The following is a 144,179-nucleotide window of genomic DNA, read 5'->3' on the forward strand; positions in this document are numbered from 1 at the left end:
TTCTACAACAAACAAAGTGCTGCCTCTTTTCCAATATGCATGTTCATATTTATACCTTGCTTATTCGATGATGCTGTTTATTATTACTGTTCATCGGTGTTGAGGACCCCCTCTAAAATGAGATGATGCATCTCAAGGGGCTTATCCTTTCAATAAAGGTATATACATTTGCATTCCATCCTCTGTGAACATGGCAGTTAAGACTGGTGCCAGCTCATAGGCAAGGCCATCCTCCACATGAACGTCACAGTCACTAGACAGGAGTACGATGACCATTGAATAGATATAATTTAGGTCATACACTTTGGAGTGTATCATTTGAATTGGATTTGGCTGTTGTTGCCACCATCTTCAACCTGAAAAGAAATATGCTACAGTTTCACTAATACAGATGGTAGAAAGCAGATTTGATACATTTGACTTGATTGTGCATACAATCTCATTCTCAAAAGATATATTTTATGGCATGTTGGGGTTTTCAGGCATGAAGGGGTTAATAATATGCATTAATAAATAATGCATTAATCATAAATGTTATACATTAATTGCATATCCACATTCATAAACACTGTAGAAATCAAAGTTGATGCATTTAGACCAAGTATTTTGCATGAAATACCATAAAACTCTATTTTGGGTGGATTCTTTTGTGTTTCGGGCATTAAGGGGCTAATAACAAAAAATGCCTAAGGGATATCACTGGGCACCCTCTTGAATTATTAAGAGGTGACCCCATGCTACAAGAATCAGTTGACAAAAAAACTTTATCTGACGAAACCACGTTCAGCCAAAAATCACCCTTCGGTTCCCGGACTATTAATAGTCTAGTAAAAATGGTGCATTTATATACCCTTATGGGTCTGTACCGTCTGTAACTCTGAGAGTGTATACAAATGAAACCAAATGGACGCTAACAGGTCCGTTCCATTTGTACACTCTCGGAGTTAAATTAACAGTGATTTTACAATATAAATTGGGGGTCCCAGAGATAGAAATGTCAATAAACATGGGGGTCCGTAGACGAATGCATGTCAAACTGGGGGTCCTTGAAATTAAACGGGTTGAGAATCACTGCTAGAGCTGTAAAAATCTTATTTTATCGGGGTCCCTGGCATATCTCTTCAAATGGGGGTCCGCGGGCTAATTAGTGTAAATTTGGGGGTCCTTGACATGAAAAGGTTTGGGAACCACTGGACTAGAGCAGGGGTTCTCAACGTTTTTGGCCGGGGACCCCCGGAAATGCTTTGGCAACGTCTCGGGACCCCCGCCCCGCCCCCTCCCGACCCCCAATATAAATTGACTGCTACAATAACCTTAAACCATTTTGGGCGGGAACCCCTTTTGGTGTTTTAAGCATTGTTATAATTTAGCTATTTAAAAATAGCAGATCTACAAGCTCATAGCGCGCCACCGAGTGGCGCGCTACGAGCTTGTAGGTCTGCTATTTTTGAAAAATCGTGAAAAAAAAAAAATATATATATATATATATATATATATTTTTTTTTTTTAAATAATTTGGGGACCCCCTAAAATAATTTGGCGACCCCCCGAGGGGTCGCGACCCACGGGTTGAGAACCCCTGGACTAGAGCAGGGGTTCTCAACGTTTTTGGCTGCATGTGGACCCCCGGAAATGCTTTGTCCATGTCTCGCGACCCCCGTCACGAGACATGGACAAAGCATTTCCGGGGGTCCCCAGCCCCTCCCCACCCCCAATACAAACTGACTGCAAAAATATAACCTTAATACTAGAGATCATAAATGAATACTGAAACTAGATATAATCATTAAGGATTAGTACTATGTAAACTCTTCATTTCCATTTTCCAGCCATTCAGTTAATTAAAAAAAAAGAAAAAAACTTTTTTTTTTTAAATATATTTTGGGGACCCCCCAAAATAATTTGGCGACCCCCCGAGGGGTCGCGACCCACGGGTTGAGAACCCCTGGACTAGAGCACTGATTCTCAACCTAAATAAAAGTTTGACATGCATTGTAGCAGTGGTTCCCAAACGCTGGGTCGGGACCCATTTGTGGGTCACGGACACATTTTTATGGGTCCCTTTATTTTTGGTTTCCTACATTTAGTTTTTAATTATTATAAAAAAAACATTCCCAAAAAAGCAACAGATTTCGTGAATATAAGGCTAAATGCAATGAGATTTTTCAGTAATTTCATGAAGAAATCATAAAATTTCATAAAATTAGAAAACGAAATGTTTAAGAAGTAGTGAAAATAGCCGATCTACAGGCTCACAACGCGGCGCGAGGCAACGCCTTGTGGGCTTGTAGATCTGCTATATTCACTAGTTTGGGTCCCGGACTAAATCTAGAGGTGATTTAGTCGACTAAAATCGTATGATACTTAGTCGACTAAAACTAGACAAACACTAAAACGTTCCAGGTAACCAAAATGTGACTCAAACTAAATGAAAACTATTCAAAAGACTATGACTAAAACACTGTTGAGAACACTGCGTGTGCGTGTGCGTGTGTCTGTGTGTGTGTGTGTGTGTGTGTGTGTGTGTGTGTGTGTGTGTGTGTGTGTGTGTGTGTGTGTGTGTGCGTGCGCGTGTGTGTTTGTATGCTTCAACAGAGGTCATGTGTACAAAACCCCAGATTGAAAATGGAACAGTGCTTGGCGAAATCTCAGAGTACAAGAAAGATGAAACCCTGAGCTTTGCGTGTGACAGGAAGTTCAAACCGACTCAACATTTACCTCCACGGTGCACAAAAGTAGGTTACCGAGGGGGCTGGGTACCGACGCCAGCATGTGACCGTGAGTATCTTTTATTTTAGAAATTGTGAAATATGTTTTCATTCATGCCTTGTTGAATTGATAGCCATTTGAAACCGATAGTGTCACACATTTTTTGCCGAGCATTTAGATAGACAAAATAGATAATAATAGATACAAAAGTTTGCAGTGATGTTAAAAAGGTGCCAAATCATTTATATACAAATTTTACCAAACTTAGATCGTTCCCAAACCAGACAGGTCCAGTTTAGTAGTTTATACAAATTTCCCAAGATTCCTTTTTATTATTTTTTTTATAGCCAAAGCATAAAATGGATGGAAGATGGATGTAACTTAACTTCATGCTATATTAACTAATTTAGCTGGGGACCCCCTGGAACTCCCCCAAGGAGCCCTTAGGGTCCCCAGATCCCACTTTGAGAACCCAAAGGTTAAATTATGGTTAAAGCATATACCGGTATTATGTTGATCTCACAGTCTCATTTATCCCATTTTGGTGTTTTAAATATTATGTTATAATTTAGCTATTGAAAAATAGCAGATCTACAAGCTCATAGCGCGCCACCGAGTGGCGCGCTACGAGCTTGTAGGTCTGCTATTTTTGAAAAAATGAAGATGTGGTGCAAATCCTGACAGAAAACTGTCACGATTTAGAAGACATTTTATAAATTTCGACGGCAGGCCTAAATGGGTTATATTGCAACCAACTGACAGATCACACATTTTTATTTCCCCCCCCCAAACAATTCAGCTGTGAGATGTCTACTACGGACACCGGACCAAGGAACCCGATATGAACCCGACACGAGTGTATTCACACCTGATGACACCGTCACAGTGAAATGTGACAGAGGCTTCTATATTGGTAGCCATAGCACCGACACTAGAGTCATTACCTGCAAACAAGATGGAAAATGGGATTTTGTACCAGCATGTCACGGTACAGATCAGCTTTTGATGACTATGTACAAATACGTGTTTATAAACCTTTTCCTTAAAGGACAACTTTAGTTTTTTTTTCCAACCAATGTTCATGTTTTAGAATTTTTACAAAAATCATTATTTACTATAGTCCAGACCCTAGGAAATTACATCTGGACACAAAAGAGTGGCGTCAAATTTTGTAAATAAAAATAATAATAATAATAATACATATTAGTCACTTGCTCCAAGCTCCAATGCCCCCAAAAACAAATCACAAAAACCACTAAAACGAAAGAAAGCAACAAAAAAATAAAAATAAATAAAATAAATAATACACATCCACATCCACATCCTGGAGGCAAATCTTTCCGGTGATAAAATGGCCACCAACGTAATCAAAAAAGTCAACCAAAGAACAAGATTCCTATACAGGATCTCCTCACTGGTCAACAAAAACACCTTGAAGACCCTAACAGGAGCCCTCGTACAAGGTTTCTTCGACTATGCATGCAAACTCTTGGTACCACAGCACCTCTAAGGCCCTTAAAACTAGGCTCCAGACTTCCCAAAACAAACTGGTCAGGCTACTACTTGGCCTCACTCCCCGAACCCACCTCCCCCCCACTTTGATAGGCTGGAATGGCTTAGGGTTGACGACAGAGTACAGCATCTTGCAATGGGTCTGGTCCACAAGATTCGCTACACCACCAAGATACCCATGTACCTGTCTAGATACTTCCTTAATGTTAACGAAGTCCACACCCACAACACCAGAGGGAGTTCAACAAACCATGTGCAACCCAGATTCGGAACAAACAAGGGACTAAATTAATTTCGCTCCTATGCCACCAACATGTGGAACGCCCTACCAACAGTCATTAAGACATGCAAATCCCTAATTGACAGGCACCTACGGACGGCTGCAATTCGAAACTGGCCCCCGCAAAATCTGAATCCCCCACCCACCCCTTTTTCCCCTCACTGTATATGTTTCTGTTCCCTTTTTACCTCTATGATAATTTCCTGTTTTGACTATATAGTTGTGTATATTCGTACGTCTCTAATTGTTTTGATGAATTGAAAATGGTGGGCCCTATTGTAAACAAGTGTAATGCTTTATAGTCTCGTCCACTCACAGTTAACAGTTGTTGTATTGAGACTTGAAATGTACTGTAATTCTGCCAACTGTCAATAAATCAATCAATCAATCAATCAATCAATCAATCAATCAACATATTTTACTTTCTCTAATAACAACCTAAAACATGAACCTTGGTTGAAAAAAAACCTAAAGTTGTCCTTTAATAAACCTAAAGTTGTCCTTTAATAAAAACATCAAATCAATCAATCAATTGAATAATTCAGACTAACATTCACGATCGTGTTCCTTGTCTAGAAATAAAATGTGACAACCCACGCCGGGAAGCTCATGTGTACAGTACCCGTGGACAAAAGTGGAAGCTGGATGACATTGTGACATATACATGTGGCGAAGGCTACAAAGCTACGGACGGCAGCAGCACTGCCACTTGTACAAGGGATGGCTGGACACCGAAGCCCCTGTGTGAAGGTACAGCTATAACTCAGTTAGCCTAACTGCACTGTCATCTTTTCCACTGCAAGAACTAAGTGAACCGTGTTATGCCGTGACACACATTTCTTGTATTAGAACATGTAGCAAACAATTGCTGATCTAAAGGCTCTACAGTAAATGTGAGCGTGAAGATCAGCGATTTTCGTCATGTATAGAGAGTATGCACATGCATGATTTTCCCATCAGGACACGCCCCCCTCATCTAGACTGAGTGGCAAAACATTGAGCAGCATGGAGTGTTGGAGTTTGGAAGCGCTCGTTGGAAATCACTCAACCGTCCTGCGTACCACCTGTTTCTAAATGTCACATAATGCAGGAGGCAGCAAAATGTTTTGTTATTGAAAACAAGCACTTCCAAACTCTGAAACTTTTCTTGACAGAAAGTAGCTCATAACGTTTCTATGGTGGATTTTTATGAACAAAAACTTTGCAGATAGAAAGAGGATAATTCAAGCTTTTCGTACAGCTGCAATGTTGGTGAGTTTAACATTGTTTAATGCAATCAGACAGGACTTTTCTGTTTGGATGAATGGGCTGTCATGGCCAGAAAGTAGTTTTTTGCCACTCAGTGGGCGTTCCCGCATAACTTCCAGGTACGATGATGTCACGCGCATACCCTCTATAGAGTAGACCATAGAGCTTACATCAGGGGTGGGAAACTTTGACGATGGAGAGGGCCACTATATTCACACTCACTCCAGAGGGCCACATTGCATATTACTGTCGTAGCAAAAATAGCCGATCTACAAGCTCAAAACGCGCCGCAGAGCTATTTTTTGCTATATTTGAATTGAAAACCTGAATATGTTTTTGCTATTTTTGAACTGGAATCCTGAAAAGTAACCTTCTTATTGAATTTCAAATGCATTTAGTTATAGTTATGTTAACTGTATGAACTGTTAACATAACTACATTGGACACAAAAAGACAATAACATTTTAATACTATAGTCATTAAGTACTAGTCATTTAATGCTAGTCATGAAGTAATCAAAGCGGGTTTGGAATTGTAACAGCTGAAATCAATACTATATCAGTATTCTGATATTAACATGCGGGCCGCATTAAGTGAAGGTGGGGGCCGCATGTGGCCCCCGGGCCGCCAGTTGCCCACCCCTGGAGTAGACCATAGAGCTTACATGGTTAAGAAAGTGCCAGTGCCCAGAGCTTTTCTCAATACGTTTTGTGTTTGTTTTTTAACAGCGGTTACGTGTAAGAAACCAAATATCACAAATTCAACAATAATTGAACCAAAGATGGAATACAGAGTCACCGAGGAGGTCAGCTATCGCTGCGACGGCCATCAAGACATTCACAAGGCGACCTGTAAGAGTGATGGGTCATGGAGTGGGTTTCTGGACTGTACTGCAGGTAAGGGCTTATATGTCATATACTGTACAACACTGCTATGATTGCCCTATAATATTGTATCCATAACCCATTTTGGGCCCCTTTTGGTGTTTTATGTTATACTTTAGCTATTGAAAAATAGCAGATCTACAAGCTCATAGCGCGCCACTCGGTGGCGCGCTATGAGCTTGTAGATCTGCTATTTTTGAAAATAATCGTGAAAATGTGGCGCCAATCCTGACAGAAAACTGTCAGGATTTAGAAGACATTTTATAAATTTCGACGGCAGGCCTAAATGGGTTATATTGCAACCAACTGACAGATCACACATTTTTATTTTCCCCCCCCAAACAATTCAGCTGTGAGATGTCTACTACGGACACCGGACCAAGGAACCCGATATGAACCCGACACGAGTGTATTCACACCTGATGACACCGTCACAGTGAAATGTGACAGAGGCTTCTATATTGGTAGCCATAGCACCGACACTAGAGTCATTACCTGCAAACAAGATGGAAAATGGGATTTTGTACCAGCATGTCACGGTACAGATCAGCTTTTGATGACTATGTACAAATACGTGTTTATAAACCTTTTCCTTAAAGGACAACTTTAGTTTTTTTTCCCAACCAATGTTCATGTTTTTGATTGTTCATGTTTTAGATTTTTTACAAAATTTTGAAGGCAATTTCTTCATTATTTACTATAGTCCAGACACGAGGAAATTACATCTGGACACAAAAGAGTGGCGTCAAATTTTGTAAATAAAAATAATAATACATATTAGTCACTTGCTCCAAGCTCCAATGCCCCCAAAAACAAAAACACGAAAACCACTAAAACGAAAGAAAGCAACAAAAAAAAAAAAAAAAAAATACACATCCACATCCACATCCTGGAGGCAAATCTTTCCTGTGATAAAATGGCCACCAACGTAATCAAAAAAGTCAACCAAAGAACAAGATTCCTATACAGGATCTCCTCACTGGTCAACAAAAACACCTTGAAGACCTTAACAGGAGCCCTCGTACAAGGATTCTTCGACTATGCATGCACCTCCTGGTACCACAGCACCTCAAAGGCCCTTAAAACTAGGCTCCAGACTTCCCAAAACAAACTGGTCAGGCTACTACTTGGCCTCACTCCCCGAACCCACCTCACCCCTGCCCACTTTGATAGGCTGGAATGGCTTAGGGTTGACGACAGAGTACAGCATCTTGCAATGGGTCTGGTCCACAAGATTCGCTACACCACCAAGATACCCATGTACCTTCCTTAATGTCAACATAGTCCACACCCACAACACCAGAGGGAGTTCAACAAACCATGTGCAACCCAGATTCGGCACAAACAAAGGACTAAATTAATTTCGCTCCTATGCCACCAAAATGTGGAACGCCCTACCAATAGTCATTAAGACATGCGAATCCCTTGACTCCTTCAAAACCACCCTCAAAGGGCACCTACGGACGGCTGCAATTCGAAACTGGCCCCCGCAAAATCTGAATCCCCCACCCACCCCTTTTTCCCCTAACTGTATATGTTTCTTTTCTCTTTTTACCTCCTCTATGAGGATTTCCTGTTTTGACTATATAGTTGTGTATATTCGTATACGTCTCTAATTGAATTGAAAATGGTGGGCCCTATTGTAAACAAGTGTAATGCTTTATAGTGTTGTCACTCACAGTTAACAGTTGTTATATTGAGTTGTACTTGAAATAATGTACTGTAATTCTGCAAACTGTTAATCAATCAATCAATCAATCAATCAATCAATCAATCAACATATTTTACTTTCTCTAATAACAACCTAAGTCCTAAAACATGAACCTTGGTTGAAAAAAAACCTAAAGTTGTCCTTTAATAAAAACATCAATCAATCAATCAATTGAATAATTCAGACTAACATTCACAATTGTGTTCCTTGTCTAGAAATAAAATGTGACGACCCACGTCGGGAAGCTCATGTGTACAGTACCCGTGGACAAAAGTGGAAGCTGGATGACGTTGTGACATATACATGTGGCGAAGGCTACAAAGCTACGGACGGCAGCAGCACTGCCACTTGTACAAGGGCTGGCTGGACACCGAAGCCCCTGTGTGAAGGTACAGCTATAACTCAGTTAGCCTAACTGCACTGTCATCTTTTCCACTGCAAGAACTACAGTAAGTGAACCGTGTTATGCCGTGACACACATTTCTTGTATTAGAACATGTAGCAAACAATTCCTGATCTAAAGGCTCTACAGCAAATGTGAGCGTGAAGATCAGCGATTTTCTATGTATAGAGAGTATGCACATGCATGATTTTCCCATCAGGACCCCCTCATCTAGACTGAGTGGCAAAACATTGAGCAGCATGGAGTGTTGGAGTTTGGAAGCGCTCGTTGGAAATCACTCAACCGTCCTGCGTACCACCTGTTTCTAAATGTCACATAATGCAGGAGGCAGCAAAATGTTTTGTTATTGAAAACAAGCACTTCCAAACTCTGAAACTTAGAAAAATAATCAAATGCAGGGCATTTCTTGACAGAAAGTAGCTCATAACGTTTCTATGGTGGATTTTTATGAACAAAAACTTTGCAGATAGAAAGAGGATAATTCAAGCTTTTCGTACAGCTGCAATGTTGGTGAGTTTAACATTGTTTAATGCAATCAGACAGGACTTTTCTGTTTGGATGAATGGGCTGTCATGGCCAGAAAGTAGTTTTTGCCACTCAGTGGGCGTTCCCGCATAACTTCCAGGTACGATGATGTCACGCACATACCTCTATAGAGTAGAACATAGAGCTTACATCAGGGGTGGGAAACTTTGACGATGGAGAGGGCCACTATATAGACATTGCATATTACTGTCGTAGCAAAAATAGCCGATCTACAAGCTCAAAACGCGCCGCAGAGCTATTTTTTGCTATATTTGAATTGAAAACCTGAATATGTTTTTGCTATTTTTGAATTGGAATCCTGAAAAGTAACCTTCTTATTGAATTTCAAATGCATTTAGTTATAGTTATGTTAACTTTATGAACTCTTAACATAACTACATTGGACACAAAAAGACAATAACATTTTAATACTAGTCATTAAGTACTAGTCATTTAATGCTAGTCATGAAGTAATCAAAGCGGGTTTGGAATTGTAACAGCTGAAATCAATACTATATCAGTATTCTGATATTAACATGCGGGCCGCATTAAGTGAAGGTGGGGGCCGCATGTGGCCCCCGGGCCGCCAGTTGCCCACCCCTGGAGTAGACCATAGAGCTTACATGGTTAAGAAAGTGCCAGTGCCCAGAGCTTTTCTCAATACGTTTTGTGTTTGTTTTTTAGCAGCGGTTACGTGTAAGAAACCAAATATCACAAATTCAACAATAATTGAACCAAAGATGGAATACAGAGTCACCGAGGAGGTCAGCTATCGCTGCGACGGCCATCAAGACATTCACAAGGCGACCTGTAAGAGTGATGGGTCATGGAGTGGGTTTCTGGACTGTACTGCAGGTAAGGGCTTATATGTCATATACAACACTGCTGGGATTGCCCTATAATATTGTATCCATAACCCATTTTGGGCGGGATCACCCCTTTTGGTGTTTTATGTTTAGCTATTGAAAAATAGCAGATCTTCAAGCTCGTAGCGCGGCACCGAGTGCCGCGCTACGAGCTTGTAGGTCTGCTATTATTGAAAAATCATGAAAATGTAGTGCAAATCTTTGAATATCTTCTTTCAGAGCAAACGTTTTTAACTCAAATCTTTGCTTCTGGGGGGGGGGGGGGGGGTCCCTGGAACATCATATTTTCAGATGGAGGTCCGCGGCCAAAAACATATAACCTTGGGGGTCCTTGACATGAAAGCTTTTGAGAATGACTGACATAGAAACATAGGGTTTTTCAGAAAACTGTCAGGATTTAGAAGGCATTTGTAGAATCGTTCCCAGGTCTAAATGGGTTAAAATGGCATGAAATAGTTGTGGCTAGTACTGTAGCAAGCTGAATTTTACGTTTCCAATCTAGTCATGTTACAGTAGGTATACAGTATGCAGGCCACAAGATGAGCATCTTATAGTGGAGCGATTCTCAACCTGTGGCCCTTGATCCAAGAATACCTGAGATGAGATATATTCACCCGTGTGAAGTCAGGGGCGCTTTACCAACCCGCGGACGGAATTGTCGACTACAATGAGCCACCATTCTGTAATTGTAACATCACATAACATATGGGATCAATTTAACATCATATTATAGCAGTTTATAAGAAGCGTGGTCCCTTATTGGCCGAGGTTCTCCTATATGACATGCATGTGCCGATTTGCTCAGTGACAGACAAAACAAACATTAAACTCTGTCCATTGTCAATGGCGTTTTTAATGTTTGTCTAGACAAGACAAACATTAAACCCATGTGTATAGGAGGGGCTAGCGCCCCTCAATAAAGGTGCGTGAGCATAGCAGCCCCTGTGTGGGGGCAGCGGTGGCCGAACGGTTTGCGGAGCGGTCTTGTTATCGGAAGGTCGCCAGTTCGAATCCCCGGACCGGCACGTTAAAATTACCACCGCTGAAGTGCCCTTGAGCAAGGCATTGAACCCCTACCATGAAATATTCTATGAGCAGGGTCTGGCTGTAAACAAGCATCTCGAGCTTAGTCCATTCACCCTGGGTAAACAAATAACTTTGCTTACTTTGCTTTGTGTACTGTGCACATTGTACACATGTACATTAGTCAAGGTGCTAGGACATGGATTTAGGTGAAAAGAGTCAGTGCGTGTCAGCCACATAGAAGACTGACATTGGTATAACCCGCGAGTGGTGTGTGAGGTAGAGCAAAAAAAGAAAATGTCAAGGTCTTGTCTTGTCCCTGGTAAAGTCCACGGGTGGTTCAACTTCAAGGGACAGCTAAAGTCCTTTAAAAACCCATATTTCACCCAGTCAAAGCATAAAATGGATGGAAGATGGATGTAACTTAACTTCATGCTATATTAACTAATTTAGCTGGGGACCCCCTGGAACTCCCCCAAGGAGCCCTTCGGGTCCCCAGATCCCACTTTGAGAACCCAAAGGTTAAATTATGGTTAAAGCATATACCGGTATTATGTTGATCTCACAGTCTCATTTATCCCATTTTGGTGTTTTAAACATTATGTTATAATTTAGCTATTGAAAAATAGCAGATCTACAAGCTCATAGCACGCCACCGAGTGACGCGCTACGAGCTTGTAGGTCTGCTATTTTTGAAAATAATCGTGAAAATGTGGCGCCGGACGGCAGGCCTAAATGGGTTATATTGCAACCAACTGACAGATTACACATTTTGATTCCCCCCCCCCCCAAACAATTCAGCTGTGAGATGTCTACTACGGACACCGGACCAAGGAACCCGATATGAACCCGACACGAGTGTATTCACACCTGATGACACCGTCACAGTGAAATGTGACAGAGGCTTCTATATTGGTAGCCATAGCACCGACACTAGAGTCATTACCTGCAAACAAGATGGAAAATGGGATTTTGTACCAGCATGTCACGGTACAGATCAGCTTTTGATGACTATGTACAAATACGTGTTTATATAGGCTAAACCTTTAGTTTTTCTTTCTCCAACCAATGTTCATGTTTTTGATTGTTCATGTTTTAGAATTTTGACAAAATTTTGAAGGCAATTTCTTCATTATTTACTATAGTCCAGACCCTAGGAAATTACATCTGGACACAAAAGATTGGCGTCAAATTTTGTAAATAAAAATAAAAATACTATTAGTCACTTGCTCCAAGCTCCAATGCCCCCAAAAACAAAAACACGAAAACCACTAAAACGAAAGAAAGCAGCAAATGAAAAAAAGTAAAAAAAATAAAAAAAATAATACACATCCACATCCTGGAGGCAAATCATTCCGGTGATAAAATGGCCACCAACGTAATCAAAAAAGTCAACCAAAGAACAAGATTCCTATACAGGATCTCCTCACTGGTCAAGGACAAGGTTTCTTCGACTATGCATGCACCTCCTGGTACCACAGCACCTCTAAGGCCCTTAAAACAAGGCTCCAGACTTCCCAAAACAAACTGGTCAGGCTACTACTTGGCGACAGAGTACAGCATCTTGCAATGGGTCTGGTCCACAAGATTCGCTACACCACCAAGATACCCATGTACCTGTCTAAATACTTCCTTAATGTCAACAAAGTCCACACCCACAACACCAGAGGGAGTTCAACAAACCATGTGCAACCCAGATTCGGCAAAAACAAGGGACTAAATTAATTTCGCTCCTATGCCACCAAAATGTGGAACGCCCTACCAACAGTCATTAAGACATGCAAATCCCTAATTGACTCCTTCAAAACCGCCCTCAAAGGGCACCTACGGACCTACTGGCCCCCGCAAAATCTGAATCCCCCACCCACCCCTTTTTCCCCTCACTGTATATGTTTCTGTTCCCTTTTTACCTCCTCTATGATAATTTCCTGTTTTGACTATATAGTTGTGTATATTCGTACGTCTCTAATTGATTTGATGAATTGAAAATGGTGGGCACTATTGTAAACAAGTGTAATGCTTTATAGTGTCGTCCACTCAGTTAACAGTTGTTGTATTGAGACTTGAAATGTACTGTAATTCTGCAAACTGTCAATAAATCAATCAATCAATCAATCAATCAACATATTTTACATTCTCTAATAACAACCTAAAACATGAACCTTGGTTGAAAAAAAAACCTAAAGTTGTCCTTTAATAAAAACATCAATCAATAAATCAATTGAATAATTCAGACTAACATTCACGATTGTGTTCCTTGTCTAGAAATAAAATGTGACGACCCACGTCGGGAAGCTCATGTGTACAGTACCCGTGGACAAAAGTGGAAGCTGGATGACGTTGTGACATATACATGTGGCGAAGGCTACAAAGCTACGGACGGCAGCAGCACTGCCACTTGTACAAGGGCTGGCTGGACACCGAAGCCCCTGTGTGAAGGTACAGCTATAACTCAGTTAGCCTAACTGCACTGTCATCTTTTCCACTGCAAGAACTACAGTAAGTGAACCGTGTTATGCCGTGACACACATTTCTTGTATTAGAACATGTAGCAAACAATTCCTGATCTAAAGGCTCTACAGCAAATGTGAGCGTGAAGATCAGCGATTTTCTATGTATAGAGAGTATGCACATGCATGATTTTCCCATCAGGACCCCCTCATCTAGACTGAGTGGCAAAACATTGAGCAGCATGGAGTGTTGGAGTTTGGAAGCGCTCGTTGGAAATCACTCAACCGTCCTGCGTACCACCTGTTTCTAAATGTCACATAATGCAGGAGGCAGCAAAATGTTTTGTTATTGAAAACAAGCACTTCCAAACTCTGAAACTTAGAAAAATAATCAAATGCAGGGCATTTCTTGACAGAAAGTAGCTCATAATGTTTCTATGGTGGATTTTTATGAACAAAAACTTTGCAGATAGAAAGAGGATAATTCAAGCTTTTCGTACAGCTGCAATGTTGGTGATTTTAACATTGTTTAATGCAATCAGACAGGACTTTTCTGTTTGGATGAATGGGCTGTCATGGCCAGAAAGTAGTTTTTGCCACTCAGTGGGCGTTCCCGCATAACTTCCAGGTACGATGATGTCACGCACATACCCTCTATAGAGTAGAACATAGAGCTTACATCAGGGGTGGGAAACTTTGACGATGGAGAGGGCCACTATATAGACATTGCATATTACTGTCGTAGCAAAAATAGCCGATCTACAAGCTCAAAACGTGCCGCAGAGCTATTTTTTGCTATATTTGAATTGAAAACCTGAATATGTTTTTGCTATTTTTGAATTGGAATCCTGAAAAGTAACCTTCTTATTGAATTTCAAATGCATTTAGTTATAGTTATGTTAACTTTATGAACTCTTAACATAACTACATTGGACACAAAAAGACAATAACATTTTAATACTAGTCATTAAGTACTAGTCATTTAATGCTAGTCATGAAGTAATCAAAGCGGGTTTGGAATTGTAACAGCTGAAATCAATACTATATCAGTATTCTGATATTAACATGCAGGCCGCATTAAGTGAAGGTGGGGGCCGCATGTGGCCCCCGGGCCGCCAGTTGCCCACCCCTGGAGTAGACCATAGAGCTTACATGGTTAAGAAAGTGCCAGTGCCCAGAGCTTTTCTCAATACGTTTTGTGTTTGTTTTTTAGCAGCGGTTACGTGTAAGAAACCAAATATCACAAATTCAACAATAATTGAACCAAAGATGGAATACAGAGTCACCGAGGAGGTCAGCTATCGCTGCGACGGCCATCAAGACATTCACAAGGCGACCTGTAAGAGTGATGGGTCATGGAGTGGGTTTCTGGACTGTACTGCAGGTAAGGGCTTATATGTCATATACAACACTGCTGGGATTGCCCTATAATATTGTATCCATAACCCATTTTGGGCGGGATCACCCCTTTTGGTGTTTTATGTTTAGCTATTGAAAAATAGCAGATCTTCAAGCTCGTAGCGCGGCACCGAGTGCCGCGCTACGAGCTTGTAGGTCTGCTATTTTTGAAAAATCATGAAAATGTAGTGCAAATCTTTGAATATCTTATTTCAGAGCAAACGTTTTTAACTCAAATCTTTGCTTCTGGGGGGGGGGGGGGGGGGGGTCCTTGACATGAAAGCTTTTGAGAATGACTGACATAGGAACATAGGGTTTTTCAGAAAACTGTCAGGATTTAGAAGGCATTTGTAGAATCGTTCCCAGGTCTAAATGGGTTAAAATGGCATGAAATAGTTGTGGCTAGTACTGTAGCAAGCTGAATTTTACGTTTCCAATCTAGTCATGTTACAGTAGGTATACAGTATGCAGGCCACAAGATGAGCATCTTATAGTGGAGCGATTCTCAACCTGTGGCCCTTGATCCAAGAATACCTGAGATGAGATATATTCACCCGTGTGAAGTCAGGGGCGCTTTACCAACCCGCGGACGGAATTGTCGACTACAATGAGCCACCATTCTGTAATTTTAACATCACATTATGGGATCAATTTAACATCACATTATAGCAGTTTATAAGAAGCGTGGTCCCTTATTGGCCGAGGTTCTCCTATATGACATGCATGTGCCGATTTGCTCAGTGACAGACAAAACAAACATTAAACTCTGTCCATTGTCAATGGCGTTTTTAATGTTTGTCTAGACAAGACAAACATTAAACCCATGTGTATAGGAGGGGGTAGCGCCCCTCAATAAAGGTGCGTGAGCATAGCAGCCCCTGTGTGGGGGCAGCGGTGGCCGAACGGTTTGCGGAGCGGTCTTGTTATCGGAAGGTCGCCAGTTCGAATCCCCGGACCGGCACGTTAAAATTACCACCGCTGAAGTGCCCTTGAGCAAGGCATTGAACCCCTACCATGAAATATTCTATGAGCAGCGTCTGGCTGTAAACAAGCATCTCGAGCTTAGTCCATTCACCCTGGGTAAACAAAGAACTTTGCTTACTTTGCTTTGTGTACTGTGCACATTGTACACATGTACATTAGTCAAGGTGCTAGGACATGGATTTAGGTGCAAAGAGTCAGTGCGTGTCAGCCACATAGAAGACTGACATTGGTATAACCCGCGAGTGGTGTGTGAGGTAGAGCAAAACAATAAAATGTCAAGGTCTTGTCCCTGGTAAAGTCCACGGGTGGTTCAAGGGACAGCTAAAGTCTTTTAAAAACCCATATTTCACCCAGTGTCAATTGTCTAATGTAATCCTGGGCGCTACACTCCCCCTGCCCACCTGGGGAGAGCAATGGACTGACCTCATGCTTCCTTCAATGCATGAGGAGTCTATCGCTCTCATGCTAGATGTATTTTTGGCCTCAATACCCTGCGCCATATACTTGTCATCCTCCTACAGTGGCTTCTGGGAGCTGTGCACGACCACAAATTCCTGTTGATGGAGAAATATCACCGTCAAAATCCCAGTATAACAACGGTGAGACGGTTCAATATAGCTGCCCTCAGTCCTACCGCCCTGAAGGAGGAGTTTACAGGACCTGCGAGAATGGTCAATGGATTCCTCCTGGAGAGAAAAGATGCGTACAATGTAAGCTTTTCTTTCTCTTAAAAAAATATATATAATAATAATAATGTCTAAGAGGAGCAGACCATGACACAGATCATGACAATTACAGGAAAGGCAGTCTATTGTTCTCATGCTAGATGTATTTTTGGCCTCAGTACCCTGCGGCCATGCATGTATACTTAGTTGTCGTCCTCCTACAGTGGCTTCTGGGAGCTGTGCACAACCACAAATTCCTGTTGATGGAGAAATATCACCGTCGCAATCCCAGTATAACAACGGTGAGAGGATTGAATATACCTGCTCCCAGTCCTACTATCCTGAAGGAGGAGTTTACAGGACCTGCGAGAATGGTCAATGGATTCCTCGTGAAGAGAAAAGATGCGTACAATGTAAGCTTTCCTTGATCTTAAAAAAATAAATAAAACTAGAAACAAATCACTGCAAGCAGCGATAATTAAGGCAGGACCAAGCAGGAAGGCAATAAGCAATAAGAATAATATGCACAAGAAACATGGAAGACTAAACTTGAGAAAAAGACCATGGAATTGTGACAGGGTCGTTTTTTTATAGTGGGGGGCAGGTAAGGGTTCTTGAAGACTCATACACAGAGTTGGCGGTGCCCAGATTTGAACCCATGACCTTGTGTTGCAAAGGCAAGAGCTCTACCTACCGAGCTAACAAGCAAAATAATTCAGTGTTTTTGTAGCAAGTTGCGCAAGGATAACTAATGATAAGGTGGGTATAAAGATTTATGAATTGACTGCGTATAAACCAGAAAATATACCAGATTCGGATGACGAGCTCAATGAGTCTGAAACAGGGATTAAAGGTTAACTGAAAAATTATTATTAAACTTCAGAGAAAATAAACAGCTTTGAACATTCATGAAAAACAAACAAATGGGGCCCACTTTAAGTTGTTGACTTGAAAAGTCCCCGTTCAGTTCCTATTCAGTTCAGGGAAAGCAGTCTCTTTCTCCAATTTGGAGAACCAGATTACCACATTTGTGGGTGAAGGGGGGTTCAGAGTTCCGGGTCGGCTCGCCAGGTCTGGGTACCATCCGGTACCAGAACCATCCATGCAAGGGAATCCTTTCAGGACACAAAAACCTAAACTGAAAGGCCAGGTGTCCAAATCAGTCTTTGTTTCAAAATCACTGTTGTACAACATCAAATAATCTATCAATTCATGAGTAAAGAACCTGATTTGATCAGGATCAAGTTCTTTATACATGTTTCCCACTAAACAAATCAGTTTCTAGCATTGTTACGGCCCTTTAAACTTGGCTCAACCAAGGGCTAACATAAAAGGACACAAAGTCAGATCAAAAGTTTACAAAGATATTCCACATTTATTTAAAATCCTGCATTGCAAAACAGGGACTGATGGACACCCAAAAGAATACTTACGACCAGCCCATCTGAAACTTAACTAATAGCAGCAACAAAAAGGGAACACAACTGTTCAGTTTGGGTGTTTGGGAGACAATGAGCTGCTGGCCACAGGTCCTCTTATATAGCCTGCAACTAATCAAGAACAGCTGACACAGGGTGTGGCAGTCAGAACTCTCAGGTGATTGACAGGTGAGGCACTTTAGACCAGCAGAGGTCAGCAAAGCCACAGGCACTACAACAGAACAAAGTAAAGACAAATTTCACAAAACGGCAATTTTCATTGGCTCATAAAACTTTAATTTTTTCACAAAAAAACGTACTATACTTTCCCATGTCCGTATAGGTCTAAAGTTCACGTGTAGAAGTTTTTGTGCATTTTGATCAAAGATCCTGGGAGATGCATTTTAATTGATTTTCATATAATTCAAAATGGCGGGTGATCTTGTTCGGCATGAAGAGACGCATAATGTGTGTCGAGGTTTCATTGCTGACGGTCAAACGGTTCATGAGCTATGCGTGGTCAAAGTTTGCATTTACAATATAGCGCCACCCTTTGGCCAATGGTTGTGGGCTTCGCATCCTCACTGTTTGGCATGGCCCTCTACCATATCTCCAAATTTCCGACTGCACGGTTCAGCCAGAACTGCTATTTTTGGCGGAAGAAAAAAAATACAAAAACAATAAAGGACTGCTTGGTCCTTTAATAAAAAATGCTGAAGAGGAGCAGACCATGATAATTACAGGAGAGGCAGTCTATTATTCTCATGCTAGATGTATTTTTGCTTCTGCTTCCATGTATACTTGTCGTCCTCATACAGTGGATTCTGGGAGCTGTGCACGACCACAAAGTATTGTTGGTGGAGAAATGTCACCGTCAAAATCCCAGTATAACAACGGTGAGAGGGTTGAATATACCTGCCCCCAGTCCTACTATCCTGAAGGAGGAATTTACAGGACCTGCGATAATGGTCAATGGATTCCTCGTGAAGAGAAAATATGCATACAATGTAAGCCTTTCTTTCTCTTAAAAATATACATATAATAATAATAATGTTGAAGAGGAGCAGACCATGACACAGATCATGACAATTACAGGAAAGGCAGTCTATTGTTCTCATGCTAGTATTTTTTGGCCTCAATACCCTGCGCCATATAACTTGTCGTCCTCATACAGTGGATTCTGGGAACTGTGCACAACCACAAATTCCTGTTGATGGAGTAATATCAGTGTTGAAATCCAAGTATGACAACGGTGAGACGGTTCAATATACCTGCCCTCTGTACTTTGTCATTGATCCTCCTTCAATGACTTCAAGAACCTGCAAGAATGGTCAATGGGTTGGAGCACCCCAGATAAGATGCTTAAGTAAGCTATTCTTTCTCTCCCTCTTTTTTTTTTTAAAGAATGTTGAAATATGTTATTAAATGCTCGAAAGTCGAAACGTCCCTCCCGACAACCGGGTGACTTTCCCTACCCCAGATTGGGAGTGAATATGGGGAGAGATTTGGGCTCCATTTTTGTTGCCACCGTTACCCGCGACGCGGCCCGCAAGTCAGCCGCTGCCCGAAAAAGTATAGGAGCTTGCTCTGTCCCTTAATGGTATTTTGGTCCAGCGTTACCCGCTATCTATTATGCCGACAGCGGTATTTGCGCCTAGAGGTGTGGTCATGGGCATGTTGACACGCTTTCCCCTAAATTGCTATTTTGGTCACACACATTTGGGAAGGCGATAGTGGAGTTTAAGCACCCGTAACCCGTATGCCAAATTAGTTTGGCAAAGAGCGGCAAGCGCCGCGCGCCTGCAATTGAGAGGTCCGCAGAGTCATCTCTCCTTATTCTCCTATTGCATCTCTTTGTAATTTTCCTATAATCAGCAGAAGTGAGTGCCTGCTGTGACATTGTGGGGGGGGGGGGCGCAAGTGAGACTTCAAGGCAGCAATACTCTTCCATGGGCTATAGACCGTAAGGCTATACTGTATGAAGCAATATAGAACTGGGCATAACGGGCAACGGATAAGGTATCTCTTAAAGGCAATGGCACAGTGATTGGTTTGATTATTGTAACGCCCAAACCACACCTATGCATAATGTAACGGGTAACGGAGGTGTTTTAGGGATTTAGAATCTTCAGTCAGCCGTGGAGTGGGATCACGAACCTATACCATAGTTGCCAATTCCTTCTGTAATTACCAAATGACTGTGACACATTATAAGCAGCACATGCATTCATGTCATATTTATTGTCCTTTGTCCATTTCAGAACCCTGCACTGTGACTTCTGAAGATTTGACACGCCACCATATTAAATTCAGGTCCGAGGGAACCGAGTTTCCGAAACACAATACAGTAATTGAATTTGTGTGTGTAAGGCGAACCCAGGTCAGTGACATTAAACTAAGTCAGACGTGTATTGATGGTAAGATAAGGCTGCCTTTGTGCAACACACGCCATTAGCCAATTAGAAATCAAGATGACAAATCAACTGAATAAATGACTACAGTACATGAGTATGTAAATAAAACACAATAAAACACAATTTATTGTCTGTTATTCTGTTTCTCAAACTTTTGGTTTGTATAAACATTTTCAAAATGATTCCACATTTTTCAAAATAGTAGATCTACATTCTTATGTGATGTGACGCGTTGTAAGCTTGTAGAAAAGCCAAAGCCAATATAAAATAAGCCCCCCGATTTTTAATAGTATTGGAAACGGTCAAACTATCAATATTTGCAGTCTGGGATATTTCATACAAGCAAATGTTAAAGCCTCAATCTGATTTCTTTACCTGGTTGTCAGTATGCAGAACAGATCAATAATATGAAAACATCATCATTTGACATAGGCCTAATTGTCGTGAGTCAGTTGTGAGATTTTATTTGCTTTAATCCATGCAGGTAATTAATAATAACTGTGCCCAAATGCAGTTTTCTATGCATTTCAGTGTGTTTCGGCACTCATTAGTCCGACCCCAAACCCGTGGTTGACCCAAATTTTACCCACATTTCTTTTGGCCGGCCAAATTGTATCCCTTATTTTAAACTCGGAGTTGGCCGAGCAGATTAAAGTGTCTTGTGCATGAGGGTTTTCACTTCCCTTATCCAATAGGGTCTATTTGGTTCCTGGCTGCTCCAAGCCGACTGTCCAAGTCCTTCCTTCCTCCTCTGTCCTTGCTGGAGGTGACATCTGTCTGTGCGTCTAGGGCAAAACTGCCTCACTCACACTCACCAACATTTCACTGCTGGAAGAAACTGAAGTAACTCGATGTTAATTGCGTCTCAGGCGTCTTACTAGTAATATTATTTGTAGTAGATAAAAGTAGCACAATTTGAAATATGCACCCTATGGCTAGAGAATGAGAGAAATAATGAAGTCTGTGTGTTTGACTAGGGTTTGACTGATTTCCTATAAAGACCGTAATGCTTTGGTGCACTTCCCCTCCTTGTGGAGAGACGGTGCAATGTTTGTGATTTTGACATTGTTTAATATAATTAGAGAGGACTTTTCTGTTTGGATGAATGGGCTGTCTATGGGAAGTGTCACCTAGGTAACACCTTGCTGGCAAGATGGCTGCGGTCTGAATATGGAGAATAGGTTCAACAAATGGGACAGTCAACAGATGGAAACAAAACACCACCACAGGGGTGACAGATGAGATAATCTCACAGGAAATTGCTGTACTTTTATAAAGGGTGTTATTAAAAGGTTTACATCTAAGAATTTCTAGGACAGTTAAAGGTGGCCTTTTAAGGAGAGCCTTCCAGCCCTGCACCAATAGCAGCCTGAAAATTAATTCGTTAGCTCATGCCCTGCACCTGTTCAATGTTGTATAATTGGAGTCATCGAAGCTGACCTGAGCCTGAGGGCTGATTTCACCCCGCTGCCCACACGATAGGAAAGTGCGCCATCTTGTGACAAAGCAAGGTACAGTACTGAACATGTTACCGTTTCAACAGTGAATGCAATGGATTGTTTTCCACCTATCCATTGTTTCAGCTATCCATTGTTTTTGTTTATTTTAATAATTTGCACATTCATTTTTGCCATCCCAGTTTGAATAAATATTTGTATTAATAAGGGGTAAAGAATACAGTACATTTGTATCTACCCCTTTTACTTTTTCCCCTTTATCGCTGTGCATAAAAAAACCCCTAAAAAACAAGAAAGCAAAAAGAACACAATATAATCAGCCGTATCTGTGTGTTATCTCACAAATATGCACAGTATGTATTTTAATAAACACCTTTGAATATACAATTATAGCAAAACATTAATTAAGCATAATTAATTAATTCAAAAAAAGAAAGAAACGAAGGAGTGGGATTCAGAAAGGAATTTCAAAGGAACTCAAGTATTTATTAAAAGCGTTTCATTTGTGGAAACATTTTAAAGGCCTTCCCTAGAATATCAGTGACAAGGCAAAACATAATCACTTCAGAATGTATTAAGTCTGGGACAGAGAACAATTCACTCAGGTTACCTAGGAGAAGCTCAAAAATGTCATTTTAAAATACATTTCCGGGAATGGAAAGACAAACGGATGACAGCTTGCGTTGTCAGCTTCCAGGAGGTGTAGTTAGACTCTTATGTAACATTCAGAGCTTGTGGACTACAGTAGTTCTGTCAGGACAATACTCATGAATGGATGGAATATATTTTTGTATTGAATATAAAATGAGCAATATATTTATCACGGTTTGGCGATGAATTGGATCTGCTTTTGTGTACTCTGATAAAGCGCATCGGTCCCGACCACAGGGACTCCGAATCCCTCGTACGTAAAACAGCAGATCCAAAACAACAGGTGGTAGCTGGGGTGGTGGTGGCGGGACAGCAGCTGTGTTTGAGCAAGACAGCAGTGGTGAAGAGCAGCAGCAGCATGACTGCAGCAAAGCAACCAGGAAATGAGCAGTGCAGACTTCCAGATTAACCCCTTTTGGTGTTTTAAACATTATGTTATAATTTAGCTATTGAAAAATAGCAGATCTACAAGCTCATAGCGCGCCACCGAGTGGCGCGCTACAAGCTTGTAGGTCTGCTATTTTTGGAATATATATTCTTTCAGAGTGAACGTTTTTTTTATTTCGATGTCAGGCCTAAATGGGTTAAATAGAGCGGTCTGAGAATCAAAGGAGTGTGTGATTGGATGAGTGGATGTGGAGGTGGAGTCGAGGCGGCCCAATGCACGGCCGCCAGCAACTGCACTGAGTTTCCTGACAGAACTTGCTCTGCGATATGTCTGTGAGAGACTACGGTCCCGCTGAACCAGTACCAGAGAAGTTGACTAAAATGAGAACCAACTCAAGCGGGGGAGCAGTATCGTCCGGCAAACAGGACGCTCATGGAGGGGTTGTGTCGGATGAAGAAGAGGAAGGGGTGGTCGGCCACAAATTTAGCGGGGATCATGGCGCAGCGGCAGCTCGTCAGCCAGACGACGGCGGCGGTGGCGGCCGCTGCCTCCGTCCCCTCCTCGTTCACCTCCAAGAAAGCCTTGTGAACCACCTCGGAAAGCACCAGGTCGTTGGCTGGGGACATGCCTGGTGGCGAGGACGACAGGGCAAGACAAGAGGGAGGACACATCGGTCAAGCACTTCAATCAGACCTGGGCATTACACGGCCCGGTGGGCCAAATACGGCCCTTTTGGCTGACTCCGACCGGCCCGTGAAAGGTTACTCGGACATTTAAAAAAATAAAACTAATTTTACCTTATGCGTGGACTAAAACTGCATTGCTTTTTATTTTGAAGCACGTTTGTTCGCGTAGACGCAATCCGTTTCCTGACGTGAATTGCGTGTGATTTACAACCTTTTACCTTCCTTGTCACCCCTCAATAAAGGGTGTTATTAAAAGTTTACATCTAAGAATTTCTAGGACAGTTAAAGGTGGCCCTTTAAGGAGAGCCTTCCAACCCTGCACCAATAGGCCTATCTCACAGCCCCCTTTCCACGCCCCCTTCCGGTAGCTAGTGGTGTCATTTAACATTAGCATTTACACGTTTTTTTCTCTGGATAATCTAAGTAAATTTCCTAATGTAAAAATGTGACAGACCAATATTATTATGAAGCAAACAAGATGGTAAATCAGCTCGAACAGATAGAACAAACCTTATCTTGAGAAAACAAAAGTTGTAGACTTCTTAAATGACCTCTGTTAACATGTAGTGTCTATGGAGTGACGTCACGCTATCACCACTAGCTCCGAAAGGGGGCGTGGAAAGGGGGCGGGGAAATTCTGTGAGATAGGCCTATAGCCATAGAGTATATAAAAGGATAGAGACTGAACTGGCGTGAAGCTCCGCCCCCCCAGCTATTCATGTCAGTGGAAGTTGCTCAGTGGCGTTTTGAAGCACCCGGAAGACTGCCGGAAGTACCGTCTCAGAACGTCTACTTCCGCATTTGACCACCAAACTTTGGTGGTCAAATGCGGAAGTGCAACCGAGCGCTCAATGTTAAAGCCCAGCTGCACGGGGTTGCCCGGTCATGAATCCACGGGTCCGCCTGTAGTCCCTCCTCCTACCACTAGGGCCCAGTGCTTCAACGTTGAATAGCCTCACTGGCCCCTTGCCTATAGCAGCCTGAAAATTAAGTCGTTAGCTCATGCCCTGCACCTGTTCAATGTTGTATAATTGGAGTCATCGAAGCTGACCTGAGGGCTGATTTCACCCCGCTGCCCACACGATAGGAAAGTGCCCCATCTTGTGACAAAGCAAGGTACAGTACTGAACATGTTACCGTTTCAACAGTGAATGCATTACTCCAACAATGGATTGTTTTCCACCTATCCATGTTTCAGCTATCCATTGTTTTTGTTTATTTTAATAATTTGCACATTCATTTTTGCCATCCCAGTTTGAATAAATATTTGTATTAATAAGGGGTAAAGAATACAGTACATTTGTATCTACCCCTTTTACTTTTTCCCCTTTATCGCTGTGCATAAAAAAAAACCTAAAAAACAAGAAAGCAAAAAGAACACAATATAATCAGCCGTATCTGTGTGTTATCTCACAAATATGCACAGTATGTATTTTAATAAACACCTTTGAATATACAATTATAGCAAAACATTAATTAAGCATAATTAATTAATTCAAAAAAAGAAAGAAACGAAGGAGTGGGATTCAGAAAGGAATTTCAAAGGAACTCAAGTATTTATTAAAAGCGTTTCATTTGTGGAAACATTTTAAAGGCCTTCCCTAGAATATCAGTGACAAGGCAAAACATAATCACTTCAGAATGTATTAAGTCTGGGACAGAGAACAATTCACTCAGGTTACCTAGGAGAAGCTCAAAAATGTCATTTTAAAATACATTTCCGGGAATGGAAAGACAAACGGATGACAGCTTGCGTTGTCAGCTTCCAGGAGGTGTAGTTAGACTCGTATGTAACATTCAGAGCTTGTGGACTACAGTAGTTCTGTCAGGACAATACTCATGAATGGATGGAATATATTTTTGTATTGAATATAAAATGAGCAATATATTTATCACGGTTTGGCGATGAATTGGATCTGCTTTTGTGTACTCTGATAAAGCGCATCGGTCCCGACCACAGGGACTCCGAATCCCTCGTACGTAAAACAGCAGATCCAAAACAACAGGTGGTAGCTGGGGTGGTGGTGGCGGGACAGCAGCTGTGTTTGAGCAAGACAGCAGTGGTGAAGAGCAGCAGCAGCATGACTGCAGCAAAGCAACCAGGAAATGAGCAGTGCAGACTTCCAGATTAACCCCTTTTGGTGTTTTAAACATTATGTTATAATTTAGCTATTGAAAAATAGCAGATCTACAAGCTCATAGCGCGCCACCGAGTGGCGCGCTACAAGCTTGTAGGTCTGCTATTTTTGGAATATATATTCTTTCAGAGTGAACGTTTTTTTTATTTCGATGTCAGGCCTAAATGGGTTAAATAGAGCGGTCTGAGAATCAAAGGAGTGTGTGATTGGATGAGTGGATGTGGAGGTGGAGTCGAGGCGGCCCAATGCACGGCCGCCAGCAACTGCACTGAGTTTCCTGACAGAACTTGCTCTGCGATATGTCTGTGAGAGACTACGGTCCCGCTGAACCAGTACCAGAGAAGTTGACTAAAATGAGAACCAACTCAAGCGGGGGAGCAGTATCGTCCGGCAAACAGGACGCTCATGGAGGGGTTGTGTCGGATGAAGAAGAGGAAGGGGTGGTCGGCCACAAATTTAGCGGGGATCATGGCGCAGCGCATCATCATGACGGCGGCGGTGGCGGCCGCTGCCTCCGTCCCCTCCTCGTTCACCTCCACGAACGCCTTGTGAACCACCTTGGAAAGCACCAGGTCGTTGGCTGGGGACATGCCTGGTGGCGAGGACGACAGGGCAAGACAAGAGGAAGGACACATCGGTCAAGCACTTCAATCAGACCTGGGCATTACACGGCCCGGTGGGCCAAATACGGCCCTTTTGGCCGACTCTGACTGGCCCGTGAAAGGTTACTCGGACATTTAAAAAAATAAAACTAATTTTACCTTATGCGTGGACTAAAACTGCATTGCAATCCGTTTCCTGACGTGAATTGTGTGTGATTTACAACCTTTTACCTTCCTTGTCACCTCCTCAAAAATGTCGTCATGCCAAAAAAAGAAAGGTGGATGCTGAATGCAGTATTTATTTACTGAAGTCAGAGGTAATAATAACATAACAATACTCTTATCGGCTTGTAAAAACAATGCTATTTACTGCTTTTTATATAGAAATAAAGTTACCCCTTGGGAAAAATATTTGCCCACCCCTGACTTAAATCCTCTAGTCTAGACTTTTTTCCCCCCATCTTCCCCATCTACACCAAATCTCTTCGCACAAGGCACCTTCAATTTAGTTAAATGTATGCTTTTCCCGACACGTGTCAAACAACAGATTGTACTACGTGTCTCACAAAGTTCTCATTTCTGTAAAATACACATTTTGTTCACGGTGTGGTGACATTTAGTGTGTTGGGTTACCCATCACAAGCAAAAAATGTGTTGCAACTTGTCAACACAGTGGAAACTGAGCGTACTGTCCCACCCAGTCAGAGTACACAAGAGTTTATGATGGGGTCTGTGACCGTACATTTTTCCAGAGGTACACAGTCTACGCACATCCTCTCCGAAGATCCTCCGCGACACACCTTTGACGTTTTGACGTTACTGTCATAGTGAAACGTTCATTGCACAAAGCATAAATTAACCTTTCGTGTACTGCTGAAGATATAAGCTGTGAGCTGAAACCATCAGTGTAGGAATGCGTGTGGAATACCTTGGCCCCTTCCCTCAAAACTAGCAAATCACTGGTTTCCTGGAGGACTGAAAATTCACCTGTCACTATCATCCGGTCAATAGAAGAGAAGATGATTGCCCCACAACTCCCCCCCCCCCCCCCCCCCCCCCTCACCAATTTATTTCTATTCCAATCTGTACCGTAATTTCCGGACTATAAGCCGCTACTTTTTTCCCATGCTTTGAACCCTGCGGCCTATACAACAGTGTGGCTAATCTATGGATTTTTACAGCTAACGGCCACTAGGGGACCTTCTAAATCTATCTCTATGGCCGGCTATGGTCTCTATGTGGCGTATAGTCTAGTGCGGCTTGTATATGTACAGGTACACATTTGGTTTTTTCCCTAAATTTAGCTGGTGCGGCTTATATTCAGGTGCGCTTTATAGTCCGGAAATTACGGTACATAGATTTAATGTTTTTTGAGATATTTAAATTGTTATTATTGTTTGCATCTTAATTGTCTAATACAATTATCAATCAATCAAAGCTGTGGCGTTGCAGATTTGGGTGTGTCAGCCTACAGTATATTCCACCGACAATATGAAGGTTTGACTATAATGAAAGACATATATTATAGTATCTAACCAGCAGCAAATATTTCCAGCAAAGATATTTAGTAAAATGTGATGAGTCAGATGCATGTATTTACTGCTACCCCGGGGCTGATGTGTTTTGGCAGTAAGCCTTCATCAGAGCAGAGTAAAACGTGTATAGAATGCCTAGAACTTTTTTCTATGCTCTGATGAATAAAGGCTCCTGATGAAATGCCTGCGGTAGCATTAACCCATTTTGGGCGGGAGTTGGTGTTAGCATTATGTTATGCTTTAGCTATTGAAAAATAGCAGATCTACAAGCTCATAGCGCGCCACCGAGTGGCGCGCTACGAGCTTGTAGGTCTGCTATCTTTGAAAAATCGAAGAACCACTGACGTAGAAACAGCTTTTTCAGAAAACCGTCGGGATATAGAAGACATTTTTAGAATCTGATCTCAGGTCAAAATGGGTTAAGGACATGTGCGTGAGTGCGTCTCTTGAGTCTCTTACTACTGTGTGCAATGCCCAAATAAAAGCATAGAATAGAGAATGGCATAATTCCATTCCAAACTCCGTGCCAAACCTTTTGCTACACCGCCTATCCTAGGGAATAGGAAGAGGATCGCACTGCAGAACGTTGTGAGCTTGTAGATCTGTTCATTTTGTCACATCTGGTACACATTAGGCTGCAATCACACCCATTTTGCGAGAAAAAAAAAAAACGACATCCGTTGGACCGTTACATGTTTCATGTTTCAATGTAAAACAAAAAAAATAATAATACAGGACCTTTGATACATTTCAGGACCCTTCCAAATGTTTTCCAGGCCAGGAAAATGTTTTATGTTATTTATTTTTTTTCTAATTCAAAATAATATTTCCAGGAACTTCATGACCGTGGGAACCCTGAATACAATAAAGCTATTGTTCCGCTGTGGGTTGTCCATTTTGATACGGTACTGTGTAGCTGTACGCATAGATATTAAAAGATATTGGCCGCTGCAGTTTGTTGGAGCGATGTGTGTTGAAGGAGGGGCGGAAGAATTTACACTGGGAGAGGAAGTACACCGGAAGTGTGGAAGGCACGTTATGTCACGCTGCCGCTCAAGTGATTACTGGCCAATCACAGCGCATCTTTTCCAGGACTTATCAGACCCGAACATGCGCCCTGTGGCGCACGCTCATGCTTTCCGCGGGGCTTTGCAAGGAATCTCGGGAAAGTTTTGCCCTCCCTTGAACACATAGGGCAGTATTATGCACGTCTTAAGTACCAGGTCTTATTACTTAACTTAAGACCTGGAGGCGTGATCAATGCCATTTGGCTATTCTGAGTGGCCAAACAGCATTGACCACGCCTCCAGGTCATAAGTTAAGTAATAAGACCTGGTACTTAAGACACGCATAATACTGCCCATACACTCCAGCAGTGTTGTTTTTGGCAGAAAAGTTTGATTTTAGTTTTAGTCGTAGTCTCTTTAATAGTTTTCATTTCGTTTTAGTCACATATTAGTCACCTGGAATGTCTTAGTGTAAGTCTAGTTTGACATAGAAACATAGCTTTTTCAGAAAACTGTCGTAGAACCACAAAAAAGGTTAGTCGACGATCATTTTTCGTCTTGGTTATAGTCGACGAAAACAACACTGGGCCGTACGTACCAGAGAAGTCGCACTGTGCCATGTCAAAGGCGTCCACCATGTACGTACCAGAGAAGTCGCACTGTGCCATGTCAAAGGCGTCCACCATGCCCATCTTGGTCAGCACCTGCTTCATGTCATATGTCTGCTCCATCTTGAAGCGAGGCAGACCCAGCTGAACCGTCATCGTATCCATCATGTCTGGGTTGGTCCAGTCCACAAAGTTCTCATAGGTCAGCGCCTTTTCCAGCTGGGGATATAATGTTTAGAGAGGCGAGATAAGAGAATTTACTTTGTAAATGGTGCATTTATATCCAAGGCGCTTCACATACTGTAGATTGTGCATTACACATTCACCCATTCTCACACACACACATCGATGGCGGCGGAAACCATGCAAGGCACCAACCAGCACATCAGGAGCAATTAAGGGTTCAGTGTCTTGCTCAAGGACACTTCGACACTAACTCATGGGGGAGCCCAGGTTCGAACTGGCAACCTTGCGGTTGCCATCCGGCCACTCTACCCCTGAGCCACCGCCACCCGACTTGACTTGGTCTATAGCAGTGGTTCCCAAACAGTGGTCCCCCCCCCCCGGGATCCCAAACTAGTGAAAATAGCAGTTCTAAAACGGTTAGTCCCAATAATCTGATTGGCTGGTTACCGTCACGTGACTGTTGTAAATCTCACCGATAATCCACACCTTCAATCACTTTATATCATTCACAGCTGATCCCGCAGCTATGTAGCTGTACTGGGGAAGAGGAGCACTTGAGTTTCTTACAAGCCCATGCCGTGCGGGCGTCTAAGCACATATGACTGTGGATGTGTAGCTCCGGGCGGCCTCGTAAAGACATCAATCGCCTCCTATTCCCCGCCACACTGGCTGACTAAAAACAAGGAAGTGTGTGGCTCGCTCTCGTGTGCGCAAAGTGTAGCTACTTTTGTGAATTTAATAGTTTTGAGGTGAATATTCATTGCTATATGTTTGCAACCGTTTTAGAAAAGCAATACGTCACGCGAGGCCCCAGCTTACCGTGGATTTTACAATGGATGAGAGAGGGCCACGCCTCTCACCCATTGTAAAATCCACGGTAACCTGAGACCTCTTGTGGTTTATTGCTTTAATCTACAAACTCACAATGTGTCGCTTCGCGCCACATTAGGAGCTTGTAGATTGGCTATGTTCACTACTTTTTAAACATTTGTTTTCTATGAAATGTGTTAGATTTTTCTTTCATTTCTTCATGAAATTACTGGGGTAAAAATTGTTGAATTTGTTTTGAATTCATGAACAATTTTGCCATTTTGGGAATGTTTTTTGAAAATGTTTTAAAATAATAATAATTAAAAACAAAATGTAGGAAAAAATTAATGAAATAAAAGGGACACATACAAATTGGGTGACCCACAAATCGCGAGACATGGCCAAAGCATTTCCGGGGGTCCCCAGCCAAAAACGTCGAGAACCCGTGCTCTATAGCTACCCCCAAATCTGTGTGTCCTTGTCCTACGACTCCTACCTTTTTCAGGCCTGTCGTACTGTCCTCCATCTCTATAGGCAGAAAGATGAGCATGCTCAGGTCTTTCCCTGTGTAGGGCAGCTCCAGGACCTGACAAACACAGTGGGCCATACCGCTTAAAACAAAATACACAAGAATGCAGTAGAAATGTGATACAAATGAACCAAAACTGATGGCAATATGTTGGTTTTTACATTTTGCATCTACTAATCTAATCTAATACCAAAGACTAAAGTAAAAATGGGACCCAGTGCCTCCCTGCTTGGCACTCAGCAATCAAGAGTTGGATTGGGGGTAAGTCACTGTGACATAATAGCGTCATGTCCAGGGGGTGTACTTGTACATCAAGCTGCCTCACGCAGTGCTACAGAAACAGGAGTTAGGCTCCTGCCCAGTGGCGTGCACAGATAGACACTAGGGGGTGCTAGAGCACCCCCTGCCCTTTTGGCAATGTGCCCTTTTGAAAAAAAAAAAAAATGTTTTCTTTTTTTTTTGATTTTTCAAAAATAGCAGACCTACAAGCTCGTAGCGCGCCACTCGGTGGCGCGCTATGAGCTTGTAGATCTGCTATTTTTCAATAGCTAAAGCATAACATAATGCTAACACCAAAAGGGGTTCCCGCCCAAAATGGATTAAGGCAACCGGCCGGTTCCACGCGCTGCACAAGGTGCCCTTTTTTAACTTGAGCACCTGCCCCTCTAAATGTCTGTGCACGCCACTGCTCCTGCCCTATGGGCCTCATGGCTCGACAAGGCTTACAATGTATTCAAATCTATGGTTAAGCTTTATGGTTGAGCCGAGTAGCCATTTCCTTGTTTCTCAAATCAGAATGTCACTTTGGTAGAGGTTTAGTTTGAGCAGCTACCTTGCCATGATGTAACTCCAAATATTGGTGAGATATCTTTGATAGTTTTGCCATTAGAAGAAGTAGAAATGTACTGTATATTCCAAAATAGTCTCATGATTTACTTGCATCGTTGCACAGTCAAACGACTCTCAAAGTCACTCTTTTAGCACAAACAAATCAAAATAAAGCAGATCATGCCTATGTATATGCAGCATCACAAGACCTGACACTTGTGTCACTTTCATGTCAAAAATCAAGGAGGGTTTACTTGTCACTCGCTCGTATGAGAAACAAGCACAATATCTCACCAATAATTTAAAGTTACAGTGCTACGATGGCACAAACCTACCAACCAAAGTATCCTTTTGCTTTTACACAGATCAAAATAAAAAAGGGAGAATAACTCATTGATTACCTGACAGTTCATATCAGGGATGAAGGCAAGTGGGAACTTGGCACTCTGGTACATCATCTTCACCGGTTTGGTTTCAGTCTGTCCGAAACAACACACGGACAAATGCAAAAGCTCATTTTTGCCATTTTGAAAGAATTCACTGATAATTAAAAAAATATATACAACTGTTGTACATATTTAACTAATTTAAATGTATTCATGAATTAATAGCTACACTGGAATACAGGCTTTGATTTCCATTTCTTATACAGTATATTGAATAATATCACATAGTGTATACTAGGGCATTCACTTCTAGTCATTTTTACTAGTTGACTAGTTGCCTAGTTTACAAGTCGACTAGTTGTTTAACCACCTATTATGTTAAAAAATATATATATATATTTGTACATTTAAAAACTGTGTACATTGGTGACTATAACTATAATCTACCTGATCTTGAGGCCTACAAAATCGGGGAAAAAAAATAAAAAATCAACTAGTCAACTAGTACCAGCAAGGTCGACTAGTGGATTCACTAATGCCCTAGTGTATACTGTATACAGTATATACGCCGTATACTATGGTCATAAGTCATCATGTTCACTTCGGAGCCCTCAGAGGAAGGTAGACCAGTGTGAACCCCATGACTTCCAGCCTGGTGAATCATTTACATAGGGAAATAAAGGACAGCTCAGTTTGCACAACCAGGGTGTGTCTCTGTCTGTGCGCCTTCCCCACTGTGTGTGCACGTTGTGCCACACAGCACATCTCTTGTGTAAGAGGGTGTGTCTGTCCGTATACTGTAAATGTTAGTCACACATTCAATACAAACTTGGTCTTTATTAGGTTCACAGTGCTATCCATCTATACCTATCCACCCTTAAATAAGCGGTTCGTACACTCTCTCAACCACTGCTGCACTAGAGGTAAGCGGACTAGTACATAGAAGGGAGAACACTTTTCCAAGATCCAAGATCTTTTAAAACACACCCGGTTCGTGCCAAATATTTGCGACGAGATGAAACTGATGAAGAATCTCGCAGACAACTTGCATACCAACACAAAACACGTTACTCAAACCAATCTGCCAGTGTAACGTGATACGCGTTCTTTGTCTGTCTGTCACACACAAAAAGCAGTCTAGGGATGCATGTTTTGGGTTTTTTAACACAGCCTCCTGTGTGTGAAAGAGGAGAGAGAATAAAGATAGTGAGCAAAGGTTCTCCGCTTGTCACCTTGATGTAGGGTTAGACTGTTTGTTGCAAACCACAGTTTGGGGAATTCTGCTGCAAGTGGTCAAGTTTCAACTACTAGTCTGAACGAGGCTTTATAATAATCGATTTAGCATTGGTTTAATTAACTGCCTATGCTCAAAGAATACATTTACTTTTCTACCAAGTCATTTTTTTAAGACGGAGTGCCTTAGTTTCTTCTTTTCCGCGGTTTTCTGCACCACTTGGGGGCTGTTTATTTGGTCATGTATGATAATATTATTCAGCTGTCCTACTAAAAGAGCACCCTCCTGTGTCTTTTGAGACGGCCCTTCTTAATAAATCTCATTCACCGCCACCAGGGGGCGCCAAAAGTCCCAGACCGCCACCATATATATATATCTTTTTTTTTTGTATTATTATTTTCAAAAGAAAATCAAAATCAAATCTATATATATATATATATATATATATATATATATATATATATATTTTATGTTATGTTATGTTACAAAACACGAAAAACACGTCCTTGGCGCTCCAGGACATCATGAAAATTAAGTTAAATAAGTCCTTGGCAGCCATTGAGTATTAATAACTTGAATTTATATAGCTCCTTTCAAGAGACCCAATGATATTAAATAAACAAAATTAATACAAATAACTTTGTTCTTTTGTCTGTACACTGAATATCAACTCATCCTCTTCTCACAACCAACTACAAACCTATACAACAGTATGACATAAATCAGTTTCATTTCATAAATCCCTCTCTGTGCCTGCTTAAGCCAAGATAAATACTACAACACCTTGCTGCCTGTCACTGACGTAACCTTGTTGAGTGTAAACCAAGTACCATCATGTTACCTTGCTGAGTGTAAACCAAGTATCATCATGTTACCTTGCTGAGTGTAAACCAAGTATCATCATGTTGTTACCTTGCTGATTCTGAACTGAGCGTCACGCGTGCTGGTCGCCTTGAACGGCTTGTCCCACATGCCTTTGAAGTAGATGGCATTGACCAGCACCAGTCTGGTCATGTCGTCCACCACACCCTCGGCCAGCAAATCCTTGATTTTATCTAAAACACACACAACAACAAATGGAGTCAAGCTACACTAAAGTGTGGGGCTGTTAAACGATTCTTCAAATAAAAGGGACAAAACGTCCTATATACAGTATAGAAACGTCTTCATGATAATGTTTTGTCAAAGTTAGCTTATAATTGAAAATTACAAAAGGGAAAATGTTTATGTATGTTTTTTTTGTAGATGGGAAGCAACTGAATGGTATCTGAAAAAGCTGACACATGCTACTTTCACCTGACCACAAACATACTGTAATGTGAACCGATTGACATGAGAACACAAAGTAGGAAAATGTTTGTTTTGAAGAAAACACCAATGGCAGAAAATCTTGTTTATTTTGTTCTACCTACGGTTCAAGAGTTATAGGCCAAAACGCAAAAGGGCACTTTTATAGCGCCACCATGAGATGAATTTGAAAAACTGGGGCAGTGGTTCTTCCTAGGCCTACTGGGAATGTGGTGTGCATTCAAAGTTTCATGATTGGTCCAACGGTACACACACACGCACACCCCCCCCCCCCCGGCCTGGCAGAGACAATGAGAGGCGAGCGGGCAGGTATGGAGGCGTGGGAAATCTGACAGCTGTGCTGGTTTCAATTCACGCACTTGCCCGCCTGCAACCGGAGCTCCTTTGTGGTCAACGTTTTTGGCACTTTTCACACATGAGGAGCGCAGTGCATGGGACCACGGCTGATGACCCGAACGAGAACACAGCTCCCCGTCTATAGACAATGGCATGTACAATAACCGTCTTTATTTAAGTGCCTTGCTCAGTGTCATTCATTCTGCCAGTGGTACATTGGATTCAAACCATTGCATTTCCAATCAGCTGCCCAAATTTCTAACCTTTATCCCCAAGCAGTTTAAAATCTGTTCTTTTCGCAGAGTGACGACACAACTATACAAAGTATAGATGAGCCCTGGGCTGAAATGGAACATAATAATAGCAAAAAAGCACAAGACTAAATGAAAAGAAACGAGGCAGATAAAATATGCAATATTTGAATTTCTATGGCCTCTCATTACCTACGCTGACTTAGGTTCTGTGCGTGCATACGTATGTCACCGGTACCTTGTGTCTGTTTCTCCACCCAGCCGTTGATGTTGACCCTGGCCGACTCTGCCTGGGTCTTGAAGTCCACAGACTCCAGCTGTGCATTGTAGTGCTTTTTGGTGGAACTTAAGAACTCCTGACACATGCACGTGCGCACAACACACACAAACACACACACATAGCACCTTCCTTTAGCAGTTAGTTTACATACATATTATTATCATCATTATCTTTCGCTACTTTTCACACATTCAAAAGATTACCGAGTTCTACCACACACAAGCATATGCGCATCCGCGCGCACGCGCACACGCACACGCACACGCACACACACACACACACACACACACACACACACACACACACACACACACACACACACACACACACAGCACCTTCCTTTAGCAGTTAGTTTACATACATATTATTATCATCATTATCTTTCGCTACTTTTCTCACATTCAAAAGATTACCAGTGTATACCGAGTTCTACCACACACAAGCATATGCGCACGCACACGCACACACACACACACAAACACACAAACCTCAACAAACTGGTAGGTCTGCTCTCCGTAGAGCCGGTTGGCCACGCTGAGGGCGTAAGACATTCCGGGCTTGTTCAGGTCAGTCATGAGCTTGGAGAAGTCAACATGGACGTCACCCGGGACATTGTGGATGTGCAGAGACTGTGGGAGATCAAAACATTAGACCACGAGAGTAAGGGAAGACATTGTTCTAGTGACGGATGTACTGTAGACACTGGTATAATCGAAAAAAGTACATTTGTTTTTACTAGGCGTGCAACTGCCAACCGTTAATCGTACTAATCGATTTAATCGTTTTGAATAAAATAATGAAATCTACAAGCTCATATCGAGTGCCGCGCTACAAGCTTGTAGATCTATTTTTGAAAAATCGTGAAAATGCGGCGCAAATCTTTGAATATACGTACTGTATATTCTTTCAGAGCGATCGTTTTTAACTCAAATCTTTGCTTCCCAGGGGGTCCCTGGGAAAAACATATTTTCAGATGGGGGTCCACGGCCAAATACAGATCATTCTGGAGGTCCTTGACATGAAAAACTGCTGAGCACCACCGACATACAACAGTTAGGATTTAGAAGCATTTTTTTAATCAGCCTCAGGTCTCTAAATGGGTTAAAACATGTAGCAGATCTCACAATCTTTGCATGACATCATTGTACGTATACAATAGGAGTCAAATAAACACTCGGCGCCTCATCATCACGTTGCTGGGAGTTTCCAATTGTAAACAATTCAAAACACATGCTGTGCTCAGGGGGGAAAAAATCATCTCTCAGTCAGCGTACACGGCCCCTTAATCCTGACACCAAATGACGCATAAAGCTCTCTCACACAGTCCACATGCAACACGGAGAGAGAGAGAGAGCGAGAGCGTTCCCATCACCAGTGAGTCAGTATGCAGCTGCCACTGTCAGTTAGTAACACAGCCCTTTAGTAGTTAATCCATTGATACCTGGAACGCATCCATGTCACGTTAGCGTTAGCGTTTTAAACATTATGTTATAATTCAGCTATTGAAAAATAGCAGATCTACAAGCTCATAGCGCGCCACCGAGTGGCGCGCTATGAACTTGTAGGTCTGCTATTTTTGAAAAATCGTTAAAATGTGCCTCAAATCTTTCCGAAAATTGTCATGATTTAGAAAACTTTTTTTTTTTAAATTTCGACGTCAGGCCTGAATGGGTTAATTAGCTTTGCTGTACAGTAGCACCTTCTGCAGGTGAAGGGGCAGTCTGGTCATCTGGACCTGCTGTTGCATCAGTGTCTGCTCTGCTGATGCTGCTGCCACCCTACTGGGCTCCTCTGCCTCCGACAAGCAGAGAACCTGGAGGTGCGACCAGCGGGTTGTGTGTCAAAAGTTAGGAGCAGGTAGAAGGGGGAGGGAATCAGTGTTGTTTTTGGCAGCAATTTTTGATTTTAGTTTTAGTCATAGTCTTTTGAATAGTTTCCCTTTAGTTTTAGTGACATTTTAGTCACCAGGAATGTCTTAGTGTTAGTCTAGTTTTAGTCGACTAAATATCATCAGATTTTAGTCGACTAAAATGGCGGGGCTTGATGCCGTCTTAACGACTGATTTTACACTTTCTGAAAATAGCAGATCTACAAGCTCACAACGCGTCGCGTTGTGAGCTTGTAGATCTGCTATTTTCAGCATGAAACCAAGTGTAAAATGACTTATACTGGATCTCTTGTCCACTAGTCCCTTCCTAACATTTTAGTCTAGTTTTTATCTGTTGACGAAATTGTCAATACATTTAGTCTTAGTTTTAGTCATCGTAGCTTAGTTTTAATTTAGTTTCCTTTTAGTTTTCGTCAGTGAAAAAAGGTAGTCGACGAACATTTTTCGTCTTAGTTTTAGTCGACGAAAACAACACTGGAGGGAATGCTTTGTATCACTCTACTGTGGAATTCATATGCGTCTCCTCAATGTTCAAGGTTGTACTTTATTGTTGAGGAACCGTTTTTTAATCACACTGTCAGACCTGTTATGTGGACTGAACTTCACATCTAGTTTTTTTACAATTACAATACCGGTGGTTCTCAAATATTTTAATTCCAAGGACCATAACTCTGACAGTGTACAAATGGAACCAAATTGACCCGTTCGGGTCTCTCGTGTAAGGGTCCATTTGGAACACTTAAAGTAACCCAGAGGGTCCCTTGACCTCACTTTGAGAACCACTGCAATTGAGAACCACTACAATATATGATTGATGAATTTGTGTCAATCAGAAATTCTATATAGAAAAAAGAGAGACGATCTGGGCGCTCAAAAATAAAAAAGAGAGACGCCTTTATTAAATTAGAAAGGCAACTGCCAACATGTTTATTTATTTATTTTTTAATATCGGAATTATTAAAGGGAATCGCAAAGGAACCAGAATCGTTAAAATTCTAAAGGATCCCAACCCTCAAAAGGACATTATATCGTCACCCTTTTTGTTACTACTTCTATGTACTCTGTACTGTATACATAACTTAACTATATATACTTATATAGTATACTTTTAGTATAGTATAATTTCCCTCTGGATTAATAAAAGGACGTACATGACAGCCAATGACCAATGACGTTGTAGTATCACCTCTATGCATTAACCTATCTGAGAGGAGCAATAACTCAATGTGTGGGTGGATTAGTACTACATATTTGAAGCATGGTATGTGTGTCAAGTTCAACTAATGAGGTGAGGTGAGGTGTGAGGTGTGAAGCACCATGGCCAGAGCTGTTTTTTGCCATGAAAGGATTCCTCAGCACAACTCTTAACAATTCACCCACACAAACTATGTGAAGAGAATACTTCACATACTAAAAAATCTATCTACCTAAAAGCGTTAAAAAAGGTTTACATATTGAGACTCGCACGGTAATACTGAACACATGTAATCATTAACACGATAATGAGATGAAATTGCATATACCCCTCAACGTTTGTCAAGATTGCCTCCAAAAGGGCCACGTATATGCCTGCTTATATGACTAGGTAGGATTGCATACTGAATTATTAAATATATATGCATGTGTGTGTTAGGGCATTCACTTCTAGTCATTTTTACTAGTTGACTAGTTGCCTAGTTTACTAGTCGACTAGTTGTTTAACTACCTATTAAAAAAAAAAAGTCGACTAGTGGATTTCTAGTTGCTTAATGCCCTAGTGTGTGTTGGATATACTATAGTACTATACTGTACTGTTAGCTCTGGTCCATATACTGCTTCTATGATTCTGCCTTGCAGTAAGGCTATGCTACTTTCGTTTTTAAATCTCACATGGAAATCAGACCAGCCTCTCCTCTTTAGTGGAAATCTCAAGAACGTTTGACCTACTCACCAATACAAAGACGGGTTGTGTCATTAGAAAGCCTACTTTCCTTAGTGGACGCACTCTGAGCCCCCCACCACACGTATACACGGTACTTTTTGGCCAGAAAGGGATTTTTTTTTCACAGGGGGAAAAATATTCTCTATGAGGCAATTATTCTCTGGGCAATATCGGTAGAGGGCGCATTGGAGTTTCCGGTGGAAACAAAACCCCTTTTTGGCCAAAAAGTACCGTTTATACGTGTGGTGGGGGGGCTCAGAGTGCTCCCACTAAGGAAAGTAGGCTTTCTAATGACACAACCCGCCTTTGTTTTGGTGAGTAGCAAAAACTTTATTTTTTTTTACGCTAAACTTACTGCAGGGCAGAATCATAGAAGCAGTAAGGCTATGGACCAGAGCTACTGTACTGTAGACTGTTTGTCTGTTATGAGACAGAAGTAACAGACTGATAAAACATTATATGAGACAGAAGTAACAGACTGATAAAACATTATGAGACAGAAGTAATAGACTGATAAAACATTATGAGACAGAAGTAACAGACTGATAAAACATTAGCCAACAACACTGCGGGTTGATTAGTTAATCACATCTTACTGTAGACTTTATAACTGTGTGTATTTATAGTACCCCACACGCCTAAGTGAAATTAAGTATCCAATCTGGAAGAGAACTAGTGGTTCCTTGCTTCTCAATTATTGAACCACTTGAACCCCAGCATCCATATTCTGAGGGGAACATTAGCCAACAAATAGCAGATCTACAAGCCGACAATGTGTCTCAACATGATGCCTTGTAAGCTTGTAGATCTGGCAAAGACATTTGGTGTGTAGATAGATTTAATTTCCCCCCAGTCTAGAGGGTTTAAGTAGTTAAGATCGAGTCAGTTATATGGTTCTATATTTCCAGTTAATTGCCCAGCCCTGCTAAGACAACAGTGTGACAATATTTCTAACACCCCAGATTCTATGGAGAGAGAAGATAACACATAACACACGTTCCAACATGTTCCATGTCAGACATGTCCAAAGTACAGCCTGGACGGCAATTGTGGCACGAGGGCCCGCATCCTTCCTCAAATGTAATATTTATGGCTTGAAATGAATTGAGGTTTCTTTCTGCGTGTCTTGAACTTAACCTGGGCAGAGAGAATTTGCCATTTGAACAAAAGGCAATATAATGAACTTCATATAATTGCGGTGCATGCATGTGAAAAAAGGCTGATGCGTGTGTATGTGACTTCCTTATTGTGCACAGTATTTCAGGAGATGCAGTTGGCCTTAACTTCCCTACGGTATTTTCATATTTCTCTGAATATGGACACGCCTGTTCTATGTGATGTCACTATCTACTGATCAGATCATCATTAAGATAGGATAATAAACGGTCGCAGGTGGTGCCTCAACAAGATCATGTGGTCTAAAAAGACAGATATTCCTGTGAGCTTATAGATCGGCTATTTCTGGCACATGACACCATCATGGTCCATCGTGCGACGCAGCATAAACTAGGCGTAATAAAGGCGATGGATCTCAGACTGACAAGCGTAAACCATATTTGGAAAGGGGGGGGGGGGGGGGGGGGTGAGAGAGCGAGAGGGGTACTTACTTAATAAAAACGAGTATGCATTACATTGTATAATGTACTGGATAGAATAATAGTATACATATTGTACATTAATACAAAAGATCTAGTAACAACTAACTTATCCCTTTTGATTTTTTACAAACTGGGACAAAAACTCTTAAATGTATTATACCAAAAAGAATGTTTAATAAAAAGTATAAATATAAATTGTTTAACCTATTTATATGACATTGAGAGGTACTTTTCCTTACAAATCATTTGAATTTCCAGAATTTTAATGAATTATCCTGGTCTCTGTTAAAGTCAGAAAGCCCTCCAGTGCTTTTAAGTTTTATCAGTGGCTGGTGAACATATACAGTGCCCACACACCCGTCTGGCACCATCAGGAAACAAGGCGAAGCGAAACTCTACACTGACATGGCATGGCATTTCACTCATATTTTACTCTACAATGTAGTCAATTAGTCATTTGGCTCAATGTCCATGACAAGCTGAGATGCATTTGTGATCGTGAAAGTAGATCCATTTGTCCGGAATTTATTTGTTTTGCCATATACAATTAGTAATGCTACTTCTCAGGTCACAGCAACATTCCAGAGTACATTCCACCACGTGGAAAGTTACACACGCCCTACAATGTGAGTCTTCTGGTTCTCAGTCAAAAGAAAGAGAAACGAGAGAGAGAAAGAGCCAGGGCAGGTTTTACATGATTTGAGCCAGGAGGAAACAGGGTTTTCTGGTTGTCAAAGATTCATGATACTGAATTATCATAGTCATGCTCACCACTCTTTGCTTTTTGAGTTTGGCTTTTCAGCAGAAACAATGTCCTGCCTCTCATATAATTAGCCGAGTAACATTCCAGCTATGTTAGCTATTTATCGTTTTTTTGACCAAAGTCCACACCAATGCAACTCCATGCAACTAGGCCTACTTGCAACCAACTTTTCCCCAATGGCAGTTGCAAGGAGTTGCATTGCACTGGCCTTAACAATGTTTTTCTTTTTGCAAGGTGTTGCGATGAGTTGCATTGGTGCGGTCTGACCTTTAAATGGTAAATGGGTGTTTGAATCTAGTGTTGATCATTTTACTGATAATAGAGCAGTGTGTATAAAAAAAGCATACGGTAGTAGCAGCACTCATCCTATTCATCGGTGCATAATACAAATATGATCGCACACGTACAACATTTATGTTGCATATCTTGACTGCAAAAGGGGGACTGTTTTCCTTCTTTACTCAAACTCACATGATGTACGACAGACCTAGAAACACCTGTACATTGGATATAATATACTGTATATAATATGGTTCCTTGATCATTATATTGGCGTCTGTAGGGTTTCCCTCACCCCATGTTTAGTCCTCTAATTTTGGCAAATGTTTGCCTATTTGTCACTGAATGTTCGCCTTTATGACCAGAATAGAGTATGTTAGGTCCTGATGTCAAATCCACGCACCAATTGGAGCACGGAAGTGTTATTCCCAAACCAAAATCCCATGTTTTATCAGGTGATTAGGTTTGTGTACTTTTGAATTTGTATTATAATCCCCTTAGGGGGATCTTAGATCGCCTCATATAAGAACTGTGTTTGAAAAATAAACAAATCATCCAGGCTGTTTCACTCCTACAGATATGATGAATCAACGGACTGATGAGAAAACGCTAATGTTAATGCTACCAAATTAGTTACATTTTCGCTAGAAACAGACTGTATCAAATATAAGTAATTGACTACCATAAACGACACAGAGACACCTCTCCAACAATATCGCCGAGACAGTTCGTTTCTTTTTGGACCACAATTCTTATACGAGACTATTTCAAGATGACCCCATGCTATTCACCACAGAGTTCTCTCTTCCACAAACCCCTTGGAACCAGGGGACGAGCGAGTGACGCCAGGAGTTCGGCACTCTATACAATCACGACAAAATGAAATGTGCGTGCCGTGCATGCGTGTGAGGGGTCACCAACATGTCCGTGGCAAAGACTTGGTCTTGTCCGTGGCAAATTTTAGATTGTCTGTTTTACACACCCTTATAGCCTAAATGTTCTCATTTTGATCATGAAAGGTCTCCACACACCGGGCGCGAATTCGGATTTTTCAGCGGCGTTTCTCCATCGGTTTTCCGAAAAACGCGGCCGGTGTGCAACCACCTTAACACCCACTTACTGAATGTCAACTCTCCAGGTCTTCTTCAGAACATGTATGACACTATGGCACATTAGGAGTCCACTAATGCTAGTGGTTCTACAGACCTGTTATGGTCATTCAGGGTTATCTATTTATGCGTTTCTGGTAATATTATTGTCCACTCATTTTGTATGTCCGTGGCAAAAAATGGAACGTTGACAGAAATGTCCACCACAGGGTGCTGATCCCTGATGCGTGTGCATGTGCGTGCAGTAAGTACATTTTATTTATATAGCACCCCTCACAGAGAGATCTCACAGAGTGCTTTACATACAGTGAGAGAGAGCAAAACAGGGGAAAAAACGGAAAGAATACTGTACAATTCAAACAAAACAATAATACACACATAAAAAAATAAATAAAAAAAAACATTAACCATCAACAAAAGTTTGTTCAAATAGAAAAGTTTTAAGACTTTTTTTTTTAATGTCAGCTGAGGGTGCAAATCTCAGAGCAAGTGGGAGTGCATTCCAGAGATTAGCAGCTACCACCTGAAATGATCTATCACCTTTGGTTTTTAAGCTATTTTGGGGCAGGAACCCCTTTTGGTGTTTTAAGCATTATGTTGTACTTTAGCCGTTGAAAAATAGCAGATCTACAAGCTCATAGCGTGGCACCAAGTGCCGCGCTACGAGCTTGTATTGCTATTTTTGAAAAATCGCAAAAATGCGGCACAGATGTTTGAATTTGAATATAATATATATATATAACGTTTTTAACTCAAATATTTGCTTCTGGGGGACCCCCCAGAAGCAAATATTTGAGTTAAAAAATAACTCCCTGGAACAACAGGGATCAGATGGGGGTCGGCGGCCAATTACATATAATTTCTGGGGTCCTTGACGTGAAATATTTTGAAAACCACTGACATAGAAACAGGTTTCTATGTCATTTGTAGAATCGTCCTCGGGTCAAAATGGGTTAATTTAGTAGAGGGTGGGTCTAACAGTGCATGCATGCCACCCACCTGTGCCATCTGCGTGGCAGTGTTTCCGCGTGCTCCCAGCAGCACCATGGCCAGAGCAGAGGAGATGCTGATAGGGGAGTAGAAGACGTTGCCCGTGCTGTTGTTCTCCGTCAGCTGTTTGAACAGAGACAGAGAGAAGGTGGTGCAGGCGGCTGCCACAGGGGTGGAGGACGGCATGGTGATCTGTTCGCTGGGAAGAAAAATTAAAACACACACAAACCATTACATTATTAAGGGCTAATTTATTTTATTTTATATATATTCTGGTGTACCTTTTTAAAATTCCATTTTAAATGGCCTAGCGTTAGAACATTTTAAATTAAATTTAAACAAATAAAAATAAATAATGGTACGCTCATGCATGCATTAGTTAAGGTCAATATCAGTGACCAGAACCATAGATGTGTTAGAAGTCCCTTTAATTAAACTGCATGATAGAAGTTAAATGTGATTTCTCTCTCTCTCTCTCTCTCTCTCTCTCACACACACCTATATCAAGCCAACTAAACATTATAGACAGGCTGTCTATAATTATGAATTATGAAAAAAATAAATAAAAAGGATAACTATTTGGACAATGGAAAATATGTAAAATTATGTAAAATAGTTATGTAAAATAGTTTACATGATTTGAACATACACATCATCATGCCTAAATGTACCCTTTAACGTGTTTATGCCCACAATGACTGGCTAGCCACATGTTTAGAGCAATAGAAATATTAGGCCGTATGTGACTGTCGACTGTTCAACAACTTCAATTGGATTATATTACACTTGTTGCCATTCTGATGATCACCTCAATGAAAATAATTACTATTCCCATGACAATGACATAATATTATTCATAATATAGCATTGCTGCAATGCTTTACCTGTACATTCTGGTTTTAATATGAATCAATGAGGTGTATAACTTACCAGTGTGGTGACCAATATCCTAATGAACAACTTTCACAGAACTAAAATATGAACAGATACGCCCCAAACACACTGCTATGCTGTGGGCTTCCGCGTTTGGTACAGTCAAGGACTATTGTGTAAAGAAGGAGTGGTCAAACGTCAGGGAAACGGAGGCGGAAGTTCAATAGAAAAGCACTGACTAAAGTCATTCCTGTCCTTCATTAGATATCCTAGGTCTGGAAAACATGCGTCATACAGTCTTCTATGGTCAAGCCTCGCCCACGCGCAACACACACGCACACGCACACGCACGCGCGCGCACACACACACACACACACACACACACACACACACACACACACACACACAACACACACACACACACACACACACACACACACACACACAGTGTGGCAGCGGTGGCCGAGCGGATAGCGGCGCGGTCTAGATACCGGAAGGTTCCCAGTTCGAACCAGCCGTCCGACACGTTAAAATTACCACCGCTGAAATGCCCTTGAACAAGGCATCAACCACTACGATGAAATGTGTTCTATGAGCAGGGCCTGGCTGGAAACAAGTTCTTGAGCTTAGCCCAGATACCCTGGGTAAATATAGATTTCATTTCATTTCATTTCACACATCTGTTTTCGTTGCACACTGTGCAGTGTGCACTATGACTGTGCACCGTCTTTGTCGCCCTCACGTGGAGAAGGTCATTATAACAGAAATGTTTCACTCATGCCAGCAAGAGACAGATGTGCGATACATACCAGCCTGACCGGGAGCCGGGAGGGTTGTATACAGTCTATGGTTGTATGTTATTTTAATGTCAAGGACCCCCAAATGAACATGGCTATTTGACCACAGTGTGATCAATACCCCCACCTGCCGGGAACTGTCTGCCATTATCTACAAATTGACAACATGGTTGCATCGTGCCACGTTGTGAGCTTATACGTTCTGCCATTTTACCGTTTGTTATATCGTAGTGTGATGCCTTAGTGGAATATATCCACCTACGGTCTCAATAATCAATTTATTCTCAATCTTAATCTTTGTAATTTGACCTGTGGATTATCTGTAGATTCGATTTAGAATTTTTAGCAGATTATTGTATTGACTTGTACTTTTGTTGAAATGTACCCATTCTACAAACTGAATAAAAATGTCAATCAATCAGAGTTCGTTTGTGCTTCATACAAAAATATACAATATGCCTACAAGTTAATTTAGTGTTACTCGACGACTAAAACAAACAAAAAAACCTATCCTATATATTACCTTTCTGTGTGTTATAGCTTATAGTAAAATAGCTGAACTCTCTGAATTACAGTAAATTTCAAGCACAACTAAATACAAAACATAACCGTGGACGATCAGTGTGATCAGTGTGGATATTATTATTACCATCATCCTTTTATTACACAGCACTGTCTTTGTTTCACTGTAACTTTACCTGTAGATTTGCTGTAATTTACATTTAGATGATTTATTATTTTGTCTCAGAGTTTGTTCATGAATGCTTGGAATGGACCTTTTTGCCACTTTTGTTTCTTAGTATATAATACAAAAACAATTGGTCTATGTAGTAGTGTTTTGTGTGTATTTCTTTGATAAATGTAAATAATGGTTGTGCATTATCACTCCAACTGAGAGAAGAAATTAACACTCGTTGTTGTATGTATTTTCTACTGATACATGTTGTAAGCACACATGTGCATTTTATACATAAAACCTGTGAAAGAAATATTGTATAGACATATGTTCTTACTGACATACAGAGATCACTTGTTGACAACCTATGCCCCAGAAGTCATGGGTATGTAAGTAAAGTAGGCGAATATGTTCTTAAATACAGTAGAGCCCAGGCCTTAATTCCCCCTTCATATTACTGTTGAGCAATTGTACTTTTAACACAATTCACATTATGAAACAGTAATAACTAGAAAAAGTGCCCTTCTGGGCACAGGTCTCCACCAGGAGGATAGGAGTGTGTGTGATGTTTGGCAAAATGTTTAGGAGTAATATAATCATGTTTTGTGTGTGTGTGTGTGTGTGTGTGTGTGTGTGTGTGTGTGTGTGTGTGTGTGTGTGTGTGTGTGTGTGTGTGTGTGTGTGTGTGAGACACAGCTTGGCCTGTTGTAGCGCCACCATGAGGCTGATTTGAAAACTGTCAAGTGGCATTTTTTCCTCAGCCTAGTGGGAATATGCATGCACAGTTTCACCGAAATCGGACGCTGCGTTGAGTAGTTGTGGCGATTTGTACAAAACGGGTACCAAGCGGGCTACTCCTGAAAAGTTTAGAAGCCAATCGTAGGCAATGAAGGTGGATTACATGACTATGGAGAGCATGTGTACCGATTTGCGTGAAATTTGGATAACATCTGAAGGAGTAATATTAGAAAATGTGTTTTACATATGTCGGCCTCCTGGTGGCGCTATAAAGAGCAAATTCCAGGCAAAGGTTTTTCCTTGGACTCTAGGGAGTTGGCATACAAAGTTATCCACAAATCCGTGCAGTTGGAGGTAAAAACACTTTTCGGCCAGTTATAGCGCCACCATGAGGCTGAGTTGAAAATGTTCACGTGGCATTTCTTCCTCGGCCTAGTGGGAATGTGCGTGCGCAATTTCACGGAAATCACACGATGTGTTCATGATTTGCAGCATTTTGTTTGAAACTGAACACTCCTGCGAACTTTGGAAGCCAATCTTAGCCAATCAGGATGGAGTCTGAGAAATCTGAAAGACTCGTTTGGTTGAATGGCTCTAGAGAGACTGTGTACCAATTTGCGTGATGTTTGGACAAAATCTGTAGGTGTACTGTCCAAAAACTTGTTTTGCACAAAGCGGCCTCCTGGTGGCGCTATAACAGGCCGTTCTTGAAATTTTGGGGCAGAGGTTCATCGTTGGCATCCAGGGAGTGTGTGTGCAAAATGTGGCATCGACCGGGTTAACAGTGCCGGAGATTAGCTGTTCACAGACGGACACACGGACGGACACACGGACGGACACACGGACGGATGGACGGACACACGGACGGACGGACGGAGTGCAAAACATACTCTCTCCCCATGCCTTCGGCTCCCCATGCCTTCGGCCTGGTGGAGACAATGATGTTAGTGAAGTAGGTATGGAGATATATGGGAGGACCTCTGTTACTGAACAAACAATATATCAATGATTTACTAGAGCCATTTTAACAAAACATATCCCTTACAGCAGGGGTTCTCAACGTTTTTGGCCGGGGACCCCTGGAAATGCTTTGGCAATGTCTCGGGACCCCCGCCCCGCCCCCTCCCGACCCCCAATATAAATTGACTGCTACAATAACCTTAAACCATTTTGGGCGGGAACCCCTTTTGGTGTTTTAAGCATTGTTATAATTTAGCTATTGAAAAATAGCAGATCTACAAGCTCATAGCGCGCCACCGAGTGGCGTGCTACGAGCTTGTAGGTCTGCTATTTTTGAAAAATCGTGAAAATAAAAATTTAAAAAAAATCCTTTTTTTGGTTGTTTTTTTTGAAAATAATTTGGGGACCCCCTAAAATAATTTGGCGACCCCCCGAGGGGTCGCGACCCACGGGTTGAGAACCCCTGCCTTACAGCACCTTTAACATTTCACAAAGGAAGTTCTGTAGTTCTGCTGAAACTCATGAGTCAAAGAGGTGTAAAATGGTCTCAGTTCATCCATAATGTGATCATTAACAGGTGATCTGTCCAATGCCAGACAACCAGTGACCATTAACACGTTTAATCTCTGCATTTGAATGCATTGTCTATAGTGAATGAAGCATCAGCCATCATCATTTAGCCTGTTTACATTTTAACCTGGGGAAAGAATGTGGGGTTTGTTCATTATTTAGCATTTGAAAAACATTGAATAAAAGTGCAGTCATCAGATATAAAATATGACATCGTAAAATATGTGAAGGCCTTCACAGTGTGCCTACTATTTATGAAGACTGTCAAATTGAAACAAATAAGCCAAACTGTTTTATTTGATGGGATGTAAATCACAGTATGAGCAGTTGTTTCTTCACCAGAGCTGGTTCTACTTGGTTCTGATGTTACTGAAAAAAATGTAGAGCAATCCTCTTTGACTCTGCTGCATTCATTAATATCCACTTATATTATTCAATACTGTTAGACTGTTAGACATATATTATCCAGATACTCATTGCATGTACATAATATCAATAGCATATAATTTGTGAACCTCAGTCTCCAGTAGCAGTCCCAATGGAGAATGTTTGGTAGGAACTACTCCTTTGATGTTTTAAGGTTTATTATAAACCAGCAGTTTTTATGCACCACATATGTAAAAACTCCCAGAAAACAGCAGGTATGCAGGCACTCTGATTTATGTTAAATCACAGTTAAAGACGGTTCTGTTTCCCACTGGATTTGATTGAGTTTGACTTTCTTTCTCTTCTCCGCTGTAATGTTTTGTTATTTTTTATTTATTTTGTTTCAGTTATTTGTTTCCTGATTTACCAATAACTAAATAATCGTGTTTTCTATATTATATGCTTTGACTCTGACAATGTCTGTTATTTGGGATTTATGCTGACTCCTTTAGCCTTTGAAAAACATTGAATAAAAGTGCAGTCATCAGATATAAAATATGACATCGTAAAATATGTGAAGGCCTTCACAGTGTGCCTACTATTTATGAAGACTGTCAAATTGAACTTATATTGCAACTTAAAAAAAAGAGAGTACAGGAGATGCTGTAGTATAAGAATGTCTGCAATCATTTAGGGGGTGGGTGGCAGTTTGTGTTTTGGAAAACAAATAGGCCTAACTGTTTCTTTGTAAGACGCTGGGATGTAAATCACAGTATGAGCAGTTGTTTCTTCACCAGAGCTGGTTCTACTTGGTTCTGATGTTACTGAAATAATGTAGAGCAATCCTCTGTGACTCTGCTGCATTCATTAATATCCACTTATATTATTCAATACTGTTATATATTATCCAGATACTCATTGCATTTACATATTAAAATATCCATAGCATATCATTTGTGAACCTCAGTCTCCAGTAGGCGTCCCAATGGAGAGTGTTTGGTAGGAACTACTCATTTGAGGTTTTTAAGGTTTATTATAAAACAGCAGTTTTTATGCACCACATATGGAAAAACTCCCAGAAAAGAGCAGGTACGCTGGCACTCTGATTTATGTTACATCACAATTAAAGAATGTTCTGTTTCCCACTGCATTTGATTGAGTTTTTCTCTTTCTTTCTCTTCTGCTCTGTAATGTGTGTGTTTTTTAAGTTGTGATTTTATATGTGATTCATGCTAATTACATTGAATTACGTTGTTGAAATTTGCTATGATATTAATCATGTTTTCTATATTATATGCTTTGACTCTGACAGTGTCTGTTATTTGGGATTGATGCTGACTCCTGCATTTACTTTACTCACGTCATAGACTGATAGGATGTACTTATATTCATACATCAATGTATTATAATTTGGATATAGTTTAGATTCATTAAATATGAAGCTTACAAAGCAATCTCACAGTTAGCAGTTTATTTCTAGAATGTTGCTAGCATGACCTGGGGGAGGAGCTACAGAGGGGTGGAGCACATTACTTGGGGGAGGAGCTAGAGAGGGGTGGAGCACATGCAGCAGTTTGTTAGGTTGTGATTGGTGACAGGATTCTATTGTTCTCCTCTTTGGCCAATCAACACCAAGCAGTTAGTGGTTCCACCTCAGACTCTCTAGTATAAGAAGAGTTTGTAGTTGTCAGTTCTCCACAACTCCTCCAGGATATCAATCATTTCTGATCACATCTGACTGTGGACTCCAGACTTCAGCTGAAGATGAACTCTCTCAACAATTCTGCTCAACAGGGAGGACCCAAGGATCATCAAGACCTCTGTAAGTTACTTATTGTGTCTATATGGATATACAGCATGCCATAAGGATGTTTTTGTTTTGTTGGTGGGCTGGTAAAAATGTCAATTGTGGTCATTTCTTTGCTATTTTATGTTTATGAAGTAGTGTCCTCTAAACAATATTTAATTTGTCTTTGTCCAGTGTTGCGTCATCAGTCTGGCTTCCCTGTTCTACCAGAGGCGAAGGAACAAAGAAGCTTGGCTAAGCAAAAACACCACTGCTGTGATCAGTGTGGTAAACGGTTCCCTACAAAGTACACCCTGAAAAGCCACCAGAGAATTCACACTGGAGAGAAACCCTATGGATGTGATCAGTGTGGACAACACTTCTCTCAAATGTCCAGCCTTAAAAGCCACCAGAGAATTCACACTGGAGAGAAACCCTATGGATGTGATCAGTGTGGACAATGCTTCTCTAGAATGGACAGCCTTAAAATACACCAAAGAATTCACACTGGGGAGAAACCCTATGGATGTGATCAGTGTGGACAACACTTCTCTCAAATGTCCAGCCTTAAAAGCCACCAGAGAATTCACACTGGAGAGAAACCCTATGGATGTGATCAGTGTGGACAATGCTTCTCTAGAATGGACAGCCTTAAAATACACCAAAGAATTCACACTGGGGAGAAACCCTATGGATGTGATCAGTGTGGACAACACTTCTCTGACAAGTCCACCCTGACAAACCACCAGAGAGTTCATACTGGAGAGAAACCCTATGGATGTGATCAGTGTGGACAACAATTCTCTACAATGTCCATCCTTAAAAACCACAAGAGAATTCACACAGGAGAGAAACCCTATGGATGTGATCAGTGTGGACAACACTTCTCTACAGAGGCACACCTTAAAAGCCACCAGAGAATTCACACTGGAGAGAAACCCTATGGATGTGATCAGTGTGGACAACACTTCTCTAGAATGGACAGCCTTAAAATACACCAAAGAATTCACACTGGGGAGAAACCCTATGGATGTGATCAGTGTGGACAACACTTCTCTCAAATGTCCAGCCTTAAAACACACCAGAGAATTCATACTGGTGAGAAACCCTATGGATGTGATCAGTGTGGACAACAATTCTCTACAATGTCCACCCTTAAAAACCACAAGAGAATTCACACAGGAGAGAAACCCTATGGATGTGATCATTGTGGACAACACTTCTCTACAATGGGAAACCTTAAAACACACCAGAGAATTCACACGGGAGAGAAACCCAAATAATTGTGATATGTGTGGAAAAGCTTTTAGTAATTCAATCAATTCACAGGGTTGTACTGTATGGACACATACACATGCCTAACTGTTTTTCTTTATAAGACGCTGGACAACACTTCTCTAAAATGGCACACCTTAAAAGCCACCAGAGAATTCACACTGGAGAGAAACCCTATGGATGTGATCAGTGTGGACAACACTTCTCTGACAAGGGCACCCTGAAAAGACACCAGAGAATTCACAGTGGAGAGAAACCCTATGGATGTGATCAGTGTGGACAACAATTCTCTACAATGTCCATCCTTAAAAACCACAAGAGAATTCACACAGGAGAGAAACCCTATGGATGTGATCAGTGTGGACAACACTTCTCTACAATGGCACACCTTAAAAGCCACCAGAGAATTCACAGTGGAGAGAAACCCTATGGATGTGATCAGTGTGGACAACAATTCTCTACAATGTCCATCCTTAAAAACCACAAGAAAATTCACACAGGAGAGAAACCCTATGGATGTGATCATTGTGGACAACACTTCTCTACAATGGGAAACCTTAAAACACACCAGAGAATTCATACTGGTGAGAAACCCTATGGATGTGATCAGTGTGGACAACAATTCTCTACAATGTCCATCCTTAAAAACCACAAGAGAATTCACACAGGAGAGAAACCCTATGGATGTGATCATTGTGGACAACACTTCTCTACAATGGGAAACCTTAAAACACACCAGAGAATTCACACGGGAGAGAAACCCAAATAATTGTGATATGTGTGGAAAAGCTTTTAGTAATTAAATCAATTCACAGGGTTGTACTGTATGGACACATACACATGCCTAACTGTTTTTATTTGTAAGACGCTGGTAGGTAAATCACAGTATGAGCAGTTGTTTCTTCACCAGAGCTGGTTCTACTTGATTCTGATGTTACTGAAATATTGTAGAGCAATCCTCTTTGACTCTGCTGCATTAATTAATATTTGTGCAGTCTGTGTTTTTTATTTCTTTATTGCACAGCTGCCCCCTTTGCCAAACTTGTAGACCTTTGTATTTTTCTTAATTTAACTTTTAATCTGTTTTAAATCAATCTAAACCTAAATATCCACTTATATTATTAGACATATATTATCCAGATACTCATTGCATGTACATAATATCCTTACCATATAGTTTGTGAACATCAGTCTCCAGTAGGAGTCCCAATGGAGAGTGTTTGGTAGGAACTACTCCTTTGATGTTTTTAAGGTTTATTATAAACCAGCAGTTTTTATGCACCACATATGTAAAAACTCCCAGAAAACAGCAGTTATGCTGGCACTCTTATTTATGTTAAATCACAGTTAAAGACTGTTCTGTTCCCCACTGCATTTGATTGAGTTTGATGAAACAAATGTTTCCATGTATAGATGAATTGCAAGTAAACTTAACATACAATTTGAACGGACTGTTATTTTTAGTACTACTCCTCATGCACTGAGTCAATAGTTTCCAGATATATGACAAGAACAGTATATAGAACAGATAAGAAGTTGAGTTCGACAGGCCTGCCTTAGTGGAATATATCCACCTACGGTCTCAATAATCAATTTATTCTCAATCTTAATCTTTGTAATTTGACCTGTGGATTATCTGTAGATTCGATTTAGAATTTGTAGCAGATTTTTGTATTGACTTGTACTTTTGTTGAAATGTACCCATTCTACAAACTGAATACAATGTCAATCAATCAGAGTTTGTTTGTGCTTCATACAAAAATATACAATATGCCTACAAGTTAATTTAGTGTTACTCGATGACTAAAACAAACACAAAAAACTAGCCTATATATTAACTTTCTGTGTGTTATAGCTTATAGTAAAATAGCTGAACTGGACGATCAGTGTGTGATCAGTGTGGATATTATTATTACCATCATCCTTTTATTACACAGTCTTTGTTTCACTGTAATTTTACCTGTAGATTTGCTGTAATTTACATTTAGATGATTTATTATTTTGTCTCAGAGTTTGTTCATGAATGCTTGGAATGGACCTTTTTGCCACTTTCTAATACAAAAACAATTGGTCTATGTAGTAGTGTTTTGTGTGTATTTCTTTGATAAATGTAAATAATGGTTGTGCATTATCACTCCAACTGAGAGAAGAAATGAACACTCGTTTTTGTATATAATGTATTTTCTACTGATACATGTTGTAAGCACACATGTGCATTTTATACATAAAACCTGTGAAAGAAATATTGTATAGACATATGTTCTTACTGACATACAGAGATCACTTGTTGACAACCTATGCCCCAGAAGTCATGGGTATGTAAGTAAAGTAGGCAAATATGTTCTTAAATACAGTAGAGCCCAGGCCTTCATTCCCCCTTCATATTACTGTTGAGCAATTGTACTTTTAACACAATTCACATTATGAAACAGTAATAATGATGTTAGTGAAGTAGGTATGGAGATATATGGGAGGACCTCTGTTACTGAACAAACAATATATCAATGATTTACTAGAGCCATTTTAACAAAACATATCCCTTACAGCACCTTTAACATTTCACAAAGGAAGTTCTGTAGTTCTGCTGAAACTCATGAGTCAAAGAGGTGTAAAATGGTCTCAGTTCATCCATAATGTGATCATTAACAGGTGATCTGTCCAATGCCAGACAACCAGTGACCATTAACACGTTTAATCTCTGCATTTGAATGCATTGTCTATAGTGAATGAAGCATCAGCCATCATCATTTAGCCTGTTTACATTTTAACCTGGGGAAAGAATGTGGGGTTTGTTCATTATTTAGCATTTAAAAAACATTGAATAAAAGTGCAGTCATCAGATATAAAATATGACATCGTAAAATATGTGAAGGCCTTCACAGTGTGCCTACTATTTATGAAGACTGTCAAATTGAAACAAATAAGCCAAACTGTTTTATTTGATGGGATGTAAATCACAGTATGAGCAGTTGTTTCTTCACCAGAGCTGGTTCTACTTGGTTCTGATGTTACTGAAAAAAATGTAAATGTATATATGCTTTGACTCTGACAATGTCTGTTATTTGGGATTTATGCTGACTCCTTTAGCCTTTGAAAAACATTGAATAAAAGTGCAGTCAGCAGATATAAAATATGACATCGTAAAATATGTGAAGGCCTACTAGTGTGCCTACTATTTATGAAGACTGTCAAATTGAACTTATATTGCAACTTAAAAAAAAGAGAGTACAGGAGATGCTGTAGTATAAGAATGTCTGCAATCATTTAGGGGGTGGGTGGCAGTTTGTGTTTTGGAAAACAAATAGGCCTAACTGTTTCTTTGTAAGACGCTGGGATGTAAATCACAGTATGAGCAGTTGTTTCTTTACCAGAGCTGGTTCTACTTGGTTCTGATGTTACTGAAATAATGTAGAGCAATCCTCTGTGACTCTGCTGCATTCATTAATATCCACTTATATTATTCAATACTGTTATATATTATCCAGATACTCATTGCATTTACATATTAAAATATCCATAGCATATCATTTGTGAACCTCAGTCTCCAGTAGGCGTCCCAATGGAGAGTGTTTGGTAGGAACTACTCATTTGAGGTTTTTAAGGTTTATTATAAACCAGCAGTTTGTATGCACCACATATGGAAAAACTCCCAGAAAAGAGCAGGTATGCTGGCACTCTGATTTATGTTACATCACAATTAAAGAATGTTCTGTTTCCCACTGCATTTGATTGAGTTTTTCTCTTTCTTTCTCTTCTGCTCTGTAATGTGTGTGTTTTTTAAGTTGTGATTTTATATGTGATTCATGCTAATTACATTGAATTACGTTGTTGAAATTTGCTATGATATTAATCATGTTTTCTATATTATATGCTTTGACTCTGACAGTGTCTGTTGTTTGGGATTGATGCTGACTCCTGCATTTACTTTACTCACGTCATAGACTGATAGGATGTACTTATATTCATACATCAATGTATTATAATTTGGATATAGTTTAGATTCATTAAATATGAAGCTTACAAAGCAATCTCACAGTTAGCAGTTTATTTCTAGAATGTTGCTAGCATGACCTGGGGGAGGAGCTACAGAGGGGTGGAGCACATTACTTGGGGGAGGAGCTAGAGAGGGGTGGAGCACATGCAGCAGTTTGTTAGGTTGTGATTGGTGACAGGATTCTATTGTTCTCCTCTTTGGCCAATCAACACCAAGCAGTTAGTGGTTCCACCTCAGACTCTCTAGTATAAGAAGAGTTTGTAGTTGTCAGTTCTCCACAACTCCTCCAGGATATCAATCATTTCTGATCACATCTGACTGTGGACTCCAGACTTCAGCTGAAGATGAACTCTCTCAACAATTCTGCTCAACAGGGAGGACCCAAGGATCATCAAGACCTCTGTAAGTTACTTATTGTGTCTATATGGATATACAGCATGCCATAAGGATGTTTTTGTTTTGTTGGTGGGCTGGTAAAAATGTAAATTGTGGTCATTTCTTTGCTATTTTATGTTTATGAAGTAGTGTCCTCTAAACAATATTTAATTTGTCTTTGTCCAGTGTTGCGTCATCAGGTCATACTGGTGAGAAACCCTATGGATGTGATCAGTGTGGACAACAATTCTCTACAATGTCCACCCTTAAAAACCACAAGAGAATTCACACAGGAGAGAAACCCTATGGATGTGATCATTGTGGACAACACTTCTCTACAATGGGAAACCTTAAAACACACCAGAGAATTCACACGGGAGAGAAACCCAAATAATTGTGATATGTGTGGAAAAGCTTTTAGTAATTAAATCAATTCACAGGGTTGTACTGTATGGACACATGCCTAACTGTTTTTCTTTGTAAGACGCTGGACAACACTTCTCTAAAATGGCACACCTTAAAAGCCACCAGAGAATTCACACTGGAGAGAAACCCTATGGATGTGATCAGTGTGGACAACAATTCTCTACAATGTCCATCCTTAAAAACCACAAGAGAATTCACACAGGAGAGAAACCCTATGGATGTGATCAGTGTGGACAACACTTCTCTACAATGGCACACCTTAAAAGCCACCAGAGAATTCACAGTGGAGAGAAACCCTATGGATGTGATCAGTGTGGACAACAATTCTCTACAATGTCCATCCTTAAAAACCACAAGAAAATTCACACAGGAGAGAAACCCTATGGATGTGATCATTGTGGACAACACTTCTCTACAATGGGAAACCTTAAAACACACCAGAGAATTCATACTTGTGAGAAACCCTATGGATGTGATCAGTGTGGACAACAATTCTCTACAATGTCCATCCTTAAAAACCACAAGAGAATTCACACAGGAGAGAAACCCTATGGATGTGATCATTGTGGACAACACTTCTCTACAATGGGAAACCTTAAAACACACCAGAGAATTCACACGGGAGAGAAACCCAAATAATTGTGATATGTGTGGAAAAGCTTTTAGTAATTAAATCAATTCACAGGGTTGTACTGTATGGACACATACACATGCCTAACTGTTTTTATTTGTAAGACGCTGGTAGGTAAATCACAGTATGAGCAGTTGTTTCTTCACCAGAGCTGGTTCTACTTGATTCTGATGTTACTGAAATATTGTAGAGCAATCCTCTTTGACTCTGCTGCATTAATTAATATTTGTGCAGTCTGTGTTTTTTATTTCTTTATTGCACAGCTGCCCCCTTTGCCAAACTTGTAGACCTTTGTATTGTTCTTAATTTAACTTTTAATCTGTTTTAAATCAATCTAAACCTAAATATCCACTTATATTATTAGACATATATTATCCAGATACTCATTGCATGTACATAATATCCTTACCATATAGTTTGTGAACATCAGTCTCCAGTAGGAGTCCCAATGGAGAGTGTTTGGTAGGAACTACTCCTTTGATGTTTTTAAGGTTTATTATAAACCAGCAGTTTTTATGCACCACATATGTAAAAACTCCCAGAAAACAGCAGTTATGCTGGCACTCTTATTTATGTTAAATCACAGTTAAAGACTGTTCTGTTCCCCACTGCATTTGATTGAGTTTGATGAAACAAATGTTTCCATGTATAGATGAATTGCAAGTAAACTTAACATACAATTTGAACGGACTGTTATTTTTAGTACTACTCCTCATGCACTGAGTCAATAGTTTCCAGATAAATGACAAGAACAGTATATAGAACAGATAAGAAGTTGAGTTCGACAGGCCTGCCTTAGTGGAATATATCCACCTACGGTCTCAATAATCAATTTATTCTCAATCTTAATCTTTGTAATTTGACCTGTGGATTATCTGTAGATTCGATTTAGAATTTGTAGCAGATTTTTGTATTGACTTGTACTTTTGTTGAAATGTACCCATTCTACAAACTGAATAAAAATGTCAATCAATCAGAGTTTGTTTGTGCTTCATACAAAAATATACAATATGCCTACAAGTTAATTTAGTGTTACTCGACGACTAAAACAAACAAAAAAAACTAGCCTATATATTACCTTTCTGTGTGTTATAGTTTATAGTAAAATAGTAGGGGTGTGCATCTCTCCCTTACAAGACGATTCGATACGTATCGATACGCATGGGCTACGATGCGATTCGGGGACGATACATTTTATATACAGAACGATTCGATTCGATTCAGTCCAAATCGATACGATTTCGATTTTGTGGAACTTCATGGAATTTGATGCGATTCGATACGATACGTTGCGATCTGACACATTTAACCTTCTATAGATTTTTTATTTGAAGCTAGATCTATAAAGAATAGGGTTGGGACTTCATTAAAAAACATCTAATTAATTGGAGGCTTTGTGATTGATTAATTAATCTCAATTAATCACATTTTAATCGCATATCAATAGGCCTATTTGACCTGAGCAGTGAGCTTTTTTTTCAAATGGATTTGGATATGAGTGAATCAATGAATAGTGACTACATAAGCATAGGCAATAAAACAAGTAGTAATAATAATAGTGATAATAATATTATTTATATAATGCTTAGACACTTTTCAAGGAGAACATGAGAAAACAAATAAAACCAACTTTATTAGAGAAAAACTACTATAAACTACTAGACTATGGAATAAAATAAATGAAAGCTATAGCAATATTCCAGAGGTGGGTTTGAATTTATAGGTGGTGGCATGTCTCTGAGTTTTGGAAGTGCATAGTTTGACAGGTCTGACTGCCTGCTGTGGACAGTGAAACCCTGACCATTAAACACGGGCAGACGCAACGATGTTCCCATTCGTCTTTGTGTCTGCCCGTGTAAACGCAGCAGCGAGTGTGAGGGGTTGGGGAACGGATGGAAAGTACATAGTGTATAAGGAGGACTCCTTCTAACTATATGGACGTTAAACTAACGTTAGCTCCCATGCTAGCTACTAGCTAGTAGCTTCCCTCGTCAGACAACAGAACACCACCACAGATCGGGTGGAAGCTGTTGATATCACTGCTTGTGCCCGTGGATGGGAAATAAGATTTAAAAGGCTATGGAAGCGTGGATGAAAGCACAGATGTGTGCAATAAAGTTGTGTCGGATCTGCCTGTGCACCCCGTCCGCTGCTCGCGTGTTGTGACTGTCGCTGGCTACTGATGCAAAGTTAAAGAGCGTCAAAAGCATGCGCCCTTCCTGCGCTGGAAGTAGCAGATCTACAAGTTATCTACCCGTCGCAATGCACAGCGCTTTGGACTTGTACATCTGTGTTTTTCCCGCAGTTAGTTGAATTATATCGATTCACAACTTTAGGATCGAACCAACGTCCGATCCAGACGCTATTTTGACCGATCCAGACACACGTGCATCGATGTAGTCGTATCGTTGATGTTAAAATCGATTATCGATTCATATCGATATTTTTTGACACCACTATAAAATAGCTGAACTCTCTGAATTACAGTAAATTTCAAGCACAACTAAATACAAAACATAACCATCACTCTTAGATTTCAAGAAATAAACAAAAGTAGCTCCTGAATAGTCGTCAGTAAATGCTAAAGCATATTTGAATCCGTCTTTAACCGTTGGATCAATTGGTCCAGATAAATCAGTGTGTACAAGTTCTAGTGCTGCTTTAGCTCTTTGGTCTGGTTCTCTATTTCGGCTCTGAGCAAATTTACCTTCTATACACACATCGCATGACAACTTGGAAATATCAACCTTGCCTTTAATTTCCATACCATCAGTTACATTCTGCAGTTTTATCACATCTTCGTAGTTGCAATGTCCCAGAATCTCATGCCACGTCTTGATGTCATAGCATCCATGACATTCATCAACATCGATACTCTCATCAACGGTGTTTACATAAAACAACCTGTCATGTACCTTAATGTCGAATGTCGTGCCGTCTCTCTGGATGAACTTGTTCTGTCCCTCTTTGAAGATGAATGTGGCTCCATTTGATGTTGCTGCGTTGACTGAGAAAATGTCTTGGGGAAAGGATGGAACATACAGCGCCCCCTTCAGCATCGTTTCCACCTCTCGACCCTTGGTATCTCTCAGGTAAAACACTGCAGTACCTCTCTTCAGCGCTACGCCAGAGGCCCTCACTCCATCAGCCATCTCCAGAACATTCCTCCGTGGCTCGAAATTCTCATCGAAGTTTCGGAACTTCTTCACGTCGGTCACAATATGTGACGTAGCCCCGGTGTCGACCATCAGCCCTCTGCTCAGAGTATTACTCCGACAAAGTCTCTGCTTCGGTCTCCCGGCGCCGTCCGAGTCGCGGTTCACCTGGCCCACCTTGAAGGTGAACACGTGCTCCTCTTCATCCTGCGTCACATTGACGTTGTCTTTCCGTCTTCTTCGTCTGCAGTTGGTGTCGTTATGTGTTGGACTTCTGCAAAGACTGCACCACTGTCTCTGTTCTTTCTGACCAGCAGCATCTCCGCCCTCAAACGATTTGTGCCCTCTCTGGCCGCAGTTATAACAGGACAGTCTCACGTCGTTGTCCTTGCTTCTTAGTCTCATCACGCTGTCATCCCCGGAACTGCTACTGAACCTTTCAGTGATCTTGTAACTCCTCAGTTTGGACTTAAAGTCGGCGAAGGTGATCCTGTCATCACTTTGTGCGATGTGGATGGAAAATGGCTTATAAGATTCTGGCAGCCCCTTCAGAACCATAGCTGTTAGCAAGCCATCACTCAAAGTCTCTTCCGCATTTATCAGTGCCGTGATAGCTGTTTCTGCTCGTATAATATATGCTGTCATTGTTTCATCTGCAGTTTTCCGGAGCGACGTCAGCTCTGTGTACAAACTGATCACCCTCGGTTTCCCCTTGCCCGCGTAGTGATCTTTCAGAATCTGTAACGCCTTTCTTCCGTCATCCGCTGCCTCACGCATAACCAACGACAAACTTGTATCATCGAGCACTTGAACCAATTCAGCGTAAGCATTTTTTTTATTTTTCTCGGCGTCCTCAGCGTCTCTTGCTGCGGCCTCCTCCGCACCGAGTATTTCCTCGTCGTCGTACTCGTATAGTATGGTGTTTTTCAGCCCCTTCAGCCGGAGGTAACCGAGAAATTTTACCAACCATAATTCAAAGTTCCTTTCATCTCCGTCAAAGCGAATACGGCTCCATTGGTTGTTGCCTCTACCACTGGGCTCCATGACCTGTTGAACAAAGCTAGCGTATCGCGTCAGATCAACAACAACCAAAGCTAGCCGGAAGCATGACGGAGGGGTAATAAAGAGACTCAGAGAGCAGATGTCGGTTTGCTTCCTAGACCATGGCTGAGAGAAGCGAGTGTGTTTATTTTACTCATTATATACACGTCAACACAATTGACACATCCGGCATCCGGTTTCAGTATAAAAGCATATATAAATATACATACAATGACAATGATATATTTATCACATTTGCCATCTCAACATGGCAAATGTGTGCTGTGTGGAACAAGCTTAATGTATCTTTATTTTTATTGTCTTGATCACTCGACCCACTCGAAAAAAATAACATGATGGGAACTATGCACAAAAACGATTCCACCTACTGTTTTACTTGTAAAACTGTGATGTGACAATATTAAAGATGATTCTGGTGATTGAATTATTCTATATTCAAATGGTTTATTGGTGCTTCTGATTGTGTCATGGGTTTTATATTTTATATGCTCTGTTTGCTATATGCCTGAGGCTACAACACTTTGGTCAGCTTCTGTTTTAAACGTGCTATAAATACAGATGTTTGATTATTCAACAAAACTAGCATCTCTCAAATTATAATAATATAATATTGAAAGTCAATAATGATAGTAGCTACTATTCTAAAAAACACTGCACTATGATACAAGGCACAAAGAAACATTCAACAAGAAACTGCAGATATTGTGCTGACATGGTAATAGCTCTCAGGTGATCAACAGCTGATACATAATGTAGCACTAGTGTCACTGTATCACAGGCAACTAATGGTTATGCTACTGGACTAGTATAGACGCTTCTAGATTCGTAAGGAGTGGTGGAAATAAATAGACCAGAGACAAGAGCTTAAATGTAATAAGCCGGCAGTTTTACTGAAGATAGAAAAAAGCAAAAAATAGTATGCATACAACTATTTACAATGGTGGAGGTAGGTAGGTGAATAATCATCCAAAACCCTTAGTTTAATCCTTTCCTTATTTAGAGTAGGCTTTCAGGTTTAGTTTCTATTAGTTTGTCAACTAAATGTTTAGTTCACTTTAGTCAAACTAATATTATTTCCTATTTATGACCGGTCAGTCTTTATCCTAATTTTAATAGCCTATTTTAACAGGTAAGTCCTATTTAATTGTTAGCTATTTTATCTTTCTGAGTTAACTCTTATTTTTCAGGTGACAGGTAAGTAACCTTTAACACTTTTCTTTTCACAGATATCAAGGTAAATACACTTTAGAAAATAAAACAATTCCCTTTGTCAAATAACCAGGTAAATAATTAAATAACCTTCAGTTCAAAGACCTTCAAGTGTATCAATCAAAAATATCCCTAATTGAGGTAAATCAACCAAGTATAGATCCAAAAATCTCCTTGTTAGGAAAATCAGGCAAATATCAATCAAAAATCCCTTTTCTAGTAAAGTCAGGAAAGTACCTTTAAACTCCCTTTTTAAAAGTTAAATGACCTTTAAGTTCAACCTTTACAGAAAAGATAAATAAAATGTCAAAGTCCAAAAACAAAACAAAAACAATCAATTAGTTCTCAAAAACAGTAGTGCAATATTGTCAACGCTTCAAATGAAATGATGTCACACTTTGTAATGCGTTCTTTCTTCCCTTGTAGGTTTGTGTAATGTGTAACTTGTGTCCAAAAGTCTGTTCAAAAACGTCAGTTCAAAAGTCTTATAATCAATGCAGTTCAATCAATGTTCAATGAATCCAATTGTGTGAGTGAGATAATGCAGCTCAGTTCAATCAATCAATTCTCAATGTGAGTGAGACAGTTCAGTTCAAGGCAATCCAACTATGAGCATGAGAAAACTGTGTTTGGGTCAAACCGTGCAGAAGTTGCTGATGAAAACGTTCCAATGGTGAGTTGTCTCAAACCATGCAGGTAATTCTGATGAAAACTTTCCAGTCAATGTAGATTAAGTTCTGGGTTAGCTCGCCATCTGATGACCAATGTGTGTGTCTTCCACTGTTACACAGTACACACACATGGAGGCATCCATCTTGTTTCTTACTTTTCTGGAAATCTTTCTGTTGTCTTCAACTGGTAAAGTCACAAAGTTCGTTTTTTACACTCAAAACACTTCTCAACTTAGTCAGCTCCTCATAAACTCTGGTTGTACAGGAAACAAGACTTGAACTCAAGATAACAACTCTAAACTGTCTTAAAGACGTTTTTCTGTCTCTCTGCTGCTGTTGCTGCTCACACTCTGCAGTTCCAATAATGAAGACTCTTAAAGGGGAAGTCCTCCTTTTATAGAAGGAGTGCACTTAAAGGGGAAAACGTTTTTAACCTCTCATAGAAAATGCTTCTGCATATCCTAGACACAACAGCACAAGATTTTAGCCTTTTAAAGAAACAGTATTATCATGAATGAACCAACTATTTATTGTTGTTTTTAAGAGATATTAGATGCAATGAATTCACCATATTTATTTAATGCAGTATGACTTGCATTGGTCTAGTTGACTTTTATATTCATATAATTGACTATTTGAAACCTGGGTTACATACTCCCCTCCTTTCCTCATGCACGTCCCCGTGCATGATATTAATAGACTATATTGTTAAGTCTGAGTCTACGGGGCTCCAGGGAACATTTAAAGAGTCTGTAATCACTGTACTTAAGCTCTGGAACAGTGACTGGACTACAGTAACTAATGGGTTACCTAACTCAGGGTAAGTCAACTTCTTTGGGGGTTCTCTATGTCTACTGGACATTCTTGTGGGTTGTAAGCCGTCTTTGTCATTGTGGTCTCTAATGACGGTATCTTCTTCTGTCTGTGCAGCATCAGGAACAGCATCCGCTTGTCCCTCATCATCCTCTTCTGTTTGTACAACATCAGGAACATCATCCTCTTGTGCCTTATCAACTTCTGTTTCAGGTTGATCATCAGTGTTCACGTTAGGTGAAGTAGCTTCTTCAGGGTTCACATCAGGTAATGTATGTTCAGGTAGGTTGCTTCCAGCAAGACTGATTTCAGGTAAGTTGCTTTCAGCAGGACTCAATTCAGGTAGGTTTAAGTCATAGTTTACCACTGGAACATTTTCAGAAATAGCTTCGGTTACTTCTTGCTCAACAGTGGATACTGGCATGAGTTGTGTCCCAGTGTTCCTTGTGACAGATTCGACCGTTTCCGGGGTAAGATCGAAACTCTGGGTTTCCACTACTAGGTCTCCATGACCATAAAGATAAGTGAGATCATAATCTTCCAGGTCAGAGTCTTGTCTTTCGGATTCATCCGAGCTTTCATCTCTTGGACTCTGACGAGTTTTTGGTCGTCTGGGTCTCTTTTCTGTGGTTGTTTCGACCTCAACTGGAGTTGCAGGAAGGAAACCACATGGCAGTAACAGGTCTCTGTGAAGTGTCCGTAGTGGACCTTCTTTGGTTTCAGGTCTCACAACGTAGACTGGAACATTTCCGGACTTTTTCACTACGATATATATGTCTGTTTCCCACTTGTCTGCCAACTTATGTTTGCCTCGAAGTCGGACATTCCGAACCAAGACTCTATCGCCTTTTTCCAAGGTGGATTCAACAACATGTTTGTCAAACCTTGCTTTGTTACGGTCTGCCATCTTCTTTGCGTTCTCCACTGCCACTTTGTAGCTTGCTTCAAGTTGGGATTTCAGGTTACGGACATATTGTGAGTGTGAGCCTGGCTGGTAATTGGCTGGCAAGCCGTAGGCTATGTCCACTGGCAATCTCGGTTGTCGCCCGAACATCAGTTCATAAGGCGTAAAACCAGTAACTTCATTTTTGGTACAATTGTAGGCATGTACTAATGGCTTAACATGCTCTCGCCAGTGACTCTTTTTCTTGTTCTCTAGGGTACCAAGCATATTCAGCAGAGTCCTGTTGAAACGCTCAACGGGGTTCCCTCTTGGGTGATACGGGGTGGTTCGAATCTTTTGAACGCCAGCTAGTTCACACAGTTCCTTTATGGTGCGAGACTCGAAATCTCTACCCTGATCGCTGTGTAGCCTCTCTGGAATTCCGTAATGGACGATGAATTGGTCCCATAAGCATTTGGCAACGGTCCGGGCCTTTTGGTTCGAGGTGGGGATGGCTACTGCGTACTTTGTAAAATGGTCTGTGATGACCAGGATGTCTTTCGTGTTGCTGGAATCTGGCTCCAGACTGAGGTAGTCCATGCATACCAGCTCGAGGGGTCTCGTGGCTGTGATGTTCACGAGGGGTGCAGCCTTCTGTGGCAAGACCTTACGGCGTATGCAGCGGTTACAGGTTTTGATTTTTGTCTCCACCTCTGCAGCCATTTTGGGCCAATAGAACCGTTTCCGAACAAGATCCAGGGTTCTCTCCACACCCATGTGGCCCATGTCATCGTGTAGACTCTTTAAGACAGAGGGTCTCAAGTCTTCAGGCAACACAAGCTGGTAGTAACTTTGTGCACCCTCTTGTCGCTTCCGATACAAGACGCCATTTAAGACTTCGAGTTTGTTCAATTCTCTTAACAAGAGGTAGAGTTCAGGGAGTTCTTTCCTGAGGGACGGTGGCGGTTTCTCTCCCGTCTCCAACTGTTTGAGCACTACTCGAATGCAGGTATCAGCTTGCTGTTTGTCTCTCAATTCAGCTGGCGTAAGCAGGGGAATGACAGGTAAGCCACCAAGCTGATCCTCCTCTTCAAAGCTTTCTGGGAGAGCGTTTGGATGGTGGGCAAGTGACACAACCAAAGTAGTGTTGGGTATTGTCTCTCCACGATCACTGTCGATCACTTGGTGGACTAAGTGCTTCTCGCAGATCGCTTTGACTGTGTCTCCATTCACATATTCAGGTTCCAACAAGTGTCTTTTTGTGAATTGTTCTATCCTCTCCAACTCTTTCCGTGATGTTTCATCATCAGGTAATCTGCTGTGTGGGCGTCTGGAGAGCCCGTCTGCGTCCTGATTTAACTTCCCGGCTCTGTATTGTAGTTGGAAATCAAATGTTGACAGAGCAGACAACCATCTGTAGCTCGTAGCGTCGAGTTTAGCAGAGGTAAGGATGTATGTTAGTGGGTTGCTATCAGTGACAACTTGAAATGGGCATCCGTAGAGGTAATCCTGCAATTTTTCAGTCACTGCCCACTTGAGGGCAAGAAACTCCAACTTGTGAGCAGGATACCTTGATTCACAGCTTGACAGACCACGGCTTGCGTAGGCGATGACTCGCTTCTGTCCTTGTTGCTCCTGGTAGAGTGCAGCACCGAGACCTGAGGTGCTTGCATCCGTGTGTAAAACGTAAGGCAGCCTAGGGTCAGCGAATCCAAGGATTGGCGCAGTTGTCAGCTTTTCAATTATGGTCTCAAATGCCGTCTGACAAGCAGAGGTCCATCTGTCATCGAAGAGGTCTTTTGGGTTGTGGTATTTCTTAGCACTTGCTGCGGCGTTAGTGCGTTTTCTCAGCGGTGGGTATCCAGCTGTTAGTTCGTTGAGTGACTTGACAATCTTTGAATAGTCCTTTACGTATCTGCGAAAATAGCCGCAGAATCCAAGGAAGGTTCTCAATTCTTTGAGATTGTTGGGTCTTGGCCAGGTGTTCAGTGCTGCGATCTTCTCAGGGTCTGTTTCAATACCCTTCTCAGATATGATGTGGCCTAGATACCTTACAGAGCTCTGGAAGAACTTGCACTTCTCTGGTGAGAGTTTCAGGCCATACTCTTTCAGTCGGTCGAGCACACGCATCAACCTTTCCTCATGTTCTTCCAGCGTTGAGGAGAAAACGATCACGTCGTCCAGAAAGACTAGGGCTTGTTTCAAGTTCAGCTCTCCTATACAGCGCTCCATGAGCCTCTGGAACGTGCTAGGGGCGTTTGTTATCCCTTGAGGCATCCTGTTGAACTCGAAGAACCCTAGTGGGCAGACAAAGGCTGTTTTATGTTTGTCCACTTCCTCCATTTCAATCTGGTAGAAGCCAGACTTGAGATCCAACACTGAGAACCATTTGGATCCGGTCAACTTTGAGAATGATTCCTCAAGATTGGGTAAGGCGTAGGAGTCCTTCACCGTCTGAAGGTTTAGTTTTCTGTAGTCAATGCATAGTCTGACATCGCCACTCTTCTTCCTGACAACTACAATTGGCGAGGAGAATGGTGATTCAGACTCACGGATGACTTCTGCCTCAAGAAGTTGCTGGATATGATTACGCACAGCTTCTATGTCTTGAGGGTGTATGGGCCTGGCCCTGTGTTTGAATGTTGTCTCGTTACTGAGGTTTATATGGTGCTTTATTTTGTCTGTGCGACCGAAGTCGAGATCATGTAGTGCGAACACCTCCGGCATAGAATTCAGTTTTTCGGTTATCCTCTCTTTCCACTCGCTGGGTACTGGAGATTCTCCAAAGTCAACGTTGAGTTTCGGCTTGTAGTCAGACTTTGTTGGGGAATCTGCGCCAAGAGATTTGATGGACTGGACACTTTGGATGGAATGTATCTCTGCTATCACAGCTTTTGGATGCAGTGTGATATCGTGGTCTGACTCGTTCTTCAGAATGACAGGTATGCAGCGTGACGACTTAGGTGGTAAACTTGTTAGGCCATTCGATACCAGCAAGCCGCCTGGCAAGGCTGATTTTGGGGACTCCACTGTCACCCACTTCACTGCATTCGATATCCTGCAGCTCACTGATCCTTCAAGGACTTTGGTCTGACCAGCTGCAACAGTCTCAGGGTCTCTGCAGTGCAGTCTGACTTCTCCCATGCTGGAATTTTCAGACTGTACTCTTCTGACTTCAAGGGTTTTCAAGACAACTTTGTAGCCGTATGGCAGTGACTCATAGTTCTGAGGTGCATTCTCTGCATACTGTTCATACAGAACATCCAATGCGTTGGTGCCTATCAGCACCGATGATAGAGTGGAACATATGTCAGGCACAATCAGAGCTAATGTGGGGACTTCGATGTCTACTCCAAGTATGCTCTCTGGGAACGTGATGGTAACTTCGACATAGCCAAGGTATGGGACATCTTGACCATTCGCTCCCTCCACTTCAAGCAGGTTGTTCAGCGAGTTCATAGGTAAATGAGACAGGTTTTCTTGGTAGAATGAATTGGGGATGGTCGTTACTTGAGAGCCTGTATCAAACAAGCAGCTGCAAGCTTGGTCGCTTATGGTAACTTGTGCAGTGCACTTGGCTCCAACCAGTCCTTTAGGGATAGTTACTGAATGTCGTTTGGCATTCGAACACTTGTTGGCGGTGCGCTGCTTCTGTTTGGGACACTTTGTCTGTGTTCCAGTTCCCGTTTGCCCCTCAACAGAAACTGCCTCTAGTTTAAATTATCAGGCTGTGAGGCGCCGTTCTCAACATCCCAAGCTAGCTGCTTTTCTGTCAGCTTCTTTCTTTTTGAGGAAACGAGAGTGGGGTTTGGTTCATTTTCACATTGGGGTTTGGTATGTCCATCCTCTCCACATCTGAAGCAATACCAGGGTTTTGGCCTTTTGCTTGTGTGGTTCTTTGCATCATGTCTGTGGGACTGCGGTTTCTGAGATGTGGGAGTGTTGACATGAGACTCTGTGGTAGCTGACTTTAGAGCTGCCGGTTTGGTTGATTTCTTACCGTCGCCTTTCTGGGTGATTCGTGTGAGCTGAGATTGTAGATTAGCTATCTGTCTTTTCAGATCTTGGATCTCAGAACCAGAATCAGGTGTCCATTGTGTTGGGGTGTAGTCTTCACACTGCACACTAGCACCTTGGTACTGGGATGATGCTTTTGGCTTTGATGCACTGAAATGCTGTTTCATGCGTGTTGCTTTGGACATTCTCTTGTTTTCTGCTGTGCGGAGTAACAGGAGAAGTTCAGCAAACGTAGGTGGGTTCTCTTTCCTTTGGTGACTATCCAACTGCAGTTCGGATAGTAAGGCATTGTCCCAGCAACCTCTAACAAACTGCCTTAGGAGTTGCCGGTCAAGGTCGCTTGCACCTACACCTCCCCTCCTGAAGGTGGTGTTTAGCATCACCTGCAGCCTCTGAAGATAAGCCGATGGTTTCTCACCAGCCGGTTCTTGCCACGTATTCAGGTACTTTGCAAAGAGGTCGTCTCCATCTTCAACAGTGCTAAAAGCAGAGTCCAAGATCTCCAAATATATATTTGGGGGAGATTCCGGTGGCAAGTGTTTCACTAAGTCAATAGCAGGTGAGGAGAGGCTTTCAAGGAGCTTGCGTGATTTGTGTAGGTCTGATTGTCTTGTGTCTTTCAGAAGAAGCTCCACATTAGAACGCCATGTCTCGTAATCCACTTCATTGTTGGGCTGAGGACAGCGCCCAGAGAAGGGTCTCAGTCTCAGGGAGGTGTGCATCTGCATGGCAGAGTCTTCATTTCTTACTATGTGCTCAACTATCACCTTCTGCACTTCAGGTGGGTTGACCACGGAAAGGTTCAGAGCAGCCTGCATTTTTTCTTTGGAGGGGACTGGTTGTGAAGACCAGTTCCGATCTGGTTGAACACGTTGCTCAGTAGCTGTACTGGGTAGAGGGCTACCATGTTCCGCACCTTCCTGGGTATCAGGTGAGTGAATGCCTTCACTGTGGGCTTCTGTGTCGTCGAGGTGGACAGCTTCACCGATGACAGACAGTTCTTCTCTGAGGATAGCAGCAAAGTCCTTACCAGCTAGTCTTGCTATCAGTTTTAACTCTGAGAGGTAAGTCTGGGTAGCTGTCTTGCTAACTGTGGGCGTATAAACATCTGATAAGGCCCTGATTTGGATTGTGAAACTTCCAGTTTCACTTTGGAAGCTATGGGGCAATGGCGAAAGTGACAGTAGAGCTGAACCACTTGAGTATTCCACTATAGCATGTCCATGGAATTCTGACTTGGGGTTGTCAATTTTGATTGTTCTCTCAATCAAGCCATGCTTGTTTAGAAAATCATATAGCTCTTCATCTGCTTTTGTGTTAGCAAATCTGGCATCAAGTAGAACACAGTTTGGGATTTTTACTCCTGATGTCTGAATTACCTCCTCCATCATTAAACTGTTTAATGTCTCTGGTCTAAGTTTATTACTAGCTTATTACTAGCTTATTACCACTCCTGGCTAGCTCGCCAAGATTTATGTAGCACTAGTGTCACTGTATCACAGGCAACTAATGGTTATGCTACTGGACTAGTATAGACGCTTCTAGATTCGTAAGGAGTGGTGGAAATAAATAGACCAGAGACAAGAGCTTAAATGTAATAAGCCGGCAGTTTTACTGAAGATAGAAAAAAGCAAAAAATAGTATGCATACAACTATTTACAATGGTGGAGGTAGGTAGGTGAATAATCATCCAAAACCCTTAGTTTAATCCTTTCCTTATTTAGAGTAGGCTTTCAGGTTTAGTTTCTATTAGTTTGTCAACTAAATGTTTAGTTCACTTTAGTCAAACTAATATTATTTCCTATTTATGACCGGTCAGTCTTTATCCTAATTTTAATAGCCTATTTTAACAGGTAAGTCCTATTTAATTGTTAGCTATTTTATCTTTCTGAGTTAACTCTTATTTTTCAGGTGACAGGTAAGTAACCTTTAACACTTTTCTTTTCACAGATATCAAGGTAAATACACTTTAGAAAATAAAACAATTCCCTTTGTCAAATAACCAGGTAAATAATTAAATAACCTTCAGTTCAAAGACCTTCAAGTGTATCAATCAAAAATATCCCTAATTGAGGTAAATCAACCAAGTATAGATCCAAAAATCTCCTTGTTAGGAAAATCAGGCAAATATCAATCAAAAATCCCTTTTCTAGTAAAGTCAGGAAAGTACCTTTAAACTCCCTTTTTAAAAGTTAAATGACCTTTAAGTTCAACCTTTACAGAAAAGATAAATAAAATGTCAAAGTCCAAAAACAAAACAAAAACAATCAATTAGTTCTCAAAAACAGTAGTGCAATATTGTCAACGCTTCAAATGAAATGATGTCACACTTTGTAATGCGTTCTTTCTTCCCTTGTAGGTTTGTGTAATGTGTAACTTGTGTCCAAAAGTCTGTTCAAAAACGTCAGTTCAAAAGTCTTATAATCAATGCAGTTCAATCAATGTTCAATGAATCCAATTGTGTGAGTGAGATAATGCAGCTCAGTTCAATCAATCAATTCTCAATGTGAGTGAGACAGTTCAGTTCAAGGCAATCCAACTATGAGCATGAGAAAACTGTGTTTGGGTCAAACCGTGCAGAAGTTGCTGATGAAAACGTTCCAATGGTGAGTTGTCTCAAACCATGCAGGTAATTCTGATGAAAACTTTCCAGTCAATGTAGATTAAGTTCTGGGTTAGCTCGCCATCTGATGACCAATGTGTGTGTCTTCCACTGTTACACAGTACACACACATGGAGGCATCCATCTTGTTTCTTACTTTTCTGGAAATCTTTCTGTTGTCTTCAACTGGTAAAGTCACAAAGTTCGTTTTTTACACTCAAAACACTTCTCAACTTAGTCAGCTCCTCATAAACTCTGGTTGTACAGGAAACAAGACTTGAACTCAAGATAACAACTCTAAACTGTCTTAAAGACGTTTTTCTGTCTCTCTGCTGCTGTTGCTGCTCACACTCTGCAGTTCCAATAATGAAGACTCTTAAAGGGGAAGTCCTCCTTTTATAGAAGGAGTGCACTTAAAGGGGAAAACGTTTTTAACCTCTCATAGAAAATGCTTCTGCATATCCTAGACACAACAGCACAAGATTTTAGCCTTTTAAAGAAACAGTATTATCATGAATGAACCAACTATTTATTGTTGTTTTTAAGAGATATTAGATGCAATGAATTCACCATATTTATTTAATGCAGTATGACTTGCATTGGTCTAGTTGACTTTTATATTCATATAATTGACTATTTGAAACCTGGGTTACAATAACAAAAGCCACACATTACTGAACAGAAACTGCAAATACTTTGCATATTTGCAGATGTAAATGTTTGGCATGGCAATAGCTCCCAGGTGATCTACACCTGAAACATAAGAACAAAAGCCACACATTACTGAACAGAAACTGCAGATATTGTGCTGACATGGTAATAGCTCTCAGGTGATCAACAGCTGAAACATAACAAAAGCCACACATTACTGAACAGAAACTGCAGATACTTTGCATATTTGCAGATGTAAATGTTTGGTAGACAAGTAATGTCTTTATTTCAAATTGAAATGTTTTACTTTCAAATGTTTTGTTGGGGATCCTTATTGCATTGTTTAATAATTACAGTAGAATGTATATGTGGTGGGGTCAGTTTTGCCACTGTATGTGTTATCATTTATTTTACAAGTTAGATGTGTTATTTGTTTGTATTGGTGTGACAGTAGTTGCGTGTGCAATGTATGCTCTGTTACTGCCCCAAGAACAGTTCCCATGGCAACGAGGGCGGATCATACAATCACGGAGACATTATTACAAACCAGCGGCGGCTGTGGAAGAAGAGTGCCCGAGTAAGACAAACGTCAAACAAGCGGAGAGACGCAACACGAGAACACTACAGGCTACAGCTACAGTACACGGATTGGAACGCCGGGGAATTACGGAGAAACAGCAGACAGCCGAACAACCATTACGTGCCACGGAGCAGCAAGTTGGACGTCCAGGTTGTGGATCGGCGGTGTCGGCGTGCACGTTTTCTCCACCGAGGCGGCAGGCTGTGAAAGAGGGGACGCCAGTTCAACGCAACAGAGGGGCCGAGTCTCGACTAGCCCCTCTTCGAGTTAAGTACCCCCTCTATGTCCTGACAGCGTGTGTAATGTGCTACTGGAGTATTGTTTTAAACGGACGATTTTAGTATAGTTTTATCTCCTGTTTGTCAGCCTCTGAGACAACTACTCACTGTTTGGATTCTTTTATTGGCCTGGTCGTTTGCATGTTTTTATATTTTAACTTTTATTTAGTTCTTATTGTTTTGTGTGCTGTGTTTTGCACTGTGTTTTGCACTGAGACCTATAGGCAATATTAGACCAAACCCACTGACGCAGGTTGTTTGTTGTTTGACCCTTATAAGGACCCCCCCAGAAGAACGAAGGACAGAAGGCTACTATTGAGGAATATATGGACTGAATGGACTGTTCCCTATCCCAGGAGAAAAAGAAATGAACATTGTCTCCCATAACCGGATACAGTACTATTTATATGTTTAATTATTTTCATAGCAATAAATCTATTATTGCACCCTGTCTCTCCAGTTTTACTCTGCTCAACCTTGGTAAACGAACCTGTTGCAACTAAAAGTGTTTATTAGAGTTCCTGGGCTCTATTGGCCTCCAGGTGGCGTAGTTGGCTACATTCTCCATATTTTACTAATTCCACCTCGCCACAGACAAATTTTGGCGTAGGTCGGCAGGACCAGGTTCACTGAGCAGAGTTAAAACCAAGGGTTTTTATTTTTATTTTTTTAGTTGGATTTGTTTGTAAACATGATGATGATGCCTGTTTTTCCGGGTGCACCATGGGTGCCAAAGTTTGGCGACACAGACTCGGAAATTAAATATGGCGACTGGAAAGAACAGTTGCAGGGACTTGTGCAATATGCAGGCCAAACAGAACAACTAAAAGTGAGTGTTTTAATGGCGGCATTAACAGGAGTGGCTAAAAGACAGATAAATGTATTGGCAGTAGAAGACCGTAACACTATCGCTAAAATGTTCACTGCATTGGATAAAATCTATAAGACAAAGGTCCCGGTCTCAGTGGTCAGGGCACAGTTTTATGGGTGTCGACAAAAATCAGACGAACCCGTACAGGCTTATATTCTCAGGTTAAGGGAGCTTTATAGTGGGCTGCAGCAATACACCGAAGAAGCCGCCCCTGCGGATGAGCATCTGAAAGAACAGTTCTTGTTCGGCCTAGAAGAGGGACCCTTAACACAGTCTCTGAGGAGATACGCTAGGCAAAATGTGGATGTGACTTTTGACGGCCTACAACAGGAGGCCCTGCTTCTAGAGGAGGATGGATGCGGACGCAAGTGGCCAGAGGTAACCTGCACCGCTGTGGGGGGGGCAAATGGCTCTCGGCCTCACCCACAGAAGGCTGATTGGAAAACTGAGTTCAAACAAGAGATCATGACCGAAATGAAAGATCAGCTGAAGGATTGGGCCCAGGAGCTTCTTCGGGAGCTAGCACCAAGGAGCCCACCAAGGCAGGCCAGATCCAGGAGCCCACCAAGGCAGGCTAGATCCAGAAGCCCACCAAGGCAGACCAGTCGCACCCCACGGCAACCAGAAACATCGGCACCTTCTAATGCATGGACGGCAGACGGTAAGCCTATATGTAGACACTGTGGCCAAGTGGGACATATCGCGCGTTCTTGCAGAACCTCTAGCCACCCCACACCACATTTAAACTAATTTCCCCCACTACTGAGGCTCGGGCAGTGGGGTTGGGACAGGCGGAGGTGTTAGAAGGGCCAATGGAGGCATTAATCGGACAATGCCCACATGTTGAGGTTGTAATGGGTGGAGTTAAGATGACTGGGCTGCTAGACACCGGCTCACAAATTTCCATAATACGACATAGCCTTTTTCTTGAACATTTCCCAGATCATGCGGTTAAAGAACTCCCAACCATGATTAAACTCAAAGCTGCAAATAACATCCGTATCCCCTATTTGGGCTATGTAATGCTAGATTTTAACATTGAGGGCCATGCGCTCGACCCGAAAGGGGTCTTTGTGGTGGAGGATGAATCTTCATCTAACCCCCTCCTCATAGGAATGAACATTGTCCAGGCATGTTGGGACACTGTATTCAAGAACACAAATGGGCCTGTGTCTTTTAACAGTCAGAATCCTAAGTTTCAGAGTGCCTGGAGAGCAGCCTTTGCAGAGTGCCGTGAGGCTAAGGTGACGGTAGGAGACGACTTCCGGGGCTACATTAGGCCAGCTTACCGCAGAGGGGTTACTATCCCAGCAAGGAGCGAAGTGGTGATCTGGGGACGTGCCGCAGCCGGAACCGGCAACTACCATGGACTGATCGAGGCCCTCCCGGAGCCTGGCACCCTTTCCGTGGCTAGAACGATAGCCGTGGTAAGACAGGGGAGAGTGCCCATTCGTGTTCGCAACCTGCAAGACTTCCCAGTCCCCCTAGGACGCTACCAGAAACTGGGCAGGTTATTCCAGGTGGGAGAAGGAGATATCCATGGGACCCGAGATGTCAGCCTGAAGCCTGGAGCCGATGGCGTGGTTGAAGTCAGCGTGGTGGATGTCTGTGATGGGACAGAACAAGATGAATTGTTCGAAGATCTCAAGCGGACTGACAGACCGGATCTGACCCCAGATGAGCAAGGCCAACTGACAGCTCTCCTGGATAAGTGGGGGAAAGCATTTGCTGCCCATGCGGAGGATTTTGGTAGGACAGATGCCGTGAAGCACGTTATACCAACAGGTGATGCACCGCCTGTAAGAGAGCGTTTCCGGCCCCTACCACCCCTGCTGTACCAGGATATGAGAATCCTTCTAGCAGGTATGTTGCAAAATGGTGTCATAACCGAAAGTTCGAGTCCCTGGGCAGCGCCCATTGTAATGGTTAAGAAAAAGGATGGCAGTTGGAGATTCTGTGTTGATTATAGGAAACTGAACTCTGTTACTCACAAGGATGCTTTCCCACTCCCTAGGATCGAAGAGACGCTGACCTCAATGACCCGGGCGGAGTGGTTCTCCACTTTGGATCTGGCCAGTGGCTACTGGCAAGTAGAAGTGGAGCCACAAGACCGTGAGAAAACAGCGTTTACCACCCCCCTAGGTCTTTATGAGTTCCAGCGTATGCCTTTTGGCCTCTGTAATGCACCAGCAACATTCCAGCGCCTAATGCAGCAGTGCCTCAGTGGCCACATTACGGACTCCTTGCTAGTCTACTTAGATGACATTATTGTGTATTCCCCTGACTTCGCCACACATTTGAGACACTTAGAAGAGGTTTTCGAGCGCTTATGGAAGAATGGCCTAAAGCTTCGACCTGACAAGTGCAAACTGTTCCACAGACAGGTACAGTTTTTGGGACATGTGGTTGACAAGAGTGGAGTAAGCCCCGACCCCGGTAAAATATCTGCTGTTGTTGATTGGCCAGTCCCCACTACAGCCAAGGAACTGAAGGGCTTCCTCGGCCTAGCAGGGTACTACAGACGTTTTGTCCCAGGGTTTTCTAAGGTTGCACGACCACTGAATGCACTCCTAGTGGGCATACCCAACGACAAGCGGTTGGCCTCTCGTCACATAATTTGGTCATCAGAGGCCCAAGCATCTTTTGAACAATTGAAAAAGACTCTAACTGAGGCCCCCATTCTTGCGTATGCAGATTTCTCTAAACAGTTTGTTATCTACACAGATGCCAGTAACCATGGACTGGGAGCAGTATTGGCCCAAATCCAGGAAGGTAAAGAGCGAGTGATTGCATACGCTAGCCGCAGCTTACACCCCACCGAACGGAATGATGCCAATTATAGCTCGTTTAAACTCGAACTGTTGGCGTTAAAGTGGGCAATTACAGAAAAGTTCAAAGACTATTTGACAGGGGCCAAGTTTGTGGTATACACGGACAACAACCCGGTAGCTCATTTACAGTCAGCAAGGTTGGGCGCGGTGGAGCAACGCTGGGTGGCTCAGTTGGCATCCTTCGACTTTGAGGTAAAATACCGGGCCGGGAGGGAGAACGCCAATGCAGATGCTCTCTCTCGATTCCCCACAACTAGGACTCCCCAGGAGCCGACGAATGACCCCGTAGCCGTTATTGCGACAGCGGCAGTAACTCGAGAGGAGTGCCCCCTGGCACAGGAACCAGACTGGGTTGCTGAGCAACAAGTCGACCCAGATATCCAGGCTGTGACAAGGTATGTGGAACAGGGCCGACATCCTACCCGACTTGGACAGAGAACACTATCTACTGAAACTGTCAGATTGTTAAAACAATTCAAGAGACTCTGTATTCGTGGGGGCATTCTATGCCGCCGATTTATCGATCCTAACACCCATGAGCAGTGGTTCCAGATCGTGTGCCCAGGTCCCAAGCGCCAGGATGTGTGGAAGAAGCATCACGAGGCCGCGGCACATGCTGGAGCAGGGAGGACCATGACCACCTTGAGACGCCGGTTCTTCTGGGTTGACATGGAAAAAGAGGTGCGTGGGTTCCAGTCAGAGTGTGTTGTCTGCAGCCTACAGAAAGATAGGGCAGAAACAAGAGCTCCCTTACACCCAGTCACCGTCACATACCCTCTAGAGCTAGTCGCTTTAGACTTCCTGACTCTAGGTAGGCCCAATGATTCGTACCAAAATGTTCTAGTCATGACTGACATGTTCACTCGCTACTCCTGGGCTGTGCCCACTCGTGACCAGACGGCAAAAACCACAGTGCGAGCAATTTGGTCCCAAGTTATTCAAACGTTTGGTTGCCCTGTCCGTTTCCTTTCAGATCAGGGAGCCAATTTTGAATCGGAACTAATGAAACAGCTATGCGAGATGTATGGTATTACTAAAAGTAGAACAACCCCGTACCACCCTGCAGGAAATGGTCGATGCGAGAGGATGAATCAGACTTTGCTGACTATGCTCCGTACCCTGGGAGCCGCGAAACAAAGTAGGTGGCCAGAACATTTGCCCGAGCTCCTGCAAGCCTATAATAATACTATACATAGTGCCACAGGGTTCGCCCCATCGTACCTCATGTTTGGCAGGCATCTTAGGCTCCCAGTAGATGTTGGGTTAGGTGTTGTGCAGGAACAGACAAGTTATGGATTGGGTGGTTGGGTTCACGAACACCATAAAAAACTGACCTATGCTTATGACTTAGCACGCGTCAAGATGACTAAAGCTGCAGAGCAGTCTAAACGGCAATATGACCAGCGAGCAAATGCTACCCCACTATTGACTGGTGAGCGTGTATGGGTACGTTGCCGAAATAGACAAGGTCAGGGGAAGCTCCATGGCGGTTGGGACCCTGTACCTCATCTCGTCTGTGAGACAGTAGGAGACACAGGCCTAGTATACAAGGTGAAACCAGAGAAGGGAGGAAAGGAGAAGGTTTTACATAGGAATGCACTTAAACTGTGTACAGGTCCACCGCTGCCACAAAGGTCCACACCCTCGCCGGTAAGACCGGAAAGAGTTTCTGAGTTTCCACAGTTTTATTGTATGCTTGTGCCCAATGACAATGTAGTAGAAGAACCGGAGCGACGCCCAGTCAGGTCGAACCGAGGAGTTCCACCAGCCCGTTATGCCTCGTAAATGTTGCAGGGACTGCCAACGTTAAGCCGTGGGGGGATGTGGTGGGGTCAGTTTTGCCACTGTATGTGTTATCATTTATTTTACAAGTTAGATGTGTTATTTGTTTGTATTGGTGTGACAGTAGTTGCGTGTGCAATGTATGCTCTGTTACTGCCCCAAGAACAGTTCCCATGGCAACGAGGGCGGATCATACAATCACGGAGACATTATTACAAACCAGCGGCGGCTGTGGAAGAAGAGTGCCCGAGTAAGACAAACGTCAAACAAGCGGAGAGACGCAACACGAGAACACTACAGGCTACAGCTACAGTACACGGATTGGAACGCCGGGGAATTACGGAGAAACAGCAGACAGCCGAACAACCATTACGTGCCACGGAGCAGCAAGTTGGACGTCCAGGTTGTGGATCGGCGGTGTCGGCGTGCACGTTTTCTCCACCGAGGCGGCAGGCTGTGAAAGAGGGGACGCCAGTTCAACGCAACAGAGGGGCCGAGTCTCGACTAGCCCCTCTTCGAGTTAAGTACCCCCTCTATGTCCTGACAGCGTGTGTAATGTGCTACTGGAGTATTGTTTTAAACGGACGATTTTAGTATAGTTTTATCTCCTGTTTGTCAGCCTCTGAGACAACTACTCACTGTTTGGATTCTTTTATTGGCCTGGTCGTTTGCATGTTTTTATATTTTAACTTTTATTTAGTTCTTATTGTTTTGTGTGCTGTGTTTTGCACTGTGTTTTGCACTGAGACCTATAGGCAATATTAGACCAAACCCACTGACGCAGGTTGTTTGTTGTTTGACCCTTATAAGGACCCCCCCAGAAGAACGAAGGACAGAAGGCTACTATTGAGGAATATATGGACTGAATGGACTGTTCCCTATCCCAGGAGAAAAAGAAATGAACATTGTCTCCCATAACCGGATACAGTACTATTTATATGTTTAATTATTTTCATAGCAATAAATCTATTATTGCACCCTGTCTCTCCAGTTTTACTCTGCTCAACCTTGGTAAACGAACCTGTTGCAACTAAAAGTGTTTATTAGAGTTCCTGGGCTCTATTGGCCTCCAGGTGGCGTAGTTGGCTACATTCTCCATATTTTACTAATTCCACCTCGCCACATATATATATATATATATATATATATATATATATATATACACACACACACACACACACACACACACACACACACACACACACACACACACACACACACACACACACACACACACACACACACATATATGTAGTTATAGCAGTGACTGACTGAGACATCGAGCGCGCGTCCGCAACTGGCTGTGGCCCCATCAAGTGACCTTTTGACCAATGCGGCCCTCACCCCAAGTTGAGTTCGACAGGCCTGCCTTAGTGGAATATATCCACCTACGGTCTCAATAATCAATTTATTCTCAATCTTAATCTTTGTAATTTGACTTGTGGATTATCTGTAGATTCGATTTAGAATTTGTAGCAGATTTTTGTATTGACTTGTACTTTTGTTGAAATGTACCCATTCTACAAACTGAATACAATGTCAATCAATCAGAGTTTGTTTGTGCTTCATACAAAAATATACAATATGCCTACAAGTTAATTTAGTGTTACTCGACGACTAAAACAAACAAAAAGAACTAGCCTATATATTACCTTTCTGTGTGTTATAGCTTATAGTAAAATAGCTGAACTGGACGATCAGTGTGTGATCAGTGTGGATATTATTATTACCATCATCCTTTTATTACACAGTCTTTGTTTCACTGTAATTTTACCTGTAGATTTGCTGTAATTTACATTTAGATGATTTATTATTTTGTCTCAGAGTTTGTTCATGAATGCTTGGAATGGACCTTTTTGCCACTTTTGTTTCTAATACAAAAACAATTGGTCTATGTAGTAGTGTTTTGTGTGTATTTCTTTGATAAATGTAAATAATGGTTGTGCATTATCACTCCAACTGAGAGAAGAAATGAACACTCATTTTTGTATATAATGTATTTTCTACTGATACATGTTGTAAGCACACATGTGCATTTTATACATAAAACCTGTGAAAGAAATATTGTATAGACATATGTTCTTACTGACATACAGAGATCACTTGTTGACAACCTATGCCCCAGAAGTCATGGGTATGTAAGTAAAGTAGGCAAATATGTTCTTAAATACAGTAGAGCCCAGGCCTTAATTCCCCCTTCATATTACTGTTGAGCAATTGTACTTTTAACACAATTCACATTATGAAACAGTAATAATGATGTTAGTGAAGTAGGTATGGAGATATATGGGAGGACCTCTGTTACTGAACAAACAATATATCAATGATTTACTAGAGCCATTTTAACAAAACATATCCCTTACAGCACCTTTAACATTTCACAAAGGAAGTTCTGTAGTTCTGCTGAAACTCATGAGTCAAAGAGGTGTAAAATGGTCTCAGTTCATCCGTAATGTGATCATTAATAGGTGATCTGTCCAATGCCAGACAACCAGTGACCATTAACACGTTTAATCTCTGCATTTGAATGCATTGTCTATAGTGAATGAAGCATCAGCCATCATCATTTAGCCTGTTTACATTTTAACCTGGGGAAAGAATGTGGGGTTTGTTCATTATTTAGCATTTGAAAAACATTGAATAAAAGTGCAGTCATCAGATATAAAATATGACATCGTAAAATATGTGAAGGCCTTTACAGTGTGCCTACTATTTATGAAGACTGTCAAATTGAAACAAATGAGCCAAACTGTTTTATTTGATGGGATGTAAATCACAGTATGAGCAGTTGTTTCTTCACCAGAGCTGGTTCTACTTGGTTCTGATGTTACTGAAAAAAATGTAGAGCAATCCTCTTTGACTCTGTTGCATTCATTAATATCCACTTATATTATTCAATACTGTTAGACTGTTAAACATCCAGATACTCATTGCATGTACATAATATCAATAGCATATAATTTGTGAACCTCAGTCTCCAGTAGCAGTCCCAATGGAGAATGTTTGGTAGGAACTACTCCTTTGATGTTTTAAGGTTTATTATAAACCAGCAGTTTTTATGCACCACATATGTAAAAACTCCCAGAAAACAGCAGGTATGCAGGCACTCTGATTTATGTTAAATCACAGTTAAAGACGGTTCTGTTTCCCACTGGATTTGATTGAGTTTGACTTTCTTTCTCTTCTCCGCTGTAATGTTTTGTTATTTTTTATTTATTTTGTTTCAGTTATTTGTTTCCTGATTTACCAATAACAAAATAATCGTGTTTTCTATATTATATGCTTTGACTCTGACAATGTCTGTTATTTGGGATTTATGCTGACTCCTTTAGCATTTGAAAAACATTGAATAAAAGTGCAGTCATCAGATATAAAATATGACATCGTAAAATATGTGAAGGCCTTCACAGTGTGCCTACTATTTATGAAGACTGTCAAATTGAACTTATATTGCAACTTAAAAAAAAGAGAGTACAGGAGATGCTGTAGTATAAGAATGTCTGCAATCATTTAGGGGGTGGGTGGCAGTTTGTGTTTTGGAAAACAAATAGGCCTAACTGTTTCTTTGTAAGACGCTGGGATGTAAATCACAGTATGAGCAGTTGTTTCTTCACCAGAGCTGGTTCTACTTGGTTCTGATGTTACTGAAATAATGTAGAGCAATCCTCTGTGACTCTGCTGCATTCATTAATATCCACTTATATTATTCAATACTGTTAGACATATATTATCCAGATACTCATTGCATTTACATATTCAAATATCCATAGCATATAATTTGTGAACCTCAGTCTCCAGTAGGCATCCCAATGGAGAGTGTTTGGTAGGAACTACTCATTTGAGGTTTTTAAGGTTTATTATAAAACAGCAGTTTTTATGCACCACATATGGAAAAACTCCCAGAAAAGAGCAGGTATGCTGGCACTCTGATTTATGTTACATCACAATTAAAGAATGTTCTGTTTCCCACTGCATTTGATTGAGTTTTTCTCTTTCTTTCTCTTCTGCGCTGTAATGTGTGTGTTTTTTAAGTTGTGATTGTATATGTGATTCATGCTAATTACATTGAATTACGTTATTGAAATTTGCTATGATATTAATCATGTTTTCTATATTATATGCTTTGACTCTGACAGTGTCTGTTATTTGGGATTGATGCTGACTACTGCATTTACTTGACTCACGTCATAGACTGATAGGATGTACTTATATTCATACATCAATGTATTATAATTTGGATATAGTTTAGATTCATTAAATATGAAGCTTACAAAGCAATCTCACAGATAGCAGTTTATTTCTAGAATGTTGCTAGCATGACCTGGGGGAGGAGCTACAGAGGGGTGGAGCATATTACTTGGGAGAGGAGCTAGAGAGGGGTGGAGCACATGCAGCAGTTTGTTAGGTTGTGATTGGTGACATGATTCTATTGTTCTCCTCTTTGGCCAATCAACACCAAGCAGTTAGTGGTTCCACCTCAGACTCTCTAGTATAAGAAGAGTTTGTAGTTGTCAGTTCTCCACAACTCCTCCAGGATATCAATCATTTCTGATCACATCTGACTGTGGACTCCAGCTGAAGATGAACTCTCTCAACAATTCTGCTCAACAGGGAGGACCCAAGGATCATCAAGACCTCTGTAAGTTACTTATTGTGTCTATATGGATATACATACAGCATGCCATAAGGATGTTTTTGTTTTGTTGGTGGGCTGGTAAAAATGTCAATTGTGGTCATTTCTTTGCTATTTTATGTTTATGAAGTAGTGTTGTAGCTCTTCTCACAACATTGACGACACAGGTCGGCTCTTTATAAACGGGCATTTATTGGGCATTCTTCTCATCCCTCTGCTGTTCCATGCCGTGAGAACTATGTTCACACAAAAATAATAAACACATAAAACAATCAACAAATTACGTCACAATACATAATATTGATCAAACAAAGAAATACAAAACATGTAGAAATGCGAACGTGTCAAACACCACAATACAACACAACAAATAACTCTCAAATAATAATACCTCGTTGGCCGCTTGTTGTGTAAAGAGGTTCTTGATGCTTCTTGAGTTTCATACAGTCCTTTGAATGTCCTTTTGACCGTCTGTCTTTGACTTTAGACGTGTTTCTAATAACTTTAAACCGTTCAAACACACTACTCTGCTGCGAGTATGCTTCCTTGTGCAGACCAGAGTTTGAATGAGTGAGAGAAATGTTTGTACCACCTGTGTGCAATGCCAGGCAATCATGCATCAATCAGTCAATCAATCATGGTCCAGTGTTGCTACTGACAGACAGGGAACTTGGTTCTGCCTCAGAAAGTTATCATCACATCATGTTTACATTTTTAACCTCATATGAAATCAATTATGAACCACATATTTATTATTGTATCATGACATTATTATGCTTTATGAACTTATGACCATGAATTGTTGTATTTTAGCTATTTTAGTCTTTTTAAAGTAAGCATTTTAATAGCAGCACTTACAAGTGTCCTCTAAACAATATTTAATTTGTCTTTGTCCAGTGTTGCGTCCTCAGTCTGGCTTCCCTGTTCTACCAGAGGTGAAGGAACAAAGAAGATTGGCTAAGCAAAAACACCACTGCTGTGATCAGTGTGGTAAACGCTTCCCTACAAAGTACACCCTGAAAAGCCACCAGAGAATTCACACTGGAGAGAAACCCTATGGATGTGATCAGTGTGGACAACACTTCTCTCAAATGTCCAACCTTAAAAGCCACCAGAGAATTCACACTGGAGAGAAACCCTATGGATGTGATCAGTGTGGACAACACTTCTCTGACAAGGCCACCCTGAAAAGACACCAGAAAATTCACACTGGAGAGAAACCCTATGGATGTGATCAGTGTGGACAACATTTCTCTGACAAGGCCACCCTGAAAAGCCACCAGAGAATTCACAGTGGAGAGAAACCCTATGGATGTGATCAGTGTGGACAACAATTCTCTACAATGTCCAGCCTTAAAAGCCACCAGATAATTCACACTGGAGAGAAACCCTATGGATGTGATCAGTGTGGACAATGCTTCTCTAGAATGGACAGCCTTAAAATACACCAAAGAATTCACACTGGGGAGAAACCCTATGGATGTGATCAGTGTGGACAACAATTCTCTACAATGTCCAGCCTTAAAAGCCACCAGAGAATTCACACTGGAGAGAAACCCTATGGATGTGATCAGTGTGGACAATGCTTCTCTAGAATGGACAGCCTTAAAATACACCAAAGAATTCACACTGGGGAGAAACCCTATGGATGTGATCAGTGTGGACAACAATTCTCTACAATGTCCATCCTTAAAAACCACAAGAGAATTCACACAGGAGAGAAACCCTATGGATGTGATCAGTGTGGACAACACTTCTCTGACAAGGCCACCCTGAAAGGACACCAGAGAATTCACACTGGAGAGAAAGCCTATGGATGTGATCAGTGTGGACAATGCTTCTCTAGAATGGACAGCCTTAAAATACACCAAAGAATTCACACTGGGGAGAAACCCTATGGATGTGTTCAGTGTGGACAACACTTCTCTGACAAGTCCACCCTGAAAAACCACCAGAGAGTTCATACTGGAGAGAAACCCCATGGATGTGATCAGTGTGGACAACGCTTCTCTCAAATGTCCAGCCTTACATACCACCAGAGAATTCACACTGGAGAGAAAGCCTATGGATGTGATCAGTGTGGACAATGCTTCTCTAGAATGGACAGCCTTAAAATACACCAAAGAATTCACACTGGGGAGAAACCCCATGGATGTGATCAGTGTGGACAACACTTCTCTCAAATGTCCAGCCTTAAATACCACCAGAGAATTCACACTGGAGAGAAACCCTATGGATGTGATCAGTGTGGACAACACTTCTCTCAAATGTCCAGCCTTAAAATACACCAAAGAATTCACACTGGAGAGAAAGCCTATGGATGTGATCAGTGTGGACAATGCTTCTCTAGAATGGACAGCCTTAAAAACCACAAGAGAATTCACACAGGAGAGAAACCCTATGGATGTGATCATTGTGGACAACACTTCTCTACAATGGGAAACCTTAAAACACACCAGAGAATTCACACGGGAGAGAAACCCAAATAATTGTGATATGTGTGGAAAAGCTTTTAGTAATTAAATCAATTCACAGGGTTGTACTGTATGGGACACATACACATGCGTAACTGTTTTTCTTTGTAAGACGCTGGTAGGTAAATCACAGTATGAGCAGTTGTTTCTTCACAGCTGGTTCCACTTGATTCTGATGTTACTGAAATAATGTAGAGCAATCCTCTTTGACTCTGCTGCATTAATTAATATTTGTGCAGTCTGTGTTTTTTTATTTCTTTATTGCACAGCTGCCCCCCTTTGCCAAACTTGTAGACCTTTGTATTGTTCTTAATTTAACTTTTAATCTGTTTTACATCAATCTAAACCTCAATATCCACTTATGTTATTAGACATATATTATCCAGATACTCATTGCATGTACATAATATCCTTAACATATAGTTCAGGGTTCCCCAATTCATTTTCCTCAAGGGCCATATTTTGATATTTTTATTTTTTCATTAATTAATTAAAAATTGTTCTCAACCAGTGGTCCGGGGACCACCAGTGGTCCTTGAGGGGGTGCCCAGTTTGACATGCATAGGCTACTGACCCCCATTTAATGCCATTTATATCTGTGACCCCCCCCCCCCCCCCCAAACAAAACAAAACTTAAAAAAAAAAATTCTTCCAGGGGCCACAAGGGGGCACTCCGCGGGCCACAAATGGCCCGCGGGCCGCCTATTGGGGAACCCTGATATAGTTTGTGAACATCAGTCTCCAGTAGGAGTCCCAATGGAGAGTGTTTGGTAGGAACTACTCCTTTGATGTTTTTAAGGTTTATTATAAACCAGCAGTTTTTATGCACCACATATGTAAACTCCCAGAAAACAGCAGGTATGCTGGCACTCTTATTTATGTTAAAACACAGTTAAAGACTGTTCTGTTCCCCACTGCATTTGATTGAGTTTGATGAAACAAATGTTTCCATGTATAGATGAATTGCAAGTAAACTTAACATACAATTTGAACGGACTGTTATTTTTAGTACTACTCCTCATTCACTGAGTCAATAGTTTCCAGATAAATGACAAGAACAGTATATAGAACAGATAAGAACAGTATAGGTTTAGCCAGTTAGACCAAATTTAGGCTACTGTCTTCTGCCCAGATTCCCCAGATTTGCTGTAGTTTACATTTAGACGATTTTAGTTAGTCTTTAAATGTTCTGATAAATTGAGGACCCTGGTGTAAACAATTTAGTTTTTTCCTTGTATCAGGTTTTTTGTATTGACCTGTACTTTTGTTGAACCCCCAACTTGGCAATTTATGTGGGACCCAAGTGGGTCCTAACTGGGATGCCCACGTGGGCTTTAAGTTGGTTCTACCTGGGCCCTAGGTGGGACCCAAGTGGGTCCTAACTGGGCTAGCCCGTGTGGGCTTTAAGTGGGTTCTACCTGGGTCCTAGGTGGGCCCCACCTTGGCAATTTATGTGGGGCTGACATGGGTCCCTTATGGTTTCAAGGTGGGCTGAACTATATGGGCCTCAAGTGGGCTTGTCAGATGGTTCCCATTTGGGCTTGCCCGTGTGGGCTTTAAGTGGGTTCTACCTGGGCCCTAGGTGGGCCCCACCTAGGCAATTTTATGTGGGACCCTAGTGGGTCCTAACTGGGCTTGCCCATGTGGGTTGTCAGTGGGTTCTACCTGGACCTGAGGTGGGCCCCACCTTGGCAATTCTGTGGGACCCGCCTTTTTCCCATATGGGATAGATGTGGGATCCAAGTGGGCTTGCCTGTGGGATCCCCACAGGCAAACCCACTTAGGCTTGAAGTTGGTTCTGACTGGGCACTGGTTCCTGTGTGTTAGAAAATATATCTTTGACAATGTTTATTTAAACATAACACAATAATAATAACAGTGAAAATAATAGATAAGAAAAAAAAATAGAAATAAAGACAATGCACAAGGTTACTGTTTGGTTAATTATGGGTGTGCGAGATTTGTACTCATAATGAGAAATTATATATTGGGTCAGATTGATTGGAGATATAAGCAGCTCCTTTTAGAGTGGGAGAGCTCAGGTCCCCACATTCCATTCTACAAACATCGGGGGTTTTACGGCCCCTCTCCTGTTGGAAGACAGGCCATTATTGACTCCTTTCACAGGGCAGTGTCAACTCACACAAATAGAACATGGAAAATGGGGGATGAAGTAACCAATCTTTAATTCCTTTTCAATTGTGTAAATGTGTTCTAAATAACCTATTATATATTGGGTTGGTAAAAAGGCTAAATGATAAATACCTGTAATAATCTAAACAGTTTAGTTGGGCATTACAGGGACTGTAATAGGAGCTGCTGTAGCCAGAGGTGCAAGCAGGATGGTCTGCGGGATCTGATTGGCTGAAAGTGTTTGTATGGAGGTGGGATCAGTCAGAAGGCTGCATTGACTATTCTGTATGGCACAAAGTGCAATTAGATTCACCAATACCATCGAACGTGACATGTCTAGGCAGAGACCAGCGGTAATTATATGCTATAATGTATTATGCGATGTAATTGTGCATTATTAATAATTGATGTAATATGTTTAGATTGTAACCAAATGTCATTTATGTTTCTTTTCTCCACCGATCATTGATCAATTATCATCTGATTAACGATAAGGTAGATTTAAAACCACATAATTACACTTAATAATGTACCATTAATGTACCAATAACTAAGTCTGAAAGTCATCTATGACAAGCTAAGCGTACCATGATCTGGGACAGTCTTAGAGTGTTCAAATGATAGCTAGAATTCCTACCGACAGAGTCAGGATAGAACCACAGACCAATAGGACCTGTAATCCAGATTCCGGGGTTACTGTATTCATCTTGAGTTGGGGGGAAGTGTGAACAGAACGTGTGAATGTATGATTGTAAGTGTTTAATTAATATGAATTAATAAAAACCCTATAAAATGCACGTTTGAGTTCATCAAATATAAGCTATCATTGGGAGCATTTGGTTTAACTGTGCGTGTTAGTCACTTTAACTCTGCCTACTGCATGGGCTGGTCGGAGCCGGGCACAACATCGCCAAATAACCGAACAGTTTTAAATCGTTGTGCCGTAATATAGTCTATAATCTAGACATATTACAGTTTTAAATCGTTGTGCACTAAAGTGCACAGGTTTAATAAGAGTTTTGTACCGTGCGCTGGGATCAGCGCACAGTTTTAAATCGTTGCGGGGGGTTTAAAGCGTAATATAGCCTATAATCTAGGCATATTACAGTTTAAATCGTTGCTGGGGGTTTGAAGCGTAATATAGCCTATAATCTAGGCATATTACTAGTTTCAAATCGCTGCGTGCAGCGACTAGCTTTAAACAGTTCACCATATACCAGTTTAAAGCGCTGTGCTACTAGAGTGCACAGTTTGAAACCGTACGGCCACTAAAGGGCCTAATGTACGGAGTTTAAATCGCGGAGCGAATAGTTTAATTCGTTGCGTAGCCGTGCGCACAGTTTAATTCATAGCGTGTCACTGACGTGACTTGACTTGAAACAAGATCTGTACCGTGCGCTCAGCGCACAGCTTAGATCACGGCCGGGCGGTTGGAAGCATAATATAGCCTAAACTGAGACCGTTTGGACATATTATGGTTTCAATCGCTACCGCGTTTAAAGAACTTTAAATTAGTGGTCACTAAAGTGACCACAATTTAAAGGCAGTTGTGCTGTGCATTGGGATCAGTGCCCAGTAATTCGCCGCCGAGCGAACTGTTTAAACCATAGAGACACTAAAGTGCCTGGTTTGAACAGAAAGAAAGTGCCGTGCGCTGGGATCAGCGTGCAGCTATACACGCGCCCGGGCATATTTAAGATATAATATAGTCTGAACCGAAACCGTTTGACATATTACAGTTTAAATTGCTACCGCGTTGTAAAGGGCTTTAAATAGCAGTCACTAGAGGGATCTGCAATTTAAAGTTGTTTAATTCAGCATATAGTTCAACTGAGACGGTTTGTGTTGGGACCAGCACACAGAGTTGAATCGTGCCACACTAATAACCACAAGATTAAATCAGACAGAATTGTGGCCGAAAGACGGCACCCCGTTTGATTGTGGTTGTCTGGTGTGACATGTATTCAACTGAAATTCAAGCCGTGCGTTGATAGCAGCGCATGTGAATGCGATGCCGCAGTCGTTAGTATCCACAGGATTAAATCAACTATAAATGCTGCCGTGACGGCATGCCGTTTGATTTGTGCTACTAATAAATGCGACACCGTTAAACCGTTTTGTGTGGTTATGGGGCCATCTGAAACGGACAGTTAAAACCGTGAGCCACAAAAGTGACTGCGGGTTTAACTAATGGGTTGGAAGTCATTGTTCGATAGGGCAGAGTTCTAATCGACGGTCAGTTTAGGAAACTGATTATTTAAGGCTATTTGTAACCAAACATAAAGTTTAAATGAGACCGGATAAGACACCGGTCGTTTAAACCAAGAGAGGTGCTTTTTATAGTAACCACAATAAAAGTGTTTCCTTCTGGGTGCTGAGACCGCACCAAGAAGAACAGCAGTTAGTGCATGTGAGGGGGGGGGAAATTCCTCTTTCCACTGTCATGCAAATGTCCCAATGTGTCACTGGAGTGACAGGGGGACTGGTAATTACTGTCATGCGGTATAATCTACCAAAGTAGTAATTAATAGCGGTGATAAATATTTAGAACAAAATAGGGTTTTAAACTCAGCATTAAAGGCGATGTAATAATCTTACCAGTCAATAATGTTTAACGCTGAAAGCGCGCTTTGAAGTGCGCATAAAGGAAGGGCGTGTCTATAATAACTGTTGCGTGACGCATCTAGCAAAACCTGTAATCCAGGTTTACGGAAGGCTTTAGAGTTTGACCGCCCACGGCCAATATAAATCTATATACTTATATTATATATAATCTATATAATATAAAAAGGTTATAGTATAAAAAGGTTTATTTGGTGAAGGTATTTAACAGGGAAGTATGGGCTTCTCTGAGAACAAGTAATGTCAGAGTCCGCTAATTACAGCTGGGCAAAAAACTAACCATTTACTTGAGTGAATGAATGATTTGTGAAGTCGACTAAACCACTAACCCAGTCCAATTAGTTCCTGTACTGTTTGTTAAAGGGAGGGACAGAGGGGGTGGAAAAATGGCTTCTTTAAATGAGCTACAGATACAGAGCTCACAGGCTCAAGCTATGTTTGATAGCACAACCTATAGGGTGGATCTTTGTATGGACAGGGGTTCATCCAGTGAGATAACTGAAAGTTTTGCTGAGCTGGACAGGGCGATGGACGATGTGATAGACGCGTCGGTAGATTACGAGATGATCCTTCAGGAACAAAACGAAGATAGACTCGCACACATAGAAAATGAATTACTGAATTTATATGTTAAACAGTACAACAGTGAAAGATACCGTTTAATCAGGGCTGCTATCTGTCAGGAGAATGGCAGGGTAGCCAGAGGTGTCGTCACAGCAGGGTGCCACCAGATAGGCCTCTGTGAGTTTCCTGCAGAAAGCAGGAACATAGGAGCCAAGGAGGGGGGCATACTCCAGCCCGCAGAAGCAGCACCAGACGTCACGAGATGTGACATCACGGACCCTTTCGCCAGCGCAGAGACGGGCGGAGCGGAGACGGTGCCAGCGGGGACCGGGACAGCCCCAGAGGGGCGAAGAGACAGGGCTACCAGTCATCCGGGCTGGGAGCAGATAGAGCCTGTCACAACGGAGGCACAGCCTGGTGCTTCCTGCAGTAACCATGCAGGGGGCCCAGGGCCCTCTACACCAGCCCTCAGTCAGTACCGTAGCAGGCCAAGAGCGGCTACGGGCAGAGCTGAGGGAACCGAGCCTGTCACAACGGAGGCACAGCCTGGTGCTTCCTGCAGTAACCATGCAGGGGGCCCAGGGCTCTCTACACCAACCCTCAGTCAGAGTCCTAGCAGGCCAAGAGCGGCTACGGGCAGAGCTGAGGGAACCGACGAGAACCACACGACGTTTCCGCAGCCTTCGACAGAGGAGGAATGGCCGAACATCGAAGTGGGACCGACAGCAGCAGCAGAGCTGTCAACAAGAGCGGAACAGGTGAGCGGCCTTCCGGAGGAGCTGGAGGCTGCCTACGCCTCACCGTTCATCATCAGAGCCATGCCCGCAGACGTTGTGGGCAAGGCCGACGGGTCGTCGATCCTTCTCACCTCAGAAACGCCGAGCGTGATTTGTGGCATTACTGGTGCCAGTCTACGCGATCAACGGGCGGCGGGGGAAGGGCATGACGCACACACCAGGAAACCTGGGGTGACTTTCGTGAGGGGTCCCGTGAGGGGTCCAGGCGAGCCAGAGAAGCACCCTTGGGTGACTTTCGTGAGGGGTCCCGTGAGGGGTCCAGGCGAGCCAGAGAAGCACCCTGGGGTGACTTTCGTGAGGGGTCCCGTGAGGGGTCCAGGCGAGCCAGAGACCGGTCCGGTCTTGAAGTTTGGGTGTGGTTATGAAACGACACATCTGCCGACGCATCTGTTGGGCAGAAATTGCTTTGATAAAAACAAGGCCACAATAACGCCTTTCCTGATTGATCCTGAAAAAGGAACGAGACCATGGAAGAACGCTTTCATGCCAGCGAGATCAGAACTGGGACAGAAGAGTAGCATGTGAAATGCTTCTCTACCCATTTCGTTCCTACAGCAGGGAACAATTGGGGTCAGTGACAACAAGATGTCACAAACAGCGCACACACACACACACACGCACGCGCACGCACACACACACTCACACACGAGATGTGTGTCTGATCTGTGCATATTAAATGTGATGATGTATGTGGGTTCATTATATCTGTACTGGACAACGAGTAGCAGATAAGTGGATTTAATTCGTGCCAATTAAGTCCTTATGGACAAAGGTAAAAAAGAATGCTGGTAAAATGATTAAGTTTCCTTCGATTGGGAGGGGGGAACACGGTCCCTCAAAGTGCAAGTGGGTTTTGTGCGTGAGCGCGTATGCGCGCACGCACGCACAAACACACACACACACAAGCACAAAGACTGCATGTGTGAAAGACACATAATGTGGTTAAAATGTTGCAAGGGTTTGCAATTTTCAATTGGGTTGCTTTTGGTAAAAGTCAAAGTAAAAAATCCAAAAAGTCAAATGATACCAAGTTGTTGAGATGCAAAATCGGTTATTTGTTAAAATCACAATTTGAAGTTCCTGGCAAGGTGACAAAATACTAAGACAAGTTTGTAATCATGTTTGGTTAGGAAATAACCAGGGGTAATAAACTGCATTGTTTAAACATGTGTTTACCAACTGGGCCCCATTCTGCAACCAAAAGAGTCGTTTCAGGTGGGGGGCACAGGAGGTCATGTTTTCTTAAAGATAAGGAACCAGTCTTGTGTGGAAAATAAACTGTCCTTCTTCCTCAAACCAAGGGGGTTGTTTAGATAAGTCTGAAGCTTTGTCCGGGCAAACAGCCATAAGATTAAACGGACAGAGGTGACCAAAAGTTCATGTCAGTTAGGTAACCCCTAACTGACATGACAGAAACAGCAACTCTCCTACAAAAGTGGAGATGCACTGTCTCACATTATTACAAGTATACATAAGTTTGATTAGCTGTAACTGAATTTAATACTTAAGGGTGCGTTGGGATAATTACAAAAAATGTCCACGATATCGACGCATGTAAACCTTTTATTATTTTCATTGTTTTATTGATTTATGCAGTTAATGGGTTGTGTTTTATTTTAATGTGTTTTTCAAAGTTGTATAATGTTATAACTTCAGTAGGTGGATCCAGTATTATTTAACAGGTTCCGAAATTACTAAAAATGGCATGCGCCCAAATATCAAAAAATAATATTTCCGAAAAAAAATTAATATCAAAAATAATCTTTCAGTTTATGAAAAATGAATAACCAGATCAATTTTCATCACTGACGTAAGGGGTGTTTGGTTAATTATGGGTGTGCGAGATTTGTACTCATAATGAGAAATTATATATTGGGTCAGATTGATTGGAGATATAAGCAGCTCCTTTTAGAGTGGGAGAGCTCAGGTCCCCACATTCCATTCTACAAACATCGGGGGTTTTACGGCCCCTCTCCTGTTGGAAGACAGGCCATTATTGACTCCTTTCACAGGGCAGTGTCAACTCACACAAATAGAACATGGAAAATGGGGGATGAAGTAACCAATCTTTAATTCCTTTTCAATTGTGTAAATGTGTTCTAAATAACCTATTATATATTGGGTTGGTAAAAAGGCTAAATGATAAATACCTGTAATAAACAGTTTAGTTGGGCATTACAGGGACTGTAATAGGAGCTGCTGTAGCCAGAGGTGCAAGCAGGATGGTCTGCGGGATCTGATTGGCTGAAAGTGTTTGTATGGAGGTGGGATCAGTCAGAAGGCTGCATTGACTATTCTGTATGGCACAAAGTGCAATTAGATTCACCAATACCATCGAACGTGACATGTCTAGGCAGAGACCAGCGGTAATTATATGCTATAATGTATTATGCGATGTAATTGTGCATTATTAATAATGGATGTAATATGATGTTTAGATTGTAACCAAATGTCATTTATGTTTCTTTTCTCCACCGATCATTGATCAATTATCATCTGATTAACGATAAGGTAGATTTAAAACCACATAATTACACTTAATTAATGTACCATTAATGTACCAATAACTAAGTCTGAAAGTCATCTATGACAAGCTAAGCGTACCATGATCTGGGACAGTCTTAGAGTGTTCAAATGATAGCTAGAATTCCTACCGACAGAGTCAGGATAGAACCACAGACCAATAGGACCTGTAATCCAGATTCCGGGGTTACTGTATTCATCTTGAGTTGGGGGGAAGTGTGAACAGAACGTGTGAATGTATGATTGTAAGTGTTTAATTAATATGAATTAATAAAAACCCTATAAAATGCACGTTTGAGTTCATCAAATATAAGCTATCATTGGGAGCATTTGGTTTAACTGTGCGTGTTAGTCACTTTAACTCTGCCTACTGCATGGGCTGGTCGGAGCCGGGCACAACATCGCCAAATAACCGAACAGTTACTCTTAACACAGCCGACGCTAATCACGTATCAATACGTTATCAATTAATCAAACGTCCGGTGCGAACCACGTATCCATACGTTCTAATCACTTTTTTATAGCATACTTTCATTCATCTTTTTACCCACCCGGACAATGAAGAACCATCCCCCTGTCATTGCTGCTTAGTCCCGCTTACGTGATCAGAAAAAAAAACAAAAAAACAAAAACCCCCTCCCCTCCTGAAAACAGGAGGGCGGGCCGCTTTACGTGTAGAAGCCAATGTAAAATGGATGCGCCCATGCCGATCTAGTCGGTGTGTGAAAATAATCAAATTTCACCTAACCTCGCCTCACCAGGCTTTCCTCCACCTATTGGCTTTTACCCAACACTATAATACTCGATTCCCCCCTCCCCTCCTGTTTCTCCTGCAGGAGGAGGGCCTTGTGAGATGGGGGCTCATGTCTCGGAAAAAAACATGATGAACGGAACGCTGTTACGCTGCCTAACACATGATCTGCAGATTCTGCACCAGATCGGCATTGCACAACGTCTGCAACACACATGGACAGATGCATGTTTACTTCTTCATACTGTAGCGACCAAACGATCCCCGAGCCTACAATACTACGAACTGACAAACGAACTACAGTATCGAGAGGGGCCGCCATGACAACAGACAGTCTACCGTTGGGGGATCACGTATCGCCATGCAGAGCCGTCATAATCGGAGATCGCTCGGACGTGTGATTGTAACGCTTTTTTATTCATTATAATTGTAGTGATAAGACCGCAATGAACGCGTCGGGGACGTAATCGACCCGGGTGTAATGTATAACGAACTTTTCCGCGTCCTAAACCGTGCATGCCCAGGCATGTTCCCCTATACTAGCTTGAAAAACAAAATCAGCTCATGATGACAACGCGTCCAGGGGTGAAAGTGGGCCGGGACGGTCCGGAGCTCCGACCCGGTAAGACATGACCGGCCGGAGAGCACCGGAGCTATCAAAATACTATATTAAATAACCTGCCAAAACGCATGTCCAAGAGGAAAACAATCAAAACATAATCTACTAACGTCAGAATCGGGGTTTCTTAATAAAAAGTGCTTCTGAATTGTAACGGTGTGTTTGTGTCAGCCAGCGTAATGATCCGTTGTTATTTTAATAATCCACCACCGCACGGCACGGACTGGAGGAGAAGAGTTTGGTTTCTCCCTTCGGTTCGCTCGCAGCAGCGCCGTGCAGACAGTACCAGTTCACTTTGCAGGTTGGAAATCCGCTATAGAGCGGATACGGAAACGGACGTTTGTCTGACTAAGGTATACGTGCAAATGACCGGATATAGAAGGCGGGCTCTCTAATCCACTAACGTTCAAACCATGTTTCTGGTTGGCTGACAAGACTGGCACAACGCAATACTTAGTTCTGATTGGTTCATAAAAAACAAAAAAAACAAAACAGGAAACTAATAATTAAATGCCGGTGGCAACTGTTTTGAGAAGTAAACTAAAAAGTCAGCAGAAGAATGCGCTAAAAATATATATAAGCAAAATGGCAACGCAACCAACATTAGCTCAGCTCTTTAAGAGAAAGGAAAGAGTTGAAGAAGATAATGTCATTAAAGACAAAGTTAGAAAAACAACCAAGACCATACAGTTGCATGACAGAGAGTGACAGATGGGGAGGAGGAGGCAGAAGTGGCAGCAGGACCAGCATCAAGCACAGGTAATAATAATAATAATATTATGAAATTCCTGATATTATATCAGGAATTTTATAGCACAGTATAACTGTGCAAAAAAAAGCAGTTTTCTATGCATTTCAGGGGTACTGTGGGTTTACTTTGAACCCCAAATGTTATTGGCACAGTATAAAAAAAAGCAGTTTTCTATGCATTTCAGGGGTACTGTGGGGTTTGAACCCCCAATTTTTTTATTGGCTGTGCCAAAAAAAAGCAGTTTTCTATGCATTTCAGGGGTACTGTGGGTTTACTTTGAACCCCAAATGTTATTGGCACAGTATAAAAAAAAGCAGTTTTCTATGCATTTCAGGGGTACTGTGGAGTTCTGAACCGAACGGTGGAATGGGACTTTTTATAGCCGTACGATCAAGACTTTTGCTGCCCAATGTGCCCATGACCCCCCCCCCCCAATGTTACTGCGATCAAAACAATGAAAGCAGTGAATCATCATCATCATCTAAAGAAAGCAGAGTTATGAAGGTTTATAGTCAGACATTGACAGGCAGATATAACAATAAACACAATAAATATGCTATACATCCTATACACCGAATGAAAGCCCTGAATGTGTACTTTTACGAGGAAAAGAGTAAACATTGATCCCATGTACAGTTTGTCATAAATTGGTTACATTGCACATTGCGCCCACCAGATATAACTGCAGAGAAGACATGGACCCGAACTCAATATTCACAAAATAAGGCCTATAGCGACATATAAATACTATATACCGTATGAAACAGAAGACTCTCTGCTTTCATAAGAAAAAAACTTCTACTGTAGTAATAATAAAAATCACACCCATGTGAAGTGAGTGGTGCAACTCTGTCCCATATTCTGTTCTCTGCTTATTCAATACAGCTCGCTATATACGGACTGAGGCAGAAAGTCATGTAAACCTTTATTTACAGTTTGGTCTGTAAACTTCTACTGTAATAATACAAATCACACCCCTGTGAAGTGAGCGTTGCAACTGTTCTGTACTTATTCACTACAGCTCGCTATATACGGACTGAGACAGAAAGTCATGTAAACCTTTTATTTACAGTTTGGTCTGTAAACTTCTACTGTAATAATAAAAATCACACCCCTGTGAAGTGAGCGGTGCAACTGTTCTCTACAGTTGCACCGCGCAACTGTAGAGAACAGTTGCACCGCTCACTTGATTTTTATTATTACAGTAGAAGTTTACAGACCAAACTGTAAATAAAAGGTTTACATGACTTTCTGCCTCAGTCCGTATATAGTGAGCTGTATTGAATAAGCAGAGAACAGAATATGGGACAGAGTTGCACCACTCACTTCACATGGGTGTGATTTTTATTATTACTACAGTAGAAGTTTTTTTTCTTATGAAAGCAGAGAGTCTTCTGTTTCATACGGTATATAGTATTTATATGTCGCTATAGGCCTTATGTTGTGAATATTGAGGAGTTCACGTCCATGTCTTCTCTGAAGTTATCTGGTGGGCACAAGCTGCATTCAATAACCAATTACTGTCTAACTGTAGATGGGATCAATGTATACTGTTTTCCTCGTAAAAGTACACATTCAGGGCTTTCATTCGGTGTATAGGATGTATAGGATATTTATTGGGTTCAATTTTATATCTGCCTGTCAATGTCTCTGACTTTAAACCATCCATAACTCTGCTCGCTGTTCAAGATAACCACTTCCAGGCAAATGCAGGTGTTGCAAAAAGGTCAATATCTCCAGAATGGAACATGGTAAAATCAAAATGTATTTTTTAAATTGAAGTGGACAAGTTCAGCTTTCTTTTGATGTATGCGTGTGATTCTCGCTATAATAGAACATTTTGCTGTGGGCCCCCGAACAAGGCCTTTGTGCAATGTTAAACGGTAGCAACATCCAAATAGGCCTGCCGAGATCTTGTAGCAATCAAAGTGTTAAGGAAGGTAATAACAGAAGTGTCAAAGTACATGAGAAAAAGGCACACACATATTCACCAAATGTACATCTTTACAGCGTAATACATTAAAAAATCACTTTAAATGCAAAGACATATACCAATAATGCTCCACAGGGACTAAAATATGGTAAAAACAAAAAACGTAGAAATAGAAATAAACACGAAGATAAAGTGCTGACTGCAGGTCTAATAAACAGCAATGTGAATGCATACATATTTCATAACAAATCACAAGTCGAAAATGTGAGAGGTATATGAAAATCGTCCATTGGCCAATATTGTTTTTAGGCCTGAGGAAATGAGATTCCGTTTCATGTTTCAGATGAAACATGAAAACCAACAGAACCAATACAAGCTTCACCACAGGGAAGCATCGTGCTGATGAGAGTAGAGATGGAGAGACAGAGACCTTTCTTACTGGGGCGGTGCTCCAGTTGGAGAGAGCCTTATCTGCATTCTTGTGTTCTTCAGTCCCCCTAAAATAAATGACAAGAAGCCATGAACAGGAAAAAATGTGTTGAAAAAGGAAGGCCATCTCCTTTCTCCTTTCCTGGAGCTGCTCGCAAACGTGGAAAGCGCTGTACTTCTTCCTGCTGGAGCCCTGAAGATCCATACTGGCTGTCCATCTCTGACACTCTGGAGTTGCAGTACACAGACTTTCCTCACCGGCCCTCAAAACTGATTTCCTGGTTAAACAACACAAATAGAATTTCAATTATACCACAACAATGTGTCCAGTTTACTGTTGTGAGAAAATGTGTGTGTTGCAACTTGCAACTGCCCTTCCCTTCCCCCCTCTCTGTCTATGCAGATGTCAGAAGTCGGTGGGACGAACCCGTATTTAGGCATGCCCAAATATGGAGTTGCAGAGGCAGAGGCCTTGTGATGTCAGCTGTGGCCCGGGCAGAGGCCTTTTGTGGCGGTTCTGGACAATCATGGGTCCGACCAACTCAACACCGGGCACTGCACTCCCTGTAGGGGTGTAGAACGCGTGTGTCGAATTTGAAGTAGGTGGGGCGAACGGTTTTGGTGTTACATGTATTACAGACGTACAGCTGTACAGACACAGAGACTTTGCATTTATAGTTAGATGATACATTGGCTACTATATGGACATTGAATATTCCCTCATTTAAAACCTTTGATTTTGACATGTTAACAAAATGAAATAAGAATGTTGACTCTGTCAATACAATATTCAATTGACAGTCATGCAAAATCAGGCATATTTTCCTATATAATGCCTAATTTGCATATTTAAATATACAATTTCAGAAAACTTGTAATACAATAAATCATTGTTTTCATGTAATTAATCAACTATAGGCCGTGTTGGGACCCCATAAAAAGTGCCTAGAAAATGAATTTCGTTCCCGCGTCATGGGCACTACTCATTCAATGCATTTTTTCAAATCAACCTGGGGACCACTAATGTGTTGGGTGGGGATATGGGCTAAGATTAGTGCTTTTGTAACTTAACACTTGCTATGCATCCCATGTGTATACAACATCCCACTGTTTCTCAACCGTTGACTACTACTGGTAAAATGTCCTAATAATAATGACTCAACCAGACAATCCGGTGCACTTCCCCTTTCTTGAGATTCTAACTCCCTTTTTCTGTTGAATTTCTTGAACTCCAACTTGTCAGTAAATGACTACATGGATGGACTCATCATAGGTCACCAGGTCATTCAGTGCACTTCCCCTTTCTTGAGATTCTAACTCCCTTTTTCTGTTGAATTTCTTGAACTCCAACTTGTCAGTAAATGACATGGACTCATCATAGGTCACCAGGTCATTCAGTTCACGGTTTCTCAACTAGTGGAAAGAACATTTAAAAAAAATCAACAAATCCTACATTACTAAATGCATGGTCAGGGACCACATGCAATACCTCCACGGACCACCAGTGGTCCACGGACCACCTGTTGAAAACCCATGGTCTACTAGATGGACGTGTGTATGCACGTACAGAGATTTTGTGCATTAATTATTTAATACTCCTATCTGTATCAATATGAATGTGTATATTAGAGTGTTCTAGATAGATGTAATCATACATCAGAGCATTTCAATGTGGCCTACTAGGGAAGTTTCATGGTGATCACTAGTTCTTAAGTTTTTTCATCCTATTCACATGTATATAGGTGAAAATAACAAAATGTGTGATAAATATGAAAAAGCTGCTCCTGTGGAAGTGTTATCATATATTAATTTACTTATATTGACCTTCTAAACAATTTAATATAGGTATGGTTTTGCCCACTCATTTCGTAATGAAAACTTGTCTGGCTCATGGACTATATGTGTGTGGCTTGCTGGCTGGCTGGCTGGGTCTGAGCACTATGTGTGTGGCTGGCTGGCTGGCTGGGTCTGAGCACTATGTGTGTGGCTTGCTGGCTGGCTGGCTGGCTGGGTCTGAGCACTATGTGTGTGGCTTGCTGGCTGGCTGGCTGGGTCTGAGCACTATGTGTGTGGCTTGCTGGCTGGCTGGCTGGGTCTGAGCACGAAAACAGCGTGGTGGTTTTTCACCACCTGTGCGCAACCAAACGCAAACACAAACACACATGCACATATTAACTGTATATATGATGATTTCGGGTGTGCCAGAACAGTACAGTACAGTACAGTACAGTACAGTACAGTACAGTACAGTACAGTACAGTAGTGGGTCATTTCTCTACCGTTTCGGACGCGGGGTGGCTCGCAGGAACCGGCCCGGCACCCTGGGCTCTATCCTGTGGGTCTGAACCCCCCCCCCCCCCCCCCCCCCCCCGGGGACCCCCACACGGAGTTGCACCACTCTAGGGTGGGATGTCTGTATTCCTCTAAAATTGGCCTTTTTTAACATTGATTTAGAGTCTAAATCAATGTTAAAAAAGGCCAAATCGACAAATCGCCGCCGCCCGGTGGCGAAACACATTAAGACACTAAGGTCTCACTCTTGGCATTTTCTGTTTTCTGTTTTCGTTGCACACTGTGCAGTGTGCACTATGACTGTGCACCGTCTTTGTCGCCCTCACGCGGACAAGGTCATTATAACAGAAATGTTTCACTCATGCCAGCAAGAGACAGATGTGCGATACATACCAGCCTGACCGGGAGCCGGGAGGGTTGTATACAGTCTATGGTTGTATGTTATTTTAATGTCAAGGAGCCCCAAATGAACATGGCTATTTGATCACAGTGTGATCAATACCCCCACCTGCCGGGAACTGTCTGCCATTATCTACAAATTGACAACATGGTTGCATCGTGCCACGTTGTGTCACGTTTGTCTGCCATTTTACCGTATGTTATATCGTAGTGTGATGCCTTAGTGGAATATATCCACCTACGGTCTCAATAATCAATTTATTCTCAATCTTAATCTTTGTAATTTGACCTGTGGATTATCTGTAGATTCGATTTAGAATTTTTAGCAGATTATTGTATTGACTTGTACTTTTGTTGAAATGTACCCATTCTACAAACTGAATAAAAATGTCAATCAATCAGAGTTCGTTTGTGCTTCATACAAAAATATACAATATGCCTACAAGTTAATTTAGTGTTACTCGACAACTAAAACAAACAAAAAAAACCTAGCCTATATATTACCTTTCTGTTTGTTATAGCTTATAGTAAAATAGCTGAACTCTCTGAATTACAGTAAATTTCAAGCACAACTAAATACAAAACATAACCGTGGACGATCAGTGTGTGATCAGTGTGGATATTATTATTACCATCATCCTTTTATTACACAGCACTGTCTTTGTTTCACTGTAATTCTACCTGTAGATTTGCTGTAATTTACATTTAGATGATTTATTATTTTGTCTCAGAGTTTGTTCATGAATGCTTGGAATGGACCTTTTTACCACTTTTGTTTCTTAGTATATAATACAAAAACAATATTGGTCTATGTAGTAGTGTTTTGTGTGTATTTCTTTGATAAATGTAAATAATGGTTGTGCATTATCACTCCAACTGAGAGAAGAAATTAACACTCGTTTTTGTATATAATGTATTTTCTACTGATACATGTTGTAAGCACACATGTGCATTTTATACATAAAACATGTGAAAGAAATATTGTATAGACATATGTTCTTACTGACATACAGAGATCACTTGTTGACAACCTATGCCCCAGAAGTCATGGGTATGTAAGTAAAGTAGGCGAATATGTTCTTAAATACAGTAGAGCCCAGGCCTTAATTCCCCCTTCATATTACTGTTGAGCAATTGTACTTTTAACACAATTCACATTATGAAACAGTAATAATGATGTTAGTGAAGTAGGTATGGAGATATATGGGAGGACCTCTGTTACTGAACAAACAATATATCAATGATTTACTAGAGCCATTTTAACAAAACATATCCCTTACAGCACCTTTAACATTTCACAAAGGAAGTTCTGTAGTTCTGCTGAAACTCATGAGTCAAAGAGGTGTAAAATGGTCTCAGTTCATCCATAATGTGGTCATTAACAGGTGATCTGTCCAATGCCAGACAACCAGTGACCATTAACACGTTTAATCTCTGCATTTGAATGCATTGTCTATAGTGAATGCATCAGCCATCATCATTTAGCCTGTTTACATTTTAACCTGGGGAAAGAATGTGGGGTTTGTTCATTATTTAGCATTTGAAAAACATTGAATAAAAGTGCAGTCATCAGATATAAAATATGACATCGTAAAATATGTGAAGGCCTTCACAGTGTGCCTACTATTTATGAAGACTGTCAAATTGAAACAAATAAGCCAAACTGTTTTATTTGATGGGATGTAAATCACAGTATGAGCAGTTGTTTCTTCACCAGAGCTGGTTCTACTTGGTTCTGATGTTACTGAAAAAAATGTAGAGCAATCCTCTTTGACTCTGCTGCATTCATTAATATCCACTTATATTATTCAATACTGTTAGACATATATTATCCAGATACTCATTGCATTTACATATTACAATATCCATAGCATATCATTTGTGAACCTCAGTCTCCAGTAGGCGTCCCAATGGGGAGTGTTTGGTAGGAACTACTCATTTGAGGTTTTTAAGGTTTATTATAAAACAGCAGTTTTTATGCACCACATATGGAAAAACTCCCAGAAAAGAGCAGGTATGCTGGCACTCTGATTTATGTTACATCACAATTAAAGAATGTTCTGTTTCCCACTGCATTTTATTGAGTTTTTCTCTTTCTTTCTCTTCTGCGCTGTAATGTGTGTGTTTTTTAAGTTGTGATTGTATATGTGATTCATGCTAATTACATTGAATTACGTTATTGAAATTTGCTATGATATTAATCATGTTTTCTATATTATATGCTTTGACTCTGACAGTGTCTGTTATTTGGGATTGATGCTGACTCCTGCATTTACTTTACTCACGTCATAGACTGATAGGATGTAGCCTACTTATATTCATACATCAATGTATTATAATTTGGATATAGTTTAGATTCATTAAATATGAAGCTTACAAAGCAATCTCACAGTTAGCAGTTTATTTCTAGAATGTTGCTAGCATGACCTGGGGGAGGAGCTACAGAGGGGTGGAGCACATTACGTGGGGGAGGAGCTAGAGAGGGGTGGAGCACATGCAGCAGTTTGTTAGGTTGTGATTGGTGACAGGATTCTATTGTTCTCCTCTTTGGCCAATCAACACCAAGCAGTTAGTGGTTCCACCTCAGACTCTCTAGTATAAGAAGAGTTTGTAGTTGTCAGTTCTCCACAACTCCTCCAGGATATCAATCATTTCTGATCACATCTGACTGTGGACTCCAGACTTCAGCTGAACACCAAGGATCATCAAGACCTCTGTAAGTGTGCTGTTCCTGCCAAAGTGTATAGCTTAACTTCAGCTCAACAGCGAGCTAAACTCCAATTCCCCATAGAAAGAATGACAGAATCGTGATGTAAAGTTCCTTTACTGAGTGGTTCTTCATATTTTACAAGGTCATGGAGTAAAAACTGAAACAAACCTAAAATACAATACAACATGCATGAGTTCAGTTGTCCTGTTCTTAATTTTACAGTAGCTTGTAAATACAATCCTCTTGAATCCAAAATTACCATGAAATCCTTAACTTATTATGCATGAAATTGACATTCACAAGTTCACAACATGAAATACAACACTTCCATATGAGTCCTAACTTACAGTATTGCCTCCTGGTGAAGGTATGTAGAAGGTGAGAAGGAAAGCATCGCATTGCTGCACTAACACAAATGATGTTTGCAAGCCCACACAGCTGATTACTATCCAGTGAGTGCAATCATCTAAACTCACACACCTGCCTTAACTAGGCCAAATGTCACAGTGACCTCTTCTAATCAAGAAGGCCTTTCGATATAAGGGTCCTTAAATATTTCAAAAATAAAGCCTATCCAAACATTATAACGGCATACAATATAAATGACATTATAAAACAACACAGTAAGTTACTTATTGTGTCTATATGGATATACAGCATGCCATAAGGATGTTTTTGTTTTGTTGGTGGGCTGGTAAAAATGTCAATTGTGGTAATTTCTTTGCTATTTTATGTTTATGAAGTAGTGTCCTCTAAACAATAATTATTTAATTTGTCTTTGTCCAGTGTTGCGTCATCAGTCTGGCTTCCCTGTTCTACCAGAGGTGAAGGAACAAAGAAGCTTGGCTAAGCAAAAACACCACTGCTGTGATCAGTGTGGTAAACGCTTCCCTACAAAGTACACCCTGAAAAGCCACCAGAGAATTCATACTGGAGAGAAACACCATGGATGTGATCAGTGTGGACAACACTTCTCTCAAATGTCCAGCCTTAAATACCACCAGAGAATTCACACTGGAGAGAAACCCTATGGATGTGATCAGTGTGGACAACACTTCTCTCAAATGTCCAGCCTTAAAATACACCAAATAATTCACACTGGAGAGAAAGCCTATGGATGTGATCAGTGTGGAAAATGCTTCTCTAGAATGGACAGCCTTAAAATACACCAAAGAATTCACACTGGGGAGAAACCCTATGGATGTGATCAGTGTGGACAACACTTCTCTGACAAGTCCACCCTGAAAAGCCACCAGAGAGTTCATACTGGAGAGAAACCCCATGGATGTGATCAGTGTGGACAACACTTCTCTCAAATGTCCAGCCTTAAATACCACCAGAGAATTCACACTGGAGAGAAACCCTATGGATGTGATCAGTGTGGACAACACTTCTCTCAAATGTCCAGCCTTAAAATACACCAAAGAATTCACACTGGAGAGAAAGCCTATGGATGTGATCAGTGTGGACAATGCTTCTCTAGAATGGACAGCCTTAAAATACACCAAAGAATTCACACTGGGGAGAAACCCTATGGATGTGATCAGTGTGGACAACACTTCTCTGACAAGTCCACCCTGAAAAGCCACCAGAGAGTTCATACTGGAGAGAAACCCCATGGATGTGATCAGTGTGGACAACACTTCTCTCAAATGTCCAGCCTTAAATACCACCAGAGAATTCACACTGGAGAGAAAGCCTATGGATGTGATCAGTGTGGACAATGCTTCTCTAGAATGGACAGCCTTAAAATACACCAAAGAATTCACACTGGGGAGAAAGCCTATGGATGTGATCAGTGTGGACAATGCTTCTCTAGAATGGACAGCCTTAAAATACACCAAAGAATTCACACTGGGGAGAAACCCTATGGATGTGATCAGTGTGGACAACACTTCTCTGACAAGTCCAACCTGAAAAACCACCAGAGAGTTCATACTGGAGAGAAACCCCATGGATGTGATCAGTGTGGACAATGCTTCTCTAGAATGGACAGCCTTAAAATACACCAAAGAATTCACACTGGGGAGAAACCCTATGGATGTGATCAGTGTGGACAACACTTCTCTGACGAGTCCACCCTGAAAAACCACCAGAGAGTTCATACTGGAGAGAAACCCCATGGATGTGATCAGTGTGGACAACACTTCTCTGACAAAGGCACCCTGAAAAGACACCAGAGAATTCACACTGGGGAGAAACCCTATGGATGTGATCAGTGTGGACAACACTTCTATGACAAGTCCACCCTGAAAAACCACCAGAGAGTTCATACTGGAGAGAAACCCTATGGATGTGATCAGTGTGGACAACAATTCTCTACAATGTCCATCCTTAAAAACCACAAGAGAATTCACACAGGAGAGAAACCCTATGGATGTGATCATTGTGGACAACACTTCTCTACAATGGGAAACCTTAAAACACACCAGAGAATTCATACTGGTGAGAAACCCTATGGATGTGATCAGTGTGGACAACACTTCTCTACAATGTCCATCCTTAAAAACCACAAGAGAATTCACACGGGAGAGAAACCCTATGGATGTGATCATTGTGGACAACACTTCTCTACAATGGGAAACCTTAAAACACACCAGAGAATTCACACGGGAGAGAAACCCAAATAATTGTGATATGTGTGGAAAAGCTTTTAGTAATTAAATCAATTCACAGGGTTGTACTGTATGGGACACATACACATGCCTAACTGTTTTTCTTTGTAAGACGCTGGTAGGTAAATCACAGTATGAGCAGTTGTTTCTTCACCAGAGCTGGTTCTACTTGATTCTGATGTTACTGAAATAATGTAGAGCAATCCTCTTTGACTCTGCTGCATTAATTAATATTTGTGCAGTCTGTGTTTTTTATTTCTTTATTGCACAGCTGCCCCCCTTTGCCAAACTTGTAGACCTTTGTATTGTTCTTAATTTAACTTTTAATCTGTTTTAAATCAATCTAAACCTAAATATCCACTTATGTTATTAGACATATATTATCCAGATACTCATTGCATGTACATAATATCCTTACCATATAGTTCAGGGTTCCCCAATTAATTTTCCTCAAGGGCCATATTTTGACTTTGTCCGCACGCTTGAAAAATTGGTTTTTTTTATTTTTTCATTAATTAATTAAAAATTGTTCTCAACCAGTGGTCCTTGAGGGGGTGCCCAGTTTGACATGCATAGGCTACTGACCCCCATTTAATGCCATTTATATCTGGGACACCCCCCCCCCCCCAAAACAAAACTTTAAAAAAAAAAAAAGTCTTCCAGGGGGCACTCCGCGGGCCGCAAATGGCCCGCGGGCCGCCTATTGGGGAACCCTGATATAGTTTGTGAACATCAGTCTCCAGTAGGAGTCCCAATGGAGAGTGTTTGGTAGGAACTACTCCTTTGATGTTTTTAAGGTTTATTATAAACCAGCAGTTTTTATGCACCACATATGTAAAAACTCCCAGAAAACAGCAGGTATGCTGGCACTCTTATGTTAAAACACAGTTAAAGACTGTTCTGTTCCCCACTGCATTTGATTGAGTTTGATGAAACAAATGTTTCCATGTATAGATGAATTGCAAGTAAACTTAACATACAATTTGAACGGACTGTTATTTTTAGTACTACTCCTCATTCACTGAGTCAATAGTTTCCAGATAAATGACAAGAACAGTATATAGAACAGATAAGAACAGTATAGGTTTAGCCAGTTAGACCAAATTTAGGCTACTGTCTTCTGCCCAGATTCCCCAGATTTGCTGTAGTTTACATTTAGACGATTTTAGTTAGTCTTTAAATGTTCGGATTAATTGAAAAATTGAGGACCCTGGTGTAAACAATTTTGTTTTTTCCTTGTATCAGGTTTTTTGTATTGACCTGTACTTTTGTTGAACCCCCAACTTGGCAATTTATGTGGGACCCAAGTGGGTCCTAACTGGGATGCCCACGTGGGCTTTAAGTTGGTTCTACCTGGGTCCTAGGTGGGCCCCACCTTGGCAATTTATGTGGGGCTGACATGGGTCCCTTATGGTTTCAAGGTGGGCTGAACTATATGGGCCTCAAGTGGGCTTGTCAGCTGGCACCAGATGGTTCCCATTTGGGCTTGCCCGTGTGGGCTTTAAGTGGGTTCTACCTGGGCCCTAGGTGGGCCCCACCTAGGCAATTTTATGTGGGACCCTAGTGGGTCCTAACTGGGCTTGCCCATGTGGGTTGTCAGTGGGTTCTACCTGGACCTGAGGTGGGCCCCACCTTGGCAATTCTGTGGGACCCGCCTTTTTCCAACTAAAATATGGTAAAAACAAAAAACGTAGAAATAGAAATAAACACGAAGATAAAGTGCTGACTGCAGGTCTAATAAACAGCAATGTGAATGCATACATATTTCATAACAAATCACAAGTCGAAAATGTGAGAGGTATATGAAAATCGTCCATTGTCCAATATTGTTTTTAGGCCTGAGGAAATGAGATTCCGTTTCATGTTTCAGATGAAACATGAAAACCAACAGAACCAATACAAGCTTCACCACAGGGAAGCATCGTGCTGATGAGAGTAGAGATGGAGAGACCGAGACCTTTCTTACTGGGGCGGTGCTCCAGTTGGAGAGAGCCTTATCTGCATTCTTGTGTTCTTCAGTCCCCCTAAAATAAATGACAAGAAGCCATGAACAGGAAAAAATTGTTGAAAAAGTTGAAAAAGGAAGGCCATCTCCTTTCTCCTTTCCTGGAACTGCTCGCAAACGTGGAAAGCGCTGTACTTCTTCCTGCTGGAGCCCTGAAGATCCATACTGGCTGTCCATCTCTGACACTCTGGAGTTGCAGTACACAGACTTTCCTCACCGGCCCTCAAAACTGATTTCCTGGTTAAACAACACAAATAGAATTTCAATTATACCACAACAATGTGTCCAGTTTACTGTTGTGAGAAAATGTGTGTGTTGCATAGAATATAGTGAGAGAGGGAGAGCGAATACTTTTACTTCTACTCCACATCTCAGAGGTAAATATTGTAATTTTACAGGCAGGCAGACAGACAGACCCTTACTATATGTGCCACTATGTGTTAAATAGAGTTAATTTAATAGAGTTAAATATCTATATGGGTCCTTTCTGCTAGCAGTGCCTGCCTGCCTGTCTGTAGAACTTGAGCTGTATACTTTCTTGACCGGGGTTCCCAACTTCCAATGCAGGGCTTTGTACTGGGCCCAGGGCTTTATTTTCAAATAGCTGGTAGGCCTACCGTTCAACCGATTTGATGCTATATGTCTATTGACACATTTGGCTGGAGAGTAGGGAGTCGGGGAGTCGTGGACCCCAACGACCATTTTAATCAAATGTATTTCTTACTTAATATACTTGCTTATCCCCATTATGCCGGCTGCTGGCACAGGGCTGCAACACAATTGCTCCACCTCTTGGCCATATTCTCTATGGTCCCCCAGCTCTGATGTTGTTGCTGAAGCTCCTATTTCATGTAATTTTAGTCCTTATTTCTAGTTAAGAGTCAAATGTGGTGGGAGGTACAGTACGTAGTGGTTTTGATTGATTGATTGAAATATTTATTAACAGTTTGCAGAATTACAGTACATTTCAAGCACAACTCAAGACAAAGACTTTTAACTGTGAGTGGACGACCCAATAAAGCATTACACTTGTTTACAAGAGGGTCCACCTTGTTCAATTCATCAAAACATTTAGAGACGTTCAAATAGACACTTCTATATAGTCAAAGAACAGAACAGGAATTCATCATAAAAGAGGTAAAAAGGGAAAAGAAACATATACAGTGAGGGGAAAAAAGGGGTGGCCATGCCGCAGTATTTGCCAGCATCCTCTTCATGTTTGATGTGGTCGCTCAAATAGAGAAGGCATGTGTCAGTGGAGTGGGATGTTCTGAAACCAGATTGGAACTCGTACATTAATTTATTAGTGGCAAGATACTTTTCAACCTGTTCATAGACAATTTTTTCCATCACTTTCGAGATGGAGCTTAGAATAGAAATAGGGCGGTGGTGATGAGATGTGTACATTGACAAAAATTAAACACCATTATGAGATTTCCAACAGGTGAAAATAAAACTTTATTTATAGCCTATTGCACACTTCCTGCTATTTGCTTTTCAAAAAGTACTTAATAGCAGTAACATAATATTCATAATATTATAAACACTATAAGTATAAATATTATGAACCCAATAAAATAACATCAGACATTCTACAGTAGGTGTAGCCACCATGATATTTAACTTAAAATAAGCAACATAACATATGGATTAATATTCCATAAAACGTGTACATGTAAACATTACCATTGTAGTAAAGTAGCAAAGGCAAACATTAACAAATTGTGGCTGACTTTCTTTCCTGATGATGACTAGGCTACTGCCTGAATCTGCAGACTTCCTGCAGAGTTGTGAGAGCCCAAGACGGTAGGTGCTTGTCCCTTTAGGACAGTGCTTCCCAAAGTGGGGTCCGTTGGAGACCCCCAGGGGTCTCCCCCCCAGCAAAATTATAGTTGGAAAATAGATAAAATAGATTTTTACAATATAAATTGTGGTCCCAGAGATAGAAATGCCATTAAATGGGCGTCCATGGCATAATGCACGTCAAACTGGGGGTCCTTGAAAGGAAAACAGTTGAGAATCACTGCTAGAGCCGTACAAATGGGGGTCCGCGGGCTGATAAATGTCAATTTGGGGGTCCTTGACATGAAAAAGTTTGCGAACCCCTGCTTTAGGAGACCAGAAGTAGGTTATTCATTCCAAAGGGAGAACTAGAAGTGAACACAGCTGACCCATTCTTTAGCCCAATGGTCACTGAACTCAATATTGGACCCATTGTTCACAAGTGGCACATCTTCCCAACATTCTGACACTAAAATGACTTTTTCCAGAGAGACAAATCTGGAGAAAATCTACTTTTGTTATCTGCCTCTTTCTGTCCCAGCAACACACGATGTGCACTTGTGGAAACAATTTGCGTACCATTTTCACACCTATACAAAGTGACAAAGCGTGGGATCGCCTGGCTTCCTATAAATTAAGCATCTTTGCCATGACCTCCTTTCCCAATGACTAGTTCCTCTCCCGATGCCAACTTCCTGTATAGTTGTGCCAGTTCTTCCGGCGATGGAGGATGGGACTCTGGCGTGCACGGAATGTCAAAGTCTGATGACGCCTGAGACTCTGACAGCTCCACCCCTGTCTCCGATTGGACGATTTGGCTGCAAAACTCCTCCCCCTGATGCACTCTCACGACAAGCTCTCCTTGCTCTCGCCTCCTCTCCTCTGGTTGGATGATGAGGGTGTCAGTCATGGACGTGTCCTCATCAGATGAGGCCTGATTGGACGGAAAGTTTATTATACTTAACTAAAACTAGGAAAACTAGAATTGGGGAGGAAAAAAAACATTTTAATAAAAATAAAAACTAACCTTGTTGGACGCAGACAGCTCCCCTGGCTCCGATTGGATGCTTTGGCTTTCAATCCCCCCCCACTGATGAACTCTCTGCTCTGGATGGATGATGAGGGTGTCGGTCATGGGCGTGTCCTGATCAGATAAGGCCTGATTGGACAGATTGGTGGACTGAGAGGAAGTGAGCTCCGCCTCCTCATCGTCCTCGCTGAACAGCTCCGGGGTTTGAGAGCCGCCAGTCATTCTACGAGGGGAGGGGCCTGTGAGGGGGCAGTAGGATTGTGATTGGCTGTTTTGGGTGTCAGTCAGCGTCTCTGAGGTGAAGAAGTCCTCCCACCTGAAAGGAAGGGTCAGGGTTATTAACCACTTAAACCCCAGCATTCGTTAAAGTTCACTGAAACAACCAAAGCTAGAATATTTTAGTTAAAGCTGAACTAGTATGTATCATCAACTCAGGAATTTAACCCGGTTTCTTGCGCAAGTGCTGAAACTTTTATACCATTGAGCTAATAGTCTGCTTGCTCAGGGGATAAATTGAATCTTGACCATCAGGTGGAAATTCTGTTGAGACATGACCTTTGACACGAAATAGTAAAAATTGGAAAATACAACCACCCCAATTGTTACATAGTTTAACTGAAATATAACGTAAAAATGAAGCTTTACTAAACACGAGAACTAAATGAAACTATTGTGTTTTCAAAACTTACTAAAACTAACAAAAATCATGAGAAAAGTTCCTTATGAGCTTTTTGAATCTCACCCCTGACTATCTCATACATACAGTAAAGTAAAACTGATACTAACATATAGTAATAAAAACTAAACTATACATACAAAAAAAAATATATATATATATATATATATATTTTTTTTTAATATATATATAAAATATATATAAATATATATAATATATATAAAATCCCAAACTATAACAACCTTGGAGGAACGGTGCTAGGAGCTTCCTTCCTGTCCTCCTCTCCTCTTTCCTCATTCTTCGCCTCCTCATTGGTGGTCTTCTCTTCTCTTTCTACTCGTTCATAACTCTCTCCATTCCTTTTAGCCGTTTCTTCTTCTCTTTCATCTTTTGTTCCCTGTTCGCACAACAGTGGACAAAGTGTACTCAAGTATTCAAAAGTACAATTTACAAAGTGCATGTTCTTTGCTGTGTTGAAATTTTGAACATTTCCCCCAAAAAATTTAAAACAAGAAAGAAATGTAGTGGAGTCAAAAGTAGCCTACAAATATTTATATTTAAATCCAGTGGAGTCAACGTCATGTGCTTGCAAAAAACAAACGAAAAAGGAAGTCAATTATAGTTAGTTACTGTCCACTATTGCCTGTTCACCTACATGTTTCATTTCTAATTGTTCCTCCCACTGTAACTGCCGCTCCATTTCATCATCATTGTTGGACTTGGTACAGTCCATGTAGTTTCCAACATTGGAACGTGTGCCAGGTGAAAATAATGAGTCCTCAACAGGTGGCGCTATTCTCAGAGGATCCTGCCCTTTCACTAGGATCAAGGCAAAGCAATCCGATTAATAAAAAACACGTGCAAATAAAATGCAAAACATTAAGGATGACAGTGGTGGAAAATGTACTCAAATTAAATAAAAATACTGCAATGTAGACAGTATAAGTCTCGTATTCAAAATGTACTCAAGTAAAAGTACAAAAGTTCAAAAAGTACTAAAAGTACTTTCACAAATCAAAAATGTGTACAAAATCTTCGATGCGACACATTGTGAGCTTGTAGATTTGCTATAAAATCTACAAAGTAACTAGTAACTAAAGTTTTAAAATTATTGTAGTGGAGTAAAAGTATTATTATTTTTTGGCTCTGAAATGTATACAGGAAATTGGAAATACTCAAAAAGTACAACTACCTCAAATATTGTACTTAAGTACAGTACTTGAGTAAATGTACTTAGTTACTTTACACCACTGAAGGATGATAAGGACAGAAAGTAATTAAGCACCACCACCATTTTTCACTTCCTGGCTAATAAGCGCCATCTTCTTCCTCACTGGTGCAATAAGGTCTGGTCCATCAAACGGGCCTTCATCGCTGTCTGAATCTCATTCACACAGAAATGACACAGTTAAATGAGGAGATTTGAAAACGGAAATGTCTATAGGTTACAATTTAGGATAAGTGAATAACATTTTGCTAGCCTAATATGATATCAAACATCACACAGGGCTGTCACGTTCATGACATTTTACTTGATGATTAATCATTGTCATACAATTGTCATACAAATACTAATAATGATTTAATTGTGTTTTTGGCATTGAGCACGGGAACAAATGAATAGAAAATACTGATTGGCTTTTGGACTTGCATAATATCTAGACCTATCTAGATCTCTATCTAAATGTTTCAAAATGTATGAACATTACTATTAAGCAAAATTATTGTCATCATTTTGTATGTAATAATTGTGATAATTGCGGGGGGGGGGGGGGGGGGGGGTGTACAGTCATCTCAGTAAACTGTAATAACACTACAGCTTTTGAGGATGTTCTAGCAGCTGGGGAGGTGGCATAAAGGCCGGCAAACTGCATGAGCTTAATAAGATCATAAAGAAGGCCAGCTCTGTTTTATTGTTGGCCTGGAGATGGTAACCAAGCAGTGCTCTGGTGCTCATTGGAGAAAAGTGGTCAAATTTTCAGGTTCAAAACACGGCAGACCACATAAGCAGTCTGCAGACTCTGCACCCAGGCACATGATTTTGGCCATGATGAGAAAAATGTTTGTTTTAATTTGTTTTAATTTTGTAGGTGTTTGCACACTCTTTATACGGACGAAATATTCGGCGGCAGTGTGGAAAAAGTGTGGTCGATTTAAAAAATGTTGTCCTCCAAAATTCGCTTCCGTAAGAAGAAGAAGAAACGCACCAGTGTGCAAACACCTTTAGTGTTAGATGTAAGATAAGAGTTAAACATTTTAGTACAAAGTTGTTTGCGTCTGTCTGTCTGAAGGTACTTTCAGACGGGCATCGATTAACGCAGACGTTGTCGCCTGGATCAACGACAGGTCTGCTCCAGGTCTGCTCATGAGGGGCGTGCCAATGCAAGCGTAAAGAAAAAAGCTCAACAGAATCCACGTCTGGTCAGTTGCGGGTGTATGCACGAAACGAGTAGGCGCGACAATTTCACGGGACCGCGCCCACGTAAATACGCTTGCGTTGTCGCCGCTCGACTTCTCCGTGCGTACAGAAAAATAACGCAGGTCTGATTGAAAATGAATTACTAGGTGCGTAAAGGGCCTTTCAAACGTGAAGCGATATAACGCGCTTATAGTTCATTTTCAATGAGACCTGCGTTTTTTGCGTGGTGCACTGCGACAACTCAAGTGTATTTACGTGAGTGCGGTCCCGTGAATTTGTTGCACGTGCTCGTTTCGTGCACACGCCCGCGACTCACCAGACATGGATACTGTTTAGCCTTTTTTTTAACGCTTGCGTTGTTGCGCCCCCTCTTGAGCAGACCTGGAGGAGACCTGTCGTTGATCCAGGCAACAACGCCTTCGTTCCTCGCTTCCCGTTTGAAAGGACCTTTACAGTCTGCCCGTCCATCTCACCATATGCACGCTTTTCCATCCTGGTGTGTTTGTGTTCTCCCAGTGGCTTGTATATAAATGCTGATCGTTCAGACTGGTCCCTTCATGTAGATGCTAACCTGAAAGAGAGGGGAGGACACAAAGCATTGTATAAACATTGTTCTTACTTTAATTATTGTTTCGTCACATTGTATTGGAGCAGGGACCTCTAGTGACCCCAGTCACTTATCGACAAGTAGCTGTAATAGGCCCTTTACCCATGGTCTACATGTCAAAGCAGTTTATGGTTAAAACATACTTTTTAGAGTTAGGCTTAATATACTTTCCGCTGGCGTTTTGTTAATGTTTAATGTTTGTTTTTCTGTTCTTTGTCAGTTTTGCTGCCCCTGCGGTGTGGGTGTGAGTCACACGTCATATATATCCTTTTATTACTCTATGGTACGTGCCCCCCAGAGCCATAAAGAGTTAGGCTATGACATTGAGGGGCAGAAAACAGCCTGGTCACGTGGTTCATGTACTCGTGCGAGCTCATAGGCCCAATCCCAATCCGCTCCCTTGCTGACTCAATGAGCCCTCACTGACTTAGCTTCGCGTTCATGTGAAGTCTGCGAGGGCTTGAGCCTTGAGGGATGTCCCATTTGAAATCGGTAAGTCAGTGAGGGCACAGCTCCGCCCCTTTATGTGCCCTTTGCCAAAGTCAGCATCGATGCTGACTTTAGCTGACTTTGGCAAATAAATTACCCACAGTTCATAGCGTTACCAGGGGAATGAGGGGGATCCTCCGAACGTCAATCATTTAAGTATGCAAATTAGTTATGCATCGCGGTTGGAATGTCAACAAACACAATAGTGCTTTCTCACTGTTCTCAAAGGGAGACGGAATGGAAGGATAGGCTATATATTTAATAACAATAATAATAATAAGGTTAACATGATGAGAAATGACTGATGAGCAAAGTAAAAGAATATGGAAATGCAATTTATAATGAATATTATTATATATTAATATTACAACCCCTATCACACAGGAAAGTGTATTTATGAAACTAATAATAAAACGATCAGCTTAAATACTAAAATAGATGTGATAGACATGTATAAATAGGCGAAGCATGTAGGTAGGCACTGGCTGTGAATAAGGGCAGTTTTTATAAAGTGATGCAAAGTGTTATGAATGGCGGACTCATCTTCAAAGTGCTGTCCCATTTCTTTCACAACAATTTGGAGCCCTTGCAGCCTCTCACCCTCAAGCACTTACAGCTGACATCACTAAAGTCAATGAGGGTTCAGGGCTTGAGGGAGGCAATTGGGATTGGGCCATAGACTCCAATGCATTCCGTAAACTTCCGGATGTCCCCATTCAATAGAATGCGCGTCACTTTCCACTTCGGGGGAAAATTAGGTGCCCCCCATGAGGCAAAAATAACGGAATGCATGGGTTCCCAGTTTGGCTGTATACTGGCAGTTTAGCTCAACATTAGCAATTGACAGAAAACTGTGAAATGTTAGAAAACAAACAAATCAACTAAACACATGAAAACTTAAGTAAGCTACAAAACATTTACTTACAGATATCTTTGACCAAAGGCAAGGCTGGATACGTTTGCACTCTAACAAGCCATGTTACTTTTTATCTGCTGTGCTGGCTGGCACACCAGCTGAAACCAATTGACACTATTTATAATTGCCACCTCCAATACCCACGTACCTCATGCAGACTGAACCATAATACGTAATGTAAACGCCCAGTAGATGGCGTCCATGTGACTCAGGGAAAAAAAGTTTGTGATCGTAGGCCTACAAAAAATTACCTGGCAAAAAGAGCAATTGAAATTGCATAAACTTTGTAGGCCTACATGTTTGAAATGTAAAAAGTAAATATACACCTCCCCCCACACACACGCACGCACGCATGCACGCGCACACACACACACACACACACACACACACACACACACACACACACACACACACAGTACACACACACACACACACACACACACACACACACACACACACACACACACACACACACACACACAGATGTTTACACGTGTTTTTCAGATGAATCAATGTAAATGGGAAATCTTCAACCAATGTTGTTTGTTTGAGAATCAGAATTCTTCTTTGTAGATATGTTTTCTACATAGGCCTATAACATCAAATGTGTACTCAGTGGAATTTGTGACGATGGAATATGTTTTTTGAAGTGAATCTCTGAACTGCCATCTATCTATAAATGTAGAGGTTTGGCACGTATAGCTCCGTGTCCAAAAAAGGAAAAGAGACCTTGTTTCTATCTCGACTCTGACTGAAGTAGGCCTACCACTTTACGCTCTTCATGGCGTAACCCCTGAACTGACCTCCCCTTCAAAATGATAACCAAACCAAAATACACAGAATGCTTATTACATACATTTATTTGTAACTAAACGTTACATAATATTCATACTGGACAAAGACCTATCCCTAGACACCAATATACTAGTAAATTATTATGAAATAATAAGGTACAATAACATTGTAGTATAGGCTATATTGCATTCACTGTCGGGACGGTACATTTATGAAAGAAATAAACCAAATACATACTGTAGAATGGAGAGGCCATGTTGACCCATTTCATATAGTGATATAAGACACAGACCATGTGATGAGGGACACACACCGTTTTAATGATGTTTACATACAGTAGGCCTACAACTCCCCCTATAGGCCTATTGCCTTCAACCATCTGGCTGAAGCCTGAAACCATCTTGGCTTGTGGTGGACATTTTTTTTGGTCAACATTACATTTTTGCCACAGACATACAAAATGAGTGGACAATAATATTACCAGAAACACATGAATAGATAGCCCTGAATGACAGGTCTGTAACTTTGAGAGTGTTCAAATGGAACCAAATGGACCCTTATGGGTCCATTTGGTTCCATTTGAACGCTCTCAGAGTTAAGGGGATCTTTGCAAATAAAACATAACCACTACTACTAGTGGACTCCTACTGTGACATATAGTGTCATAGTAAATAATTGTCATAATCTGAGGAAAACCATGGAGACTTGACATTCACTAAAGTGGGTGTTGTGATAAAAATAAGAACATTATAATGGTAAAATGTGTAAAAGAGAAAATTTAGAATTTCCCACAGACAAGACCAAGTCTTTGCCACGGACACATGTGCCTGTGTGCGGACATGTTGATGATGACGCCCCGCCTTCAACTAATCCGCACATCCAAAGATTTCGAGCTCTTTTTTGACCTTGCCCAGGGCTAAGCACAAAGGTCTGACTTGTGGATCCTGACATTCTGTTTGTGTGGGCCAATACTCAATCCATGTCCTCTCACCGATTGAATACTCGTACCTATAAGGACAAAATAGAAGATAGAAAACACAGTGCTTGTTCATGTTTTTCATTATACAACGTTATGATGCTAAAAATAAACCATTCAAACCGCCAATCATTGCCGCCCCATATAATTGTGTGAAATGTTGCCAAAATGAATTAAATAAATAATAATAATAATCTATTAGGGCACAGGGTATGTTTATAATTATTTATCATGCCACGTCAGGCCCGGTTCTTCCTACAGGCCGACGAAGCAGCGAAGCTGCTTCGAGCGCCATGGGGGGGGGGGGGGGCGCCAAAAAACTCTGTCTCCCAACTCTGTCTGCCCAGTGTCCCCCCAGTGCCCCCCCAGTGCCTCCCCAGTACCTCCCCAGTGTCTCCCCAGTGAAAAAAACTTTTTTAATTTTTTTATTTTTTGAGGGGGGGGGGGGGGGGGGTGATGTTTTTTTTGTTTTTCTTTTAAGTTGGACATATTTTGAAAAGCTAAACTTAAAGTACATAACATTTCTTCTGTAATTTAGATGGCCAATACTTTTGTACTTTAACTCAAGTAACATTTTTAATGCATCTTTCTTTTACTTGAGTGTTTATGAAGGTCTGAAGACCTTTAAAAAAATAAAAATAATAATAATAATAAAATAAAGGGAAGCTCCGCACACTCAGATCTGTGCACAATCACTGTATTTATGTGTAAGCTTTTGGTACTCTATACTGACCTTCTTCATGTACTTTTGTAAGTAAAAGACTATATTTTTGCACCCAAAGAGCTTCAATGTAAATGTTTCAGTGTGTGAGCCTATATGTTATTTATGGACCTCATGCTGGCCTCGCCTGTCACACCTGTATTCAGCCCTAAGCCTTGGGTTGAGAGCGCAAACTCCTCTGTTGGACCTTTACTTGTAACAGTGTAACTTTTACTTAAATACACTAAAATATTACTAAAATATTATATATTAATTTCCCACATAATAGTCTGAAAGGAAATATCCATGGCAAACTGAATTGAAATGATGAGCGTCAACCTCTGAAGTTCTAATTATTGACAACTGAATAGCCAAATAAATCAGTTAACCACTTTCAAACCCGTTATTTTGGGCATGTCATTACAACGTAGGCAACATTTTTCACAAAGCAAAAAATGTCAAGAATTTTCAACCTCGTTAACAAAACTGTTACTTTTCAGGAAATAGAAAAAAAAACTGTGTTTGTTGTTATTACAGTCACAACCTCTTGTTAATACTTAGGATATTACTACTAATATCCTAAAGTGGCTTACTGTTCGTTTCACCCTTGTACTATAGGTTTCTTTTTTTTAAATGTTTTTTTGTGTGGCTTTCGCCTCCTATATATTTTATGGAGGGACAGGAAATGGGGAGAGAGATGGGGGGAAGACATGCAGTAAAGGCCGTCGGGATCGGGAGTCGAACCAGACTGCCAGACTGGATTGCCAGCCAAGGTGCCTGGACCACTGAGCCATGGCCCAGGCCACCCTTGGAGGTGTCTAGAGGTACCTTTTGCTGCAAGGTACTACTGGGAGCCACACCCCTGATAGGTGTGGTTTAGCCTTAATGGGTGTGGTTAAGCCTTCTTTTTTTCACCCACTATGGAAATTGGCTAATGGGAGGGCTGTCCAGAGAACCACGTCATCACGCTCATGTCACTGTGACTCAGCCATATGAGTTCTCATATGCCCAAATATGGTGTTGTCCAACCTCAACGTGTGTCGCCACTCGTTCTGGCCAGCGTCTAGATGTGAGGGCCGTGTATAGTGGCGCGGACTCTAGACGTGAGGGCTGTGTATAGCGATGAGCTTTTAGATCTGCTATTCTCACTACTTTTGTGCGACACTATAGCATGACAAAGTGTTTTATTCATTTCCCCCCCAAAAAACAAGTACAAAATATGGAGATAGGACGTTTCTCGCTGGCGAACAGCGATATTTTTTTTTGTTATACTCACTGTTCCGTCTTTTGATTGTAGTACAAATCGGTTGACAAGCCCATGATGAGATAGGTCTTTTTTTCGACCAGCCCCAAAGCAGCTCTGCAATGGCGGAAGCTTACGAATGAGCGCAGGGCGTTCACTATACCAAGGGGGGGTCTACCCTTGTCAGTTCCTGTAGCATGCATAGATACAAAATGAAAAAGGAGAGACAAACATATAGTAAGTTCATTGGTTCTCAAACGTTTTGATGTCAAGGAAACCCCCAAATTAATATGTATTTGACCACGGACGCCTGTCTGAAATATTCTGTACCAGGGGCACCCCATAAGATTTGTGTTGTTAACCCAACGTCGAAATAAATAAAAAAAGTTTTCTAAATCATGAACATTTTCTGAGAAAAGATTTGAGGCACATTTTACCGATTTTTCAAAAATAGCAGACCTACAAGCTCATAGCGCGCCACCGAGTGGCGCACTATGAGCTTGTAGATCTGCTATTTTTCAATAGCTAAATTATAACATAATGTTTAAAACACCAAAAGGGGTTCCCGCCCAAAATATTAACTAATTTTGCTTGGGGACCCCTGGGAATCCCCTTCATGGACCCCTGTAGTAGTTAGGCATTCTATTGGTTCGAGCAGAGCCATCTAATATAGAAGAGTTACGATATAGAGGGGGCAGAAACCGAGCGCTCGAGCGCTGTTCATGCAGCCTGAACTGAGCTGGAGTTGGAAATACATTGTTTTCAACGAGGGCGGCGCAAACAAGAGCTATTTTAAGCATGTGTGCAACATGACAACTGTTTTAAAGTATTGTACAACTAAAGTCTCTTTAATGTTTATGTTGTACTATTACTACAAAACAATTTAAAATAAAGTCTATGTAGGAGAGCCACCATTGGACTGGCCCCATGAAGTGAACGCAGTTTGCGTAACTCGGTCTATATCTAAGGCTCTGGGTTGGAGCATTCCGATAATAAGTACAGCAAATCATTGCTATAGAGTGTTTGTTCAGTAACAGGGGTCCATCCATGCAGCTCTTTAGTAAATAATAATAACAAGTACAAGTTAATTCATCAGCTTTGTTCCAGTTTCAGTGTCATGATTTAAGTGAAGCCACTTGGGGAGTTCTCTTAAAGGGACATTGTAGTAGATAGTAGCACAATTTGAAATTTGCACCCTATGGCCAGAAACATAATGAAGTCTGTGTGTTTGAGTTTGACTAGGGTTTGACTGGATTGGAAGGGGGAGGCTGCATGGAGGTGTGACTTTGTAGTCCAGGAAGGAAGTGAGACCACATTTTCATGACAGGTTTGTGGTCATGAACATGGCGTCACGAATAAAATATAATATAAAAAACATATTACACACATACAAACCCCAGGAAAGTGTTTCTTGTGTCCTAAACATCATTTAAATAAGCTCTGGTTGCCAAAGGGGTGAATTGGTCCTTTAACATAATATTATTTAGATCAAATATCACTTGGTTACAGCACTTTAAAATCATAAAAAATATACATAATAATAATAATGTACTGTACCTTGCTTGAGAGCTTCCTCTATGCGCATGTGGTAAGTATCCGTAGACAACTCATTTACAAAATGTTCTACCCGCACTTTGTACACTATAGAAGACAAGACAGACACACAGCTTTAGGGTTGGTACAGTATAGGGCAGGGGTGGGGTGTTTGGAATTGTAACAGCTGAAATCAATAACATATCAGTATTCCGAAATTAATCTGAGGGCCACATTAAGTGAAGGTGGGGGCCGCATGTGGCCCGCAGGCCGCCAGTTGCCCATGTATGGTAGCCTATAGGGTATCAATAGTAGGGACCGAATCCAAATTGCTGGGTACTACCAGGTACCCATACAAATAACGAAGGAATCAAATTAAGCAATATTAGACGAGAGGGTGTGCTTTACCGTCAATAATGGCACGCCTGCGTTGCTGCACGAACGAGCCAATAGACGAGTTCCGTAAGCAGTGCAGAAGTGTCATTATTAATTACGGTAACACAGAGCCAGATGTTTGTGTAGGACATAGGAGGGGCTAGCGCCCCTCAAAAAAACATCGTGGAAGTGATTATCATGATTATGCAAAAATAATTGTGATTATATCAAATAATTGTAATAATTGTGACAGGCAGAGTAACACTTGATTTTACCATAATCTGTTTTGTTGTTAGCTTGGGTCTGGCAGGCCATATCCAGTCGTTGTCGAGCGGCCAGGACTGGATCGGTAATCTTGTCTTTCTTCTGCTTACTGCAGCTCTCTGGGAAATGCACAGTTCAAAGGAGAAAAGTGTGTGGTTATGTGATCAGTGACATGCGGCTATGTGTGGTTGCTGCACTTTTTCACTCTTTGGCGCCTCGCTACAAGAATGGGAAATTTCATCTCCAACTGAAACTTGGTTTCTTGCTTGAGCCTGTTTCAGCCAATTGAATTATATTCAGTTTTTCTGAAGTACTTTGTACTTTGTACCCAGCGTGCTAACGTGAAGATGTTTCTAAACAAACATTGTGGGTTTGAGTCCTGTACCTAACACAAACATATTGCATCAAGGTTTGCCGCTTGTCTGCCAATACAACTGCACATGCATGCCGTGTGCACTGTGCACTCCTTCCTCAAATAGTCACACTTATCGTCACGCACCTTCAGCGCACACACACGTGTTGACATCCTGACAGAGCCGTAGGATCTCTCCATCCGGTCTGTCTGGGTGGTAGTACCTCGTACATGGTTGCCCTGTGGGGGGAGAGAGAGAGAGAGAGAGAGAGTATAACAAAGTATATTGTATTACACAAAAACTAATGAAAACTAAAGTTCAACTTAAGAATCCGCTTATACAAACTCCCCCGTGGCTCCCGACATGTGTGGCAGGTTTTGACCTGAGATCAGATTCTAAAAATGTCTTCTACATCCTGACAGTTCTCTGAAAAAGCTATGTTTCTATGTCAGTCGTTCTTCGATTTTTCAAAAATAGCAGACCTACAAGCTCGTAGCGCGCCACTCGGTGGCACGCTATGAGCTTGTAGATCTGCTATTTTTCAATAGCAGATAACATAATGCTAACACCAAAAGGGGTTCCCGCCCAAAATGGGTTAAGACTCACCCATGGCTTCCGCGTGCGGTTAGGGTTTAGTTAGGGTTTGGGGTAGGCTAGGGTGTTGGACTAATGCGTGTCGGACTGTTAGTACGTCGGACCAAACATATATGCACCCGACTCACCTGACAACAAACTGAAGTCAAAATGAAAAAATAAATAATAATAATAACAAATGAAGAGAGGGTACAATGAGTGGTTGCTGATGATTTATCTACGGTCTGGGAACCCCCAGGAGTCCTTGATGGACTCCTGGGGGACTCCTCATATACTGCCCCGCCCCCTGCTATTCATTTCGATGGAAGTTGCTCAGTGGCGTTTTGAAGTACCCGGAAGAATGCTCTACTTCTGCATGTTTTTGAATTTTGCCATTTCTGCAGTGTTGGGCAAGTTGGGCACCCGACCCCGTCCCGTCTCCAATCTTCCAGACCATCGCACCTGATCTCCTCCCCTTCATCACCTCCACCATCAACACCTCGGTAACCTCAGGGTGGGTCCCATCTGCCTTCAAGTCAGCCAGGGTAACGCCACTCCTCAAGAAACCAACTCTTGACCCCTCAGATGTCAAGAACTACAGATCGGTATCACTCCTTTCCTTTCTTTCCAAAACGTTTGAACGTGTTGTCTCTAACCAGCTCTCTCTTCATCTCTCACAGTGTACAACCTGCTGGATCCCAACCAGTCAGGATTCAAGAAGGCCCACTCCACGGAAACGGCACTCCTCGCAGTCACAGAAGCGCTACATGCTGCCCAGGCTGCTTCCCACTCTGCAGTCCTGATTCTTCTAACTGTAGACCAATCGGCAGCATTTGACACAGTGAACCACCAGCTGCTCCTAGACACCCTAGCTGATCCCGCTTTAGCGCCGTTCCGCATCGGCGGGACGGCGCTAAAGTGGTTCTCCTCCTACCTCATCGACCGGACCATACCAGGTTTCTTGGAAAGGTTTGCTATCATCCCCCGTACCCTCCAAACTGGGGTCCCACAGGGATCTGTACTTGGTCCCCTCCTTTTCTCCCTGTACACTAAATCTCTTGGCACTATCATCACTGCTCACAATCTATCCTATATCACTGCTATACCGATGACACACAACTGCTTCTATACTTCCCCCCTCAAGCTGAACCCAGACAAGACTGAGCTTCTCTTCTTCCCAGCTAAGTCCTGCCAAATGCGTGAGCTAACAATTTCCGTAGACAACGCCTTGGTAACGTGTGTCCCAACAGCCAGGAACCTTGGTGTTGTCCTGGACAGTCAGCTCTCGTTCAAAACACACATTACAGCTGTCAATCGATCCTGTAGGTTTACACTCTATAACATAGGACAAATTAAACCATTCCTCACACAGGAGTCAGCCCAGCTCCTAATCCAGACAACAGTCTTGTCAAAACTGGCTTTCAAAGCAACCAAAGGTATGGAAAGTCTGATCGAACCCTACAAACCCTCCCGCACACTCAGCCAACGCAGGGAAGCGGGAAGTACCGTCACTAAAAACGCCGGGACAACGCTCCACACGTCCCAAACTCTTCTCCCTTCTGGCTCCAAAATGGAATGCACTTCCCATTAGAATCAGAACTGCAGCCTCACTCCCAACCTTCCGCCGTAGTCTGAAAACCCACCTCTTCAGACTCCATCATGGCCCGTAGCATTTGCACTAGTCCCGACATTTAGGCCTATTAATTAACTTTAATTAGACCTATTGCTTACTCCACTATACGTGCAGGTATTCGAGCCTCAATTCTTACTGAAAAAAAACACCAAATAAATAATTAAAACCAGTGTTGGACAAGTTAAGCTACATGTAGCTGACCCAGTTACTGCTTGTAGGACTCACTGTTGTAGTACTCGTAGACAGACACTGCAGCAGGCTGCAGGACACCCACTTTAAACGCCTGTCTGACATGGAAGGCGATCAGGTCGGGACGCTTATGAGACACCTGTACAAATGCAGACAAAAGGTGACAGTCAGTCACTGTGTGTGTGTGTGTGTGCGTGCATGCGTGACTGCGTGTGCGTGTGTGATTGTGAGACCCAGAGAGAAAGCTTACCTTATTCAGGTAGATCATGATGGAACCTTTTTCTGCCTTTGTTTCTGACAGCAGACTCTGGATTTCATACCTCTGGATGTAAGTGTCAACCGAATTGGTCAGCTGCACGCACGCACACACACACACACACACACACACACACACACACACACACACACACACACACACACACACACACACACACACACACAGACACAGACACACACACACACACACACACACACACACACACACACACACACACATTAATAATTTATGTATTGTCCACATAAGAGATACAATACAAGGACAAATTCATTCATTCAACTTTTATTTAAAGAAATTAAACTCATTTTCAGTGTCGTCGAGTAATACAATATCATAGAGAAAAAAAAACATCACAATACATCAGAAGATCAGGGAGGAAAAAAAAGTATACATGTGAATTATATTGGTTTACAAATGAAAAGCTAACACAAATTTCAAAACGATCTAAAAACAGTTACATATTATGTGGGGGTTTGTATGCTCACCAAGGTTTAAAATGACTCAAAGGTACCAATGTGGTCAATTTTAATGTCATTTGCAGGTCATTCCATGTATTAGGGCCACATAATTTTCATGATTCTGAATCCATTCCAAGTATTAGTTTTGCACAAAAAACACTCCTTGGGCTAAAAGCAGCCATAGCAACTTGCCCAAAAGTGCCCAAAATGTGCTGACCTCATCACATCATTTGTCATGACGTCTATGGCCGTTTTTAGCCCAAGGAGTGCATTTTGTGCAAAACTAATGCATGGAATGGATTCAGAATCATGAAAACCCCTTAGTTTGACATGTCACATGCTACTTAAAGCAAAAGGAAAGTTAGACATTTTTGACGCCTGCCATATAATGTTAATGGTAGGGTCACAAGAAACCCCTATAAAAAGTGGATTCATGAATGTATGTATATAGACAATAGTTTAGGCCAATAAAAAAGACTATACTGTATACCAAATTTCCCACCCCATAACCCCGGCTGCCGGACTATTACATACGTTCTTTGTTATGAGATCAACAATTCTGTCGTGACGTGCTATGTAAAGCCCTTTATAGGCATAACAGCCATTCAGAATGTGTGACATAGTTTCTGTAACAAGCCTGTGGTGTGATGCAAGCAATGAGGTGCATGGGTGGAGGGAAACCAGAGGGAAAGGTTGAGTTTGGTGGTAAACGCACGCACGCACGCACGCGCACACACGCACGCACACACGCACACACACACACACACACACACACACACACACACACACACACACACACACACACACACACAAAATGCGCACACACACACACACACATGCACACGCACGTACGCACACAGTATCTGTACTTTACTTGAGTATTTGTATTTTTGGATTCATGACTTTCACTCCACTACATTTCAAAGACAAATATTGTACTTTTGACTACAACACTTTTCTGGTAATGGGATCTTGTCTTGAGCTTGTAGATTTTTTGGACAAGACAAATCTGAAAAATCATTGCCTTTTTGGGGGGAAATTTTTTTATAGATTTATTTTTGTCTTTTCTGCCTATATTGATAGATACAAGTGAAGATTGACAGGAAAGAGGGAGAGTGAAGGGGAGAGACACGCAGCAAAGGTCGTCATGAACGGGACTCGAACACGCAACGCACTGTCAGGCCAGAGCCTATACTGTTATGTGGCATGCGCTGGACCACAAGGCCAGCGGGCGCCCCGAAATGTCTACATTTTAATGCAGAAACAATGCATTGATATTAAAAAAGAACACGTGCTTTTGTAATATTGTCTACTTTTGAATACTCGAGTGTACTCCAAGACTGTTGACAGAAAAACGTTCACTGTAGTTGTAGTCACTGACCTTATCCAGGTCGCTGCTGACTGGAGTGAAGCCGGTTGGTAAGCCGACATCTAAAATTGTCATCTTTGCATCTTCCGTATCGTCCTTATACCTGTGAGGATTTTTATGGACTTTTTATATAAAAATATACAAACATGAAAATGTTCCCATTTCTTTGGCATCCATTGTTAGGTATGCCCATATGATGACCACGGATGTGGTCTAAAAGTGTGAAAAACGTTTGTTTCATTTCACTGGGTCTTTAAGCTATATTTGAGTATCCCTGCCATAGACCATCAAGACAAAAACAAGGCCTTCACACACTGCACTTACATGATCTCAATCTCCAGCAAGTAGATATCGCCACCCACTTCCTTTTTCTCTTCTAACAGAGAAAAACAGAGACAAACTGTTAGAAGAATGTGCTGAAACAGTCAAACAAGGTCAACATTGTGTGGGTGAAAAGCAGTGCTCACTGTACATTTACCCAATAATAATAATAATAATAACAATAGCTCAAATTTATATAGCGCTTTTCTAAATACCCAAAGTGCTTACGCAAGTACAGTATAGAGCGTCGCAGTCCTGCCCCCTACCATGGACCAGGAAATGATTCTCCGTTCATTTTCCTCATAGACATTTCAGAAAGTATTTATTTAAAGACGTTTACGCCGCGGACAAAGCCAACTCGAGTCGTGACAAATCATGACAACAAACACACTTTTTTGGGCCGAACAAATAATCCGAAAGAAGAAAAAAACGGCAGGTTACAACACTTTTTTTGTTGTTTTTCTTCTTTGTAATTATTTGTTTGGTCCAAAATATTGTTTGTGTTGTCATGAGTTGTCACGACTCGAGTTGGCTTTGTCCGCGGCGTAACCGTCTTTAAATAAATACTTTAAGAAATGTCTATGGGAAAAATGCATTGGGATTCATTTCCTGGTCCATGGTAGGGGGCGGGACTGCGACACTCTATACTGTACTATACAGTCAGCAGTGATGCTAATAGGGCGCATTTTGCATCCCAAAGCGCAGATTATTGATAATGGACCCATCCGTGGACCTTTCTGGGGGTCCCATGACGCACTACTGTACTCAGAACTGTACTGTAATTTGGTGCTATTTAATTTACTTTATGTTTGCATGTACTTTGTATACGGTTGTTTGCATAACTCTTTAGAAGATTTAGAACTGTGTTTATTTATTTCAGATACATTTTATCCATGAATATAACCCTTTTATAACCATACTAGATGAAATGGGGGTTAAATGCTGCAATATGTAAATAAAAAAAGTCAGTATGTCAATTCTTTCTATACTTTATACTTCTACTCTGCTACATATCAAGAGGAAGAATATTGTACTATTTCAGTACAATATTACATTTCATTACATTACAAAACTTACAAACATGTATATAGCCGTGCAAGCTCACAACACATCACATTGTGAGCTTTTAGATCTGCTGCTACAGTATCTTTTTAAAGATTCAAAAACTTTTAATAAACATTTTGAGTAGGTTACAGGCATTTTACTTGAAAGAGAGTATCTTTTATAATGTGTTATTGCTACTTTTACCTATAAGTAAAAAAAGAAAAAAGATACTTCCACCACTGCCTTCAGGTGACTATGATAGTCTGTGTACTTCCTTTTACTTGTAGTAGGAGTCTGAGTATTGCTAGCTACTTTTACTTACAGTAAGTACATCATTTAAAACAAATGTAAATCTCAATCATTTTGGTGTGCCATGTTTTCCACTTGGTGGTATTTGATTTAAGTTGTAGTATACTAGCTGAGAACCCAGACAGACAGACAGACAGACAGACAGACAGACAGACAGTTCACCTAGTTTGAAATTCACGGAGAGGTTGTACTTCAAGCATTCATCAGACTTCGTCTTCGGTAGAGCATAAAAGAGTGACACCACCTGTAAGCCAAACAGAGTGCATTTGAATCAACACTAAGGGACGCACGCACGCACGCACGCACGCACGCACGCACGCACCCTGATGCATTGGATCTGGTCATGCTAACGCACACACACCCTGATTCATTGGATCTGGTCCGGTGGTCTCCCTAACGCACACACACCCTGATAAATGGTAAATGGTGCATTTATATAGCGCCTTTATCCAAGGCGCTTTACATAGATTGTGCATCAATTCACCCATTCACACACACATTCATACACCGATGGCGGCAGAAACCATGCAAGGCACTAGCCAGCACATCGGGAGCAATTTGGAGTTCAGTGTCTTGCTCAAGGACACTTCGACACTAACTCTGGGGGAGCCCGGGTTCGAACAGGCAACCTTGCGGTTACCATCCAGCCACTCTACCCCTGAGCCACCGCCGCCCCTAATGCATTGGATCTGGTCCCCTTAACGCACACACACCCTGATGCATTGGATCTGGTCCCCTTAACGCACACACACCCTGATGCATTGGATCTGGTCCCCTTAACGCACACACACCCTGATGCATTGGATCTGGTCCCCTTAACGCACACACACCCTGATGCATTGGATCTGGTCCCCTTAACGCACACACACCCTGATGCATTGGATCTGGTCCCCTTAACGCACACACACCCTGATGCATTGCTTACAGTGAGAGTTGCTTCTCCAGATCCAGTGGCGATGACATTACAATTTACAATTACAATTTTACAATTTAGGCATTTAGCAGACGCTCTTAATCCAGAGCGACTTACATTAAGCAATAACAAAAGCATGGCATACATCACATATATAAAACGTAGTTATCATGAATCATGCGTAGACTAAGAACGTAACAGTGGAGTATCTATGTAAACTATACATACTATACTATACTATATACTATATTATACATGTGTACTATAAAGTGCTATGACTACATGAAGTGCAATTCTAGAGCTGTCTACGTAACAAGCTATAAGTCTGTTTAAAATACTATCTAAGTCTACATAATGTGCTATCTAAGGGGCTAGGCTAGGGCAAGTGCTACGGGCCATGGTGGAGTCTGAAGAGGTGGGTTTTCAGACTACGGCGGAAGATTGGGAGTGAGGCTGCAGTTCTGACTGTGATGGGAAGTGCATTCCATAGTTTTGGAGCCAGAAGGGAGAAGAGTTTGGGACGTGTGGAGCGTTGTCCCGGCGTTTTTAGTGAAGGTACCTCCAGCTTCCCTGCGTTGGCTGATCTGAGTGCGCGGGAGGGTTTGTAGGGTACGATCATACTTGTGAGATATGGGGGGGCCATGCCTTTGGTTGCTTTGAATGCCAGCATCAGAGTTTTGTATTCTGTGCGGGCAGTGACCGGGAGCCAATGGAGGGAGCGGAGAAGGGGGGTGACTTGTGAGAATTTTGGCTGGTTGAAGACCAAGCGGGCTGCGGCATTTTGGATCAGTTGGAGGGGCTTAAGTGCACATGCCGGTAGGCCAGTAAGGAGGGAGTTACAATAGTCAAGTTTTGACAAGACTGTTGTCTGGATTAGGAGCTGGGCTGACTCCTGGGTGAGGAACGGTCTAATTCGTCGTATGTTGTAGAGTGTAAACCTACAGGATCTAGTGACAGCTGTGATGTGTGTTTTGAACGAGAGCTGACTGTCCAGGACAACACCAAGGTTCCTGGCTGTCGGGACAGACTTTACCAGGGCGTTGTCTACGGAGATAGTTAGCTCCCGCATAGGGCAGGACTTAGCTGGGAAGAACAGAAGCTCAGTCTTGTCTGGGTTCAGCTTGAGGTGGTTGGAAGACATCCACTGTGAGATGTCAGCCAGGCATGCAGTGATGCGTTCTTCTACCTGGGTGGCAGAGGGGGGGAAGGATAGAAACAGTTGTGTGTCATCGGCATAGCAGTGATAGGATATATTGTGAGCAGAGATGATGGTGCCAAGGGATTTAGTGTACAGTGAGAAGAGGAGGGGACCAAGTACAGATCCCTGTGGGACCCCAGTTTGGAGGGTGCGGGGGAATGATAGCAAACCTTTCCAAGAAACCTGGTAAGTCCGGTCAGAGAGGTAGGAGGAGAACCACTTCAGCGCCGTCCCGCCGATGCCTAGATCAGCTAGGGTGCCTAGGAGCAGCTGGTGGTTCACTGTGTCAAATGCCGCCGATAGATCTAGGAGAATCAGGACTGCAGAGTGGGAAGCAGCCTGGGCAGCATGTAGTGCTTCTGTGACTGCGAGGAGTGCAGTTTCCGTGGAGTGTGCCTTCTTGAATCCTGACTGGTTGGGATCCAGCAGGTTGTTCTGTGAGAGATGGAGAGAAAGCTGGTTAGAGACAACACGTTCAAGGGTTTTGGAAAGAAAGGAAAGGAGTGATACCGGTCTGTAGTTCTTGACATCTGAGGGGTCAAGAGTTGGTTTTTTGAGGAGTGGTGATACCCTGGCTGACTTGAAGGCAGATGGGACGCAGCCTGAGGTTAATGAGGTGTTGATAATGGAGGTGATGAAGGGGAGCAGATCAGGTGCGATGGTCTGGAAGATTGGAGACGGGGCGGGGTCAAGAGGACAGGTGGTAGGTCTAGTGGATGTGACTAGTTTCAGGACCTCGTCTGGGGATAGAGGAGAGAAGGAGGACATGCATGGTATGTTATGGTTAGCATTGGTTGAGTCGAGTGCTTCTTTATGGGGGAGGGGGGTAAAGGAACTACTGATATCATCAACCTTCTTTTCGAAGTAGGTGGCAAAGGCCTCCGCGGTGAGGGATGAGGGTTGAGTGGGGGGAGGGGGTTTAAGGAGGGAGGAGAAGGTGGAGAAGAGTTTCCTTGGGTTAGAAGTGCAGGATTGGATTTTGGTGTGGTAGAAGGAGGTTTTAGCAGTGGTTAGTGAGAGGGAGAAGGCAGAGAGGAGTGAGTGAAAGTGGGAGAGATCATCTGGTAGCTTTGTCTTGTGCCACTTCCTTTCAGCTGCCCTGAGAGGTGTTCGTTCAGATCTGAGGGTTTCAGATAACCAGGGGGCCGGGATGAGCGAGCTGGCCTGGTCGAGAGAGGGCAGTGTTGGTCAAATGCAGATGAGATAGAGGAGATGAAGGATGTGGTTGCGGAGTCGGGTGAGAGAGAGAGGAAGGACTCCAGGGAGGGTAGAGAGGAGAGAATAGAGGATGAGAGGGAGGAGGGGTTTAGGGACTTGAGATTGCGTCGGGTGGTGACGGTCGGAGGGTGAGTAGGTTTAGGTGGGAGAGTAGAGAGAGAGAGGGAGAAGGTTATGAAGTGGTGATCAGACCTAATTAAGGGAGTAACAGAGAGCATGGAGGGGGAGCAGGCTCTGCAGAACACGAGGTCCAAAACATTACCAGCCTTGTGAGTGGGAGGGGAGGGAGAAAGGGAGAGGTCAAACGAGGATAGGAGGGACGTAACGGGAAGATACTTCTCTGCCGTAGGTAGGTTAAAGTCACCCAGTAGAATCAGGGGGGTGCCATCCTCCGGAAACGAGCTGATCAGAGAGTCTAGTTCTTCCAGGAAGTTCCCAAGGGTTCCTGGGGGGCGATAGAGCACAATGAGGGTGAGGGGGACTGGTTGTGATATTGAGATAGCATGAAATTCATATGTGGTGAGAGAAAGGTGAGAGAGATTTAAGACACGGAAATTCCATTTCGGGGACATGAGTATCCCTGTACCACCCCCCCTTCCTGTTGAGCGAGGGGTGTGTGTGAATTTGTGTGAAACAGAGAGGGCGGCGGGGGTAGAAGTGTTATCAGGGGTGATCCAGGTTTCGGTTAGAGCAAGGAAATGCAGAGACTTGAGGGTGGCGTGGGCTGAGATAAATTCAGGCATTTCCTCTTTGGTAGCTGCGTGGCAGTTCCAAAGGCCTCCCTCCACCATAATGTGGTGACTGGGTGAGCGAGCTGGGTATATGAGATTTGAGGGATTTCTGTGGCGGGGGGAGTAGTGTCTAGGGCGACATGAAAAGGGCAGGATAGGGATGGTGGGAAAACACATAGTACACAAAATAAAAAAATAAGAAATAAGAATAAACACGTAATAATAATAATAATAATAATAATACTACAAATAATAATAATAATAAGAAGAAGATTGATACAAAACCCTGGGAGGCTGCCTCCTTCGTTAGATGTGTCTGGATGTCCGGTCTTTGGCTTGGGCACCAGGCTAAAGTGGTCGTTGGTCAGCCGGTGTGAGCTACGGATCAAGGTTCATTCACGCGTGTACTAACAGGGCAGTATGTATAGAAGATAGGGAGGAAGTAAAAAAGAACCAAGAGCAGAGATGGTTGAAGAGTAGAGGGGTAGCTTTAATGGATAGTTTATAGGGGTTATAAAAGAATAAGTGCAAAAGGAACGGAGTGTGTTTCTCTACCTGTGTGTGTATGCAGATTTTCAAAGTTTAAAACAGCTGTGGAGCTGTTTTTCCCCTTGTCTTCTGCGACCGTGAGTGAGAGAGTCAGTGATCTGAGAGCAGATATATACTGCTTGAGGCCTAAATTTAAGCCTAGATCTCACCAGCAGGGGGTTTCAGATATGGCACTCAGTGAGTGGTCTATCTGTTCTCCCTGATGGGTGATTCCAAATTCAGATCAAAAGAGAAGCTCCCACCAGGTCTTAAGTACCCACAGAGTAAGAAAGACAGAACAGAGAAAAAGCAAGATACAAGAATAAACACAGAAAGGCAGAGTGATACAAAAGTAGTTAGAATGAAAGAGACAGTTTTAAGGGGTTATAAAAGAATAAGTGCAAAAGAACAGAGTGTGTTTCTCTACCTGTGTGTGTATGCAGATTTTCAAAGTTTAAAACAGCTGTGGAGCTGTTTTTCCCCTTGTCTTCTGCGACCGTGAGTGAGAGAGTCAGTGATCTGAGAGCAGATATATACTGCTTGAGGCCTAAATTTAAGCCTAGATCTCACCAGCAGGGGGTTTCAGATATGGCACTCAGTGAGTGGTCTATCTGTTCTCCCTGATGGGTGATTCCAAATTCAGATCAAAAGAGAAGCTCCCACCAGGTCTTAAGTACCCACAGAGTAAGAAAGACAGAACAGAGAAAAAGCAAGATACAAGAATAAACACAGAAAGGCAGAGTGATACAAAAGTAGTTAGAATGAAAGAGACAGTTTTAAGGGGTTATAAAAGAATAAGTGCAAAAGAACAGAGTGTGTTTCTCTACCTGTGTGTGTATGCAGATTTTCAAAGTTTAAAACAGCTGTGGAGCTGTTTTTCCCCTTGTCTTCTGCGACCGTGAGTGAGAGAGTCAGTGATCTGAGAGCAGATATATACTGCTTGAGGCCTAAATTTAAGCCTAGATCTCACCAGCAGGGGGTTTCAGATATGGCACTCAGTGAGTGGTCTATCTGTTCTCCCTGATGGGTGATTCCAAATTCAGATCAAAAGAGAAGCTCCCACCAGGTCTTAAGTACCCACAGAGTAAGAAAGACAGAACAGAGAAAAAGCAAGATACAAGAATAAACACAGAAAGGCAGAGTGATACAAAAGTAGTTAGAATGAAAGAGACAGTTTTAAGGGGTTATAAAAGAATAAGTGCAAAAGAACAGAGTGTGTTTCTCTACCTGTGTGTGTATGCAGATTTTCAAAGTTTAAAACAGCTGTGGAGCTGTTTTTCCCCTTGTCTTCTGCGACCGTGAGTGAGAGAGTCAGTGATCTGAGAGCAGATATATACTGCTTGAGGCCTAAATTTAAGCCTAGATCTCACCAGCAGGGGGTTTCAGATATGGCACTCAGTGAGTGGTCTATCTGTTCTCCCTGATGGGTGATTCCAAATTCAGATCAAAAGAGAAGCTCCCACCAGGTCTTAAGTACCCACAGAGTAAGAAAGACAGAACAGAGAAAAAGCAAGATACAAGAATAAACACAGAAAGGCAGAGTGATACAAAAGTAGTTAGAATGAAAGAGACAGTTTTAAGGGGTTATAAAAGAATAAGTGCAAAAGAACAGAGTGTGTTTCTCTACCTGTGTGTGTATGCAGATTTTCAAAGTTTAAAACAGCTGTGGAGCTGTTTTTCCCCTTGTCTTCTGCGACCGTGAGTGAGAGAGTCAGTGATCTGAGAGCAGATATATACTGCTTGAGGCCTAAATTTAAGCCTAGATCTCACCAGCAGGGGGTTTCAGATATGGCACTCAGTGAGTGGTCTATCTGTTCTCCCTGATGGGTGATTCCAAATTCAGATCAAAAGAGAAGCTCCCACCAGGTCTTAAGTACCCACAGAGTAAGAAAGACAGAACAGAGAAAAAGCAAGATACAAGAATAAACACAGAAAGGCAGAGTGATACAAAAGTAGTTAGAATGAAAGAGACAGTTTTAAGGGGTTATAAAAGAATAAGTGCAAAAGAACAGAGTGTGTTTCTCTACCTGTGTGTGTATGCAGATTTTCAAAGTTTAAAACAGCTGTGGAGCTGTTTTTCCCCTTGTCTTCTGCGACCGTGAGTGAGAGAGTCAGTGATCTGAGAGCAGATATATACTGCTTGAGGCCTAAATTTAAGCCTAGATCTCACCAGCAGGGGGTTTCAGATATGGCACTCAGTGAGTGGTCTATCTGTTCTCCCTGATGGGTGATTCCAAATTCAGATCAAAAGAGAAGCTCCCACCAGGTCTTAAGTACCCACAGAGTAAGAAAGACAGAACAGAGAAAAAGCAAGATACAAGAATAAACACAGAAAGGCAGAGTGATACAAAAGTAGTTAGAATGAAAGAGACAGTTTTAAGGGGTTATAAAAGAATAAGTGCAAAAGAACAGAGTGTGTTTCTCTACCTGTGTGTGTATGCAGATTTTCAAAGTTTAAAACAGCTGTGGAGCTGTTTTTCCCCTTGTCTTCTGCGACCGTGAGTGAGAGAGTCAGTGATCTGAGAGCAGATATATACTGCTTGAGGCCTAAATTTAAGCCTAGATCTCACCAGCAGGGGGTTTCAGATATGGCACTCAGTGAGTGGTCTATCTGTTCTCCCTGATGGGTGATTCCAAATTCAGATCAAAAGAGAAGCTCCCACCAGGTCTTAAGTACCCACAGAGTAAGAAAGACAGAACAGAGAAAAAGCAAGATACAAGAATAAACACAGAAAGGCAGAGTGATACAAAAGTAGTTAGAATGAAAGAGACAGTTTTAAGGGGTTATAAAAGAATAAGTGCAAAAGAACAGAGTGTGTTTCTCTACCTGTGTGTGTATGCAGATTTTCAAAGTTTAAAACAGCTGTGGAGCTGTTTTTCCCCTTGTCTTCTGCGACCGTGAGTGAGAGAGTCAGTGATCTGAGAGCAGATATATACTGCTTGAGGCCTAAATTTAAGCCTAGATCTCACCAGCAGGGGGTTTCAGATATGGCACTCAGTGAGTGGTCTATCTGTTCTCCCTGATGGGTGATTCCAAATTCAGATCAAAAGAGAAGCTCCCACCAGGTCTTAAGTACCCACAGAGTAAGAAAGACAGAACAGAGAAAAAGCAAGATACAAGAATAAACACAGAAAGGCAGAGTGATACAAAAGTAGTTAGAATGAAAGAGACAGTTTTAAGGGGTTATAAAAGAATAAGTGCAAAAGAACAGAGTGTGTTTCTCTACCTGTGTGTGTATGCAGATTTTCAAAGTTTAAAACAGCTGTGGAGCTGTTTTTCCCCTTGTCTTCTGCGACCGTGAGTGAGAGAGTCAGTGATCTGAGAGCAGATATATACTGCTTGAGGCCTAAATTTAAGCCTAGATCTCACCAGCAGGGGGTTTCAGATATGGCACTCAGTGAGTGGTCTATCTGTTCTCCCTGATGGGTGATTCCAAATTCAGATCAAAAGAGAAGCTCCCACCAGGTCTTAAGTACCCACAGAGTAAGAAAGACAGAACAGAGAAAAAGCAAGATACAAGAATAAACACAGAAAGGCAGAGTGATACAAAAGTAGTTAGAATGAAAGAGACAGTTTTAAGGGGTTATAAAAGAATAAGTGCAAAAGAACAGAGTGTGTTTCTCTACCTGTGTGTGTATGCAGATTTTCAAAGTTTAAAACAGCTGTGGAGCTGTTTTTCCCCTTGTCTTCTGCGACCGTGAGTGAGAGAGTCAGTGATCTGAGAGCAGATATATACTGCTTGAGGCCTAAATTTAAGCCTAGATCTCACCAGCAGGGGGTTTCAGATATGGCACTCAGTGAGTGGTCTATCTGTTCTCCCTGATGGGTGATTCCAAATTCAGATCAAAAGAGAAGCTCCCACCAGGTCTTAAGTACCCACAGAGTAAGAAAGACAGAACAGAGAAAAAGCAAGATACAAGAATAAACACAGAAAGGCAGAGTGATACAAAAGTAGTTAGAATGAAAGAGACAGTTTTAAGGGGTTATAAAAGAATAAGTGCAAAAGAACAGAGTGTGTTTCTCTACCTGTGTGTGTATGCAGATTTTCAAAGTTTAAAACAGCTGTGGAGCTGTTTTTCCCCTTGTCTTCTGCGACCGTGAGTGAGAGAGTCAGTGATCTGAGAGCAGATATATACTGCTTGAGGCCTAAATTTAAGCCTAGATCTCACCAGCAGGGGGTTTCAGATATGGCACTCAGTGAGTGGTCTATCTGTTCTCCCTGATGGGTGATTCCAAATTCAGATCAAAAGAGAAGCTCCCACCAGGTCTTAAGTACCCACAGAGTAAGAAAGACAGAACAGAGAAAAAGCAAGATACAAGAATAAACACAGAAAGGCAGAGTGATACAAAAGTAGTTAGAATGAAAGAGACAGTTTTAAGGGGTTATAAAAGAATAAGTGCAAAAGAACAGAGTGTGTTTCTCTACCTGTGTGTGTATGCAGATTTTCAAAGTTTAAAACAGCTGTGGAGCTGTTTTTCCCCTTGTCTTCTGCGACCGTGAGTGAGAGAGTCAGTGATCTGAGAGCAGATATATACTGCTTGAGGCCTAAATTTAAGCCTAGATCTCACCAGCAGGGGGTTTCAGATATGGCACTCAGTGAGTGGTCTATCTGTTCTCCCTGATGGGTGATTCCAAATTCAGATCAAAAGAGAAGCTCCCACCAGGTCTTAAGTACCCACAGAGTAAGAAAGACAGAACAGAGAAAAAGCAAGATACAAGAATAAACACAGAAAGGCAGAGTGATACAAAAGTAGTTAGAATGAAAGAGACAGTTTTAAGGGGTTATAAAAGAATAAGTGCAAAAGAACAGAGTGTGTTTCTCTACCTGTGTGTGTATGCAGATTTTCAAAGTTTAAAACAGCTGTGGAGCTGTTTTTCCCCTTGTCTTCTGCGACCGTGAGTGAGAGAGTCAGTGATCTGAGAGCAGATATATACTGCTTGAGGCCTAAATTTAAGCCTAGATCTCACCAGCAGGGGGTTTCAGATATGGCACTCAGTGAGTGGTCTATCTGTTCTCCCTGATGGGTGATTCCAAATTCAGATCAAAAGAGAAGCTCCCACCAGGTCTTAAGTACCCACAGAGTAAGAAAGACAGAACAGAGAAAAAGCAAGATACAAGAATAAACACAGAAAGGCAGAGTGATACAAAAGTAGTTAGAATGAAAGAGACAGTTTTAAGGGGTTATAAAAGAATAAGTGCAAAAGAACAGAGTGTGTTTCTCTACCTGTGTGTGTATGCAGATTTTCAAAGTTTAAAACAGCTGTGGAGCTGTTTTTCCCCTTGTCTTCTGCGACCGTGAGTGAGAGAGTCAGTGATCTGAGAGCAGATATATACTGCTTGAGGCCTAAATTTAAGCCTAGATCTCACCAGCAGGGGGTTTCAGATATGGCACTCAGTGAGTGGTCTATCTGTTCTCCCTGATGGGTGATTCCAAATTCAGATCAAAAGAGAAGCTCCCACCAGGTCTTAAGTACCCACAGAGTAAGAAAGACAGAACAGAGAAAAAGCAAGATACAAGAATAAACACAGAAAGGCAGAGTGATACAAAAGTAGTTAGAATGAAAGAGACAGTTTTAAGGGGTTATAAAAGAATAAGTGCAAAAGAACAGAGTGTGTTTCTCTACCTGTGTGTGTATGCAGATTTTCAAAGTTTAAAACAGCTGTGGAGCTGTTTTTCCCCTTGTCTTCTGCGACCGTGAGTGAGAGAGTCAGTGATCTGAGAGCAGATATATACTGCTTGAGGCCTAAATTTAAGCCTAGATCTCACCAGCAGGGGGTTTCAGATATGGCACTCAGTGAGTGGTCTATCTGTTCTCCCTGATGGGTGATTCCAAATTCAGATCAAAAGAGAAGCTCCCACCAGGTCTTAAGTACCCACAGAGTAAGAAAGACAGAACAGAGAAAAAGCAAGATACAAGAATAAACACAGAAAGGCAGAGTGATACAAAAGTAGTTAGAATGAAAGAGACAGTTTTAAGGGGTTATAAAAGAATAAGTGCAAAAGAACAGAGTGTGTTTCTCTACCTGTGTGTGTATGCAGATTTTCAAAGTTTAAAACAGCTGTGGAGCTGTTTTTCCCCTTGTCTTCTGCGACCGTGAGTGAGAGAGTCAGTGATCTGAGAGCAGATATATACTGCTTGAGGCCTAAATTTAAGCCTAGATCTCACCAGCAGGGGGTTTCAGATATGGCACTCAGTGAGTGGTCTATCTGTTCTCCCTGATGGGTGATTCCAAATTCAGATCAAAAGAGAAGCTCCCACCAGGTCTTAAGTACCCACAGAGTAAGAAAGACAGAACAGAGAAAAAGCAAGATACAAGAATAAACACAGAAAGGCAGAGTGATACAAAAGTAGTTAGAATGAAAGAGACAGTTTTAAGGGGTTATAAAAGAATAAGTGCAAAAGAACAGAGTGTGTTTCTCTACCTGTGTGTGTATGCAGATTTTCAAAGTTTAAAACAGCTGTGGAGCTGTTTTTCCCCTTGTCTTCTGCGACCGTGAGTGAGAGAGTCAGTGATCTGAGAGCAGATATATACTGCTTGAGGCCTAAATTTAAGCCTAGATCTCACCAGCAGGGGGTTTCAGATATGGCACTCAGTGAGTGGTCTATCTGTTCTCCCTGATGGGTGATTCCAAATTCAGATCAAAAGAGAAGCTCCCACCAGGTCTTAAGTACCCACAGAGTAAGAAAGACAGAACAGAGAAAAAGCAAGATACAAGAATAAACACAGAAAGGCAGAGTGATACAAAAGTAGTTAGAATGAAAGAGACAGTTTTAAGGGGTTATAAAAGAATAAGTGCAAAAGAACAGAGTGTGTTTCTCTACCTGTGTGTGTATGCAGATTTTCAAAGTTTAAAACAGCTGTGGAGCTGTTTTTCCCCTTGTCTTCTGCGACCGTGAGTGAGAGAGTCAGTGATCTGAGAGCAGATATATACTGCTTGAGGCCTAAATTTAAGCCTAGATCTCACCAGCAGGGGGTTTCAGATATGGCACTCAGTGAGTGGTCTATCTGTTCTCCCTGATGGGTGATTCCAAATTCAGATCAAAAGAGAAGCTCCCACCAGGTCTTAAGTACCCACAGAGTAAGAAAGACAGAACAGAGAAAAAGCAAGATACAAGAATAAACACAGAAAGGCAGAGTGATACAAAAGTAGTTAGAATGAAAGAGACAGTTTTAAGGGGTTATAAAAGAATAAGTGCAAAAGAACAGAGTGTGTTTCTCTACCTGTGTGTGTATGCAGATTTTCAAAGTTTAAAACAGCTGTGGAGCTGTTTTTCCCCTTGTCTTCTGCGACCGTGAGTGAGAGAGTCAGTGATCTGAGAGCAGATATATACTGCTTGAGGCCTAAATTTAAGCCTAGATCTCACCAGCAGGGGGTTTCAGATATGGCACTCAGTGAGTGGTCTATCTGTTCTCCCTGATGGGTGATTCCAAATTCAGATCAAAAGAGAAGCTCCCACCAGGTCTTAAGTACCCACAGAGTAAGAAAGACAGAACAGAGAAAAAGCAAGATACAAGAATAAACACAGAAAGGCAGAGTGATACAAAAGTAGTTAGAATGAAAGAGACAGTTTTAAGGGGTTATAAAAGAATAAGTGCAAAAGAACAGAGTGTGTTTCTCTACCTGTGTGTGTATGCAGATTTTCAAAGTTTAAAACAGCTGTGGAGCTGTTTTTCCCCTTGTCTTCTGCGACCGTGAGTGAGAGAGTCAGTGATCTGAGAGCAGATATATACTGCTTGAGGCCTAAATTTAAGCCTAGATCTCACCAGCAGGGGGTTTCAGATATGGCACTCAGTGAGTGGTCTATCTGTTCTCCCTGATGGGTGATTCCAAATTCAGATCAAAAGAGAAGCTCCCACCAGGTCTTAAGTACCCACAGAGTAAGAAAGACAGAACAGAGAAAAAGCAAGATACAAGAATAAACACAGAAAGGCAGAGTGATACAAAAGTAGTTAGAATGAAAGAGACAGTTTTAAGGGGTTATAAAAGAATAAGTGCAAAAGAACAGAGTGTGTTTCTCTACCTGTGTGTGTATGCAGATTTTCAAAGTTTAAAACAGCTGTGGAGCTGTTTTTCCCCTTGTCTTCTGCGACCGTGAGTGAGAGAGTCAGTGATCTGAGAGCAGATATATACTGCTTGAGGCCTAAATTTAAGCCTAGATCTCACCAGCAGGGGGTTTCAGATATGGCACTCAGTGAGTGGTCTATCTGTTCTCCCTGATGGGTGATTCCAAATTCAGATCAAAAGAGAAGCTCCCACCAGGTCTTAAGTACCCACAGAGTAAGAAAGACAGAACAGAGAAAAAGCAAGATACAAGAATAAACACAGAAAGGCAGAGTGATACAAAAGTAGTTAGAATGAAAGAGACAGTTTTAAGGGGTTATAAAAGAATAAGTGCAAAAGAACAGAGTGTGTTTCTCTACCTGTGTGTGTATGCAGATTTTCAAAGTTTAAAACAGCTGTGGAGCTGTTTTTCCCCTTGTCTTCTGCGACCGTGAGTGAGAGAGTCAGTGATCTGAGAGCAGATATATACTGCTTGAGGCCTAAATTTAAGCCTAGATCTCACCAGCAGGGGGTTTCAGATATGGCACTCAGTGAGTGGTCTATCTGTTCTCCCTGATGGGTGATTCCAAATTCAGATCAAAAGAGAAGCTCCCACCAGGTCTTAAGTACCCACAGAGTAAGAAAGACAGAACAGAGAAAAAGCAAGATACAAGAATAAACACAGAAAGGCAGAGTGATACAAAAGTAGTTAGAATGAAAGAGACAGTTTTAAGGGGTTATAAAAGAATAAGTGCAAAAGAACAGAGTGTGTTTCTCTACCTGTGTGTGTATGCAGATTTTCAAAGTTTAAAACAGCTGTGGAGCTGTTTTTCCCCTTGTCTTCTGCGACCGTGAGTGAGAGAGTCAGTGATCTGAGAGCAGATATATACTGCTTGAGGCCTAAATTTAAGCCTAGATCTCACCAGCAGGGGGTTTCAGATATGGCACTCAGTGAGTGGTCTATCTGTTCTCCCTGATGGGTGATTCCAAATTCAGATCAAAAGAGAAGCTCCCACCAGGTCTTAAGTACCCACAGAGTAAGAAAGACAGAACAGAGAAAAAGCAAGATACAAGAATAAACACAGAAAGGCAGAGTGATACAAAAGTAGTTAGAATGAAAGAGACAGTTTTAAGGGGTTATAAAAGAATAAGTGCAAAAGAACAGAGTGTGTTTCTCTACCTGTGTGTGTATGCAGATTTTCAAAGTTTAAAACAGCTGTGGAGCTGTTTTTCCCCTTGTCTTCTGCGACCGTGAGTGAGAGAGTCAGTGATCTGAGAGCAGATATATACTGCTTGAGGCCTAAATTTAAGCCTAGATCTCACCAGCAGGGGGTTTCAGATATGGCACTCAGTGAGTGGTCTATCTGTTCTCCCTGATGGGTGATTCCAAATTCAGATCAAAAGAGAAGCTCCCACCAGGTCTTAAGTACCCACAGAGTAAGAAAGACAGAACAGAGAAAAAGCAAGATACAAGAATAAACACAGAAAGGCAGAGTGATACAAAAGTAGTTAGAATGAAAGAGACAGTTTTAAGGGGTTATAAAAGAATAAGTGCAAAAGAACAGAGTGTGTTTCTCTACCTGTGTGTGTATGCAGATTTTCAAAGTTTAAAACAGCTGTGGAGCTGTTTTTCCCCTTGTCTTCTGCGACCGTGAGTGAGAGAGTCAGTGATCTGAGAGCAGATATATACTGCTTGAGGCCTAAATTTAAGCCTAGATCTCACCAGCAGGGGGTTTCAGATATGGCACTCAGTGAGTGGTCTATCTGTTCTCCCTGATGGGTGATTCCAAATTCAGATCAAAAGAGAAGCTCCCACCAGGTCTTAAGTACCCA

The 144,179-nt window shown here is 41.7% G+C and overlaps 5 protein-coding genes and 1 long non-coding RNA gene across 7 annotated transcripts; 2 read left to right on the forward strand and 4 right to left on the reverse strand.

The window, feature by feature from the left end:
• The first annotated feature begins 6,990 nt into the window (after positions 1 to 6,990).
• Positions 6,991 to 10,054, forward strand: LOC306918523. Its single transcript, XR_013789346.1, has 3 exons — positions 6,991 to 7,172; positions 8,560 to 8,733; positions 9,960 to 10,054. It is a non-coding gene; the product is annotated as an uncharacterized lncRNA (long non-coding RNA).
• A 1,915-nt stretch (positions 10,055 to 11,969) lies between these two features.
• LOC306918527 (coagulation factor XIII B chain-like) lies at positions 11,970 to 19,118 on the forward strand (the record flags this gene model as incomplete). The annotated part of the gene is made up of 6 exons (XM_079531426.1): positions 11,970 to 12,151; positions 13,427 to 13,600; positions 14,828 to 14,995; positions 16,515 to 16,703; positions 16,883 to 17,071; positions 18,895 to 19,118. The coding sequence occupies exons 3-6, from the start codon at positions 14,881 to 14,883 to the stop codon at positions 19,116 to 19,118; spliced, it is 717 nt and encodes a 238-aa protein (XP_079387552.1). The 5' UTR covers positions 11,970 to 12,151; positions 13,427 to 13,600; positions 14,828 to 14,880.
• A 3,290-nt stretch (positions 19,119 to 22,408) lies between these two features.
• On the reverse strand, positions 22,409 to 23,657 carry LOC306918528 (leukocyte elastase inhibitor A-like; the record flags this gene model as incomplete). The annotated part of the gene is made up of 1 exon (XM_079531427.1): positions 22,409 to 23,657. The coding sequence occupies one exon, from the start codon at positions 23,655 to 23,657 to the stop codon at positions 23,379 to 23,381; it is 279 nt and encodes a 92-aa protein (XP_079387553.1). The 3' UTR covers positions 22,409 to 23,378.
• Positions 23,658 to 25,205: 1,548 nt separating this feature from the next.
• Positions 25,206 to 45,322, reverse strand: LOC306918532 (leukocyte elastase inhibitor-like). 2 transcript variants are annotated; one of them, XM_079531431.1, is made up of 10 exons: positions 45,189 to 45,322; positions 44,268 to 44,457; positions 37,410 to 37,523; positions 36,199 to 36,339; positions 35,669 to 35,786; positions 34,448 to 34,590; positions 32,317 to 32,394; positions 31,055 to 31,144; positions 29,601 to 29,781; positions 25,206 to 26,402 (listed from the first exon to the last, which is right to left on the reverse strand). In XM_079531431.1, the coding sequence occupies exons 2-10, from the start codon at positions 44,442 to 44,444 to the stop codon at positions 26,176 to 26,178; spliced, it is 1,269 nt and encodes a 422-aa protein (XP_079387557.1). In that variant the 5' UTR covers positions 44,445 to 44,457; positions 45,189 to 45,322; the 3' UTR covers positions 25,206 to 26,175. The 2 variants fall into 2 exon arrangements, with proteins under 2 accessions (XP_079387557.1, XP_079387558.1); XM_079531432.1 differs by lacking the exon at positions 37,410 to 37,523.
• A 66,474-nt stretch (positions 45,323 to 111,796) lies between these two features.
• LOC306918529 (uncharacterized protein) lies at positions 111,797 to 115,826 on the reverse strand (the record flags this gene model as incomplete). The annotated part of the gene is made up of 6 exons (XM_079531428.1): positions 115,761 to 115,826; positions 114,160 to 114,246; positions 113,524 to 113,687; positions 113,111 to 113,265; positions 112,190 to 112,508; positions 111,797 to 112,096 (listed from the first exon to the last, which is right to left on the reverse strand). Exons 1-6 carry the CDS (start codon positions 115,777 to 115,779, stop codon positions 111,797 to 111,799), a joined length of 1,044 nt encoding a protein of 347 aa, XP_079387554.1. The 5' UTR covers positions 115,780 to 115,826.
• A 2,873-nt stretch (positions 115,827 to 118,699) lies between these two features.
• Positions 118,700 to 128,511, reverse strand: LOC306918530 (complement C3-like; the record flags this gene model as incomplete). The annotated part of the gene is made up of 10 exons (XM_079531429.1): positions 118,700 to 119,102; positions 121,047 to 121,203; positions 122,571 to 122,654; positions 123,197 to 123,304; positions 123,685 to 123,777; positions 125,970 to 126,072; positions 126,184 to 126,285; positions 128,050 to 128,140; positions 128,362 to 128,413; positions 128,505 to 128,511. 10 exons carry the CDS (start codon positions 128,509 to 128,511, stop codon positions 118,961 to 118,963), a joined length of 939 nt encoding a protein of 312 aa, XP_079387555.1. The 3' UTR covers positions 118,700 to 118,960.
• Between the last annotated feature and the right edge of the window lie 15,668 nt (positions 128,512 to 144,179).

This window comes from Electrona antarctica (assembly GCF_951216825.1).
Source record: "Electrona antarctica genome assembly, contig: scaffold_117, whole genome shotgun sequence".
NCBI lineage: Eukaryota > Metazoa > Chordata > Actinopteri > Myctophiformes > Myctophidae > Electrona > Electrona antarctica.

Excerpts from the sequence above, each read along its gene's own strand:
- LOC306918532 (XM_079531431.1), bottom strand. The coding sequence starts at position 44,444 with ATGCCGTCCTCCACCCCTGTGGCAGCCGCCTGCACCACCTTCTCTCTG. Across the intron at positions 35,787-36,198 it reads AGACCTACCAGTTTGTTGAG|GAGTTCTTAAGTTCCACCAA; the intron begins GTTTGTGTGTTT and ends TGCATGTGTCAG. Across the intron at positions 31,145-32,316 it reads TCCCTGATATGAACTGTCAG|GTCCTGGAGCTGCCCTACAC; the intron begins GTAATCAATGAG and ends TGTGTTTGTCAG.